At 39.5% G+C, this 133,142-nt stretch overlaps 4 protein-coding genes across 4 annotated transcripts; 1 reads left to right on the top strand and 3 right to left on the bottom strand.

Annotated features, from left to right (window-relative positions):
- Positions 1 to 35,184: 35,184 nt before the first annotated feature.
- LOC311284675 (von Willebrand factor A domain-containing protein 7-like) lies at positions 35,185 to 61,275 on the bottom strand (the record flags this gene model as incomplete). The annotated part of the gene is made up of 15 exons (XM_084399853.1): positions 35,185 to 36,556; positions 36,764 to 37,057; positions 37,203 to 37,474; positions 38,091 to 38,177; positions 38,394 to 38,549; positions 38,670 to 38,802; positions 39,544 to 39,753; positions 39,834 to 39,950; positions 41,376 to 41,488; positions 42,166 to 42,335; positions 54,975 to 55,161; positions 55,302 to 55,430; positions 55,518 to 55,611; positions 60,416 to 60,709; positions 61,078 to 61,275. The coding sequence occupies 15 exons, from the start codon at positions 61,273 to 61,275 to the stop codon at positions 36,107 to 36,109; spliced, it is 2,904 nt and encodes a 967-aa protein (XP_084255979.1). The 3' UTR covers positions 35,185 to 36,106.
- Positions 61,276 to 80,350: 19,075 nt separating this feature from the next.
- txna (thioredoxin a) lies at positions 80,351 to 85,841 on the bottom strand. Its single transcript, XM_084402095.1, has 5 exons — positions 85,617 to 85,841; positions 84,120 to 84,224; positions 83,980 to 84,039; positions 82,220 to 82,285; positions 80,351 to 80,680 (listed from the first exon to the last, which is right to left on the bottom strand). Exons 1-5 carry the CDS (start codon positions 85,638 to 85,640, stop codon positions 80,615 to 80,617), a joined length of 321 nt encoding a protein of 106 aa, XP_084258221.1. The 5' UTR covers positions 85,641 to 85,841; the 3' UTR covers positions 80,351 to 80,614.
- Positions 85,842 to 91,280: 5,439 nt separating this feature from the next.
- On the bottom strand, positions 91,281 to 101,971 carry faah2a (fatty acid amide hydrolase 2a). Its single transcript, XM_084392542.1, has 11 exons — positions 101,686 to 101,971; positions 100,548 to 100,630; positions 100,340 to 100,476; positions 100,057 to 100,266; positions 98,986 to 99,105; positions 98,678 to 98,813; positions 96,823 to 96,940; positions 96,630 to 96,749; positions 93,865 to 93,976; positions 93,464 to 93,652; positions 91,281 to 92,120 (listed from the first exon to the last, which is right to left on the bottom strand). Exons 1-11 carry the CDS (start codon positions 101,869 to 101,871, stop codon positions 91,945 to 91,947), a joined length of 1,587 nt encoding a protein of 528 aa, XP_084248668.1. The 5' UTR covers positions 101,872 to 101,971; the 3' UTR covers positions 91,281 to 91,944.
- A 3,755-nt stretch (positions 101,972 to 105,726) lies between these two features.
- tesk1a (testis associated actin remodelling kinase 1a) lies at positions 105,727 to 121,894 on the top strand. Its single transcript, XM_084390271.1, has 11 exons — positions 105,727 to 105,896; positions 106,363 to 106,903; positions 110,558 to 110,679; positions 113,730 to 113,778; positions 113,867 to 114,013; positions 115,369 to 115,451; positions 115,630 to 115,720; positions 115,808 to 115,891; positions 117,193 to 117,279; positions 117,408 to 117,504; positions 118,075 to 121,894. The coding sequence occupies exons 2-11, from the start codon at positions 106,739 to 106,741 to the stop codon at positions 119,109 to 119,111; spliced, it is 1,962 nt and encodes a 653-aa protein (XP_084246397.1). The 5' UTR covers positions 105,727 to 105,896; positions 106,363 to 106,738; the 3' UTR covers positions 119,112 to 121,894.
- Positions 121,895 to 133,142: the final 11,248 nt, after the last annotated feature.

Raw genomic sequence — 133,142 nt, 5'->3', positions numbered from 1 at the left:
ATTACTATAATAAAATATTTCTGTCTATCAAATCCTTTGTTTTACACTTAATGCAGTATAACTAGGTGGTAAAATCAAAATATTTGAACAAAACATGAAAAAAATACCTCAAGTGAGCATTAACTAGCTAGCTTGCTAGCACAGTTAGCTCACTGATGGAAGGTAGTTAATTTTGCCTATTTTGAACATTTCTGAAATAAATATTAATATATATACATGTTGATACATTACTTGCCTTTTACCTTTAGAGATTAAAAACTATTGTCTGTTAATTTTGCTGTTTATCTATGAAGCAAACTGGTTGGTAAGAAAGGGGGCATTTTACCCTACCTTGGGGGGCGTTTTACCCCACCGCTGGGGCAAAACGCCCCCTTTGTACAAAAATATTTTCAGTGGAAATACTAATTAATTATGAAGGCTGAGCAATTTTAATATTTGGTGAATAACTCCTGCCATAGTCACTCAAAACCGGGATGGCAATTCTAGTCACATTTATGTTTTGTTTCACTGTAATGTCACATTTTCCTTAAGGGGGGCGTTTTCCCCCACTCTACCCTAATAATAATTTTATTTCAACACAATATCTAGTTATTTCGAAATAATATGTGTGCATGCATCTGTAAATCCGGTGACGCGTGTATTGATTTTTATTAATAAACAAGTGTTTTCTCTAAAAGTGTCGACTCGGCTGCAAAGATGAAGTTGACGATCGCCATCTCTGTGTGAACGCGCCTATAGAGAGAAATGCACATAAATAAGCCTAATGGATTACATAATCAGAGAGTAGCCTTTTTCTTTTTTCGTTTTGAATTATTTCGTTTAAAGACATTTCAAGCTTTGTGTATTTGATTTATTTGTCATGTCTGTGTGAGGCATACACCGAGTTTCGTTAAGTTAGGATGTGCTAGTTCACGTACAATGCAACAATGCAAGTGAGCGCGCAGGCGCCTCCGTTGTTTCATAGCCTATTCATTAAATACAGGCAATTGGTTGATGAAAAATTGATTAAAATTAAGATACAATTTATACAAAACGAAATTCACTTTAAAGAAGGCTTTTCTACAAAACAACTTCAACTTCAACGGTCAAAATCATGTCTGACCCGCTCCATGTCTCATATTGCACATCCTTACTTGCTCGTGTTGTTCTGTTCACTTTTCATAAATCAACATAAATGAAAAAAAAAAAAAAATAACATTACAATATTTTAACAAATATGAAACTAAATGCGTTTTTTAATGGCTACAACATTATAGTAGGCCTACATACCCTCTAGTTGTACAAATTTCTGCACATTCATTTAATTCTGAATTTTGCACAAGTTGAAAGGTATTTGTTCAAATCAAGTTCACGGATAATTACGCGTGCATTTATTAATCATTATGATACTAAAATCCTAACAAATAGGCTATGCTATGTACAAAAAATCGAGCTTCCCCTCGATGTTGTTATTCAACAGATGAGCCCATAATATGAACGCATTTACACGTTAAGCATTTTCCTCCCATATAAAACCAATGTGGCTTAATGCAGATTAGAATGTCCCCTTATTTTTTCGAAATAACGAGATATTATGTCGATACTAGGCTGTGTCCACCGCGTGGTCTCCTTTTTGATCAGCGGAAACGATTTTTGCTTGTTTCGGATCTGACTGTCCAGCGTATTTGAAAAAGTTAAGCAAACTTTCCTGTCTTTTTTACATTTTTCCTCTGAGTTAAACGATCGAGGCTATACAGCAATCTCGACTCGTACAACAAGCGCGCACGTCACAAATATTGAACACTACACAAAAAGTAATTTTATTTTTTTTCATTTAGGCATTTCATTTTAGTGACACGGGAGGTGCCGGATGATGGATCCAATAAAAAAGGTTCCGGATCCAATGTCGGAGGTGACGTAACGTGTTCCGGCTCAAATTAAGCGCTGGTATTGTGCCACCCTGACATTTTTGCTGGCCCCTTTCGGCCACCCTATGAAAAAAATCCTGGAGGCGCCACTGCTTGAAAGTCTCCTTCAACGGTGAGTTGTCCCCATAACGTTACCTAACCCAACCATCTATTTGAATCTGAAAGTAATTTAACCCTTAAAACAAAAATCATTTACATTTTCGTAAAATTGAAATACAAGTTGATGTGGAAGATATTATTTTAAAAATGAGCACAGCCCTCATTTGATTGAATGTTTTGATGACTTTTCAAATTGAATGATTTTCTTTATAAAAAATGTAGGCTTAAAAATATTTCGTTTTTATATTTTACACTCCCAGATGTATCACAAAAAATGGAGACAACAAAATGCACAATTACGCGCATTGGTGGAGTCTAGTGACTCAAATGAGAATCCAGAACTCAGCAGTTCAATATGACACTTTGCTGATTCTTCAAACTAACCTGATTTTTCACATGAGCACATGTAACACATGTAAGGTTTTTTTTTAAAATTATTATTACAAGCAAAAATAAAATAAAAATGGCTCCACTGGCAGATTTTTCTATTTATTTTGTGAAAATTTGCATGAAACAAGTGAAAATTGTCTAAATACAAGTTACTTTTTAGGTGTCTTATTTTAAGTGTATGAGATTTATTTTGAATAGAAAATAGACATTTGACTAGAACTATAATAAATATTCTTGGTAAAATTTTCAGTTTTTGCAGTGCATTTTTTTATTGGGCAAATGAAAGAACTTGGATTTTGTGGTGTAGAGCGTACTCAATACATTATAAAAATAAAAATCAATCGCTTCTTTTTTTGGCTAGAATTCCAGAAGCGAGTTCTTCAGCTTCTTGTCGAAATCAAGGATACAATTCACGTTGCCACCTCATCTGCTGGAACAAGTTATGAAGTGAAGCCGGCAAACACTGAAGAAGAGCTTGAAGCTTTAGAGAATCGCTTGGAGGACAAGAATGAGGGAGCAGAACTGGTAAGTTTTAAATAATTAATCTTGTAAAGTGCTGGCAAAGTTTCATTATGACAATTGGCTTGTTCACTTTGGTGACCACTACAAACTCCTCGTCCTCATCATGTGCCTGCTTTGTGGAGGTCTGGACTCTACTGACCACTTTCTGGTTATATTTTTAATTTCTTGTTTCTTGTTCTTTTCAGAGTAAACATCTGAAGACGTTGGGAGGCGTTGATGCTGCAGACCATGTGAAGAAGTCAATGGCTGCGTAAGTAACTTTATGTTCCATTTTTGCATTAGTTTACAGTGATGTTCCCTGTCATATACTGTCATGCACTCCTCCCACACACCCACTTACTCGCTCTCTGCTACATTTTCATAATGAACTTGATTGCAATATAATATTCTAATATAAATTTGTTTTACCATGGCAGAACTATGACAAATAAAATGATGGCCATAATGAGCCTCTGAGGAAGAAGTGGGAAGGTTGCCTTCATGAAGACCCGTCTCTACAAGATAATCTGTGGTGAGTTTGCTTTAACATAGTAGTTTTGTAACAGTGTTTTAAATAATTGAATATAGTAAGCAGAATAATAATTAATAAGAAATGAAGAAATCATTTTAGTTGGAGGACTCTACAGAACATGCTCTAATATTATATAGAATACTCCATTCTGTGCTAGTCTAGACTAACTTCTCTACCAGCAGCACTGGTTACTACCAACTGCCTTTTGTTGCTTGCCCAAGCACATGATTATCAATGACCTTGCACGTCGATAAATACTAATTTATATACTTGAAACATTGGCAATTCCACAAAAGTTGATATTTGCAAAATATTTTAATTTGAGAGGTTAACGTTTGCTAATACTGTTCTTTTTTTCCCCACCTCATCAGATGCTGTTTTGAGCTCATTTGATACAACTACAACAAAAGTAGACGAATACATGGCCAAATACTTGAAATATGCACCAGAGAGGATAGGTGGCGGTGGCAGAAAGAAGTAACAAGAAGGGAAGATTTAACCAGCCGTGTTCAATGTTGCCCAATGTTTGGGCCGTTTTTCTAAAGGTCAAAGTTTGACACGTGTAAAATGATGTTGTGTGAAATGTTGGCACACTTGCAGCCATGCAATAAAGCATGTTTCTTACTGTAGGTCAGTGAAGTGTCTTTATTAATCTTCTTCCTGGTCTTGCTTTGACCAATTGGCTTCTTCCTAGCTGACTGTGCGTGTCCGCAAACTTAGTGTTTATGTATCCATTTCAAGGTGTTTGGTGTTATTGTTGAACACATCAATACTTTAGTGAAAACAGTTTAACAAAATAAACTATGTTGAAAAGCAGGACTTTATAGTGACGTTGAAATTTCAACGTTGATTGGATTTGCAAAATCTAAACCAAAATCAATATTGATTCAATGTTGGCAAATTCACCTATGTTGAGAAACGTGACGTTGGAATGTCGTTGCTATTTCAACGTTGATTAGATTTGCAAAATCTAAACCAAAATCAATATTGATTCAATGTTGGCGAATTCACCTATGTTGAGAAACGTGACGTTGGAATGTCGTTGCTATTTCAACGTTGATTAGATTTGCAAAATCTAAACCAAAATCAATATTGATTCAATGTTGGCGAATTCACCTATGTTGAGAAACGTGACGTTGGAATGTCGTTGCTATTTCAACATTGATTAGATTTGCAAAATCTAAACCAAAATCAATATTGATTCAATGTTGGCGAATTCACCTATGTTGAGAAACGTGACGTTGGAATGACGTTGCTATTTCAACGTTGATTAGATTGACGTTGGAATGACGTTGCTATTTCAACGTTGATTAGATTTGCAAAATCTAAACAAAATCCAACGGTTATCCAACACTGACACCTGACGTTGATTCAACGCTGACTCTACGTTAAAATGCCAGCTGGGTAGTCAGACAGTTCTCCAACCTGAAAACCTGATACTTCAGTTGAATTTACTTACTGAAGGATTTTTGATTTTTGCTTAATTTAGCCTATTAACCAATATTTTGGTTGGCTTGCTGGTTTCATACTGCTGAAAAAGAGAGTTGCTCTTATACTTATCTGGCTAGAACAAATGTTTTTAAAATGCTCTTTTTTTCTCAACAAAATTTCCATGAAAATATGTATCTGTCAGGCACGACAGGACGAGTTCGAGAGAACCAACTGGAGACATCAATAAGGACGACACAAGCTCAAGTCATGGCTTCCTTCATCAGCGTGCTGCTGAAATGGCCATCAACGCTACTATGGAACTACTGGAAGACATCCGAGTGCCAACAGGAAACCAATCCTTTCTTCCAATCCTTTCTACTTTGTGTCTTTGGACTTTTGTTTCACCTCCTGTCTCATGTGCCATAGTTGTAGTATTGTGTTGTATCTCTCTCATGGTTCTTTGTTCTCTGGATTCTTCAAGTTCTGTGTCTCCCAGTCCTTTGTTTTCATTTTGTTTGTTTATTAAATGGGTTTTTGCATTTGGATTCTCGTCTGTTCTGTTATCTTTATCCTCCCTCGTAACAGAACGACTGACCTATTAATGGATCCAGCAAACCATTTAATTCGGCTCCGTCAAGGCAGCCGTTCCCTCGAGTACCAGACCAGAGACTTTCTGGACATTGCATATCTTACGGACTTCCCAGACATCACCCTCATTGACTTATTGCTATGGACTCAATCATTTCCAACCTATACTTCTCTGTGATGGTCCTCGAGGGCCGCTGGTTGAATTCCTGGATTAAGCCCTCCAGTTAAGTGGATTCCCCTTCACTGTGGGGGAAGTGGAGGAGGGCCCTTCCCAAAAACACTTTTTTGGGGGTTGGCTCAAGCTTCAGTGGCCCACCACGGATTCCAGTGCTTCAGAGTCTGGTAGTCTCAAGTCCGGTACTCTCAGTCCTTACAAGTCCAGTTGTCCCAAGTCCAATGGCCTCTGCGCTTTCAAGTCTGGTGGTATCAAGTCCAGTGCTCTCAGTGCTTCCAAGTCCAAGGGTCTCAGTGCATCCTAATCAGGTGGTCCTAAGTCTGGTGGTCTCAGCTCATCCAAGTCCGGGGGTCCTGAGTCTGGTGGTCTGAGCACATCCAAGTACCGTGGTCCCAAGTCCGGTGGTCTCACCGCATTCAAGTCCATTGGTCCCAAGTTGGGTGGTCCCAGTACTTCCATGTTATGTGGTCCTGAATCCTGTGGTCCCGGAGGTCCTACCACCATCGGCTGTGCTTCCCGTAATGGCTGCCACCATCTTGTGTATTTGGGCCACACACACTTCTCCAGCTCCCCCAGAGGCGGCATCTGCTACAGCTCCTCCAGAGGCTGCGGTGTCCGCTACAGCTCCTCCCGAGGCGGTGACCACGGAGGTTGTTCCTGAACTCTATGTCTGCACTGACACAGCACAGAGGCCATCTATGAACTCTCTGTCTGCTCTGACATCAGCAGATTCGGAGCAGATCTTCTGTCGGATAACATCTCCAAAATGTTAAATACCTTTTGACTAGTAACCAAAAGTCCAAATCATAGTCTCTGCTGCACCAATTTAACTGATATAAATACTAGTGTAGAATATTGCATAGAAACCGTGTCTATTCCTCGTTTAGTGAGATCAAATAATAAATCTACTGCAGGATCTAGGAAAAATCTAATTGTTATTAAAACAGAAAATGTTGCTATTAGTAAACAAAAACAATTTCTAAAGCTAGGTCTTCTAAACATTAGATCACTCACACCTAAGGCAGTTATTGTAAATGAAATAGTCACAGATAATAGCTTCGATGTACTTTGCCTTACTGAAACCTGGCTTAAACCAAATGATTATTTCGGTCTAAATGAGTCTGCTCCTCCTGGATACTCCTATAAGCATGAGCCCCGTCTGATTGGTCGTGGTGGTGGTGTTGCAACAATCTATAGAGATATTCTAAATGTTACTCAGAAAGCGGGTTATAAGTTTATTTCGTTTGAAGTACTTGTACTAAATGTTACGCTCTTAGATGTTAGAAAAACATCCCTATTATCTCTAGCCTTGGCTACCGTATATAGACCGCCTGGGCCTTACGCTGATTTCCTAAAAGAGTTTGCAGATTTTCTCACAGACCTATTAGTCAATGTCGATAAAGCATTAATTGTTGGAGATTTTAACATACACGTAGATAATCCAAATGATGCTGCGTTTACAGATTTATTAAATTCATTTGGGGTCAAGCAAAACGTCACCGGACCAACTCATCGTCTTAATCATACACTCGATTTAATTATATCACATGGAACCGATCCAACCGATATAGATATTATACCGCAAAGTGATGAAGTCACTGACCATTACATGGTAACTTACATATTACGTACTGCTGTAATATGTCATGCGGCGCCGCGTTATCAACCAGGCAGAACAATCCTTCCATCCACCATAGATAATTTCTCAAATTGCTTATCTGATCTGTCTCAGCTGCTGCCTGAACCCAAACAAACAGATGAACTAGAAGAACTAACTAGCACTATGAGCACTATTCTCTCTAGAACATTGGATGTTGTTGCACCTATTAGATTAAAAAAGGTCAGAGAGAAAATTAAAGCACCATGGTACAACAATACTACGCATGTTCTAAAGAGAGAAACCCGTATTTTAGAGCGTAAATGGAAACAAACTAATTTAGAGGTCTTTAGAATCGCGTGGAAAGACAGTATGTCACGTTATAAAAAGGCCCTAAAAGCGGCCAGGGCTGAGCACCTCCGCAAACTAATAGAAAATAACCAAAATAATCCAAGGTTTTTATTTAACACCGTGGCTAGACTAACAAATAAACAGACGTCACCCGAACAAAATATCCCGTTACAGTTCAGTAGTAATGATTTCATGAAGTTCTTCACTGAGAAAATAGAAAGCATCAGAACCACAATTGTAAACGTTCAATCTTCAATTGCGCCTTATAATTCAGCCTCAATTATAACCCCGCAAGAACAATTACAGTGCTTTACAACTATAGAACAAAGAGAGTTAAATAAACTTATCACTTCATCTAAAACTACAACATGTTTATTAGATCCTATACCAACTAAGCTACTGAAAGAAGTGTTACCTGTAGTGGAAGAGCCTCTCCTCAATATTATTAACTCGTCTTTATCTTTAGGTCATGTTCCAAGAACATTTAAACTGGCAGTTATAAAACCTCTCATTAAGAAAACACAATTAGATCATAATAACCTAGCAAATTATAGACCCATTTCAAATCTTCCATTTATGTCTAAAATATTAGAAAAAGTGGTGTCCGCTCAATTGTGTTCTTTCTTGCAAGAAAATGATATCTATGAAAAGTTTCAGTCAGGATTCAGACCGCACCATAGCACTGAAACTGCGCTCGTTAAAATCACAAATGATTTACTTTTAGCTTCTGACCAAGGCTGTATCTCAATACTAGTTTTACTTGATCTTAGTGCTGCGTTCGATACTATAGATCACACAATACTCTTAGATCGACTACAAAATTATACTGGTGTTCAAGGACAAGCATTAAGCTGGTTCAGATCATACTTATCTGACCGCTACCATTTTGTCTATTTAAATGGAGAAAAATCGATCGTAACTCCAGTAAACTATGGAGTGCCACAGGGATCTGTGTTAGGCCCTCTATTATTCTCAGTATATATGATGCCACTTGGAAATATTATAAGGAAACATGGAATTAGTTTCCATTGTTATGCTGATGACACTCAAATATATATTTCATCACGGCCAGATGAAAACGCTAAATTATCCAAATTGACAGAGTGTGTTAAAGATATAAAAGATTGGATGACACGTAATTTTCTTTTATTAAATCCAGACAAAACAGAGGTACTACTTATCGGTTCAAAAAAACGCCCACAAAACCTCTCGCAATACAACTTTAATATAGTAGGATGTCCTGTTACTTTATCCTCTACAGTAAAAGACCTGGGTGTTATACTCGATTGCAACCTGTCTTTCAAAAATCATATTTCATATGTTACAAAAACCGCCTTTTTCCACCTTAGAAACATTGCTAAGCTACGTAATATGCTATCAGTTTCTGATGCAGAAAAGTTAGTTCATGCATTCATGACCTCGAGACTAGATTACTGTAATGCTTTATTAGACGGTTGTCCTGCATCCTCAATTAACAAGCTACAGTTAGTCCAGAATGCTGCCGCTAGAGTTCTTACTAGATCAAGAAAATATGATCATATAACACCGATTTTATCATCACTGCATTGGTTACCTATAAAGTTCCGTATTAATTACAAGGTATTGCTACTGACTTATAAAGCCCTAAACGGCTTAGCTCCAGTCTATTTAACGGATCTTCTATCGCCCTATAATCCATCGCGCTCTTTAAGATCACTTAATTTAAGGCTTTTGGTCATACCTAGGATATCCAGAACCACCAAAGGAGGGAGAGCATTTTCACATTTAGCTCCAAAACTCTGGAATAGCCTTCCTGATAGTGTTCGTTGCTCAGACTCGCTCTCCCAGTTTAAAACTAGATTAAAGTCGCATCTCTTCAGCCAGGCATTCATATAATATTTGTAATCTTACAGTTCAAATTACAATCCGGCCTCTAGTTAATAAACGCCAGAGGAGAACTGGCCTCCGACTGAGCCTGGGTTCTCCCAAGGTTTTTTTTCTCCATTGGGTCACCTGATGGAGTTTTAGGACACCATTAGGTCACTTGATGGAGCTTTTCGGTTCCTTGCCACTGTTGCCTTTGGCTTGCTCAGTTGGGGATATTCTGGGGATATCTAATTTGATTTTATCAATAAATTCCACTAGAAACAAACCTTGTTGTATTATTTTAATTTAATACTGTGAAGCTGCTTTGATACAATCTGTATTGTGAAAAGCGCTATACAAATATACTTGACTTGACTTGACTTGACATGGTCACAGAGGCCATTTGTGAACCCTCCATGCTTCCTGTTACGGCCACGGAGGCTGTTTTTAACCTCTTTCTGTCTGTTTTAGCTCAGCCATGGTAGTCTCCAGTTCCACATGCTCTGTCGTGGTTTTCTTCTGCGCCACCGTAGGTGGTACCCAGTTCAGCCTAATCCGCCGTGGTGATCTACAGTTCTGCCTGATCTGCCGTGGTGGTCTTTAGCTCCGCCAGCTCTGCCTTGGTGTTCCCAAGCTCCATCAGCACCACCATGGTGGTCACCAGTTCCTCCTGCTCTGCCGTGGTGGTCTTCATCTCCATCTGCTCTGTTCTGGCCACCTGCTCTGCCGGCTCTGCCATGGCTTCCCGATCCACCTCAGTGTCCAGTCCTGCTTCCTCTCCATGGACCTAGCCCTCCTTCCCTCCCCCTGATCTGCCTCAACTCCACCAACCCTCCTGGACTTTTGTTTGTTTTTGGAGCATCTGGAATCCACCCCTTTATGTGGGGGGCTCTGTCATGATCTCTGTATTTGTCTTTGGACTTTTGTTTCCCTTCCTGTCTCATGTCATAGTTGTAGTTTTGTAGTTTTTTACCTTGATTGTTTCCATAGGTGTTTGTGTTCCCCTTGTTTCCTTGTTAGCCTCATGTGTATATATAGCCCTTGTGTTTCTCTTGTTCTTTGTCAGTCATTATTTTGGCCTGTTTTGGTATGGTTGGTTGTGTTGTATCTTCCTCGTGGTTCTTAGTTCTCTGGATTCTTCGTGTTCTTTGTCTACCTGTCTGTTACAATCCAGGCTCTAGGGAAGCAACATTAAGGACACAAAGACCAACGTCTGCCAAATCAAAAGTGAAGTTTATTAAATTAGAAAAGGAAAAGGGTACTGTAGAGATGACAACACTGCTATTGGCTGCAAGACCAGAGAGAGAAAAAATGGCTCCCTTCAGGTGACACCAATTAACCGGTTAATTGCAGGTGAGCTACCAGGCAAAACACAGGTTAGAAGACTTCCCACATAACACTCCCACCCTTAAAATGTTGCTATAGGACAACCAAATGCAACACCAACATGTAAAGGAAAATGTAAACAAATGCAGACACTTACGACCTTGATAAGGCATCTGCCAAAACATTATCCTTTCCAGTAATGTGACAAACTTTAGGATCATGACCCTGCAAAAAACAAACTTCATCGCATTAAATGCTGGTTGGAATTTCTCATACTGTGGAGAAAAACTAAAGGATTATGATCAGTGTACACAATAAGTGGAACACTGTATGAAACGTACACATCATAATGATTCAGAGCATGTATAAAGGCCAAATCTTCCTTCTCAATTGTAGAATAGTGCTTCTGATGGATATCAAATTTCTTTGAAAAATAGCACACAGGCTGCTCAACTCCTACTGAATCATATTGGAGAAGAACAGCACCCACACCAAAATCACTAGCATCTACAGCTAGCTTGAAGGGTCTGTTGAAATCAGGGGCAGCAAGAATAGGAGAACTGCTCAACAACGCCTTCAGATTGTCTAAGGCTGCCTGACATGACTCATGTTAGTTAAAGGTGCAGCAACGGTGGCAAAATTTCTGCAAAAACTCCTTTAGTATCCGGCCATGCCTAGGAAACGTTTCAATTCCCTCCGAGATGATGATACAGCAAAATTCACAATGGCTTCTACTTTTGCTCCTACTAGAGGCACATGACCATGGCCAACAACCTTGCCCATGTAAGTTACTGTGGCTTGTCCAAACTCACACTTAGAGAGGTTCAAGATCAAATTTGCAGCCATTCACCGCTTGAACTCATCCTCAAGCTGGGTCAAGTGTTGATACCAGGTATAACTATAAATAACCAAATCATCAAAGTAAGCCTCACATCCTGCAACTCCTTCCAACACCTTATCTACCAGACACTGGAAAGTGGCAGGTGCATTTTGCAGGAATAGACTGATTAGGTTTGCCTACAACCTGACAAACATGACATGATCTACAATACTGTGCCACGTCTGACCTCACACCAGGCCAGAATAAATGCCTTAACACACAATCCAAAGTTTTCCTGATACCGAAGTGCCCAGACAGACAATGATCATGAGCAAGCTACTATACAATATGTCAGACCTAGAAACACACTACTCCAGTCATCCTCACTTGACATTTTTTGGATGGGTTCACTTTCGGATCGAAACTCCATCACTGACAAAATAGCCAGAAGCTACATTTGGTAATGCTTCATCTGACACTACATCTTCAAACATAGGTTACAGAATGGGGGCTTGTTTTTGCTCAAGCCTTAACTGCTCACGAGATGGAAACATCTTTCCAAAACCTGACAAGCTCATGTCACCTTGGGCCATGAAATTATCGAAAAGTGGAATCACAGATTGATTGTTGGAATGTTTATCTTCAACATGCCTCTTTGCCGACATGGCACAAGTAGTTGCACAGACAGGAAGCGTTTCTGGAGATGCCAATTCAAGATCTGGACCATATGATTTGTGGACAATAGAGGTAACTTCAGGGACAGCTAGCACTTTACCACCAGCTAAATCATTCCCTAGAATAAAGGACACACCATCTATAGGAATCTGGGAACAAAGTGCCACAACAACATCCCCAGACTAAATTCGATTGGAGATTAATGCTATGTAAAGGGATAGACAAATATCCTCCACCAAAACCTTTGACAATTACCTCTGAACCTTGAGCTGAATTTTCAATGAAGGACAAAACATCACGTAAAATAACAGATTGAAAAGCTCCTGTATCTCTCCAGATCTTGATAGCTTGCCTTTGTTGAGGGTCAGAAGACAGACACACAAAACCATCAAAAATGATGATAAGCCAGCTAAATCACCTTTCTTGCATGGAACACTAGCAACCAAGGATGCTAGAGGAAGACTTGGCACAGGGCTTACAAACGCTACAGTTTTTGCGGATTTCTGTTTCTTACTTAGAGCAGGACAGTCTGCGATTAGATGACCTGATCTCTTACAATAAAAACAAACCCTTTCTGAAATTGATCCATCATCAGTCATCATCTTGGCCCTGAAACTCACCAAAATGTACCTTATGGGTTAAAACAAACTCATCTGCCATGATTGCAGCTTGTTCTAAAGTCACTGCCTTCTGCTGACAAATAAACAGACACAACCTCAGGCAGACAGTTTTTAAATTCCTCAAGCAAAATGAGTTGTCTAAGATGTTCCTTACTTTCCACCTTCTGAGATGTACACCACCGATCAAATAGATTCTCCTTCTGTTTTGCAAACTCAACATAAGTGTGGTAAGCAAGTCTGGTACAACTTTGAAAGTGCTGACAGTAAGCTTCAGGAACCAGCTCATATGCCTTCAATATAGATACTTTAACCTCATCATAATTAGCACTCTTCACAAGGCTTAGAGCAGAATAAGCTTCCAGAGCTTTACCCACCAAAACACTTTGTAAAAACAAAGTCCACACAGTTCTAGGCCACTTTGATGTGGTTGTCACATCACATGCTCAAAATGAGAAAAATATCTCTCAACATCTTTCTCAGAAAAAGGAGGCACTAATCTAATACGGCTAACAGCATCAAATGGAGGAACATCCCCTCTAGGAGTTACAGTGGCAGCTTTTAATTCCAACTCTTTAAGAAACCGTTCATGTTCAAGATGCATTTGCTTCTCTCTTTACCCTTTGACGCGTACGATCATACCGGTGTGATCAGTCTTGGCTGGTCCCTGGAGCATACGATCACACCGGTGCATAATGTGATTAACTGCTAAATTCAAATGTGCTTTCGCGCTTTGGCTGGTGCTGAGCCAGAGATGGACATCCCTCAGCACTCTCATAAATCACAACTATTCAGTGTTTTCAACCACTTAAGGTTTATTTTAGGTTTCAGACATTTAAATACACATAAGTACTAGCAAAACAATACATTTGTAGTTTGTAAAATACACACTGATGTCTATGGAAGCTGTAATAATAAGCCTTTGTATTATAATTTGACAAAGTGTTTTATTCATATCATATAGGCCTACACATTGTATAGCTACTATATAGTTTACTCTGTTCTTCCCCCAGTTCACTGGTCACTTACTTTCACGTATTTCGGGAGAAGTTGATGAATTTATGTGATGTAAATCTGACAGATCTGCCCAGCAAACACAGAACACGTAGCCAACCTTCCAACAACGTTTTATCAACATGGCCAAAAGGTTGCTATAAATACATTGTGTGGTGAAGGTTGTTACAGCATTGTCACAATGTTGACATTAAACCACCGTTCAGGGCAGTGGCGTAGCGCAAACTGCGTTGGCCCACCCACAAGAGTGGAGGCGGGGCCCCTCACCGCATAATTAGATGGGGGATTCACCTTTTCATTCAAAATCGTGAATTAGTACTGTGGAATTTAATAGTATGTAATTATTTCGTATTTATTTATTAAGAACTTTTCACAAAAAAAAAAAGAATAAAAGAAACACCAACAATAAAACAGCAATTACATTAACTTGTTAAAATGCAAGGGAGCACATGACGTCAAAATATTTTTTCTATCTGCAGTATACAACAAAGATTCATGACGTTTAACATTCAATAAAGGTAATATATATTACCTTTAAAATCCTCCAAAGCGCCCCTTTCTCCTAGCATTTTTCTGCGCAAAGTCCTTGACAATGTCTGTTATGTCCATCTGACGCGCGTGCTGTACTTCTTGCTGTCGCCTCCTCTGTAATATTTTCAGTGCTGTGACAGTCATCGTCTGGACCGTGAGATCCGCTTTTAGCATCTGAGTCCATGTCTGGCGTATCATTCACCACAGCCGCGCCCGCGCCCACGTTAGAAGCAGTAATGTCCGTGATGACACTGCTAGCAAACTCCTGAGTAACGTTACCCGTGCTCGCTCTCGCAGCTCCTTCCCGCTGATTTGGAAGAAATATGGATGAAATTTTCGGTAGTTTTGCATTGAATTGCTCTTTTCGGTGTTGGTTAGTCCGTTTTTGAGCTCCGCTGACATATTTTCTTTTACTCATTTTGCGCTCATAAGCTTCACTCTCTAAACAGTTGCGGAAATTCTTAATCGTGATTGGATAACAAGGACAACGGATATGGTCATAATCGCCAAACACGGTAGGCTGCAATTACTACCAAAATAAAAGTCCTATACGTTCACGTTATAAAAATGCTTTAATTATTTATTCGAGTCAATTTTTGGGGGGCCCCCACAACGCGGGGCCCCCCCGCAGTGCGTGCCCTGCGGGCCCGTCCGCTACGCCACTGGTTCAGGGCCATTGTTGTGCCAATGGTGTCTTGACAACCACTGGACTACATATGTAGCCTACTCATCACTGCCCTGAAGCGCGAAAATCAGCCTTTTAAATTTCAACTGCTCATTCTGTTGTTGTCTCGTTCTTCATCGAGCAAGGATACGCGAGTATTGCGTTTTATTTACCTCTGCTAAATAAGATACGTAATTATTCAAACACAACCTACAACTTCATTTTCTAATGTGACTAATGTAGCCTCGCTTGCACTGTTTAGTTTTGCATTTCATTTGTCTGCTATTTAGTCTCATTCGTTTCTTTGCTCCACTGGATTTGTGGATGTTTCCTGGACTGATTCCGTTTAACTTTATCGTCCCAGCAAACACATTTACGTTGTGGCAACGTCTGTGGCACTTTGCATTTCTGCTATGGCAACGTCGCTGTCTACGTGCTCGCAACATTGTAACAACGTAGAATTGTAAGACGCGACAGGGCTGTAGCAACGTTGCTACGCGACATTCAGCAACTGAGAGATGACGTTCTGACAATTAATTTTTTTAATAGATATTCCCCATTTAGCATGTTATGTTTTGTGGTTAATTTTGAATTAGTCATATGTTATAAAATTATATAGGCCTACTTTTTAAATATTGTTTATCCTTATTATTATTTATGGGCCTAACAGTAAATTCATTATAATCAACACCTGCAAGTGTACACTTTGAAGAGTAAAAATGACATAGAAGGTTAGCTAATTCAACTTTATTAAAACTGCATATGGTAATCAAATTGCACTTCCAAATACATTTGTGAGAAGAAAAACAAACAAACATATTATACAGAGTGGACTAACGTTAACTAGCATGAGCAAACATGCGAAAATCTGGCAAAGAAACGAATGAGACGACAAATCAAAGGAAAAAATAATCAGGTGTGCGAGCAGCTACAACACATTTTTTTATTTATTTTTTGCGTTTCCAAAAAAATTAAAAAAAAAAAAAAAAGTAAAAAACATTAACGTGCAACAAGTAGGCGTTGCTGGCTGTTCAATGAGTGCTGAAATCAATTCACGTTACTCATCATTAAAGTCCTTTTGCCATAAAGTTAAATATTTGTCATACCTGACCAGAAGATGTAAAAAAAAAAAAAAAAGTCACATCAGATAAGGAAGTTGTAGGTTGTGTTTGAATAATTAGGTATCTTATTTAGCTGAAATGAATTAAAGGGACTGTGTGTAGGAATTTCTCCCATCTAGTGGTGAAACTGTATTTTGCATTCAAACGAATAATGCTCTCCAGCGCCTCGCTTTTTCAAATGCGTGTTGCATCTACGGTAGCTGTTATGTATTAAAAAGCTATGACAGGATGTCTTATAATAGCACTTCGAGTTTTTCTTCGGGTGAACAGGTTTGTTATTTAAAACAAACTGAAACTTGAAACAACGAAAAAAAGAATGTTACAGTATGAATTACTGACTGTGAAAAACATTAACTATGGTAATTAGTAGTAATACCTTCTTTACTCGTTATATTTTTTGAAGTACGTGCATTGTTAGATATCATCATTATCAGCGCCTTCTCTAACGTTACTTTACTCAATAGCTGCTATTCATCAAAGTGCCTGTTTAACTTTTAACTATAAATGTTCTACTGTCTATATAATAAAGTACACAACCAAGCAATGAAAAAAAAGCTTGTAATTAAGACTGTAACATTGACTTACCTGTCGAGAAGAAAGCAGGCAACATCAGGGTCTCTTTTGAAAGCTTTCTCCTGCATTAGCTATCCCGACATTAACCCTTGTTTTTGTAATCTCCGGTCACGTTTCCTTTTACGGTCTATTTTGGACTTTTTCGACGACGAGGACTCATCCTGTGACTCAGCATATGAATGAACGGTGTATAAATAACCGTGCAGTGCATCCTTTTAAACTTGCAGCGGCAGTGACAAGCGCCTCTCTCCATGGCCGTGGGAAGTAGGGGTGCTGCATGTGCTGCAGCACCCCCGTTGGAAAATGCAGACATTACAGCACTCTCTGACAGATGCAAAAAAAATAAAAAAAATAAACGTATTAAAACGTATAAAACATTTTTTAAATGCTCCTGTTTGTTATTAACCTAAGAAGTTTATGCACGAGGAAGTTTTGAGCAAAACTAAATAATTAATAATTATTAAAATAATGCAAAGCATCATTGTCAACTGACGTTGAACGTCAAGGCGAAGACGTTTTAAAAAAAAAACAGTGAAGGTATCTAGATATCATAATGGCACAGAAAAGAATTTTGGATTTCTTTAGTACACCAGCATCTAAAAAGAGCACGACGGAAGTCCAGAGAATACAGGAAAGCATCCCGACACCGACCAGCTCTTCGCCAGAGCCTAGTAGGCCTGCTAGTTTTGCCTCAGAGACCGCCAAGACCTGCGGTAACAACCCTCACGAGCCTGCCGCTCCTCCATGCAATGCTGCTAGCACTGGTGGTGGATTTAGCACGCTAGCTGCATTTGAGGAGCCTTTCCGGCCATCTAACTTTGTTTTTCCTAGTAGACATTTTGGAACATAAACTTTCAATCGTGCATTCACACCAGCTTGGTTTAACAAATGGAAGTGGCTGCATTAGCCTACGTGACTGAGACCAATCGAGTTTTGTGTTTTGCTTGTCTGAAAGCAATAGAAAAAAAAAAAAAAAATCAATGCAGACATTTTCAGGGTACACAACCCATTCGTGTCAGGCGGCTTTGGAAACTGGCGTAAAGCCACTGCAAAATTCAAGGAACATGAACGATCAAAGTTGCACATGGATTCAGTTCAAAGACACGCTGCTTTGGGTAATGTGCCTATCAGTGCCCTCCTGTCCTCTGCTCTTGCCGGACAGCAGAGGACCGCTCGACATGTTTTGGAACTACTGTTTAGATCCATCAGATTCCTGGGCAGCAAGGGGATGCCGTTCAGGGGTGACACCACACACGATGGAATCCTTCACGAACTGATGTTGGAACGCACCTATGATCTCCGATCATACGAAAGAACGAGAGTGGGTGATGAGAAGAGACAACTGGATGTCCAACACCATACGAAGTGAAATTATCCAACAGTTTGCCCATGCTATTCAGAGGGATATTGTCGCCCGTTTATCGGAATCCAGAATTTATGGATTAACAGCTGATGGGACTACTGACGTGAGCACAACAGAGCAGTTCTCGTGTAATTTGCAATTTGTTGACGGCAGCCTGGAGTCTTACTGTTTATTTTTGGGATTTTATAATGCACAGGACAGCACTGGACAAACTCTTTTCTCCTGCATCAAGGATGTGTTTTTGAGACTTAACATTCCAATCGAACGCCTTGTAGCATACTGCTTTGATGGAGCCAGTAATATGTCTGGGTGCTTTTCAGGAGTGCAGGCTCGCCTCAAAGAATTGTGCCCTCAGTCAATGTATGTACACTGTAACAACCACGCGCTGGACTTGGTGCTCCAAGAAGTTGCTTGTGAAGTGAGCCTTGTGGCCGACACTTTGAACTTTGTACGGGGTGTTGCTACTGTAATTGGAGAATCGCCAAAGCGCATACAGCTTTTTGAGTCGCTTTTCGGTTGCGATGAGGTTGCGGTTAACATCCTAGGCCTTTGCCCGACGAGATGGTGCGTCCGCGCCACAGCCATCAAACGCGTCTGTTTCTCTTACAGTACTCTTCTGGCTACACTCAATTTGCTGAAAGATGACAAGAAGATTCTCAGAGGGGACAGCAGATCAAAGATTGGGGGACTGTGGAACCAAGCCCGAAAAGGGAGAACATTTTTCGCGCCTGGCAAATCTGCCGTTATAATATCAATCCGCAATGAAACAAGCGCGCCTGCTCTTAAAGGGATTGTGAGATGTCGCTCTGGGGTGCGTTTCCTGTACAACTATATAGCTCGCTGCTTAACTACCATAGTACGATGCATCGTTGGAGAAATCAACTAGCTAGTCACGACTGTTTCCCGAAACCGTATCGTTCAACCACGTTGGTTTATGACGTCTCGCACGTGGTGGACTAATAACTTATTTTAATTAATCTGTTTGAGATCGAATTAACGCTAGATTTTGTCATATAAGTTACAGACATGGCATCTGAAGACCATTTCTAATTTTTCTCAGTTATTTTGCTTTATTACCAGACTCAATATTTGGCTCATTCTTACATAGTAGAGCACGTTCGCACATGCGCGGTCTCCAAAAACGGTGCTTTAAATCTCTTGACAAACTAAAAGACTTAAATTACATTTGTATGTATTCTAAATAAATAACACGGGTTGTACTGAATGTCAGCTTGCTTATTTTGCTAAAGATAAGGATTTATTCAGTGTACATTTCATGTAAACTAGAAACTATGCTTCTAACCACAGCTCGAGAGCTGTCGTTCCAACCACACAAGTTTGCAATGTTGTTTGCGAACGTTCGTTGGAACGATGGTTTCGGGAAACACCAAATCGTTGAACTATGCTGATAACGACGGAACTTGCGACCATAGTTGGCTAACGATGCTTTCGGGAAACACCCCTGATTGGTTTATTTCACGTTACGCCCAAACCACACCTATGAATAATGAACCTACTTCAGACCAACCCATTTTAGATTTGCGTCGGGCGCAAGAGTAATTTATCCCGCCGGTATAATAGCAACAGCGACCAAGACCCGCCCACAAAGTTACTTGCGTTTCGCGCTTGATACTTGCGTTTCAGATCGTTAAAATAGGGCCCTTTATCTACTCAGCTCCTGAGCGCCAAGCCACATTTGGAGTAATTTAACAAGAGCACCCTGCTCAAGGTAAAACGAGCTGCCGCTGAGCAGTTTAACATAACATGCATAACATAACATAACATAACGTAACATAACATAACATAACATAAAATACGCATTAATTTCACTGATAATTTTGCTGCAAAAAATGTATTTGGTTATATTATTGTGTGCTGTGCAAATTGGGCTTTTGAAACGGTGAAAATGTGCCTATATTTGGATATGTTCGTGTCCGCTGTCAGCCTGATGTGGACCGGTTAAATTATTCGTAGGCTATTTTTATGTTCTTATTAGCTGTTCTGTGAGTGTGTGTCTGCGCCCTGACATAGCCAGAAGTTTAAATAATGTAGGCCAATGTATATGTGCTGTTAAAAAATATTTGCTTTTGTGGATGTTCTTGTCCGCTGTGCGCGACAACCTTTTGGACCTGTTTAACTATGTCTTGGCTATTTGTACGTGTCTGCTGTGTGTAACGGAGTTACAAGATTTGTATAAATATGTTTGATTCGTATTAGTGTGTGTTTACTTTGTTATTAGACTTAGACATTATTAAGAGGTGTCCACCTGACGCAAAACATGCACCTCCCACTACAGCACCCCCAACTTAAAACCTCTTCCCACGGCCCTGCCTCTCTCTCTGCTCTGCTCCTCCGCTTCTGCTGGCTTCAGTCACGTGACGCTGGTTCTGAACGAAAACGCGTTGTGGAAACGCGTTGGCCTAGTACTTTTTGTCCCTCTCTGCTATTATAGTTTTTCAAGATGGCGGAACTACATGGAAGCCTCCGTGGACCTACCCGTCCCATGTATATAAAGATAATAAATTCTTCGTTTACGAGGATTAGTCTGATCATTGGCATAGGTATTTGTACACCATTGAGGGCATATTTATTAATAAAAATATTGATTTTAGATAATAAAATACCTAAAAAGCTACACATAGTCCCTTTAAACACAATTCTCACGTATGGATTGCTTGATGAAGAATGAGACGGCCCAATGATCAGTTGAAATTTAAAAGGCTGATTTTCGCGCTTCAGGGCAGTGACGAGTACATATGTTTTAATTATTGAACATATGACTAATTAAAAATTAACCTCAAACATAAAATGATAAATGGGTGATATCTATAGGCCTATCTAGAATAAAAACAAAAAATTGTCAGAACGTCGTCTCTCAGTTGCTGAACGTCGCGCAACAACGTTGCCACAGCCCTGTTGCGTCTTACAATTCTACGTTGTTACAATGTTGCGAGCACGTAGACAGCGACGTTGCCATAGAAGAAATGCAACGTGCCACAGACGTTGCCCCAACGTAAATGTGTTTGATGGGTGATTCTCTGAACTGCGGTGAGAATTAACATGGCTGCGCCCATTGCGCATCACAGATCAAAGAACTTGATCATTATAAAGGTTTTTAAATGACAAAACACTCACGTACACATATTTGAGAATCGGAATACCAAATAGTTAATGATATAGTTAACAAGTTTGTAAATATTTAGAATACATTTTTTTTAAACGAAATAAAAACAAAACATTCAGCACTATAATTGTGGCTGCCGTGTGTCACGTCCCAAGCATGACGCGTCGCCATGGAAATATTAAGGTGATACATTCTAAAATAACGGTCGCCTTAAAAAAAACTCACGCTGGCCGCTGCCCAGCAAACACAGAACGTTGGCACAACATAGCCAACCTTCTAACAACGTTTTATCAACATGGCCAAAAGGTTGCTATAAATACGTTGTGTGGTGAAGGTTGTTACAGCGTTGTCACAATGTTGACATTAAACCACCGTTCAGGGCCAACGGTGCCAACGGTGTCTTGACAACCACTGGACTACATGTAGCCTACTCGTCACTGCCCTGAAGCGCGAAAATCAGCCTTTTAAATTTTGAGATTAATACAAATAAACTACTTCAGGAACAACTATAAACAGTACCTGCTATATTCTTGAGGGGAAGTTCAGGTCTGATCAGGGGGCTGAAAGGAGCAGTGCTTCCCAGTTCCACCCAGTTACTGTGGCTATAGAAATCCTGCACACAAAATCGCATTAATTTGCTAAATTGTTCTTAACAGTGTTTGGGGGAAAATAATCTACTCAATTCTGTTCACAGTCTAGTTAGTACTACAGACTAGTATTGTTTTTAGGACTAGCATACCTGTAAAGTATGACATGCAGCCCCCAGACTGGAGCGAGCAGACAAATATCTGCCCTGTTTCATGCCGACTTTCACTGCAGCAATGCCCTGAGTGATGAGGTCCCGTCCATTTTTGAAATCTTCATTATCAAAATGATGAGCAGTACTGAACTGCTTTCTATCCACAGCTGCATTGCTAAGGGAAATCTGGGCAATAGTTTATTGCTATTAATTTTTAACAAGGAGGAATATGAATTTGGGCAGGCTCTCTGGACAGCAGTTGCTGTCAATTTGTTGTTGATCTGGAGGTGAGGAGTGGGAAGTAGAGAGAAAAAAATTAGCATGACCCCAGTAATGTTTCCAGATAATTTGTATAACCTTGTAATTGCCACTAAATGCATGTTTAATATTCATAATAAGAAAAAAAAGGAATCATATTAACTAATAATTCTGGCCATATACAGAAGAGGATTGCTATAGAGATTGCTATAACTTTTGATGTTGCTTATCAAAAGTTAATTCATTAGTGCACATTCTCATGGTGGTGCCATCTCTTCTGGGAAGTCCTGCTCCAGCTAAGCAACTGCTAATGAGATGAATGAGAATGCTAACAGAGAGCTTACTCAAAAGTATAGACCTATTCTAAAGACAACATCTGTAATCTGCACTCAATTAAAACATTTTTTTTATTGTGTCCCAGTTTGTAACAGCAAACAGAAACGCATTACGCAATTACAATGGACATCCTTCGCGGATGACAAGTAAAGATTGGGGTGAAATTTATACAGGCTAAATAAAGTCCAGTTGCATACACCAATTTACCCGACATTATACAAATATGTGAGTTTTGGCCAAATAATTTGAAACATAAATAAACAGCATGCACATTTCCCAATTTGTTCACAACCATGATTTTTTTTCTTTCTTTCTTTTTCTTTTCTTCCAGGTAGTGTAAATTCCCGCCCCTGGGTCACGGCACACTTCTGCCATCTTGCGAAGGAAAGCTGCCTCAGTGATTTGTTGATGTGTGAGGGATCCATCAGCAGGAATGACTTTGAAGGGGGCTGAAAGAGAGCCCCCTGGAGGAGAAGTACAGCTGCTACAACCAGTGAAACCATGGCTGTTCACAATCATAACTGTGGGAAAATTCATAATCGGAATTAATTCACTTCGAATTTTTTAATGAAATTTGACATACACTGTAAAAATTATATGATCAATAAGTTATGACAACATATGTTTACATTGCTTTAATAACTCATCAAAATAAATTAAACTTTAAGGTTTTTTTTATTTATTTTTATAATTTATAGATTTAACTATTTTCTTTAAGTTAGTTTAATGTAATTTAAGTTGAAATGACTTAAACATCCAAGTTTATTTGTACTTAAAAATGTAAGGCAGCAACTTTTTTTTACAATTTACTCCTTTACTTCTTTCTGTCTCCTGTCAAAAACCCATTTTGAATAGTGTCTCAAACCTGCAGATCAGGTCCTCCAGTTCAGATCAACTCCTCCAAGTCATCTTCAGTCAAGCTGAATTAGCACTATACATGGATATCTACTCCTTTAGTTTAGTGTCTCCATATAATGTTACTCGTCGTGGTTACTTGTATGTTTGCATGTTTGTACTGCTGTCTACACAATCAAAATGATCTCTTGAGGACAATCAAGATTGAAAGTTAAAGTGGTGGTCACCAACACTATATTGGTTTTTCTGACTATATTATATATATATATGTATGTAATATGTGTGTGTGTGTGTGTGTGTGTTAGACATTCACGTACAGTGCTAGAAACACTGACCCTATTAAAATATAGACCTTTAGATTTAACAATAACTAAACCACAAACCTGTGTTTTATGGAACAAAGAAACTTTTTTTCAATAGGCCTAAAATGAAAGTGTCTGAAAATGTTCAAATTACTTTAAGATTTTAATCTAGCAAATGAGTGGGATATTTCTCAGATAATAAAATCTGAAGTTTTAATATTACTCATTAAAAAAAAAAATCAATGATAGAGTAATTTCATTACCTTGTAGATTTCCCTTGAGAATATCTCCATTTGTATTTATAACCTACCCCTTTACACGTGATGTCACATGTAAATGTAGAAATAAGCAGGGGCGTAATTTAAAAAGCGGGTGGGACAGGAGTGTGTGAGTGAGTGTGTGTGTGAGTGTGAGGGGGGATTTAGAGCTGACATAGAATGTTTAATAATAGTTTCATCCGTAAAATTTTCTATAATACAATATTGTTAGTCTTAAATATTTCTGTGTGTCCTAATGGATTGGTGGAAGAATTGTTGATAAGTGTGCCAGAGGTTCTGGGTTCTAATGCGGCCTCCCTGTGTCATGGTGCGTTGGAAAATAGTCAAGGATTCAGATGCGAGTGAATAAGTATTTATTATAGTCAAAAAGAGAAGACAAGAGGCTCAATTTGACAGGCAGCATTCACAGGAATCACTCAGTGTAGAAATAGCAGATAGTTCTCAAGTGAGCTCAGTGTAGAATTAACAGATGATCCTCAGGCAAACTCAGAGTCGGAGTGGCAGATAATCCTCAGGCAAACTCGGGCAGACTCGGTAACGCAGGGACTCAGTGGGCGGAATGCAGATCCACGTGGAAACGAAGATCCTCGGTGAAGCGTCGTAGAAACAGGACTGGAACAGGAGAACAATAGCACAGGCCCAGGAGAACCTCCACAACCATCTGACAAAGACAAGATGAGTGAGCAAACAATATATAGGACATCCTCATTCAGAACAGCTGGCGCTGATCGGCTCATCAGTGGATAACGAGCCAGCTGATGAGCCGCGCCCACTCACTCAACACGCACACACATAGCGAGAGAGAGTCAATGAATCCGTGAACCGTGACAGTACCCCCCCTCCTAGGAACGCCGCCTGGCGTTCCCAGACACCCTTACCTGTCGATTGTAATCATCGATAAGGGAGTGATCCAGAATGTCCCTGGCAGGAACCCAACTTCTCTCCTCCGGACCGTAACCTTCCCAGTCCACCAAGTACTGGAATCCGCGTCCCCTCCGTCTCGAGTCCAGGATACGGTTAACCGAATAAGTAGGCTCCCCATCTACGAGTCGCGGCGGGGGGGGAACCGGAGCAGGCGGATTAAGATGCGATCGAAAGACGGGTTTAATTTTGGAGACATGAAAGGCGGGATGAATTCTCTTGTACGCTAGAGGAAGGTTGAGGCGGACTGTCACCGGACTAATAATCTTGGTGATAGTGAATGGGCCAATTAATTTGGAGCTAACTTATTAGAAACGGAACGGAGAGGAATGTTTTTAGTAGAAAGCCACACTTTTTGACCAGCGACGTATACGGGTGGCCTCGACCGGTGGCGATCGGCCTTAGCCTTGGTGCGCGCCCCCACTTGGAGCAGAGTCTCACGGGCTCTGGTCCATGTGCGGGGACACCTCTGGACGAACGCGTGAGCGGAGGGGACCGCGACTTCGGATTCCAGACTGGGAAAAATTGGTGGCTGGTAACCTAAACTACATTCAAACGGAGATAGGCCCATGGATGACACTGGTAATGCATTGTGGGCGTACTCCACCATAGAGATATGTTGGCTCCAAGAGGAAGGATTCCTGGCAGCCAAACAACGCAACACTCTCTCCAAATCCTGGTTGGCTCTCTCGGTCTGGCCATTGCTCTGGGGGTGAAACCCTGAGGACAGACTAACGGTCGCTCCCAGTAATCTACAAAACTCTCGCCAAAATTTGGACACAAATTGGGGTCCTCTGTCGGAAACCACGTCTATCGGGAGGCCATGTAAGCGAAAGACGTGATCTACAACGGTCACCGCTGTCTCCTTGGCTGAGGGTAATTTGGGCAAGGGAATAAAGTGAGCCGCCTTCGAGAATCGGTTCACCACGGTCAAAACTACCGTGTACCCTTGAGAGGGTGGGAGGGCGGTGATAAAATCTAGCGCAATGTGGGACCAGGGTCTCGAAGGGACAGGCAGCGGTTGGAGTAACCCATCTGGGGGTCGATTGGAAGTCTTACCAGTGGCACAGACAGAGCAAGCCAAAACAAAACTGTGAATGTCGCGTGCCATAAGTGGCCACCAAAATCGTTGCTTGACCATAAAACTGGTGCGATTAACTCCTGGATGGCAAGCTACGTTGGAACAATGCCCCCACTGAATAACGTCTGACCGTAATCCCTCCGGCACAAATAAACAATTCGGTGGGCAACCGGGCGGAGGCGTCACCCCTTCTAAGGCCGTCTTGACCTTCGACTCGACCTCCCATGTGAGTGTGGAGACAAATAGGGTCTCGGGTAAAATGCACTCGGGAGTAGACGGGCGTTCGGAACGGTCAAAAATACGCGACAAAGAATCGGGTTTGATGTTTTTGGAACCCGGGCGGTACGAGAGAGAAAAATCAAAACGTCCGGAAAAAAGTGCCCACCGAGCCTGCCTGGAGTTCAATCTTTTGGCGGTTCTGATATATTCCAGGTTCTTGTGATCGGTCCAGATGATAAAAGGTACCCCCGACCCTTCTAACCAATGACGCCATTCTTCCAACGCTAACTTCACTGCCAACAATTCTCTGTTACCAATGTCATAGTTACGTTTGGCAGGAGATAAACGACGAGACAAAAACACGCAGGGATGCATCTTGTCGTCCGTGAGAGAACGCTGGGAAAGCACTGCTCCTACCCCCACCTCTGATGCGTCGACCTCCACCACAAACTGACGTGAAGAATCAGGGGCTATCAAGATGGGAGCTGAAACAAAGCAGCCTTTCAGTTTGGCAAACACAGCCTCAGCTGTGTCTGACCACCTGAACGCAGTTCTGGGGGAGGTCAAGGTGGTCAGAGGTGCGGCTAGTTGGCTGAAATTGCGAATGAAACGCCGGTAGAAGTTGGCGAACCCCAGAAACCTCTGTAGGGCCTTACGGGAATCTGGACTTGGCCACTCCACCACAGCCTTAACCTTCTCAGGATCCATGCGTACTCCCTCAGACGAAATGATGTACCCTAGGAAAGGAACAGACTGTGCATGAAAAGCGCATTTCTCCGCCTTGACAAAAAGCCCATTCTCTAGCAACCTCTGAAGCACTCGTCTGACGTGTTGAACGTGCTCCTGGAGAGACGAAGAAAAAATCAATATGTCATCCAGGTAAACATATATGAACTGGTCTACCATGTCTCTCAACATATCATTGACGAGTGCCTGGAAGACCGCTGGGGAGTTGGAAAGCCCGAACGGCATAACCAAATATTCAAAGTGCCCCCTGGGGGTGTTGAACGCGGTCTTCCATTCATCCCCCTTCCTGATGCGAACCAAATGATATGCATTACGTAAATCCAACTTACTGAACACCTCCTTCAGGTCGCGGTACTCCGGTGGCACGTTAGACAGATTCACTGACTCCTCCTGCAACACAGAACGAGAAACAGACGGAACGGCAGACGAAAGACATGAGGCATAACAGTCATCACTCCAAGCAGAAACCGAGTTTTGACCCCACTCTATCCTGGGTCCGTGCTTCACCAACCACGGGTGACCCAGGACAATAGGAGCGTGGGGTGACTGCGTGAGGTAGAGTGAAGTCCTTTCAGTGTGATTCCCTGAGGTGATCAGTGTGATAAGTCCAGTGGAGTGAGTGATACCCGGGAGTTCTTGCCCATTGAGTGCGTTGATGGTGATAGTGTTCTCTAAAGCAGTGATGGGGAGGTGAAGTCTACGTGCCAGTGAGAAGTCCATAAGGTTTCCCTCTGCTCCCGAATCCACCAACGCTTGGCAGCTGAAGGAGTGTTCCGCCCACTGGAGTCTAACCGGGAGGAGAGTGGCGCTCGAGGGTCCGATCATGGAGAGCCCGCCCGACAGTAGCCGCCGTCCTACCACCGGGCTTGGCCTTTTAAAGGACAGGTGTTGATGAAATGGCCGGGCTCCCCGCAGTAGAGACATAGACCCCTCGAGCGGCGGTGTTCTCTCTCCTCCCGGGAAAGCCGAGCTCGACCTACCTGCATGGGTTCAGGATCGTTAGAGGGGCTGACCGCGTTCATACTCCGGGTACTGGAACTCATGGTGAAATCGGCTGCAGGCATCCAGTACGGTCGGCTCTCTCTCTGTTGAAGACGTGCATCGACCCGTAATGCTAGCTCGATCAGTCCATCCAGTGTCTTGGGCAGCTCCAAGGTATAAATTTCCCTCTGAACGCGGTCAGCCAACCCATGCAGGAACATGTCCCACTGCGCCTCCTCGTTCCATTTGCACTCGGCCGCCAATGTCCGGAACTCTATGGAATAGTCAGAGACTGACTGTTGGTACTGGCGAAGGTCGGCGAGTTGGCGGGCCGCCTCGTGTCCAGCGACGGCGCGGTCGAACACTCGTGTCATCTCTAGCTCGAGTGCCTGGAACGAGGAGCAGCACTGATGTCTGTTCTGCCACACCGCTGTTCCCCACTGAGCCACGCGACCAGAAAGTAGTGTCATCACCAGGGCTACCTTCGACTCCTCAGAGGCAAATGTCACAGGTTGAAGCGAGAAATAAATTGAGCACTTGGTTAGAAACGTTCTGCAAAGATTGGGTTCTCCCGAATACCTCTCTGGTGCTGGGATGCGCGGCTCGGGTTGATGGAAAATCCCTTGGGGAACAGGCGGGGGCGGTGCTGGCGCAGTGGGAGCTATCAGTTGTTGGAATTGAGAGGTGAGCTCGGACACCTGCGTTACCAAAGCCTGTATCGCCCGTCCCGAAGCTCCGATCTGCTCGTCCTGGCGGTCCATCCGGGCGTGGTTTTCGGCGAACATCTGCTCAATTCCGGGAGCAATCCATGAGAAGATGGTCAGATGGTTCTGTCATGGTGCGTTGGAAAATAGTCAAGGATTCAGATGCAAGTGAATAAGTATTTATTATAGTCAAAAAGAGAAGACAAGAGGCTCAATTTGACAGGCAGCATTCACAGGAATCACTCAGTGTAGAAATAGCAGATAGTTCTCAAGTGAGCTCAGTGTAGAATTAACAGATGATCCTCAGGCAAACTCAGAGTCGGAGTGGCAGATAATCCTCAGACAAACTCGGGCAGACTCGGTAACGCAGGGACTCAGTGGGCGGAATGCAGATCCACGTGGAAACGAAGATCCTCGGTGAAGCGTCGTAGAAACAGGACTGGAACAGGAGAACAATAGCACAGGCCCAGGAGAACCTCCACAACCATCTGACAAAGACAAGACGAGTGAGCAAACAATATATAGGACATCCTCATTCAGAACAGCTGGCGCTGATCGGCTCATCAGTGGATAACGAGCCAGCTGATGAGCCGCGCCCACTCACTCAACACGCACACACATAGCGAGAGAGAGTCAATGAATCCGTGAACCGTGACACCCTGGTGAAAAAAAAAAAGAAAAAAAATGCTAAGTATACTTGCAGCCAGACTAATTATCAGTATACTTCAAGTGTATTAATGTTAATTAGTTAACTTGAGGTGTGCTATTTTGAAGCAACTAATTTTGTACTAAGTATATTTTGAACAACTTTAAGTATACTTAGTATACTTTAAGTATATGCCTGTGTAGGGACTAATTATATGCTTGATTAGTGATATTAAAGTGTACTTTATTTGTGTTACAAGTACATTACAAATTCATTCTTCGAAACATACAAGCAATATACCCAGGTGAAAAAGAAATATATTTAAATTGTACTATACTAAGTGCGTATTAAATGTATTATTTTGAAACAATTTCAAGCATATTTCAAGATATGCTTAAGATCAATTTTAAGCTATTTGCACTGTATTTTAATATATTAAATTGTGCTAAAATGGAACCACTTCAAATATATTTAGTGCATTTAAGTGTGTATTTACAGTTCATTAAAAATATACTCTCATATGTCTTCTATATTTGAAGCTTAAAGTCCGCGTGAACCGGAAGTTGCAAACGACTTTTCTCCAGTGTTGTGACGTATTTCCCAGTGAAAAGGAATATTGAACAGAGAGCAGGGTTTTACTCTAGCGCTCCTCCTCTCCATCTCTCGCTTATTACAGACTAACGATTTGAGGGGAGTGGTTAAGCGTTTCCCAAACCAAGCCGTCAAACCTACGTCATCAGAGAAGGAACACCATTCCAGACCGGAAGTAACTTTTCAGACTTTGATTAAAGATTACGACGGCAAACAATTTTTTTCTGTGTATTAACTTGCACAGATTAATTGTTCACCACAAGACTAGTAATATGCGCTAACAAAGTAAATAGGGTAAATTTTGATTTCAGTTGGACTTTAATTTCAATGTACTTCAAGAACATTTAAATAGCATTTCAGCTCATTAAAATGTATTAGCATTACACTAATAGTTTATTATAAAGCTGTTTTATTCAGTATTCAAAATGGTATATTAAAAGTGCAAAAATAAATATAAATGTTAAGACATACACAGAAGCTAAGAGCTCAGGGTGTCTCAGTGGTGTCATATATAAATTGCCAGGGTGGTCTCAGGTCAAGCAACCTGTTATGGGCACATGCCAACCTGTGCTCGCTAAGAGCGACGCATGTACCGGCCCGGGGATACTGAACCAGGGAACAGACATGCTATCTCGAGACAATGCCTAGACCCCAACTCATGTGAAGTACCACTGGTACTTTATTTTCTACAAGAGCTACTGGACGCGGGTCGTACCCCCTCCACTCTCAAAGAATACGTGGCGGCCTTTGCAGTCTTCCATGCTCCTGTGGCCAGCCAATCCTTAGGAAGGAACGACCTGGTCGTACGCTTCCTCAAGGGGGCCAGGAGGCTTAACCCACCTCGTCCTCCCTCTATACCCTCATGGGACCAATCCACGGTCCTCAAGGCCCTTAGGGGACCCCTAAGTCGTCCTCAAACCAAGACATGGCTATGTACCCAAGGTGCTCTCAACTCCGTTCAGAGCCTAGGTCATTTCACTATCTGCCCTTCCCCTGTCGGAAGACGATAGAGAATTAAGTCTAATCTCCCCCGTCAGGGCTCTCAGAGTTTATATAGAGCATTCTTCCCTGTTCAGGCAGTCGGAACAGCTCTTTGTATGCTTTGGCAGCCGCACCAAAGGGCTCCCGGTCATGAAGCAAAGATTGTCACGTTGGATAGTAGACTCTTTGGCCTACGCCTCAATGGGACTTCAATGCCCCATAGGTGTCAGGGCTCAATCCACAAGGAGCATGGCCTCTTCATGGGCATGGTCCAGTGGTTTACCAATTGAAGATATTTGTGCGGCGGCCGGCTGGTCTTTGCCGTCCACATTTGTGAGTTTTTACAACTTGGAGGCACGAGTCCTTTCTATCTAGGAGGTCTTGACCCCTGAAGGGCCCAAACCTCTAGGTATCCCTTCGTGGGCTCCGACATTGGTCCGGTCCCCGTTGGTATTGACTTTTAGTTCTACTATAAGCCTCGGGCTTCACAGCCTCAGACGATAGTTCAGAGCGAAGTCGTCAGCTAATAGCACAGCGTTTTGAAATGGGTTCCCATAGCGTCTAGCGACGCAATACGAGTGAACCGTAACGGGAACGAGTATTGCGTAGAGTATTGCTATTAAGCTTCACGTTCAGGTACTGTCGCTTCAGTCGCTTTAACCTGATTCCTATATACTTATATATGCTTATATAGTCATATAGTCAGTAGCCATTCCCATTTTGGCGGGTTTCGCCATGCACGAGGCGGGAGCGCTATGTGCTTCGCCATAGGTTCGTGCAGTTCCCGCAACCCAGCCAATCAGCACGCTATACAGCTATGCACTGTGCTGGCTGTGCAGCTGCACTGCGTTTTAAAATAAAGGCTTAAATATTCTCGAGAAAAGGAGTTTGCCCATAGCGTCCTAAAGCAGATCCAGCCTTGACAACATTATCCACACCTGCTCTCCCTCTTATATTGTTTCCATCCATTGTTGGTATCAACATTCAGTGCAACATTTTGAGTAAATTTTGTATTTGTAAAAAACTTGTATTATGTACAGTTGGTTTGGTCACATTATTAGAAATAAGTGTGAACAATTTTGAGTCATTGTAAACAATGATAACTTTGTAGTTGTGTTTAACTTTTGCCTGCCTGTGTTTAGCGTGCATCACAGTGAAAAATGTGTTGAGAGTTTTGCAAAAAGAGTTCATGAGATTTGCAAACAGTGTTTTAACTACCTGAACTTGTTTAATATTTTACAGAAAGAGTGATTTATTCGAAAAATTGGTTTAGGCTATTGAGAATTTGGTTCAGAGAATGGGGTTTAGTGTTTTAGCAATTCAGAAAAAACTGTAATTAGGAGGTCACACACAGCCTCAATCAAAAGTTCTGGAAGCTCATAAATGTACAGTAAGTCGGGTTTGTTGCAAAACCTTTTACAGTGGTTGTATATTGTTGTCTTTCAATGCATTTGATAATTCATACTCATAAAGTATAACTGAAATGACATTAATTAGAAGATTATTAGTTAAAACATTTCAAAATGCACCTGCAGACTATTTTATCCAGTCATGAATTTTGTTATTGAGGATTTCTATAAAATATTATGCAAACATCTTGTCTCGTTCTCGTGAACCCAATCTAGTGTCTCGTGTCGTGGGGCTGACAGCTGAGATGGAGGACAGGTTACATTGTCAAGGACTAGCTGGGGAGTTAAAGACTTTACAAGTAGGACAAGCGCTAGCAATGTTTTGTCATATAAGTTCTGATGATATTTGAGCTGAGGTTAAGTAGCCTATCAATAGTGGAGAATACATTTACATTTACATTTAGTCATTTAGCAGACGCTTTTATCCAAAGCGACTTACAAATTAGGACTAAATAAAGCGAGTCATCATGAAGAGGCAAAAACAACAACAACGCAAGAAGTGCTCAGAATACAAAGTTCAGGCATTATTCAGAGTAGCATAAGTCTGATAAGTGATGTTTCAAAGGATTTTTTTTTTTTTTTTTTTTTTTTTTTTATGAGGTTAAGTGCTCACGGAAGAGATGGGTTTTCAGCTGTTTTTTGAATGTTGCCAGTGATTCTGCATTCCGGATGAGGCCGGGGAGAGCGTTCCACCAGCATGGAGCTGTGAATGAGAATGTTCTGGAAAGTGATTTTGTGGCTCTCTGTGATGGAACCACGAGACGTCGCTCGTTGATCGATCGTAGGCGTCTGGTAGGGATGTAGACTCGTAGGAGTGAGTGAAAATAGTAGGGAGCTGAGCCTGTGATAGATCTGTAAGCAAGCGTCAATGCCTTGAATTTGATGCGAGCAGCGAGAGGTAGCCAGTGCAGAGAGATGAACAGAGGAGTGACGTGGGCCCTCTTGGGCTCGTTGAAGACAAGACGAGCTGCAGCATTTTGGATCATCTGTAGAGGTTTTGTTGCACATGCTGGAAGTCCGGCCAAAAGAGCATTACAGTAGTCAAGCCTAGAAATGACCAGGGCCTGGACCAGAAGTTGTGTTGCATGCTCAGTTAGGAAAGGCCTGATCTTCCTGATGTTGTGCAGTGCAAACCTGCATGATCGAGCTGTCTTTGAAATGTGATCTGTGAAGGACAGCTGGTCATCAAGCGTTACTCCGAGATTTCTGACCGACCTTGATGGGGTGATTGATGATGACTCTAGCTGGATGGTGAAGTCGTGTTGTATAGACGGATTGGCAGGGAGGATGAGAAGCTCAGTCTTTGCCAGGTTGAGCTGCAGGTGATGTTCCTTCATCCATGTGGAGATGTCCGCCAGACAGCTTGAGACCCGTGCAGCTACTGTGGGATCATCTGGTTGAAACGAGAGAAAAACTGCAACAATTAGCATCCTCAATTCCCAAATGATTAAAAAGTGTAATTAAAAAGGAAAGGTGATGTGACACAGTGGTAAACATGCCTCTTGTCCCAACCTTTGTGGAGTATGTTGCAGCCATCAAAATCAAAACTTTGTTTATATTTACAATATAAAATTATGTTGGTCAGTGAAAACATTGGAAATATTTTCTATATTTTGTATTGTCAGGTAAATTAAGGTTCAAGAGAATTAACAAATCACAGATTCTGTGATTTGTTAATAATAATAATTAATAATTTGTCACACTTATATAGCACTTTTCTGGGTACTCAAAGCGCTTGATGCGACGGCAGCCATATTGTGCCAAACAATGACACGACTATTTATATACAACCCCATTTTCAGAATAGTTGGGACATTTTGTAAAATGGAATAAAATCAAGAATCTGTGATTTGTTAATTCTCTTGAACCTTAATTTACCTGACAATACAAAATATAGAAAATATTTCCAATGTTTTCACTGACCAACATAATTTTATATTGTAAATATAAACAAAGTTTTGATTTTGATGGCTGCAACATACTCCACAAAGGTTGGGACAAGAGGCATGTTTACCACTGTGTCACATCACCTTTCCTTTTTAATTACACTTTTTAATCATTTGGGAATTGAGGATGCTAATTGTTGCAGTTTTGTAAGTGGAATATTTGCCCAATTTTGTCTGATACAAGAAAGCACTGCAGGCAGGCAAGCACATCCCTTCTATGGTGCAGAGTGTCTAGAAACCACTCAGTTTTAGCATGTGCAGAATGAGGCTTGGCATTGTCTTGCTTCCCAGGAAAGATGTCATCTTGATGACAGTTTATATCTCTGTACAATCCAAATATATGCCTTCATGTCAGTGATACCTTCACACAAACGCAAGTCACCCATACCGCTTGCACTGATGCACCCCAATACCAGAACAGATGTTTGCTTTTGCACCTGTCACTGATGGAAGTCTAGTTGGTCCCTTTCGTCTTTGAGACTGAGAACTAGATGCATGTTGTTCCCCAAAACAAGCTGAAACATGGACTCATCTGACCACTGCACACACTTCCACTGTCTTATAGACCATCTGAGATGAGCTCGGGCCCAGAGAACTTGCCCAGCATCTCCGCATAGAGCTGATGTATAGCTTTCTCCTTGCGTAACAGATTCAAGTTGAATTGATGCAGCGCCAGACTCTGTTAAGTGAAAATGGTTTTCTGATGTACTCCAGAGCACATGTGGTTGTATTTAACAGAGTAGCATGATGGTTTCTCATGCAATGCCATCTGAGGGCTCAAAGGTCACGCACATTCAACGGAGGTCTACTGCCTTGACCTACACAGACTGAGATTTCTCTGGATTCTTTTCACAATATTATGTATGGTAGATGGTGAAAGACATAAATTCTCTATATTTTAGGGAGTTAAAATTTTTCACATATGTGGCATCAGTCTATAAACATTTGAATTCTCTTTATTTAGGAGTATCAGACAGGATGTAACTTAACTCAGTCAAACACTGCTTCAAACCTAATAAGTACAGGTTACAGCTGAGCTCTCCCTATTTTTTATATTAATTATTTCTGAATAATAACTTCTTAATAATCTCTTAATAACTTCATACTTTACTATAAAAAAAGAAAGTGAAGACAATTAATTTAAAGATACTGTACCTGATCATTTTTTCTTCTATTTAGGCAAAGGAAGAAAACCCCAAATAATCCCATACCCAAAACCCCAAATAAACCCCAAAACCCCAGGTTTAAACCCCAAATAATATATTTTAAAAGCAATCATCTGTGAAATGCCATCAACTGTTTATTATAGAGGATTGTAAGCTCTTTCCAGAGCCTTGGCCAATAACATGCTCAGGAAATGTGCATATTGAACTCAGGGACAAATATTATAAAATTAACAAGTACATCATGAATCCATTTTCCAAACCGTGTTTTTGTCTTATCCTGAATCACTACGGTCCACCTATAATAAGTGTTTATATTCGGACTATTTTAGACTGGTTCGGGTCGTACTGCTGCGGAGTAGCACAGTACCTGCGTGACTCGTCATAGATATAAACAGAGAGAAGTAGCTCCGTCTACAATGTTATTCCGCAATACGCATGCAGTTCTGTTTATTAACCGCTAGAGCGCCAAAAGTTAAGGACTGCAGCTTTAAGTAAAAGGCAACTCTTCGTTTTCTGTAATAATTTTCAATGATTATTGCACATAAAAAAAAAAAAAGAATTAGAAAAAGATAATTTATATTCCAACCAATTTTATTCTACACCTAAGCATTGTCACATGATTTAGACATTGATTATGTACTTCAGAGGCATGTTATTCGTATATCATTATATAAGTTTCTACTCAACTGAAGTTTCTCCTATTCACATAAAAAAAGCAATTAAGTTGCAGAGCAAAACAGACATTGAGAAAGACACAAAGTAGCCTCTATTGGTTGTGGTAATGACCGTGGTGATTGTCGAAGGCTTATTAGTGACTGTAGAGGGCTCAACTGTGGTTGCAGTTACAGAGGGACTCTTTATAGAAGTGAAACATGTGCCCACATTTCCCACCATGTCCACAACTACCAGCTCTACTTCCTGAGAACAACAGGATGCATTATAGGATGCCACAGTCACATTTGTGCCATCCTCACTTATCACAACGCTTAAGCTGAGAGAGCCGTTCCCACGGTTGAAAGACACACCGGATATGCCTGTGCCATTCCCGTCCGTCAAGTTGGCGGAGAGTTCCCATGATGCCGTGCTGCATTCCACAGAACAGTTAGCTTTGATGCTCACTACCTGACAGACAGGGCTAGAAATATCAGTCACCTGCCAAAATAAAAATAAAAATAATTGAGGTTAGTCAGAGTCGATGAAGGGATCAAATGCTAATACTGTTTGCAGCAAAAACAATGAGTCACGAAGAAAGCTATTCTATTCAATGGAGATCAGTTACAGTACAATGAAAATACAACATAAGTCAAGCTGATGGTAATTATTAATAATGTCTACTCTAGCTGCTTTCATAACAGCTACCTTAGTCATGACACTGAAGCGCAGTGCCACGTAATTCGAGTCACTGGACTCTGGATCTTCTGCTTCAATAGTGAGTGTGACATCCGTCCCTGACTTTGTGTTGGAGGGTGCGGTCAGTGTTACAGTTCCCTGAGCGCTGCTCTCTGTCCCCACGTTCAGAGAGCTGGGGAAAGACACGCTGAAGCCGCGGTCAGTCCGGGCTCGGATAGTGTAGTTGCTCCCTGTAGCATTATTGACCAATGTAAAGTTGAGATCGAAAGGAATTCCAGGCTCTATATAGCTATCTGGTTGGGCCTGAGAAGTGAAATGGTTAATATGGTTAGAAATATTGTCAATGTATTTTGCATATATTTAATTGAATATTCTGTGCTGCTCATACTAAACTTATATAAAAATCATGTGTCAATGTTTTTTTGCTGAACTATCCACTTAAGCTCACCGTGATGGTAACTCTAGAGCCTTTTTGCTGTGTGGGTGACTGTCTCTGGAATTGACTAGGCAAAGATCGAGTTGAGTCATTCAACAGTCCTTTAAGTTGGACCACAAATGCTCCCTCTGGGATTTTCTCTACATTCACCAGGAAGTCTGTCGCTCCCACTGCTTTGATGGTTCCATTAACAACATCAGATCCTGAAGCTTCAACTAGAAGCACGTCAGTCACTGTGACTGAATCTCCTCCGGTCACAGAGACAAACAAAGTAGCTTTCCGACCTGATCAACAATTAAAGAAACATTTTTCATTCACATTGACAACACTAAAAAATTTAAATAAAGATAGTTCGTCATGTTTATACTCTCCTGTTCAAAAGTTTGGCATCAGAAATATATATATATATTTTTAAAATTATACTTTTATTCAGCAAGGACAGAATAAAAACACATAATGAACTCTCTATTCAAAAAATCCTGAAAAAAATTATAATGAAATCCAAAAAAATATTAAGCAGCACAACTGTTTTTAACATCGATAATCAGAAATGTTTCTTAAGAAAGATTTCTGAAGGATCATGTTCCACTGATGCTAAAAAATTCAGCTTTACCAGGACAGGAATAAATTACATTTTTAATTATTTTAAAATAGAAAACAGTTATTATAAATTGTAATAATATATATTTATAATAATACAATATTACTGTTTATAGTATACTGTATTTTTTTATCAAATAAAAGCAGCCTTGGTGGGCATAAGAGACTTCTTTCAAAAAACATTTTTAAAATCTTACAGACTCAAAACTTTTGACAAAAGAAAAGTGTCAAAAGAAATAATCAACTGTTTAAAAAAAATCAAGAAGAAATATTAGAAGGAAAAAGAAGATGATATCATACCGATGAATGGACGATTGGCTTTCGGTGTGATGTCACCTCCCTCTGACTGCTCCACAAAGTTAAAGAGAAAGTTCACAGAGCTCTGACCTGTAGTCACAATTAAAATATAGTGAAAGTAGCACAACTATTGCAAGATGCAACATTATTGCAATCTTCCAAATGAAAACATTTGACTGATTTTCTTTTCAAAGCCATTGTTTGTTAAACTAAAAGATTAAACATAAATGTAATTATAATAATACATTTGATAATTCTTTTTTTAATATCAATGGTTTACATATCTGGCAGAATAAAACCACTTACCAGTGACTTTAAGGCTGTAGAAAGTTGCAGAGTTAATGCTGATCTTCCATTCCATCCCCGTCTGGTTGTCAGAGTTTAGTGTAACTCTCCTTAAATTCCCAACAGTCAGGATGCTACCCAGAGGACCATCTGCCACTGAATCTGACTGAGACACACCTGAAAGGCAGGAGAAGCATAGCTTATTTTTAACAATGATTCTGGCATCTGGATTTTTCTATTAGAGAAAATAAAACCCTCATATCATCAACACACAATGTCCGAGGTGCGTTGGCTCACCTGTAGGGCTGTAGAGGGTAAAGACGGGAGAGTCTCCGGTGACATACACCGTCACATTGGACAGAGATGGATCCAACACAAAAGAAAAATTTTCTGCAATGGCTGGACTTCTCACGACCTGAAGAACAGTCACCTTCAAGAAACACAGAGACGTTTTCAATGTTGTCGTGTTTCACAGCAAAATTCCAACCACCAAATTGAAACAAATAAAAATTTAACTTTTTCCAGAATGAGTCCGATACCGATACTTTCAGTTTTGGTTCTTGCCGATATCTGTATTTTAACTGCATTTTTTACTTTTAAATATATTGGGTAGAGAAACCAAAAGAATATGAATCATATTAGTTGGCTTAATTTGTTTAGCAAATCATGCTTAAGCATGTTTAAATGTATTGTATGAGCTACAGCTACTTTCACTGTTCATTCTATTGCTCTATCCTATTTTATCATTTAATTGCACAGCTCATATTTAGAGCTGTTCCAGCAGGCTCAGTGCTAAGGATTAGGTCAGTGGTTCAAATGTTTAGATACCAGTGAAATATCCAACCCGATTTCACAGCAATTCGTACATATTTTACGAGTTGCCCAATTCGTATGAATTCATACAAATGACCTACCCCTGACCCCGCCTCTAAACCTACCCATCACTGGGGTTTAGACAAATCGTACAAATTCGTACGAGTGAGGTCTTAAGAATTTGTACGAATTAGCCATCTTTTACTCACTCGTATGAATTTGTACGAATTGGTCGAGACAATTCTCTATCCCAATACTGGTACCAATACTGGTCTCGGTATCAGTGCATCCCTAATATATAAATATATATATATATATATATATATATATACATACATTAGTCATTGTCAGAACATACCAGGTCTGAGGTAGATGCATCCGTAATGACTGCAGTGGCCTGAGACAGTGTAGCCCTTGGGACCTCTATGGTCTGTCCACCTGAAATTTGAGCCAGGTCTCTGTATATCTGTATGTCCGACTGAGGAATTGATCTTGAATTAAACTGTTGAGATTGTGAGACATCCCGTCTTCTACGGAATGAGAAGGAGTTAGTCAACATGAATGTGACCTGGAGGGCAGAGAGAAATTGCAGAGAGTGTCAGTTACAAATTAGCAGCAATGACGTAGAAGTGTTCTGCAGGCACTCACTGTTGACTTGGTGCGTTCTATCATGGCCTGAACGGTGCTTTTTAATTCCCTGTCCTTTGCTGAAGCATCGGTGAAAACAAAAATGTCTGAAGACGGAGGAGCACCTGCTAGTGCCAACTGAAAAAAACAAGATGAGAAGACCTCAAGATATTATTAATTTCTCATTCTGGCTTTATCTCAGACAAAGCTCAAACCAGCTGTGATATTCACAATAATTGTATCAGTAATATAATCTTATACACTCACCTAAAGGATTATTAGGAACACCTGTTCAATTTCTCATTAATGCAATTATCTAATCAACCAATCACATGGCAGTTGCTTCAATGCATTTAGGGGTGTGGTCCTGGTCAAGACAATCTCCTGAACTCCAAACTGAATGTCAGAATGGGAAAGAAAGGTGATTTCAGCAATTTTGAGCGTGGCATGGTTGTTGGTGCCAGACGGGCCGGTCTGAGTATTTCACAATCTGCTCAGTTACTGGGATTTTCACGCACAACCATTTCTAGGGTTTACAAAGAATGGTGTGAAAAGGGAAAAACATCCAGTATGTGGCAGTCCTGTGTGCGAAAATGCCTTGTTGATGCTAGAGGTCAGAGGAGAATGGGCCGACTGATTCAAGCTGATAGAAGAGCAACTTTGACTGAAATAACCACTCGTTACAACCAAGGTATGCAGCAAAGCATTTGTGAAGCCACAACACGCACAACCTTGAAGGCGGATGGGCTACAACAGCAGAAGACCCCACCGGGTACCACTCATCTCCACTACAAATAGGAAAAAGAGGCAACAATTTGCACAAGCTCACCAAAATTGGACAGTTGAAGACTGGAAAAATGTTGCCTGGTCTGATGAGTCTCGATTTCTGTTGAGACATTCAGATGGTAGAGTCAGAATTTGGCGTAAACAGAATGAGAACATGGATCCATCATGCCTTGTTACCACTGTGCAGGCTGGTGGTGGTGGTGTAATGGTGTGGGGGATGTTTTTTTTGGCACACTTTAGGCCCCTTAGTGCCAATTGGGCATCGTTTAAATGACCATGTCCATCCCTTTATGACCACCATGTACCCATCCTCTGATGGCTACTTCCAGCAGGATAATGCACCATGTCACAAAGCTCGAATCATTTCAAATTGGTTTCTTGAACATGACAATGAGTTCACTGTACTAAAATGGCCCCCACAGTCACCAGATCTCAACCCAATAGAGCATCTTTGGGATGTGGTGGAATGGGAGCTTCGTGCCCTGGATGTGCATCCCACAAATCTCCATCAACTGCAAGATGCTATCCTATCAATATGGGCCAACATTTCTAAAGAATGCTTTCAATACCTTGTTGAATCAATGCCACGTAGAATTAAGGCAGTTCTGAAGGCGAAAGGGGGTCAAACACAGTATTAGTATGGTGTTCCTAATAATCCTTTAGGTGAGTGTATACTGTATCAATGTGAATAGGAGTGTTTTTCTTAGTTTAAATCAAGGTTTACAAAACTCTCCTAAAGACCCACAAACACACAGACACACACACACACACACACACCAGCAATCCTGACAAGCACATCTCTGGAATGTCTCCTCCATCAGATGCTGTGAGGGAATTGATTTTCGCTTTGAAAATATCTGCATCTGCAGTCCTTGTCAGAGGTCCAAAATCTGTATGACACAAACACATCACAGAACACTACAGAAACAATAATGTTTTACATCATTTAAATGTAATAATTTAATAATAATCTAACTGAAATATTTTGAATATCTTTACATAATTTACTTCCACTAACTATTGTTCAGCTATCATTCAGATCACACATCACATCACACTTGTATTGATGAGGGCAGACATGTGTACTTTTAATATATTCCATAAAAAGCAACTCACTCACAGATCATTTCATGTTCAAGTCATTGCAAGTTAGATTTGAACATGAACAAAAGTGATTATGTCCGAATGGGTGAATAGTTTACTAATTATTCCATCCATTTTCACTTGATGCAAATGCCTCAATGAATGTTTGATGCATTCAGGCTCATTTACACACATAATGGGCAGGCATTCATGTTGACCGCGTGATCAGCCAATCACAGCATTACCACGCCACAGTGAGTGTCATCACTGTGTCACAGTGGGACAGTGAGTGCATATAAGCTATCATAAAAAATTGTAGTCTATAGAATATTAAATCTCATATTTCTTCTTTTTTTTTTTTTTTTTTACTGTTGATTGTTGATTATTTTGTCATTCAAATTCAATGTTTTGAGGCACTGCCTCCTTTGCTTTTTTTGCCCTTTGTTGGGGGGAAAACTGGATAATATAGACACAAGATGTCTACCTGGATCATTAAATGGGACTAGAATGTATTCTGAAGGTTCTTTCGGTGTTCCTCTCCTGCTGTCTATGATACTGAAGGACACTGTCTTGGCTGCTTCAATGTCATCAGACATACTGCCTGTGGTGTCAATCACAAAAGCCAGAACTGAGGTCTGACTGAGGCCCATCAATCTGAGAGAAAGAAAGAAACAAATAAGACTGGCCGTATAAATTTGTTACTCTAGGGGCGTTATAACTAAAGAACTCTGTGTATCCACAGCATCAGCAGAAATGGCATTCCACACAGCTAAAACACTAAAACACAACTAAAAGCTAAAACACAGTAGGGGCCCTCATTTATAAAACCCACAGATTTGAACTTAGAGTGTGTGCATACTCTAAAATCCATGCTAACTTTCATATTTAAAAAAAAAAGGTCTTTGACGTGGAAACGTTTTTAGCGACCCGTCAGGTTCTAAGCAGATGTACTGAAGAAGGGGTGGATTCTGGAATCCACTGCTGCTTCTATATATCTAATGAGTGATGTAATGACTGAGACAATCGGACACATGACTATTTATTACATTTAACAAATAAGATTTAAAGCCCACTCTTAGGAATGAAATAATAATAATAATAATATAATAATAACTTTATTTTGTATAGCGCTTTTAAAAGTCAATTCTCAGAGCGCTTTACATAAGCAAAATTAAGATAGATAAAATAGGCATGATAAACACAATACAAAAAAGTATTACAAACAATTTTACAAACCTAAAAACAATTTAAAAATAAGTATCCAAGACATATAGTTAACCTATAAAATACATCACATAAACAACCACAAAAATCACCTTTCACCCAAATGCTTCCTTAAAATAAGTTTTAAAGGAGGTAAACATTTTCAAGGATGGTGCATTTCTAATTTCGGAAGGCAGAGAATTCCATAACTTTGGGGCAACTGAAGAGAACGCCCTATCACCCATTGTTTTTAGGTACGTTACCAGAACAACTAAAAGACCAGCATCGGCCGAGCGAAGATTACGTGTCGGAATGTAGGGTATTAAAAGCTCAGAAAAATATTGAGGTCCATTTAATGCCTTGTAGGTCAACATAAGAATCTTAAAATCAACACGAAATTTGACAGGTAGCCAGTGCAAGGTCTCTAAAATAGGTTTTATATGATCTCTATGTCTTGTCCTAGTCAGAATACGTGCAGCAGAGTTTTGTACCCACTGAAGTTTGTTCAAAATAGATTTTGATGCTCCTGCTAACAAGGCATTGCAATAATCAATTCTAGGGAAAACCAGAGTATTGATTAATTTTTCAGCGACAGGAAAAGGCAGCATGGACCGTAATCTGGATATATTTCTGAGATGAAAAAAATAAACTTTAACAGTATTACGTACGTGAAGATCAAATGTTAAATTAGAATCGAAAATTACTCCCAGGTTTTTTCATTTAGATTGGAACTGTATAACAGAGCCATGTAAAGCTACAGGTTTCACTCAGCGTAACTGGTGAGGCGAACCAATAAGCATCACTTCAGTCTTTGCACTATTTAGACATAGAAAATTAATAGACATCCAATTTTTGATATCTGTGATACAGTTAGAAAGATGTGAAGCAGCCACATTTACATCAGGTTTTGAGTGAATGTATATCTGTGTGTCATCAGCATAAAAATGAAAATATCCCCCCAGAAGAGGCAAGAGAGCAGAAAAGGCCTCAGTCGCCAGGGCGACCATCAGATAAGATGGTTTTATTGCTGTTAAAAATGTGGTCATGTGGTCAAGACTGAGGCCATAGGAAAGACCTACAGCCCTCAAAACAGATTTCCCTGCATTAATTTATAGACGAAATGAACATGCATCCCAGGACATTGTGTGTGATCATTTTATGTTCCCGGTTGGAAATTCCACCTTATTGGTCGATCCAACCCTGAGAGGTGGGACCTTTATCAGGCTTTAAATTGTAATTGTTACACAAGGTCCTATCTTGGCCTTCTTGGTACGCTCACGTAGCTGTCCTGCATGGCCACACCAGGCCCCAGGGCAGCAGGCCTTGACCCACAACCAGCAATATGCTCATTCAGAAGAGAGAGGACTCTCTCAACCACAACAGAATTAAGGACAACATCAGGAGTTTGGCACAATTTATTCCTTCAATGCAGAAGTCGTCAATCGCAACTTCAACAATAAACTCTTCCGACTTCCTTCCTTCTCCTGTTAGCTCTGCGTGTCCTCTCCGGCCCTAGTCCGGCAAGACACAATCTGCACTCCAGCCATGTGGACAGAGTAGGGGTGTAACGATTCGTTTTGACAACGATTCGATTCGTATCGCGATTCGTGGTTGTCGATATGATTCAAGGACGATATTGGTTCATTTAGAACGATACAATCCGAAACGATTCAGTGACTTGAAATCGATTCAGTGACTTTTTAGCCAGAAATTATTGTAAGGGAATCAGGCATCAATTAATTATGAATATAAACAAACAAGTAAACAACAATTAATGTCAAATGCATTCACATTTTATTTGAATAAAGTAGGACTGCACAATTATGACAAAAATCATAATTGTCGAATATTCCCTTGAAATTGTAATTGCGATTATTAATTACAATTATCACAACATTGAATGATGTTTTGAATAGTTTGGCCATGGGACCCACATTTCCCCATGGTCATCAAGCCGCAACCCACCTTTTTAGGAATTACAGTGGGTACGGAAAGTATTCAGACCCCTTAAATTGTATACTCTTTGTTATATTGCAGCCATTTGCTAAAATCATTTAAGTTAATTTTTTTTTCTCATTATTGTACACACAGCACCCCACATTGACAGAAAAACACAGAATTGTTGACATTTTTGCACATTTATTAAAAAAGAAAAACTGAAATATCACATGGTCCTAAGTATTCAGACCCTTTGCTCAGTATTTAGTAGAAGCACCCTTTTGATCTAATATAGCCATGAGTCTTTTTGGGAAAGATGCAACAAGTTTTTCACACCTGGATTTGGGTATCCTCTGCCATTCCTCCTCTGCCATTCCTCCTACCATCCAACCTCTCCAGTTCTGTCAGGTTGGATGGTAAACGTGGGTGGGCAGCCATTTTCAGGTCTCTCCAGAGATGCTCAATTGGGTTTAAGTCAGGGCTCTGGCTGGGCCATTCAAGAACAGTCACGGAGTTGTTGTGAAGCCACTCCTTCGTTATTTTAGCTGTGCGCTTCTTGTTGGAAGGTGAACCTTCGGCCCAGTCTGAGGTCCAGAGCACTCTGGAGAAGGTTTTCGTCCAGGATATCCCTGTACTTGGCCGCATTCATCTTTCCCTCGATTGCAACCAGTCGTCCTGTCCCTGCAGCTGAAAAACACCCCCACAGCATGATGCTGCCACCACCATGCTTCACTGTTGAGACTGTATTGGACAGGTGATGAGCAGTGCCTGGTTTTCTCCACACATACCGCTTAGAATTAAGGCCAAAAAGTTCTATCTTGGTCTAATCAGACCAGAGAATCTTATTTATCACCATCTTGGAGTCCTTCAGGTGTGCTTTCATGTCTTGCACTGAGGAGAGGCTTCCGTCGGGCCACTCTGCCATAAAGCCCCGACTGGTGGATGGCTGCAGTGATGGTTGACTAACTACAACTTTCTCCCATCTCCCGACTGCATCTCTGGAGCTCAGCCACAGTGATCTTTGGGTTCTTCTTTACCTCTCTCACCAAGGCTCTTCTCCCCCGATAGCTCAGTTTGGCCGGACGGCCAGCTCTAGGAAGGGTTCTGGTCGTCCCAAACGTCTTCCATTTAAGGATTGTGAAGGCCACTGTGCTCTTAGGAACCTTAAGTGCAGCAGAATTATTTTTGTAACCTTGGCCAGATCTGTGCCTTGCCACAATTCTGTCTCTGAGCTCTTCAGGCAGTTCCTTTGACCTCATGATTCTCATTTGCTCTGACATGCACTGTGAGCTGTAAGGTCTTATATAGACAGGTGTGTGGCTTTCCTAATCAAGTCCATTCAGTATAATCAAACACAGCTGGGCTCAAATGAAGGTGTAGAACCATCTCAAGGATGATCAGAAGAAATGGACAGCACCTGAGTTAAATATATGAGTGTCACAGCAAAGGGTCTGAATACTTCAGTTTTTCTTTTTTTAATAAATGTGCAAAAATGTCAACAATTCTGTGTTTTTCTGTCAATGTGGGGTGCTGTGTGTACAATAATGAGGAAAAAAAATGAACTTAAATGATTTTAGCAAATGGCTGCAATATAACAAAGAGTGAAAAAATGTAAGGGGGTCTGAATACTTTCCGTACCCACTGTATATAGGCCTATTATAATACATTTGTTTACACAAAAATTGTTGACACAGAAGTTCTGTCCCCCTTTACTTAACATACAAAAAAAATTGTAAGAATATGACAAATACTGATAAACAGTAGGCACTGCGAGGTTAAGCTATTAAATAGCAGTCCCAAACTAGTTTTTGTTAATACAATCTTGGTATGAGCCACCACAGTCATATCAAAATATACAAAATAACCAGTAAGTGACATTTTGTTATGGAAACAAACAACAATTAGGCTACCATGGTGATACACAATACTTAGAAGAACTGGTAAAGAAACATGGAAACTGCTCCTGATAAATAACAACAAACATGACGTACCAATAACGTAATTTATTGGTATTTTACTTTTATTTCGTAACTTACTAATTTACGACATTGCATGCTCGTATTTCTTTTGCGCTTTAGTGAAGTGATACAGCGCGCGGGGGCGCATTTGAGCGTGCAATTAAAGAGTGCACGCTACGAGCACAGTATAACGATGACAGGACATGAAATTTCGTTTTTCTGAGGTGAGAGACTTTATTTTGTTACAAGTTATGAAAATAATGATAGAATAATGACACGGACATATAGCCTGACAACATCATCTGACCGCAGATACTGAATCTGGACCTTTTTTTCGAATTTAAAACGTAACGACGTTGCATGCTTGTAGTTTATTTTGTGCTCTATAGTGAAGCGATATAGGCCTACTACAGCGCGCTCCGCCGCATTTGCGCGTGCAATTGAAGAGTGCGCACTACTGCAGTATAGCGGCTAAGAGGACAGTCACAGGAAAGTCCGTTTTTCTGAGGTGAGAGACTTTGCGCTGCTGCTGGCGAGTCACGCATGGCGATGACGTCACAGATAGGCAGACTGAATAGAGTAACGTTTAACGCCTTTATCATTAAAAGTGCTAAGAAAAAACATATAAAGTCTGACGTGCTTAAATCGTTTCCTAGTATACAATCGATTCATTACCTTTTAAAACGATGTTAGATCGATATATGGCCAACTTGCCAACTTGCTGAGCACAGATCGATGTAGTTGGATCATAGGAATATAAATCGATACATCGATGTAGTTGAAGAATCGTTACACCCCTAGGACAGAGTCAAACAAACCATTCAAGTTCATCACCATTTCTTCATTCAATGCAGAAGAAATCGATTGAGACTCATATTGAACCATCAAAATCCTCCCTTAGGAACTTCACAAAATGCTTTCACTGCAAAGGCCATGCAAGTATACATTTAATGAGGTGCTCTGAAAATAATAAGCTGATGGTTCTTTTCATAGTTAAATGGATATTTTCCATAGTTCCATTTCCTGCTTCCGGTTTCATTCTGTCACTTACCATTATACCCAAGTATGTGTGATTGTATGTTGTGTATTTAGATTAGTTATGCTTATGATTTAGTTAAAAAAACTTGTGCACAATACGTATTTGGTTCTGATTCTCTGCTTGCAACAAAGTTTATTTTACGATTTAGATTTTGACTACAGGCTCCTTAGTAGTACTGTACAGTAAGAAAGACATTTCCCTCCCCTGGAATTGAACATTTCTTAGAATTAATAAACAATTAACAGTGAGTGTTCAACGGGGTGAACAGGTTGATTGAGTGTAATATTAATTTTACTACATTAAATTAATTCTATTAACTGATCTAAATATTCATAATTAATTATTACAAGTTATGACTGATTATTCATATTTATTTTGAGCTAATTTGCTACAGTGATTAAAATCAAAGTATTAATCAATAGTTTTCCTTCTAAATACCACATGAGTTGAATGACTTCTCTAGGCTTATGAGATGTTACTTTGTTATAGAAGTTACCAGTGTGAAATTTTATTTTCATGTTATTTTCATTCTCTAATGTCTGTATTAAATATCTGAGAGGTGACTGAAGTGACTGGCCCATGCCAGGAATTACGGACTCGTTTTGTTTGAGAAATACATCTGTTCCCTTTCGATCGCTCTGTCGATGCCACGCCGAGACCGACGAATAGGAATCTCGCTAGCGAGGCCAATCTACTTCGAGTGAAACTAAAACAAGCCAATACACATTGGTGTGCAATCATTTGCATCAGCTGTGCAGCCTCGCAGCGCGGGTATAACAAGCAGCTGGTGTGATTGCACTTCAGGTTTTTGCTTCGGAGCTTTTTGCGTCTCTTTCGGGGAACCAACCCCCTAGGAGCCCTCACCCCTCTCACGCTCCGCAGCCAGTTGAGCCACCATTGGAGAACGCCGGACCACCCTTGAGGTGTGTACCGGTTGTCTCCTTTGGTGCTCCCCGCGACGACCAGATGTCGATCACTGCATCGGAGGGTGGGTCAGACTTCCGGGTCCGTCTCGAGAAGATAAGGGATACACGTGTATCCCGCCAGTGGAACTGGCCGTTGCTATGCAGCTGTGCCCTAACACCACTTGGTGCAGAGAACCGTGTCTTCCTTCCCGGGCCTGTAAGTACTCGTCGGATTTAACCTTTTGCGACGAAGGTAACCGCACGGTCAGTGGGTCGTGCGATGTCCCCCTTGGTGGTCCAGGAACGCCACCACTGGCTGTGTCTGGCCGACATGAGAGGGACCGACAAGCTCCGGTTCCTTAACTGTCTGGGGTCTAAGGGGTTTTTAGGGTCCTTGAGATGTTTTGACATGGCCTGACATTTGTGCTTTTTTCAGTTGCTTATAAACATATTAATGGCAAAGGTGTAATTACACTCTATTTAGCACAAACAGGGCTACCATAATATGTGAGCAACATGTATGTACATGTTTGTATTTTTGAGAGAATAATGTTTATGCATGGTTATTGAAAAAACTAAAAATGAAAGGCCACAAAACGCATACTAAACATGTGTCCACAAGACTTTTGACTAATAGATGTTGTCGTCTAGAGTTTTTGCTTCAAAATGATCTGAAATTCATCCTGCCTAATCATTCACATAAAACAATACATTGATTTAAATTTTGAAAGACACTTTTTGTTTGGAAAGGCAAAATGCGTGGGGGCGTGAATGATCATGAACAATGATGTGATTCACACCTGAGAAGACAATGACCTGCATAATGAGCCTTTCATTCAGGTGTGTCTCTGGGTACCACAAGAAAGAATGTGAGGACTTATTTTGTATACGCAAATTGTATAATATCCAAGGTAAACATTTCTAGTAACTATGCAGTTCATTCTCATACTGTATTTTCAGAAAGTTTTGGAATATATCCTCTCCCCAAATGTGTCACTAATAAAAAAACAATAATAAATAATTTAATGAGAAGGCTTATATTGACCTATTAAGATGTTGCTTACATCTACCTTGTAAATATATTTTTTGCTATTTTATTAAAAAGTTTTCATATGTAAATCAACAACAATTACAATTTTAACTATATTTCAAGTGTAATCTTTCTTTTAAAAAATTATACATTTTATCATACGCATTTCAAAGTCAAGGATTCATTAGTTTGAATATTGGAACAAACACTATAATAACATCTTAGTTGATAATTCAATATACCTACTTTATTTTTGACAAAACATCACATACTATATATTTAACATATGAGCAGAAATTGGTGAACAAAAGCTTATTTGATGTGACAGTAGTTTTTTTTACAGTAATAGCTTTATAATCTATCCAAAACTAATCAACGAAATCTTTTCTAAACATTCATATTTCGTCTGTAACATATCGTTTTATGATATATTAGCATATAAATGTTATTTTGCAGTTTAATACGTTGCTCATACAAAGACATTTTATTTCAACATATTTCAGTCGAGTTTTACTTATCTCAGTATAGCATAGTTTGGTAAAAGCTAAACTAGTAGATGTGTTCATGTAAAAATAACATGTTTACTAATGTAAGTGCAAGTGTGAATGAGCTGCACAGATGCGCGCTGTTGTTTCCTACAGCTGAAGTAAACATCTGTACTGTTCATTCATTCACACACAGACACGCGATTCATATTTAAACAGTCTTTTTGCGGTTTACAGACACTATTGCATATCGAGATTAGAACAAAGCACTTAAGAATAAAGAACTTACTATTCACAGTCCTCAGCTGGATCCGTTGCTCCTCAAAGTGAAACTAAACCTGAGGTAAATTTCCCAGGATTATTCCTCACAGCGAAGCAAGATGACTTAAAGTGCACGAGTCTGATTAAACTTGGTGTGTTTTATCGAGCTGATGTGGGCGTTTGCATGGATTGCCTCAGATCATTTGCATTTGAATAGCGCGCGCTACGTGGGCATGATCACATTAGCACTTAAAGCGGGGCTCAGTAGTTTCGGGATTTCTTCGCTGTATTCTCGCTTTTTGCTCGCAGGTTTCTCTCTAGAGCTCCCCCCACAGCTTCGGAATAGATATTTGACAACACTGTTGTAAAAACTCGTTAGGCGATTCTCAGACACCAGAGGCTAGTAGATCAACGACATCAAAGCAGATGGGACATTCTTTAAAACGTCTTCTTCATTCGGGTTCAAACAGCGTGAGGGAGCGCAATAATGACAGCATTTTAGCAGATTTCTTTTGGCCGTAAAGCAATTGTTTACATCGCGAGACCTGATATCAGCCGGCTCAAAGTTGCAAGTGCGGATTTTCCACTCACGGGCACCAGGGGGGTGCAAAACGACCACCATTCAACCCGAAATAAGTAATATAACCATTCCAATGACTCCGAAGCTGTTCAGTTAAGGTAAAAAAGTTACTTAGTTCACCTTTAATGAGCTATAATGAGCTGAACTGAGAACGACTGACATCTCTCTCTTTTCATACAGATTAAATAGAGAATATTTGTTTTCAATAAATGTTCATTTAAAAGAAGAGAATTCAAGCTTTATAAAGACATATCACTCGTTCCTGTGTGACAAGTATTTGCTGAGGTACAGTTCGTTTTTGGACGCGTTTGAGAATGGACTTCACTGACAGAGAGAAGGCAGAACTCGCATCATGTTTATTTTTATTTATTTGGCAAAAACACTTTGTTTTGATGAATGATGCATAAAACTTATATGTAAGATCAAAATCAACAGAGTATTTTGAGTCTCTTTTGCACTGATAAGAAAAAAACCGAGCTGGTATCGCCGGCGATACCGCCGACCCCAGGGGGTTAACTCCCCCGTGTCCCAGACCGGCCTCTTCGGTGACGCGGTCGAGAACTTCGCCCAGCCAGTTCATGGCTGTCTCCTGCATCTGCCCCTGCTCCTGCGCCGCAGCAGCAGCCTCCACCTAAACGGCGCCATGGAGCCAGTCGCAGGCCGCCCCGCCCGTGGACGGGCGACCAAGAGGTGGAAGGGACTGCTCTCCAGGAGACGGTGATCACGTCGCTCCCTCCCCAGGAAGAGGGCCGGGTGGAAAATCCTCATTTTCCTTTTGTTTTTGTTCCGCCGCTGGCCTCAAAACCAGCAGTACCCAAATTTTCAATAAAAGAGCAGTTTCTTCCATCTCTGGGTCTGAAGAGGGTCCTGAGAGCAGTGGGGGAAGATAATCCTCACCACTCTCATCCGCCTCTTCTATCGCCAGCAGGCAGCAGTGTGCAGTTCGAGAATGCAACAAAGCCGCCTCCTGCACCTCCTGCCTCATGGAACCAGGTAAGTTTTGCACAGCACACTCAGACTCCGCTACGGGCCGCCTCCCAGAGAGAGCCTCCCGAGCTGAGCCCCTGTGTTCCACCTTGCTGCCCCACTCCGGGTACGCCTACGGTCCCTTTGGTCCCGCTTGCACGGTCTCCGAGAGCCTGGTTAGTGCTCCCCAGTCCATCTCGCTGGCTCATTCGGACCATTAGGCTATGCGATTCAGTTCGCCCCGCATCCCCCTAAGTTTCGGGCCATCCACTCCACTACATTGAGAGCAGCCGATGCCCATGTCTTGCACGCGGAGATCGCAGTCCTACTGGCGAAGGACGCGATAGAGCCGGTCCCTCCAGCCGATATGAGGTCAGGACACTACAGTCCCTACTTCATTGTACCCAAGAAAGGTGGTGGGTTACGACCGATCTTGGATCTGCGAGTTTTTAATCGGAGCCTTCACAAGCTACCGTTCAAAATGCTCACACAGAGATGCATTTTCGAATGCATCCGTCCCCGAGATTGGTTTGCAGTGATCGACCTGAAGGACGCGTACTTTCATGTCTCGATTCTTCCTCAACACAGGCCGTTTCTGCGCTTTGCGTTCGAGGGTCAAGCATATCAGTACAAGGTCCTGCCCTTCAGGCTGTCCCTGTCTCCCCGTGTCTTCACGAAAGTCACGGAGGGGGCCCTTGTTCCCATGAGAGAACAGGGCGTTCGCATCTTCAACTATCTCGACGACTGGCTCATACTAGCACACCTCGTGCTCAGGCACCTCAGCCAGCTGGGCCTTCAGGTCAACTGGGAAAAGAGCAAACTCACCCCTGTGCAGAGGATCTCTTTTATCGGTATGGAGTTGGATTCGGTCGCACAGACAGCGCGCCTCACAGAGCAACGTGCTCAGTCGGTGCTTAACTGCTTGAACATGTTCAAAGGCAGGACAGCGGTTCCACTGAAATTCTTTCAGAGGCTCCTGGGGCATATGGCAGCAGCAGCAGTGGTAACTCCGCTCGGGCTGCTCCATGAGACCGCTTCAGCACTGGCTTCACGGCCGAGTCCCGAGATGGGCGTGGCATCACACCACCCACCGGGTGACAATCACACCGGTGTGCCGCCAGACCTTCAGTCTGTGGTCAGACCCCTCGACATTTCATCAGCCTCTTTCACGCAGCGCGTTGATCCCAGGAAATGACCGTAAAATTGATAGAGTGCCTTCTGTGTGAACGCAAACACGTCCTGGGATTGATGCCGGGATCGATGCTAGGATGGGGACCTAGTAACATTGCCGGGATCAGTCTCGGAATGCGTCCTGTGTGAACAAAAGCCAGGACCAATGCTGTAAGGGGTGTGTGGTAGTGATAACTTGACGCACAACGTAATGACGGCTTATCGAATTAAAAAGTTGTGATTTGACCACGAAACATGTTGTACATAAACAAAAAAGTTTGAACATCAACATCTAATGCCTGATCAGCTGCCATGTTGTCCAAAGCAATGCAAACACTTCCGCTGTTGTACCAACACGTTTTCGATGCGTACGTTACACGACACGTGTCTTTGCGGGATCTTTACATAGCTACGGGAGATCTGAAATCATTCAGCTACACACAACTTCAAGATCATTTGTGATTTTTATAGATTTCACAACTGGAAGTGAGGCATACACACATTTATTTATTTGTAGGTATGTTCGTTCTCTGAATCACATATACGCACATTTGAGAAATAGTATGATCGAATGTTGAACAGTTTCTACACAACATTATAATATAAATGAGGCTACTGGCATGCATTCTTCATTCATCATTTTATAAAAGAATACCCTGGTGGAAAAAAATATATGCTAAGTATACTTGCAGCCAGACTAATTTAGTATAATTCAAGTGTGTTAATGATTAGTTAACTTGAAGTGTGCTATTTTGAAACAACATGTACTATTTTGTACTAAGTATATTTTAGCTGTAATTAAATCATAGTAAAGCATAACTTTAAGTATATTTAGTGTACTTTTGTGTACTAAATTTGAACAACTTCAAGTATACTAAGTATACTTTAGTATATGTCTGTGGCTTGATTAGTGATATGAAAGTGTACTTTATTTCTGTTACAAGTACATTACAAATTGTGACTCTGGATCACAAAACCAGTCACAAGTAGCACGTTGCAATAGCCAACAACACATTGTATGGATCAAATTTATAGATTTTTCTTTTATGCCAAAAATCATTAGGATATTAAGTAAAGATCATGTTCCATGAAGATATCTTGTAAATTTCCTACCGTAAATATATAAAACATTTATTTTTGTGAGTGAATGCAGCACAATCGCAGACAAACAGACAGACAGACAGACAGACAGACGACTCAAACTCGGGTCTACCGAAGGTCCACGAGCCAGGACTCAAACTCGTGTCTCCCGGATCACAACGCCGCTACATTAGTGAACTTGCCCATGACAAATGCCAAACTTAGCTTTACTTTGTACAAAATACTATTGTATACTATAATGTATTATGAAAGTATACTTTCAATGCATTGTTACAATGATAATTTCCAGCACACAGTTAAAATATACCTAAAATATATTTTTAAGAAAGTGCAAATAAATACACTTTAAAAAAATAAACTGAATTTTCACTTCATGTATATTTTTATAAGATATATTGTTTATATGAAAATAAACTAAAGTACAATTATTTTAAGTGTATATTATATTAATATTTTATACCCACTTGGTTAGAGTTAAAAAATCGAGATTAATTTTATGTCGAAATGGTACCTCGCCATGTTACTTTGACCAAAGTAATTGAACGCACATGACCTCATAAATATGAACTTTTCAGAAGGACTTAAATGTTTCTTTTTTTTTTATATAATTAGCTAAAGAAGAGCTCAAAGAGTGGTGTAAAAAGAAGGTATGTGTACCGAAGAAAGGCTTGGTTGCCTGTGGCCAGTCGGATGTCTTCCAGCAGTTCCATAGTAGCATTGATGGCCATTTCAGCGGCACGCTGATGAAGAAAGCCGTGACTTGAGCTGATGTCATCCTTGTTGATACCTCCGGTGGGGTCTCTATAACTGGTCAAGTCAAGAAGGCCACCATGGCTACACTTGCCTGAGAGAAAATTATGTCAGCATATATAGATTAATAGTTCCAATTTCAAACATCCTGTGGACTGTGATGACAGGCCTATACAGAGGAGTTATAATTGAAAGGCAGATCAACACTACACATGGGATGCTAAGCTTCCTTACCCACAGGTTTTGTAGAGGAGACCAAGCTGAAATACCCTGAGGTTAGTTTCTTATGCAGCAATATTTCTGGGAGAATGTTATCACTACAGTCTTTCCCAGTGCAGCTTCTGCATGTTGGTGTGCTGCGGTCTGTATACAGATAAAAGATAAGAATGTGAAACTAGTTTCAAAACACTCTGGAAATTGTAAAATGAGGGTAATTGTATTTTGTCATACCTGCTAGATTGTTGAGAGGAAGCTCACGTCTGATCAGGGGGCTGAAAGGAGCAGTGTTTCCCAGTTCCACCCAGTTACTGTGGCTATAGAAATCCTGCACACAAACACTGCAAATCAAATATTACAAATAATACTGTCCAACGTTCTAAAAGTATGTATACACTTTGTGGTTGTCTAACATATTGGAACATGTGCATACAGTTCATTTGCAGTGGTTAAACTAAACCTGTATGGACTGAAAAAGCTCTGTCATCATGTTTGCAGATGTTACTTGGTTTAACTTTGCTTTCTATGCAATGAAATACAAATATTTTCATTCAAACAAACAAGTGTCCAAAATTGTTCAAATACTCTTAGTTAAGTAAAAAAAAATAAGAAAAAGAAAAGAAATTGAATAGCCGATTTAAAATGCTTAATTTTTTATTCTTTTTATTTTACCTTAATTTTATCAGGAAGTCCCATTGAGATTGATGATACAACATAGACCAAGCCTACAACGCTGATTTAAAGGTGAACTAAGTAACTTTTTACCTTAACTGAACAGCTTCGGAGTCATTGGAATGGTTATATTACTTATTTCGGGTTGAATGGTGGTCGTTTCGCACCCCCCTGGTGCCCGTGAGCGGAAAATTCGCACTTGCAACTTTGAGCCGGCGAGCCGCCGGCCGCCGCGTCAGGAAGTCTCGCGTGATATCAGGTCTCGCGATGTAAACAATTGCTTTACGGCCAAAAGAAATCTGCTAAAATGCCGTCATTATTGCGCTTCCTCTCGCTGTCCGAACCCGAAGGAAGAAGACGTTTTAAAGAATGTCACATCTGCTTTGATGTCGTTGATCTACTAGCCTCTGGTGTCTGAGAATCACCAAAGAGTTTTTACAACAGTGTTGTCAAATATCTATTCCGAAGCTGTGGGGGGAGCTCTAGAGAGAAACCTGCGAGCAAAAAGCGAGAATACAGTGAAGAAATCCCGAAGCTACTGAGTGCTGCCAGAGCCCGTTTACGGAGAGCCTGTCCACTCCCTATTAAGCCCTATTGTACCGAATTTTGGTTGTAGTACCACCAGAGTTCCACTGGGGGCGCTCGCCATGAGTGCAAAATGAATGGGAGTCAATGGGGCTAGATGGCTAAATTTGTCTCTTTCACCCGATTGCCGTTGAGAAATCTCAGATGTGATTGTAGATTTTGCAAGTTCAACATGGGTTTTAGGTCGAAAGTTGAATGAATGAGTACTTATGTCGTTTTGATTTCTTACAGGTTGAGTTGTTGTTGCCCATAACACGCTAGCATTCTGCTAATGACGTCAGCATTCTGACGTCATTGACATTTTGAAAGACTTTTTTAAAGCAAATAAGTGACTCTAAAAAATCTAACACCCAGCAATGTGTAATTTATTTGCATCTCCTTTCGAATACAACATTCAAATTACTAGACAAAAAATTATATCCTGAGAAAAGTGGATTTTGAGGGGTATACCGCCATTGACCTCCATTCATTCTGCACTCGTCCTGTGAGCGCCCTCATATGGAATCAGAGTGGAACTGCAACCAGTTCAGAAGCCGGAAGTGTAGTGAGAGTGAAACTTCTCGCCATATTAGACATTCTCTGGTGCTGCTTTAAACCAAGCGGCAACCCATAGATATATATATAAACACTAGATACCTCGTACGCGCTGTTGGCCAATGGAGGTCGACGTCCGCACACGGCGGCCATCTTGCGACAGGGTGCTCGCTCACTCGTTTAATGGTGCATGTACTTTAAAATAACCATAACTTGCTCAATTTTCTACCGATTTTCAAACGGTTTGGTTTGTTATAAACGTCAGAGATGTAGTTACGACACTGCATAAACTGCATACATATGAAAAATTATAACATGCATGTTCAAGCATTCGGAATTATAGCCATGTTAATAACGTTTGTAAGAAACCAAACCGTTTGTAAATCCGTCGAGATTTCATCGAGATATGAGGATTTGTGTACGTGCTGATCATTCACCTTAATGCACAGAGCACTGCCGTAAGATGGCCGAACGGTGATGCCGGAAGTGACTGCGCCATAAGACATCTAGCGTTTATATATGATATCTATGCGGCAACCTCCCCGTCTCTCTCTTGAAACCAACACGGAAGTGAGTTAAACTGCAATTCGTTGACTGGCCGCTTGAGGCTGTTGTCAGAAGTGAGTCAAATCTGTATCTCCCCCATGTTAAAATGCCAAATTTTACAGCAGAAAAAAACGTGTTTAAAGCCTGGTGTCTGTATGTGGATTTAGTCTATACAGCTAATTTTGCCCTTCATAACAACTGTGAGGGGGGTGAATTATTTTATAACTCGTCCGTTTAGTTGATTAATATTTAAATTTAAGGGTGTGGCCAAGCCACTTGAGTGACAGATGGATTGCCGCTGTCAGTGCTAGCCGTTTGTCTGCTGTTACTAGCCGTCACTTCGCCTCAGCAATGTTAGCTGCTGAACTTGCCATCTCTGCAGTGTTTGTGCTTTTTTTCGGGATTATTATTTCATACAATTTAATACTTGGGTAACGTTACAAAGCCCACGTCTTTGGATTCCGTCGTTATCGTTCGAGAGAACAACCAGCGCTGTATTTCAGTTGTTTTCCTCTGTGAACATGCACTAATGGATGTCTGACAATTTCGTTGCTTTTTGGGGTTTTCAAATTTAAAACGTCAATAAATGCTCGTTCGTTCTGCTCCCATGGAACAGATGGATTATAATATGCTTATGTAAATTACCGTCAGATGAAATCATGCGGGCGTCGGCGCTTTCTCCGTCCGTGCAATAAATGCACATGAATGAGCGCGGATTTTCTAGCGCATTTATTTGCACTTCAAAGGCAATATATCTATGGTTTAACGGTTAAATCATAACCCATTTGACAGACGGCCAACATCAGAATTTAAAATGGACTGAATAAGCTCTCTAACTTGAGCAATGCCGCGCTGACGGACCACGAAAGAGTGACGGACATGTATGCACATAAATCACTGTCATACACAAACACTCTCGAAGTAATACACAGTCTCACTTGTAGCCATGTCTTTTAACTATTATAATATTTCGAAGGGCAAAAATAGGAACGTTTAATTGGCTTTACATCATCAGCTAACTCGATCACGTCGAGCTAGGTGATTTCAGATAGCCAGGCTCCTCAGCTCCACTCACGCCCATAGACAGTAAAAGAAATGGACACAGCGACCCCATTGGAACTCAATAGGCTCTATGCACGATCGCTTCCGCGTTTTGTCTCAGCCCGCCCAGTTACATCCGGTGCTGCGTCAGAAGCAGTTTTTGCATTAGGTGGAGATAATGGCAAATTACACTCGCGGTTTACAAAAACTTCCAGCGGTTAACGTGAATGAAGTTAACAATATTGTAAGGCAGTTAAACTGTCACACATGAGTAAAAAAGAGAAGTTCTTTAAATTATAAATTACGAGCTACATCAACAACTTTGAGGGTGAGTATTCTCTCATATCGCGCGAAATCCGACTAGCGAATCAGTTTCTAAAATCGTTGTCTCCGTTTCTGAGAAAATTAATTTTATTGAAGTGAATTGTCCTATAGAACGCGCTATGCGGAAGTAAAGACGCTGGCTGAGATCCTACCGGAAATACGTCAGTAGCGTTCGTGCATAGAGCCTATTGAGACAAGTGAAGCCCATTTTTAGCGATTTCTTAGCACTTCCTTTCCTGACGCGCAGACTCAAACCGAGCAAAGTTTTACACGGACCACGTGAGCAACCCGTCTGTCTTCTAGTAGCCGTGCCAAGAGAAATCTGAATCATTCCCTTCCTAATCTTGCAGAGACGGAGAGTGTGAGTAGGAGCTGTCCATAAGCTTGGAGCAGGAGCAACTTTTGCTAGGTATTCTGATTAATTATATTGTCATTTTGCCTCCACGTCCCCCCGATTGCCCGCGAGCTTCTCCTCCTGTCCATACGGTAATCTCTCTACTGTGCGACAGAGAGTCGTGTGGTTATGACGCAATCGTTAGCCTACTTTTACAAAAACTGCTTCTACGGGGCCTTAACATAAGCTACAAGGTAATGGAGCATTTTATACATTGTCGTGTTTCTTTAGAAATAAATAATGGACAAATGGAGTCTTTAAACGCCTCAGATGTAAAGTTATTCGCTGTCAAAGTGACGCCAAAATGAATGGGAGTCAATGGGATGCTAACTGCAGGTGAAGTTCTGCTACAAGATGGCGGAACGCGGCCGACTTCAACTTCCGGTCGACTTCCTTCCCCCCTGCTCACGCCCCGCCTGTTTGTCTATTTCCTGTTATCCGGGAGTGACGCAAAGCCAAGATGGCGACGGACGGCTCCGCCCACTTTGGGCTTCAAAAATGCTCTTCAGAAACCTACGGGTGACGTCACGGACACTACGTCCATATTTTTTTACAGTCTATGCTTTAAACACAGAGGTATTTTACAAGAAACAATCGCATGTCTCCTTTACTGCATTCTTTATGGTTATCTTAAATTCATAATTAGAAACAAGTATGCTCAAAAATCTAATTGCTAATTGTTTCATGACCAAGGTGCAAAATAGGAAAATGCCGTTTTCCCAGATCTGTCAAAACCCAGGGTACATTAAAAAAACAACCACTTGGAGGAACGCAATTTGTAACTACCAGAGCAAAAACAAACGTTTAAGAGGTAATAAAATAAAATAAGAGAAGAGAGAATCGGCAACTCCATGTAAATGGTGCTAGCAACGACATGGGTTTGATTCCCTAGGAATGCATGAACTGATAACATATGCATGTAAGTCACTTTTGATATATATTTTTGGATGTAACGCAAATATATATAAAACCAGCATAAAAAATAAAATAAAAAAGATTACAGACCAACCTACTATAATCTCCATTTATAACGTACCTGTAGAGTATGACATACAGCCCCCAGTGTGATTCGACCAGAGATATAGCTCCCCTGCTGCACACTGGCCTTTACAGCAGCCAGGCCACTAGTGATGAGGTCCCGGCCCTCACCGAAAGCCTCATTATCTATGTGACGTGCCGCACTCAGAAAAAATGCTACATCTATGGCTGCATTGCTTAGATAAATCTCTATTATCGCTGAATAAAAACCCAGTGAAGAGATGGCAGACGATGAATCAGGAGATGTTGCGCAGGCTTGTTGGACAGCAGATACAGTCAGTCTGTTGTTTATCTGGAGGTGAGGTGTGGAAAGTGGAGAATATTATTATTATTATTATTATTATTATTAAAAACATAACTCAAATTACCTTCAGTTGTCTATTCAGGTTTCAAATCAGTGTAGCAGAACTTGAGACATAGCAACTTAAAAAAAACCAGCAGTTTCAAAATTCACATTTGAGGCATATTCATGAGGTATATACATTCATATATGAGGAATTCAAAATATTCTGTTGTAAAACAAAATATAAAAAGTCTCTTCAAGGAATGATAATCAGAGACCCTTTTTTACTCATTAATAGTTTGCGTGACTATAAAATGCTAATATCTTCCTGGTTCTTGGAACAATTCAGTTGGTTCAGTCTCATGTTCTTTTCTTACAGCCAGTGTAAAGTCTCGCCCCAGGGCAGTGGCTATGTCACGGCACACTTCTGCTGTCTTGCGGAGGATGGCCATCTGAGTGATTTCTCGATGGGTGACGGAGCCACCCTGAAAAAGAGGTTTGAATCCTGCCACCTGGGGGGGTTGAAACAGGGTCCCCCAGAGAAGAAATACAGCCACCACAACCAGTGAAACCATGACTGTCCACAATAAATGGTGCTGTGGGACAATTCAGTCTTCTCTCACCAGTGAAGAAAATCTTGATGAAATTTCACTAAACATTACAAATAAGATAAATTAGTTTAGATATGGAAATTTCTAAGCTTGCAAATTTCCTCATAAAATATGATATATTACTCAATTAGAGAAAAATTGTGAATTAAAAAGTAAAAATAGAGAATTACCTTTTCGCAGATTTTGTGTGTATACTGTAACTTATGCACAGCCTCTGTCAGTGTATTTATACACCTTTAAATGATGAATGTTAGCGTCACACATATTTTGTGACGGAAATAAGGGATTGCATAAATGACAATCCGGTTTGTGTATGTGTTACTAAGAAAATCACTTGACTCCTTGTTAACCACAACTGCTGATTGTGCCTTTTTCAGGGAGGGAGAGGGGAGAGAGGGGAGGGGAGGGGAGGGGAGGGGAGGGGAGGGGAGGGGAGGGAGGGAGGGTGTAAAGTGTAAAGTTGTGCAAGACTCGCAACTTATGGAAGTATTGTGACATACTGCTAATATTTACCATAACACTATACAGCATGGCATGCAATTATGCATTACAGTGTAAGATGGCTGTAGAACAAACTTAATCCTTATGTGACATTACAATGTCAAAAAACTTGGGAGGAGTAATGAAAATAAACAAGATCTAGTGGCACTAGATCTACTCCTGACCGTTTCTGGAAGCTGCCTGTCTAGCCTGCCTGTCCTCTTTGGTTTGTGGAAGCTGATTTTCTTTAATGGGGCTGGTTCGAGTCTTTCCACTTATGGGAAGCCGTTTTAACATTTAATAATTTAAGCCGACTAGTCTCTATTTTCATGCTACTAGTACTCATTTTTTAGATACTAGTATCTATTCCATTAAGTACTAGTACTTATTCATTAGCTACTAGTGCTTATTCTTTAGGTACTAGTGCCTATTCTTTAAATACTAGTGCTTATTCTTTAGGTACTAGTAAATTTTTAAAGATACTACTTAATCATTAGATACTAGTACCTATTTATTACATACTAGTATTTATTCCAAATGTTACTAGTAAGATTTTTAATTTTACTAGTAAGATTTTTAATTTAACTCTCCAGTGGCCGTTCTGACTAGTCATAACATAAGACGAGTAAAAAAGCAGTTGTGACTAGTAAAATAAGAATAGTTACTAGTAACAATTACAAATGATACTAGTGTCTAATAAATAGGTACTAGTATCTAATTAATAGGTACTAGTATCTAATTAATAGGTACTACTATCTAATTAATAGGTACTAGTATCTAATGAATAAGTACTAGTAAGTAAGTAAGTAAGTAAGTAAGTAAGTAGCTTTATTGCCAAGTAGTGTTTTACACATACAAGGAATTTGCTTGGGTTAAAAAGGTGCTACATGTAGACAAAAATACAGTTGACATAAAAATATAAAAATATACAAATATAGAATGGACAATACAAATATAATCACTACTGTCAATTCTCTATTCTCAATCTCTACAGGACAATACAAATACAATATAAAATGGACTCAATAAGGGACCCGTGGTTTGTTAATGAGGCTAACTGCAGATGGGAAAAAACTATTTTTGTGGCGAGAGGTTTTGGTCATGATGGACCGCAGCCTCCTGCCAGAGGGAAGAGTCTGAAACAGTTTATGTCCGGGGTGGGAGGGGTCAGCTGCAATCTTACCTACTCGCCTCAGAGTCCTAGAGGCGTATAGGTCCTGAAGTGATGGAAGATTGCAGCCAATCACCTTCTCTGCCAAGCTAATAATACGTTGCAGCCTGCCCTTGTCCCTGACGGTAGCAGCATTGTACCAGATGGTAATGGAGGTGGTGATAATGGACTCAATGATGGCGATATAAAAGTGCACCATCATTTTCTTAGGTAAGCTGAATTTCTTCAGCTGCCGCAAGAAATACATCCTCTGCTGAGCCTTTTTGATGATGGAGGTGATGTTCAGATCCCACTTAAGGTCCTGGGAGATGATTGTACCCAGGAAACGGAAGGAATCCACCACGGTGACTTGAGAGTCACACAGAGTGATGGGGGAGGGTGGGGCTGTGTTCCTCCTAAAATCCACAACCATCTCTACTGTCTTCAGAGCATTGAGCTCCAAACTGTTTTGGCTGCACCAGGTCACCAGATGGTCGATCTCACACCTGTAGGCAGACTCATCACCACCAGAGATGAGCCCAATGAGGGTGGTATCATCCGCAAACTTCAGGAGCTTAACGGTCTGGTGACTGGAGGTGCAGATGTTGGTATACAGTGAGAAAAGGAGGGGAGAAAGAACGCAGCCTTGAGGGGATCCGGTGCTGATGGTCCTAAAGTATAGTATCTAAAGAATAAGTACTATAGTACCTAATGAATAACTACTAGTATCTAATAAATACGTACTAGTCACAATTGGAATACATACTAGTCAGAACTGAATAGTTGATATCTGAATGACAGATCCCCATAGAAGTCAATGGCAAAAAAAAATATTTGTTACTAGTAACAAAAGAATAATTACTAGTCACTATTGGAATAGGTACTTGTCACGATCCACACACGGGAAACAGGGGTAAGATCCAAAAGCAGTTTATAGGGTAATCCGTAAATCGTAAACCAGTCCAGGCAAGGATCAAAACCATATAAGCAATCCAAAAAAACAAGAACAATACCGGAACAGGCAAGAAACAGTAACAAAGAAGTGGTGTGACAAATAACAAGGACTCCGTTACAAACACTAAAACAGACAGGGTATAAATACACACAGAACTAACAACCATGATGGGGAACAGCTGGGTACAATGAACAGTGATGAGTGCAGACAAGGATTGTGGGAAATGCAGTTCCTAATGAGAATGACACCGTGGGGGAAGGGGACCTCTAGTGGACCCCAGGGAACATAACACAACACTGTGACAGTATTAGTATCTAATGAATAAGTACTAGTATCTATTTAATAGGTACTAGTATCTAATGAATAAGTACTAGTATCTAATAATAAGTACTAGTAACTAATGAATAAGTACAAGTATCTAATAAATAAGAACTAGTATCTAATGAATAAGTACTAGTACCTAATAAATAAGAACTAGTCACTATTGGAATAAGTACTAGTATCTAATAAATAAGAACTAGTATCTAATGAATAAGTACTAGTATCTTTAAAAAGGTACTAGTACCTAAAGAATAAGCACTAGTATCTAAAGAATAGGCACTAGTACCTAAAGAATAAGCACTAGTAGCTAATGAATAAGTACTAGTACTTAATGGAATAGATACTAGTATCTAAAAAATAAGTACTAGTAGCATGAAAATAGAGACTAGTCGGTTTAAATGATTAAATGTTAAAACGGCTTGCCATATCCACTTGCACTCTCCAGAAGTGACTGCTGGTTTCTCTGTCCATCCCATTCTAACACAGATTTCGCTTTTGAATAAAATTGCAGCTGCATGACTGCAGCATGACCCAAGCCTGAAATTAAATCACATATAATTTACATGTCAAACCATTATCCTTCATGAGTGGGTCTTGAAATTAACACTTGTTCTCAGCAAATGGGTCTGCAGGTAAGACATAGCTACAAACTAAATACTAAATACTAACATGCCTACTATGTTTTTTTTTTTTAAGTTGGCTACTATGTATGCCTGTTCTAACCGTGTGCTATGTGTCTTAATGACATGTCCGAGTTATTTTTATTTTATTTTTGACCTCATCACGCACTGACGCGATTTCCACGCATCTTCGCGCTAACTGGTGAAATGACAAACACACGTTTAGTTTAGCAGTAGCTACCCTAGAGGAAAGGTGACGGATGCAGGGTATAAGTGATTAGTAGTCGTGACAGTTTTCTAGGGAAATAAAACCATCAAGTCAAGGAAATCAGTCTACAGTGCAGTACAGTAGGCTCTTAGTTTTTCTCACGTGTACCCAGTAAACACAGAACGTTACCCTAACGTTCCCATATGGTTATTTTTTTGGCACTGTCTTTGCCACCACAGGAACGGGAACAGTACCATAACAAACTTGTTTTAGTTAATGGCGATTGTCTGCCTGATCCCGAGCTCATAACAGAATGGGTAGACAACGTCAGCAAGTGGCCAGATATTCACTGGCCCGCCATATACAGCTATCTGCTGGACAAGCCGAGCGAGTCTCCGTGACCCAATTATCTCCACAAAGTAAACAAGGACATCGACACAAAATTCTGACCTGTATTCACAATTAGAGGAATTATGGATAATGGACAGGCATATGTGTTTATTTTGCTTTGACAAACAGAATAAAGATTATTTTATGTGATAATTGACAGGATATGAGCTTAATTAGTATTTTAAATGTACATGGCAGGAAATCAACACCGGAAAATTTATGGTGAATATTCTATGTCCAGTACAACTTTTTACTGAAGCATTTCTAGAACTAATTATTGATTTTTAATCTATTTAGATTCCCTACAGTCAGGGTGTTACCCAGAGGACCATTTGCCACTGAACCTGACTGAGACACACCTGAAAGTGGCATTCATGAAATGAGATGTTAATTGCACAATAATTATGACATAATCCTAATGTCAAAGCCCTGACATGCAAAATACTCCACCCAAAAATGTCATTTCTCTTATAATTTACTCACCTTAAGATAAAACAAACAAATATTTTTTGAAAAGTAATGCATTTCTGTGAGCACATAAAATGCAAGTGGATGGGTCCCTCAAAGTTCATGCTTCAAAAACCACACAAAGCAAACACGGCAGTATTCCATACGATCACAATTGAGGAATCAATGTCTTCTGAAGCGAAACGATAGGTGTGGATAAGAAAAATATTTTAAACTATTTAAACTAAACCATTCCCTCCGGCAAATGGTTATACACGGGTTTATGAGAGCATCGTGAAGTTCTACATCAGCATGAAGCTCATGTGAGTCTAGTTTCAAGTCAAGTTTCTCAACGCGCTTACATCACGCTTCACAACATGCTGACATTTCCATCAAGCATAAATTTATGTGTGACAGGTTTCAGGTAAAGATGATAACATCAGATAAATGATTCAGTAGAGCAAATATTTTAGCAAGAGCTTGCTGCCAGTCCTGTTCTCTTCATTGTAAGTCAAATGAGTCAGATTACTGAGACTCTCACCCTTTGGGCCCTATTTTAATGAACTGAAACGCAAGTATCAAACTTGAAACTCAAGTAACTTTGTGGGCGGATCTCGGGCACTGTTGCTATTATACCAGCGGGATAAATTACTCTTGCGCCCGACGCATATCTAAAATGGGTTGGTCTGAAGTAGCTACATTAAGGCCCTTTCACACCGGATGCGTAACGAAAAAGCGAATAGTTCGTGTGCGAATAGTTCGCCTCAAAACCATTCACATCAGCTGCGACGCGAATTTGCGACGTCTGTGACGTTCAGAGAGCTTCAACATTCCAAAACTTTCGCGCCGACAGCTGAGAAAACATGGACACTTCATCATCATCATCCAGTGAAGACGAGCTTTTCACTTTCTTTAAAAGACAGAAAAGAAGGTTTTGGGTGCACACAATCTTAAAGAACAGTATGGAGAGAGAATTGTGTCTTTATTACATGCGAGAAAATAAATGATCTGAGAGAAAAAAAAAAAGTTTGAGAGAAAAACTTATCACACTGATAGCAAAAAAGCATTTCATGAGAGAAAAAAAAATATTTGAGAGAAAAGGTTTTCATACCAATAGCAAAAAATAATAATATTTGAGACTAAAAAAAGTTTTGAGAGAAAGTATTTTCTCATAGAACATAAAAAAATTATTTCTGAGAAAAAAAAATCTCTCTCAAAATATTTTGAAAAAAACTCTCAAATATATATTTTGCTTTCACTGTGAGAATTGTGTCATGGGCGGGGCCACGTTATATTGGCCAGTCGGGTGAGCATCGTCTTGTCTTGGGAGTCGAACTGAATCATTACACCATTGTTCGGTTCACCGGCATAGATGCCGCCTCTGCCTTAGTTGAGCACAGACACTCCAATGTTTGGGTAAGATGATTCACGGTGATCATATGCCTGGTTCAGATTACAAGATTTTTGTATCTGTTACGATAGTCACGGTGTCAGATTACACGATTTTGACTCCTAAAAGTTTTGTCATGTAGTGGATGGACAAGAAATATGTCAGACTACACGTTGCTTTCCGACCAGTCACCGCGAGCCGTCTCACGCACACATTCACTCGCACATACATGCACTCACTCACATACACACACTCTCACTGTGCTCGCTCGCTCACACACACACACACACACACACACACACTGTAGCTCACTCACTCACTCGCGCACACACAATCGCTCACTCGCACACACACAATTGTTCTCGCACGCGCGCACACACACTGTCGCTCACTCGTCTCGCTCACATACTCACTCTTGACGAAACACGTCGTGGAGGACCGATAAGCCGGGTTTTCGCCTGGGAAGCTCTATAGAAATCTGACACTCTGTTGAACGAAGTTAAACTGAGAGAGCGTGCCGTTCACAGACACCAGAATGAACGAGTTCACAGCATCATTCATCAGGCAGTAATACAGTAGGCTACTTTCAGTTCACGTTCACCCAAAATATGAACGAGTTCATGAACTATAGTTCAATGAACGCGTTCAGGCACAACACTGATAGTGCTCTATATAGCCTACCTATAGTGAGAGATACAGATGCTAAACACATTAATAACAATCATTTTAGGTTATAGTTCAGTTATAGGTTCAAACAGGAAATGTATCATATTGACCTTAAAACAAAATAGTTTATTCTGAGTCCGAGTAAAACTGTACAGGAGGTTGTATATGATGAACTAGGGCTGGGCCTGGGCGATATATCGGATGACATTGTTATGCGCATCTCGTCAGTAAAGCCGGTTCCTTGATTAGTAGTAAATCGCCATCGCCTGCTTTCAGATGAAGCGGCATTTAACACAGAGCCGTGGTTCACTGACAAGCTGAGCCATATCGCATTAATTATCGCAGGCAATACGTCCGTGATCATCTAAGATCACCGTGAATCATCTTACCCAAACATTGGAGTGTCCGTGCTCAACTAAGGCAGAGGCGGCATCTATGCCGGTGAACCGAACAATGGTGTAATGATTCAGTTCGACTCCCAAGACAAGACGATGCTCACCCGACTGGCCAATAGGAACGTGGCCCCGCCCATGACACAATTTTCACAGTGAAGCAAAATCCTGACACGAGAGCAAAGAAAAGCGTTTTGAGAGAAACACTTTTTTTTTTTGAGAAAATGTTTTCACACTGATAGCAAAATATATATATTTGAGAGTTCTCTTACGAGAGGTTCTCTCGTATTGCGTAAGTTTAGCTTACGCTACGGGTAAAGTCATCTTTTCTCGAGATATGAAGCCAAAAATTATCCTTAATTTTTATATCTTGTCAACGCAGTGCGGCAGCAAGCAGACCTAGAGCAGGCAATCTAGCGTGCTGATAGGCTGCTCTGCGGCAACTGCAGCAGCCTATCACTGAGCCCTTGGCGTGACGTCACGCCCAATGAGCGCGAGCAGCGCGCCTACGCGTCACGGCCCGAGGCGGGGTGTGGCAGAGGGTATAAATATGGGCTGAGAGGCTGCTTTCACTGATTTTTGTCTTTTCAGCGAGGCTCTACGCATCGCTGATCTCCGAGGAAGCCGCCGTTGAAACCAGCGCCTTGCAAGCCGAGGATTCTGCCTGAGGAAGCCGGCCGCCTTCGCCGCCTTCAGCAATCCCTGCCTGCTTCGCTATCCGGCGAATATATCCTTTTCACTATGCATTGTATTTCATGTAAAGCTCCGCTCAGCGACAGAGACCGCCATGTTATCTGCACTCTCTGCCTGGGACCGGACCACGCCGCCCTCGCCCTCGCGGCGGGCGGCTGTGAACTGTGCGAAGAACTGCCGATGTCGACCCTGCGGGCTCGACTCGCCTTGTTTGACGCTCCAGCTGTCTCTCCGTCTGCCTCCACCGGGCCGCGCAAGAAGAAGCGCCGCTCTCAGAGGCCACCGGAATCCGCAGCAGCAGCTGAGCGCTCGCCGGAACCCCTCCCGCGAGCCTCGCTATCTCCTCGCTCCCAACGGATACCCGTTGACTTGCCAATAGGGGTTGTGAACACGATCACACAGTCTAGAGCTCCCTCTACGAGACGGCTCTACACATCTAAATGGTCTGTGTTTAATAAATGGTGCACCGCCCAAGGGCTGGATCCACAAACATGTGAGGTGTCGCGTGTGCTTTGTTTCCTCCAAGAGCTGTTGGACATGGGCAGGTCCCCCTCCACGCTCAAAGTATATGTTGCGGCCATATCAGCTTTTTCCGACTCGGCGCTGGGCCGCGCATTAGGGAGGAATGAGTTCATTATCCGCTTCCTTAGAGGAGCTAGGAGGATGAACCCCCCGCGACCCCCCTCGGTTCCTATTTGGGATCTTTCCCTGGTCTTAGAGGCCATGAAAGCGCATCCCTTTGAACCCATGGAAACTGTGGATATGAAATACCTCACGCTCAAAACCGTTTTTCTGATAGCCCTGTCTTCAGTCAAACGTGTGGGTGACCTGCATGCGTTATCAGTTAACGCGGCATGTCTCGAGTTCGGACCTAATGACTCTAAAGTCATTCTCAAACCGAGACACGGTTATGTCCCCAAAGTGTTGGGCACACCCTTCAGAGCACAGGTCATTTCTCTCTCAGCTTTGCCGGCTACCGGCAGTGAAGTTGACAGTAATCTCCTTTGCCCTGTCAGAGCGCTGAGAAATTACTTTACGCGCTCCGCCGCCATGAGGCGCTCGGAGCAGCTTTTCTTTCGTTTGGTGGGCGCACCAAGGGTCTCACCGCCTCGAAACACACTCTGTCCAGATGGATAGTGGACGCTATTGCAGCTGCTTATGCGTCTAAAGACCTGCAATGCCCTTTGGGCATCAGAGCCCACTCTACTAGAGGCATGGCCTCGTCATGGGCTTGGTCTAGCGGAATTTCTATTCATGACATTTGTACGGCGGCGGGCTGGGCCTCCCCGTCTACATTTGTTAGATTTTACAATCTAGAAGTTCCCGCCCTGCAGGCTAAACTTTTATCAGTCTAAATCTCGCGTAGGCCGGCCCACTTCTGTGCGCGGGCTACTGCTGTTTGATTTAGCCCTCCTGGTTGAGCTGTACAATATAAGGGTTGGTTAGTCAGACCGGCCGCGCCGTTCTGTTCCCCCTACTATGTGCTTATGTACTTGCGCTAGCCATATCATTGGCCGCCTGGCTCACACTCTCGTGTTCCCCGGGCTTCCCTGGGACTCATTCAGTGGATGCCGGGGCGCGCACGGCGTTGACAAGGGAGTTCCCGTAGCGTAAGCTAAACTTACGCAATACGAGAGAACCTCTCGTAAGAGAACGTACTCGGTTACCTAACGTAACCTCTGTTCTGTTCTGAGAGGGAACGAGTATTGCGTAACCCGCCGTGCTCGCGCCACGAGCTCACTCGCTTCTGCGACAAAAACCAGTGAAAGCAGCCTCTCAGCCCATATTTATACCCTCTGCCACGCCCCGCCTCGGGCCGTGACGCGTAGGCGCGCTGCTCGCGCTCATTGGGCGTGACGTCACGCCAAGGGCTCAGTGATAGGCTGCTGCAGTTGCCGCAGAGCAGCCTATCAGCACGCTAGATTGCCTGCTCTAGGTCTGCTTGCTGCCGCACTGCGTTGACAAGATATAAAAATTAAGGATAATTTTTGGCTTCATATCTCGAGAAAAGATGACTTTACCCGTAGCGTAAGCTAAACTTACGCAATACTCGTTCCCTCTCTAGAGAGAACAGAGGTTACGTTAGGTAACCGAGTACGTTTTTTTCAAACTATTTTGAGAGAGATTTTTTTTCTTAGAAATATTTTTTTTATGTTCTATGAGAAAATACTTTCTCTCAAAACTTTTTTTAGTCTCAAATATTATTATATTTTGCTATTGGTATGAAAACTTTTTCTCTCAAATATATATTTTTTTCTCTCATGAAATGCTTTTTTGCTATCAGTGTGATAACTTTTTCTCTCATGAAATGCTTTTTTGCTATCAGTGTGATAACTTTTTCTCTCAAACTTTTTTTTTTTCTCTCAGATCATTTATTTTCTCGCATGTAATAAAGACACAATTCTCTCTCCATAAACAGAGTCTGAAGGGGAGTATGCTTATGTGCAGTTTTTTGCGTCTTCACACAGTGCGTTTTGTAATGTCACTACACATTACATGTAACACACGAAGTGAGCGAGTGTGTGTGTGTGCGCCAGCGAGTGTGTGTGTGTGTGTGTGTGTGTGCGCGAGTGAGTGTATGTGTGTGTGTAACAAGTTAAAATCATTCGACTAGAAACTGTAGATATCACACAAAGAATGTATAGTATACTAAAAGCAGCATAGTCTCACTACATTTTGTTACATGTTCAAAGTAAACACGGTCTCTGTCTCTATCGTTGACGTAATAGTGTTGGCTTTCTATCCCAAATGTAGTTTAGCCTGCTAGCCTACACAGCACAGGACTATACAACGACTAAAACTATCACACAACACACTCACAGTCGTGATAACCGTGTTGGTTGGCATTGCTACGCCACACATTGTCTTTCAAATCGTTGTCCTTGTAGTATATGATTGGCTGAAGCCTATTCTGTCGCCGCAAAAGTAAAAAAAAATCGACATCGAAGCAAATAAAATAAGAGTCGTTTTTTTGCCGCAGCACATTCGCTGTTCGGTGTGGAAGCACTCATTACACAAACAGCTGATCGGAAAATAAAACCATCGCGCGAATTATTCGTGCGTCAAAATCGCGTCCAGTGTGAAAGGGCCTTTACTCATAGGTGTGGTTTGGGTGTAACGTGAAATAAACCAATCAGAGCATCATCTCACATTCCCTTTAAAGGTGCTGTAAGAAATTATGTTCTGTTCCCAAAAACTTCTACTCCAATATATATATGTATATCAAAATGTTCCTTCACTTAAAAGAGTTTAATTATCATATAGAGAAAATTACATTCAATCTCAGTAATAAGTAAATAATAGTATCACAGAGGGCAACCAACAACCATCTTGATTAAAGGGACTTCAAACAATCTTATCACTTTAACCTTTGACTGTTCTTATTTGAAAGAATAACATAGAACCTTCTGTGGGACACTAGGGACCATGGGGTGTCTCAATTTCATTAACATACAGACCACAGCTGTTGCAAGAAGAGCAACTTCATTTACATTAAGACCAGGATAAAAGGTTTAGGAATGGGTATGTTCGGGGTTCATTCTGACGCCGGTGAACCCAAGGTGCTTTTTGTACCTTGCCACTGCTATGCTGTAATAAACTTCATTTTTGAGATCTTCGACATCCACTTCATTTTTTCTTACATTGGCGAGCCAGACCCAGTCGACGGATTTCCAACAAAAAAGGGAAAAGGTAAGAAAAAGCTGTTTTCTTTCATTTATGCTGTTTTTGTCAAGGAATTCCTCGTTTTAAAAAAATCTAGAAAAGAAAAATTAAGGACAGAAGAGATCGAATTTGATTTATTCAGTATTAGCAGGAGGAGTTAAGCCTATTCCGTACAATTTTGTTTAAGATTCTAACGTAACTGAATAAGCCCGAAGCAGTGTGGTGGCAGAGTTGTATTGGAATTGTTGTTTCTAAAGTAATTGAAACAAAGTGCTTAAGTGTAAAGTTTCTAAAGTAACTGAAATTTGGTGTTGGTCTCTTATAATTCTGTTAAGATTCTAAAGTAATTGAATAAACCCTAAGTACTGTGGTGGCAGAGTTATATTAGATTGGTTGTTTCTAAAGTAACTGAAACAAATGTATATGTTTCTAACGTACTTGAAACTGATTGGGAAGTGGTAATGATTCTGAGGAAATTCTAAAGTAATTGAATAGACCCGACGCAGTGTGGTCACAGAATTATTTCACAACGATTGTGTGTTAAAGTGTAGGCTAGTGAGTCAGACGCGCCGTGACTCGGTGAAGTTTAAAACAAGAACCCGAAGCAGTGTGGTTTTGCCCGATGTACTGTGGCAGTGTTTTAAATTGGATAAATATTGTTTAAGCCCGAAGTACTGTGGCTAAGTAAATTATTTTAAGAAAATAACATAAAACCCGACGTAGTGTGGTTTTGTCCGACCTACTGTGACAGTGTTGCATTTCTTAACTGTTTTGCATAACGAAATTTAAGGACCAATGGATTGTGGCTGTGGTTAAGTTTAGAAGCCTCAGGTAGTGTGGCTTTTTTGATCATTTGTGTCCGAAGTACTGGAGCTGTGAATAATTAGACTAACGGATATCCTAAAGGAACTAGATAACGTGTAGTCATTTAAATCAGACTTTGTGAATAACTATTAGATCACGAGTTATTTTAAAGCTTGATAAGACTTTGAAAATGGAAGAAATTATTGTTAAATACATCGCTAAACACGGTTCTCAGGGAATGTTTGACGGAATAGAGAATATTGTTGATAAACCGTACAAGTGGGCTATCTCTAAGTTTGAAAATGATCCCAAAATGCATAAGAACAAAAATGGGAAAATTGCTAATGCACTTCAAGCACTTTTTGCTTCATACAAAGTAACTAGGAGGAGAGTAGATGAGTTAGAGGCTGAAAATGAGCGACTCAGTGTTGGGGTAATTTCTACAAAAAATGACCTGGCTAGTGAAACGATATGGAAAGAAGAAAAGGTCAAGATGCTGAATGAGATCGCACTTCTTAGAACTAACAATAGTATGCTTAAATCATCTGTGGAAACATTGTACAAAAATTTGGAGGAAGCGAAGGCGACTTGTCAGTTTATGATAAAGAATGGCTCAACAGAGAAAAACCCTAGTAAGACATTGTTAGGTGTCACGTTGTGTAACCCAGTTCCAGAGATGCCAGATTTGCAGGAAGACAGCGCTGAGGGTTTGGAAAAATATTATCAGTCATTCAGTAGACAATACTCTGACTGTAGAGTTAGATTTCCGATGGCACCAGTTCATTCTACTACGACTATGCGTGCTAGTGAAGGAAGGGAGGAACCAATGACCACCACCATAGTCCGAGGATTTAATCCAACTGAACTAGATGCTGTGATCAAGAATATTGGGAAATTTGATCCTGCCAAACAAGATCCATTAGATTTTCTGAAAAACTTGGAGGAATATACTGAAGTTTACAATTTTACTGATGGTGATGCGTGCGTTTTGTTAAGAATGTGCTTGCCTGAGACTTTGTCTGGAGCCTTACCTCAGAAAGTAAAGGACAGAAATGCTAATAAGTCGGAGAGGAAAAAGGCACTGCTTGAAGTCTTAGGTGTGATGTCAGTAAATTGGGATAAAATATCTGAGATGCACATTGAGGAAAGGGGAGCATCCAGCAGCATTTTCAGAACGATTATTGGAGATGTTTCAAACTTTCAGTGGCAATCCGGACATTACTAAGAATGATGTCACTTTCAAGTCTGCCTTGATTAACAAATGTGACAAACTCACCCGGTCTGCTGTGACAATGCATGTGACACCACTATCTGAATATAATGACATTATTGCTAAAATGACACAGTTTTACAACAATAATGTTCATGCAAATAGTCAAATGAAAGCTGCCAAATCTAGACATCCAGTTGCTGCCTTTGGCGAGAAAGAATGTTCTATTACATTGCCTAATGGTTTCTATCAGGGAACAAGGAGATTTGCAAGAATAAATTCAGAAGGTGTTATTCTTTGCTATGCATGTGGAAAAGCTGGTCACATTGCTAGACATTGTCAAGACAGTGAGAGACCTCTTCAAAACTTTGTCTGTCATGCATGTGGAAAGGATGGTCACATTGCAAGGCACTGTTTAGAGATAAGAAAGGAAGATAAGGAGGTTGTTTGTTTTGCTTGTGGAATGATGGGGCACAAGGCAAGACAGTGTCACTTTTCACACAAAAGAAAGATGGGCTATAGTGGTTTGCTTAAAAAAATATGCAATTTAGAAACCCAGTTGGCACTGTTGAAAGGAAATAAAGAAGTCATTCACACCTTGTCAAATATATCACTGCACCAGCAACATGACTGTAGCTCAGTCACAAGCAAATGCTGATGCAAATTAGAATAAGTTTTTGATAGTAACACATTGTAGAGAAAGGTTTACTATCAAAAGGGGGGGTGATTCTTTATGATTCTTTATGATTTTTGATTCATTATGATTTTTTTTTAGCATTGATATGTAGTTATAATTTTTTATAAATGTTTAAATGACATCAATTGTAAAGTGAAATTTTATGACATTAATGATGTTTGATGTTTATTTGATTAAACCTTTGACTTTAATGTTTTGAATGTGAAAAGATGATTGTGGGGAAAAGGGGGGGCAACTTCTTTTTGATTATCATTTCAGATATAAGCATAAAGATGTTTGCCTGAAAGGAGTAACCTCATGTAGAAACATGACATGGTCGTTTGAAGGACGAGAAGGAAGTACTGTAGAACCAGTGGAGCCAGGGGATTTTCTCATGAAAAATTAAAGAATATAGAGATTTCCAGACCTGCAAAATCATGAACTGCAGGCCTAAAAGACCTAAAAACCTTGAAACCCACCATGGGATGGATGGAACTGATGAAGAGGCACAGACTCGAACAACACCAGTGACTGCTTCTTCTAGAAGGACTTATGGTCCAAGTAGAAAAGAATGGACAATGAGAAGAGAAAGAAAAGGAGATTTCAGAAACAAACCATTTCCGAGACTATGGACAACAGTCTTTCCACAGAGGGAAAACAAGTGGATAAAGTATGTCCACACGGACAAAATGATACACACACACGCACGCACGCACGCACACACACACACACTATATTGTCTATTGATTGTTGATTATTTGAGTTATCAAAACTAATCAATATGCTAACATCACTGATGTGAACACCACTGAACATCTGACATTGTGAGAGCCCAACAAGGCCTTGAAGAAAGACAAGATTTTTGCAAAACAAACGCATGATGGAGATATGGCCTATTCTGGTTTAATTTGGAATGTAACCTTTAAAACAGCTATATGTGTATGTATCTTTCTTATTATTTGATCAATATTGAATGTTCCAAGTGGATATGATGGTTCTTGGTTACCTTACCTCGTATAAAAAATAAAATAATAATAATAATAATACATTTCATTATCACAAACTATGATAATTTTGCTCAAGTGAAGAGCCATAACTCAGTGTGCAGGAGGCGTAGATCCCGAAGACGGGTAAGATTCTCTGATGGCCATAGATGGGAACGACCTAAGCCATGGGCTACGCCGCCACTGGGGCACCTGCCCACCAGGTTTCGGGAGGTGTTATCTACGAAAAGGGAGTGGTTGTGATGCTACTTTGGGCCAAGAGCATCAAAGGGGGGTCTGTAAGAAATTTTGTTCTGTTCCTAAAAACTTCCACTCCAATATATATATGTATATCAAAATGTTCCTTCACTTAAAAGAGTTTAATTATCATATAGAGAAAATTACATTCAATCTCAGTAATAAGTAAATAATAGTATCACAGAGGGCAACCAACAACCATCTTGATTAAAGGGACTTCAAACAATCTTATCACTTTAACCTTTGACTGTTCTTATTTGAAAGAATAACATAGAACCTTCTGTGGGACACTAGGGACCATGGGGTGTCTCAATTTCATTAACATACAGACCACAGCTGTTGCAAGAAGAGCAACTTCATTTACATTAAGACCAGGATAAAAGGTTTAGGAATGGGTATGTTCGGGGTTCATTCTGACGCCGGTGAACCCAAGGTGCTTCGTGTACCTTGCCACTGCTATGCTGTAATAAACTTAATTTTTGAGATCTTCGACGTCCACTTCATTTTTTCTTACAATGCCATTGTATGGATTATTTTATTATTTTAGAATGTTTCCTGGGGTGCCCTTATAATGTTTTTTAGATCAAATTTTTTTATAATTTAGAAATAAAAGGCATTTTTCCTAGCCTGATTTTAGCCTCTGATTTGAATGCTCTGTTTAAAGGGGCGTGTCTGCTGTGAGACTTCAGTGTAAACGCCCACTGCTGTGATTGGCTGCTGTGAGACTTCAGTGTAAACACCCACTGCTGTGATTGGCTGCTGTGAGACTTCAGTGTAAACGCCCACTGCTGTGATTGGCTGCTGTGAGACTTCAGTGTAAGCCTGTTGATCCCGTGAATGAAGATCTTATAATTGCAATGCAGTTTCTGCACTCTCACTATAATGATTTCACCAATGCAAACATGATGTACGTACAGTAAGAGCTTCGTTGTGCAGTGTAACAGCGTCATTGATTTCATAACGAGTTTTGGCAAGTGTCCAGATAAACTCGCGCTGTGTGATTGACAGCTTGGGCGACTGGAAAGGGATTGTTCTTTGATCGCTATCTGTATATTAATCACAGTTTAAGTAAGATTATTTTCATCCTACTAAGAGAAACGACGTGAAGTTGATCGTTTAGTCACTGGCTTCATTTACTGATGCATAAACAGTATTGAACGACTTTGAGAGAAAGATTATCTGTCTGACCTTGAACAATTACACATCAGACATTCACATAACCCACTGCTTCTTCAGAGGCTCGGATGAAGGAACTAAAAAAATACCTTTGTGTTCATTTGTACATCCAAAACACTGAGCAACTGCCATGTTTCGCTCGTTTGCAAGCCATGATGTCTCTCGAAGAAAAAATATTCAGACGATGATTCGGCTGCGCAGTTCCGCCTGGCCTTGAACATGGGCTGACATATGCAAATTTTTGGAGGCGTACATATTAATGATCCCGACTGTTGCGTCACAGTCGGTGTTATGTGGAGATTCGCCTATTTTTCAGGGGTGTTTTTCAAAAACGAGATTTAAATAAGGAGAAAACAATGGTGTTTGAGACTCACTGTATGTCATGTCCATGTACTGAACTCTTGTTATTTAACTATGCCAAGATAAATTCAATTTCAAATTCTAGGGCACCTTTAAAGCAGAACCAGAGAACGTCTAATGAGGGGAGAAGTGCCATTTAATAAACTTCCGGTTGCAGTTCCACTCTTGTTCCATATGAGGGCGCTCACATGACGAGTGCAGAATGAATGGAGGTCTATGGAGCTATACCGCTCAAAATCCACTTTTCTTAGGATATAATTTTTTGTCTAGTAATTTGAATGTTGTTTTCGAAAGGGGATGCAAAGAAATTACACATTGCTTGGTGTTAGATTTTTTAGAGTCACTTATTTGCTTTAAAGTCTTTAAAAATGTCAATCTGACGTCATTAGCAGAATGCTAGTGTGTTATGGACAACAACAACTCAACCTGTAAGAAATTGAAAAGAAATAAGTACTCGTTCATTCAACTTCGATCTATAACCCATGTTGAACTTGCAAAACCTACAATCAAATCTGAGATTTCTCAACGGCAATCGGGTGAGGGAGACAAATTTAGCCGTCCAGCCCCATTGACTCCCATTAATTTTGCACGCATGGCGAGCGCCCCCAGTGGAACTCTGATTGGAACTACAACCAATAGGACTTAATAGGGCGTTGGAGTGAACAGGCTTTCCGTAGACGGGATTTGGCAGAACTCGGCAACTCTAGCGAACTCTTGTCACTTCTTCGCTGATTTTCCCTTTTGTTGTCGCATGTTTTCCCCACGAGCACCCCTACAGCAGTGGGGCGTATATTTCAACAACACTATCGTAAAAAACTCACTTGCGGCGGCCTCCTCCCCCTCTCCACCGCTGCTCATGTGCGTTTGTTATGATCGGAGCAAGCCAACTGTATCGTGTGGAGCTATGTCTAGGGACGTAAAAGACAGAAAAGTGACATTGTATGGGGATGGGAGAAACCCACTCAAATTAGCTTTGGTTAAACAGGAGTATAATAATTTGGGTAAATGTGTAAGCTATATCTATGCCTATTTTTTCACATCTTTATGGACACCACAATGATTTCTCTCATGTGGAATATTTTTCCTTGTAATTATGGTTTGCAAAAATGGCAACTACTGCGTCTGTGTGTAGATGAGAGAAGCAAAGTGCATGCGCGTTGTGCACACGCTACATTATGGCCTAGCATGCGCCCTTAAAATAGCATCTGAAAGCACCACTGACTTTAGACTAGGTTTTTCTTGGTCTGTGGCGGAATTGTTTTCTGGAACTGCAAAATAGCACCAAGGAATGTTTGCGGCAGAACACGCCTCCTTTTTTTTTTTTTCTTCCTCCTGCATTCATGGAGGATATTTAGGCTACTCGTTCATGTGTCATCATTACAAAATGAATCAACCCATACGATCACAATTAAGTAAACTGACAAATGCTACTGGAGGTAGCAGGGGTTCAGTTAAGCCCTCCAGCAACAAGAAGATGCTAAATTAGAGAGAGAACAAATAAAAAGTAATAGTACATGCTCTAAGCTTGCCCAATGATGCCTGCCTCTTGTGCGAATGTTTTTAATAACCCTAAAACCAGATGAAGAATACAAAATGGTCTGGTATGAAATAAAGCAAAAGCGTGACTGCTAAATGACAGGTAGGGCAAACTGTTGACTTGATGCTACACCATAATCTATATATGAAAAAGCTATTGATAAACAATATTTTGCAACAGACTCATAATATAAAGCAAAAAAATAATGGTGGAACTACTCATACAATGTTTGAGAAGAGATCAAGGTTGATGCAAGTTAGAGATTAGGGTTAAGATTGGTTCAAGTTACGCACACAGCCACTCTCTGTATTACCTGTTTATCAGGATGTAAGGGTGCCAATGCTTGGCTTATAAGATCTCCTTGGCAAAGACAAAGATGAACTGCTATGGATCGCATTATTGTAATCACCCTGCAGACACAAAACTTAGAGCTGATGTTGTAAGCAGGCCACTAGCAATTTATGCAGCTACAAAAATTATTTTGGACAAAGATTTTAGAGAAACCTTTATAAATACAAGGCATGAATAGAACAAGCAAACAACAGGCATCCATCACATCATGGCCTGGGACAATAAACTAGCTAGTGGTGCAGAAATACACTTCCCCGGCAAGATTCATTTGAAAACTTCTTTAGAACAAAAACAACATTGTCCATAAGATTTTTATTTATTTAATAATTGCGTTTATTGATTTTGAAAAAAAAAAGACATTTAATTAAGAGTTACGTGTGAACACATAGACATACAGAGGTAATCATTCATTATGGAAATGGTTGACGGATTTTGTAAGGCAGATTCCGCTAAAATCGTAAAACGATTAGAAAATTAAACTCCCTTGATGAATAACAAAACAAGTGAGCAGTTATTGTAAGTGAAATTTGAGCTTGGGCTGCACAGGAAACATTTATGAATGTCAAATCAGGCTTAGTTTTTGTATTGGTTCACCATCTCTTCCAGTTTAGCCTGGTTGGACCCCGAGAAATCATCCAGCTACAACAGAAAACAAGATTAAATCATCCAAACAATAACTGGAAATAAATTAAACACTACATGCATATTCATAGAGACATATCTGTAACTTTTTACAGTTGATACGTGACTAAAATTAGTTCAATTAAAAGTTTTATGCAGCACTCAGGAAAGGCAACCAGTGTTGTTTTTGGCAGCCCTTTTAGTTTTAGTCTTAGTTTTAGTCTTTTGGACGAAAATGCTTTTTAGTTTTAGTCACATTTTAGTCACTTATAAACTTGATAGTTTTAGTCTAGTTTTAGTCGACGAAAACGCAAAAAGGTTTTAGTCAAGTTTTAGTCAATTTTAGTAAAAAAAAAAAATTAGTCTTTAACAAATTAATTTAGGTTAAAAAGTATTGGAAATGGGCTTAGGTTTGACAGGTTGTAGCAAGTGTTGCAATTCATAAAACAACAGTTAACCTTAAAACCTTTGCACAATAAACTAGATTTCCTCATTGATGGAGATGCAGTGCTGCCAAGCTGTACTTCATTGTCGCATTGGGCAGAAACCTTTTATCCCCATATTTCAAGTTATATTTTTTCCATGAATTGATGCTCTTCTAAAATTTCAGCACATTGGCTATTTTCACCAGTAATCACAGTAATAAAGGAATGGTTTACAGTTTAAACAGCAAAAAACTTTGAGCTACTACAACATTACACACAGATAAAGTGGTAACAGTGGAATCACTGCTTTACTCCAAAAAAGCCAGGAATAAAAACATTCTTACTTTGGCAATTGTGGCTTTATTATATAATTAGTTAAATAATTTATGTTATAATTTATGTTTTAATCTAAGTTATATAATAATTCTATATTACTTTATACCAATTAGCCAACTAAACTCTCTCTCGCGCGCAGACACACTCAGTTTCTCTCGCGTACACTCGGTCTCTCTCGCGCGCAGACACACTCGGTCTCTCTCGCGCGCAGACACACTCAGTTTCTCTCGCGTACACTCGGTCTCTCTCGCGCGCAGACACACTCGGTCTCTCTCGCGTACACTCGGGTCTCTCTCGTGCGCAGACACACTCGGTCTCTCTCGCGCACTTTCGGTCTCTCTCGCGCACTGTCGCTCGCTTGCGCAGTTCGTTTCGCTTTTGTCCAGTCCGGCGCCTCATATCGAAGATGTGTGGCGACTGGCGAGTGACTAGCCGCAGCCGCAGGTGTGTTGTTGTGTGGAATCTGGTGTGTGGCATGGCGGCAGCCGGGTGGTGGGCGTACCCAAAACAAGGATAGGAAGCGGCAGCATTGCTGATACTTTTTTAGATCAAAACAGACAGATTTCACGCAAAACAGGCAGAAATGACATGCATTGTGAACGTCAGACTTAATCATGTTCGTTCCGGCTCGTCTCGTCAACGAAAACTCGAAAACGTCTCGTCATGTTTTAGTCACCTTAGAGCCATTTTTAGCTAGTTATCGTCGCGTTATCGTCATAAAAAAAAGGTGCGTCAACGAAATCATTTCGTTATCGTCATCGTTGACGAAAACAACATTGAAGGCAACATAACTAACCTTCTTCCCGTTCTTGTAGAAGTGGAATGTTGGCATACATTTGATCTCACAAGACTGGGCTACATCCTGAAAAACACAGAATGTAACTTTAAAATTGCTTAGGACTTTTTATTGCTCTCATTCTAATGCTTTGAGCTAATGAGACTTGCGGGGCACATTCAGAGCAAGTAATGAAAGCAAAAACAAAAGTGTGACTGAAATGTAACCACACCATTTCATACTTTATTCTAGTTCTGCTACCCTCTAGTGGTGCATTTCATGCCTTAAAACTGCAAAAAATACGTAGATGCCATTTTTTTCTGCCTATGTGACTGTTACAGGTACTTCCCTATACAGAAATTTCACATTGTATTGCACATACAATACCTATGACCACACAGCAAATATTTGCCCAACTATGTTACAAAAGAAAACTTAAAAATAAAAAAAAAAGGTTAGGTGACGAGAGCATTTCTTTTATCCAAAGGGATTTGGGCCTAAACACTATGAGCAACTATGGTTGCAGTAGAATAAACAATAAGATTCATGAAAGAAAAAGCTTTAACCAACAAATACACATTACACAGCTGCGTTCCCAGAGAGCAGGCATCCACCTCTGAACAAAAGACAACATGACTGCATTTATTGCGTTCGCAGTCTGATGAGCAAGTAATTTATAATATATGGAAAAAGACATTTACATTACACTTACATTTAGTGATATTTGGCAATTTATCAGGAAGTGACGATTTTCTCCTCTTTGTCTCACTGGATGGAAGCTGTGCTTTATTAGCAAATGCGATATTCCAATTTTGGTCAAATTTGCAACTTTGGATAGAAACATGGCTATTTTAGGCCTACTCTACCTCATGTCATTCCAAACCCATAAGACTTTCGGTCGGAAGTTCGGAACACAAACGAAGATATATATTTTTTTAAATCTGAGAGATTTCTGTCTCTCTATTGACTTTTCACTCGAAACTGACACTTCAAAACGTTCATAAAGAGATCTGAAAAAAATAAATCCACATGAATCAAGCGCTTTAATCCAAGTTTTCTGAAGAGACACGATTGCTTTATATATTGAACAGATTTAATTTAGGCTTATATTCACAAATAAACACTGATCCGCAAACATACATAGGGAACTCAAATAAGGTCAAGGGAAGCTCAAACATTACTGACAACAGAAGACTTGGATTAAACTGCACGATTCATATGAATTTATGTTACAATTTTTTTTTTTATTAATGTTTTGAAGCATCAGAGTTTTGGGTGAATAGACTTCCAATAGAAGGACAGAAATCTCACACATTTAATTAAAAAAATTCTTGATGCACTTGGCCAAAAACCAAAGCCGAAACTGATTTAAAACATGTAATTCCTTATTTTAAAATTTTTATTTGTATAACTGTATTATTATAAGACTTCTTTAATTGAATACAATAATTTAATAATCTGATATTTAAAAAAAATACAAGCCACTAAAATAAAAAAACAACACTTTAATTTAAAGTAACAAATATTAGACAGAAAAAAGGCCTATATTAAAATTATATTAAATATAAATATATTAATATCAATATATTATTCTTCATTCAGTTCTATGCAACATAATCCGATTTAACAGATTTATTTTTTGGCCAATTATCAAAATAAAGTAGTCCTATGTTTGCAGATGCATAATACAGTTTTGTATTGCTGCAGCAAATTATGTGACATGAGTTGGCATTAATTATTTTATAGCCTAACACTACAGCTCTAACAAAAAAAAAACTCACCTGTGCATCATCCACGTCCACTTTGAGGAAGACCACATTAGCATAGGTTTCAGACAGACCCTACAAGCGAGTCAAATAAGTTAATTCCAACAACCCAATGAATATAATGATTCAGATGCAAAAAAACAAAGGTTACTTACTTTGTAAAAAGGTGCAATGCTCTGACAAGGCCCACACCACGTGGCTGTAAAGTCAACCACTACAAGCTTATCACCAGCCTCAGCCAGAGCTTTGTCAAAGCCGTCCTGTGAACACAGGTCAATGCTGGATTTCATATTATGTCCCCAATTCCATAAAGAGCTATTTTTAAAAACAAGACAATGTCACTGTGGACCCTTATTTTTATACAGGCAACAACATGTTAGTAATAAATTACAAAGTCATGATTACATGAACCTTGTTATCTGCCTTTACATCATTCCAAACTGTGGAGTAAAACCAGCCACTCCACTCACATGCTGTTCCAGGCCAGCTTTTATTAGTCTGTGTGCATTGCTTGATGATGCACAAAGCTTGATGCTTTTTGTCTGCTTTTAGAATTTTCATTAGTGGAGAAGAAATAAACTAAATGGCTACATTTTTGTCAATAATTAATTATTTGCTTGTTTATAGAACTGTTATTTAAAAGGAATATGGTTAATAATGCTTAAATGCGTATTTTGTGCATCTCATTTGCTATTTATAGGCTATAATTAAATTGGTATATGTATATAGGCCTACTGACCACATGCCCTCTAGTTACAACACAGAAACCAATGGTAGACCACCTTTCAATATTTTGTAACCTTAAAATTAGGCTATTTATCAGTAACAGGCGTAATTAAACCACATGGTGCCTTTACATAAGTTCAACCAAATAGTAAGAGGAAGTCAACATGATGACAGTAAAGTTAATGATGTCCTTGTATACCGTCTTGCCTCTTTCACTGCGGCAAATTATCACAAAAAAAAAAAAGAAAAGAAAAGAAAAAAAAACCTCGGAAGAGTCCAACCCACGTGATTTGATGGCGCGCTTCGTCTCATCAGGCCGCGATCACAGAAATAAACAAAATGATACAGGAGTCAGAGAGTGTGATATATTAGTTATTCAAGTAAAAACCGTTTATGAGAACACGTTTTTTTTTTACGGTAGGATGAGACGACATTGCGCTGTCATAAGCAGGAAGTTGTGTAACATAGTGGCTTGCCAGCTGCCGTAAAACTAACGTTATTTCGCGTGCATTGGTTCATAATTTTACAACAAAACTGTTGGGAAAGCGAATATGACAGTGATATGAGTGGCATTTGGGGGGGCTTTTATAATTTTTAGCTTTCGGCTGTTGTTGTGGCTAGGTAACGTTCGACATTAACGTTAGCTGGTGTGAAGAACCGGTTAGCAGATAGGCTAAGTAACTGTATTTTTAACAACCTGAACTAGCATATTTAATTTTATCCTTTGGTAATACTTTGTGAATTCTTACAAGGGGCTGTTACATTTTCGACAAACTTAATTGAAATCGGTTTGGTGGGCGGCTAAAGGCTCTCGTGCAGTTAGTCAGCAAAACGTGTCATCCCTAATCACACCGCGTGAATTTGCTCATTTTTTGGTCGAATTCATTTTTACATGAAGCTCTGTTGAATCAATCTATCGCTCTTACCTGATCTTCAATGATGATGATCATTTTATCGCTTTACTTCTGCCTCGAGCTCAGAGAACAAACCTTCCTCAACACGCTCGCCCAGAAATGGACCGTCTGCTCACTGTCTGTATGAAGCAAGCGTGTAGTTTTACAGCATCGATTCATTCAAAAAGCCCTGCCCATAAACGTGCTCTCACTGGCGGACAGAGGCTAGAAATGCACCATTGTATGGGACTCTAATGTGGGAGTATACTGGACATTCTTGCTAAAATAAGCTTCTGTAAATAACCTCCCCCCAACATGTTTTAGATATTTTACAGAAGTTGTTAAATCAATGTGTCGTGTTAAATTTGACAGACATTTCAAGCAGTTAAAACTGTCAAACAAAGCAGTCAAATCTTATTTTATATTGATATTATAATTTATAGCTTTGCATGATCATAAATATGCATAACATTTTTTACATCACTGTGATTGACACTTAAACAATTCACTTATGTTAACTTTACAATGATTGTACATTTATATTAAAACACTTTTTAAGCCAATTTTTTTAGAATTGCAATACAACTTTTGTTAAATTTACATTACTTGGTTTCTGATCATAACAGTGCAGATATTTTATCTAATAAACTTGTCTTTTTTGGGGGCCCTTTGCACTGTTAAAACAAGGTGTGAAAGATAACAGCAAATATGTTCATAGAATATTCATGCTGAAAATGCTAAAAACAGTCCATTAAATATCAAAAATAATGGTAAAGCAATGAGTAAATGAAAAAATAATTTTAATTTTTCCAGAGGTCACACATAAGTAATTCTCATATAGTGCCATGTGCTGCTCCTTTTTTTCTGCTCTTTAGAACAGCCTTCAGCTTCACTCAGCCTGTTCTGTGATGTCTCGTTCCATCCCATCCAATCACATGTTAATCATTTTCTTTGAACACTGATGAAAATGCATGAGATGATGGTGATGAGTGTGTTGTAATAGGATCTGGAATAATTGCTCTTTGAAGTCTTTGAGTACGATGTTGCCACAGATACGAAACACTGCCTCTGGCAGCTATTCACCGATTCCAGGTGTCTGGCCTATGTCTCCATCATTTGGAAAGGAAGCCTTATAGCCGCTTTAAGGTCATGTGAGTGTGGTTGTATAGCCCTAAACGTTTGACTGAGCCATGAACATCACGTTATAGTTTAATAATGAGATCTTAGGTGGTCTGAGAAGGTTTTCATTGTGGAAGAACTCATTTATAAACATCTGGTTTAAACCTGTGCAGTGAATTGGGGTAAATTATGCTAAATATGTTAGAATACTATTACAACTGATTAAGCCAAATAGATAATCAGCAAATATTACCTCAATAAAAGTCCATTTGCTTACAAATTAACTATGACACATTTTACAAATACCTGGATGAATGCAAACCCTCACAAATCTGTTGTCATTATTGAATGGCATAAAAAAAATTCAGGAACAAAAAAGAACAGAAAATACATTTTGTGGACTGCCGAAGCATCAAGTGCTGAAAACATGGTCTACTGTCCATATCTCAGATCCGATTTAAAAGCCAACAGTTTTACAGAGACTATTATTAACATGTTAATGACAGCTCTCATCTAATCAGTCTGCAGCTGTACAGCGTTGATTGTAAAGTGGACGTGTCTCGCTCATTCCATTTCCTAGGTGTTTTGATCTCAGTCGTATGTGTACAGATAACAAGTGAAACAGAAAAAAACAATAGATTGAAAACATGGAAATAGTCCCAATATAAATAAGGGACAAACTAACCTGCATAGAGGCAAAAGAGTGTCAACTGATCACTCCCTAACATAAGAGTAAAGGGAACGTGCATTTTTAACTGGATGAATTGAGCTTATAATTTTAATAATGTACCCAAACCAACCTGTTACTTAAAACAGAATTTCATATTTTTTTTAATTTTCCGAAATAGTGTACACTCTAGAGCAGGGGTGGGCAAAATACGGCCCGCGGGCCACATACGTTGGGTTGTTTAATCCGGCCCGTCGAGTATTTAAAAAATTGTCTTAAGATCGCATTCATTTTGCCTTTTTCTTGCAATACTTTGCGTTATATATTGCGTTGCATATATTTGACAATCGGAATATCAGATATTTCATGCCATAGCAAACAAATGTAAAAAAGGAAAAATGACATAAAAGCAGATCATCATTCATTCAGCGCTGTTGTGGCTGCGGTGTGTCACGTAACAAGCAATGACGCGTCACCATGGAAACCAAACAGACAGCGACTAAGCGCATAGACTTTGTTGCACGTTAATGTTTTTTTCCTTTTTTGGAAACTCACAGAGAAAAAAAAATTTGGTAACGGCTTGCACACCTGTTTCGTTTTTCCTTTGATTTGTCTACTATTTAGTTTCTTTGCTCCTCTGGATTTGTGGATGTAAGTTATCCTGACTGATTCCGTTTACCGACCTTTATCGCCGGGCTTTCGACTAACGTTAACGTTACGCTCCCCATGTAACGTTACAGAACCCGGTTTTGTTCATTAAATGTTCTGATCTGCCTTTGCTTTTTTTGTTTTATTTTATTATACTTAAAATAAATTTGTATAGTCGTTTATTTCGTTTTTCCCCACAAATGTATGACTTTTGGAAGTGCAAATTGATTGCCATTTGCAGTTTTAATAAAGTTGAATTAACGTGACCTTCTGTCATTTTTACTCTTCTAAGTGTACACTTGCAGGTGTTTTGTTTCTAATTTACTGTTAGGCCCATTAAATAATAATAAGGATAAACAATATTGAAAAAGTAAAGGCTATACCCACTGATCTATATAATGACTGGCAACGTCTGTAGCACGTTGCATTTCTGCTATGGCAACGTCGCTGTCTACGTGCTCGCAACAGGAAGGATCAAGGAAGGATCCTCGGAAGCCAGAATTTCGAGGATGCTACGTCATCGACATCCGTCAAAGGACTGTTCCAATGTCGAGGATCCTCTGAATTTCCACCAAGGACTGAGTCCTTCGTTCGAAAAATATCCCATATACAGGAAAGGATGCATATGCATAGCCTTCGCCCTCTTCGCGCTCTCAAATCACTCACAATCCTATGCGCGCAGCTTTGCTATCTTGTTCAAAAAATTCAAAATGTTGGACGTTAACGGAGTCGGAGCGTTAACGGATCAATATGCTTTCAAATGTAAATATATTTACGTTACCAAACATTTGTTTAAAAAAAATAATTACATCCATTATGTTATGGGTCAAATTGACCCGCACTGTTTAAACACACTTACCAGTCAAATGATCAATATGATTAAAAAGGAGTTTATTGATTTAAAAACGATTATATTGCCTGAGTGAACAGAACTGCGTCCATAGCAACGCTGTTTTTCATTTTCACTGACGTAATGACGCACTGACGTGCACTTGCTAGCCTGTTCCATTTATGTGTTTTCCGAATGCTAAAGAGGAGCCTCGCCTAGCCTCTGAAGGAAGTGACTTGGAAGGACCAGTCCTGCCAAAGAAGTATCCTTGACATTGAGAAACACCTTGAGAGACGACGTTCTGACAATTTTTTGTTTTATGCTAGATAGGCCTATAGATATCCCCCATTTAGCATTTTATGTTTTGAGGTTAATTTTTAATTAGTAAGATGTTAGATAATTATATATATATATATTTTTTTTATATTGTTTATCATTATTATTTAATGGGGCTATCCTCAGTAAATTAGCCTCATTATAATCAACACCTGCAAGTGTACTTTGAAGAGTCAAAATGACAGAAGGTTACGTTAATTCAACTTGATTAAAACTAACTGCATATATGGTAATCAAATTGCACTTCCAAAAGTCATACATTTGTGAAAAAAGAAAAAAAACTAAATAAATGAATATACAAATTTCTTTTAAGTATAGTAAATAAAACATAAAAAGCAAAGATGCGCACATTTAATGAACAAAACTAGTTCTGTACATGGCAGACAGTAGTCGAAAGCCGGACGATAACGTTCGGAATCAGTCCAGGAAACATCCACAAATCCAGAGGAGCAAAGAAACTAATGAGACTAAATAGCAGACAAATGAAATGAAAAACTAAACAGTGCAAGCGAGGCTACATTAGTCACATTAGAAAATGAAGTTGTAGGTTGTGTTTGAAGAATTACGTATCTTATTTAGCTGAGGTAAATAAAACGCAATACTCACGTATCCTTGCTCGATGAAGAACGAGACAACAACAATGAGCCCAACGGGCGGTTGAAATTTAAAAGGCTGATTTTCGCGCTTCAGGGCAGTGACGAGCTAGGCTACATGTAGTCCAGTGGTTATCAAGAGTCGTGGTTTAATGTCAACATTGTGACAACGCTGTAACAACCTTCACCACACAACGTATTTATAGCAACCTTTTGGCCATGTTGATAAAACGTTGTTAGAAGGTTGGCTATGTTGTGCCAACGTTCTGTGTTTGCCGGGTAATTATCTAAAATCTGACTAATTAAAAATTAACCCCAAAACATAACATGCTAAATGGGGGATATCTAGCATAAAAAAAGTATTGTCAGAATGTCGTCTCTCAGTTGTTGAATTTCGCGCAGACGTTGCCACAACGTAAATGTGTTTGCTCAGCCCGATCTCATGAAAGTGCGAATACCACGAATTGTATTTGTAGTGCTTATGAAACGCAGTTTTCGCGTGCATATGATACGCACTTTATGGCGTGTAACAGGCACGCACTCCGCACCCCTAATCCTAACCAAGGGGTTTACAGTGCGTATAGCATATGCACGCAAACAAACATTTTGGCGTATAAATGGCACAAGAAATAAAATTCGTGGTATAGATACGCACTTTCATGAGATCGTGTTTCATAATCTGCTACTGGGTCGGCCCTCTGTCAAATTTTAAAACCCAGTGTGGCCCTTGAGCCAAAAAGTTTGCCCACCCCTGCTCTAGAGTAGACATGCCATAATGTGTAATGCTGTCATCTTGTGGTCACATAGTGCTATGGTCAAAACGATGCATGACCTTGGACTGACCATCACAAAATATAGAGAAAATTTACAGTTTTACTATTAAAAGCCATTTCTACTCTGCAAAAAAATTCAAAATGTTATATAACTTAAAATGTGCTTGTATTTAAATGAAATGATTTTGTTATATTTATAGGTTACACCAAGGATCATCTCATGAATAAATATCTTAAATATATATGGTTTTTTTAACATTAAAATACTTTCTCCAATCCAAGTTTAATGTGTAGACTTAAGTAAGCCATTTGTAGCTTCTTGAAATGATTAGAAATTGTGGTGGTTTTAAATTCAACATGTTTTGCAACAAAGCGTGTTTTATTGGCACAATCTAGTGGGTGAATTTGAGTGATTTTGAATATTGTGATATACTTATTTTTGATGGGAGAGAGAAAGAAAAAGTTATGTGAAATATCCTTATATCCAACAGATTTTGACCCTTATCTGTCTTTATTCATGATCCCTTCAGAATTACACAATAAAACAATAAATGCATGTCATGTCATCTGTTGTTCATATTTTCTTTTTCTATTATGTTTGATGTTGATGACACATTTGACATATCTGAGAATTTATGTTAAACACATCATCAACATTCACATACCCCCAAAGCCATATTAAAATATATATTATCCAAGAAGACAGATATTACACCCAATATTTGGGAAAAATCACATTAAAAGAGTAATTTTTATTTAGTCTTACTGCTTTAGGTAATTTATTTAATACGTCAGCAATGTTTGAACAGATTTTTCAGAGAAACCACAACAAAATATGAGTAATAAAGGCTGAGAAAACAAAGGTGCACCAATGCCCAACATTTAAAATGATCCAGTGTGTTATTTACTTGTAAATATGATTGCTTTACATCCTTTGAGTGCAACAAACACTTCTTCCTTCTAAAACACTAAAGCCTGCTTATGGCATATTCTAATCATAAAACAGATTTGTCAGAAGAAAGAGCCTGCTCTTGAAAAGCTTGTTTAGAGGACACAATGAACAGCACAAATGCTTGTTCAAACATCATTGTTTTCAGTGCATGAAAGTAAAAAAAAAAGTACTGTTATGAATTGCAGTATTTCTCACATAGTTATAAAGTTATTAAATGTCTCATGTAATCATCCAGTTCATTATGAATAAAATAAAGTTTTCATATATCAAGGCAAACACAAATGCAGCCCTCTGAAACATGTCAGTTAATGTAAAATGAATTCTGCACTTAGAAAGCAGAACAAACGTAACTAAGCTTTGGATAGTGACATGCTGTAAATGTGGTACAGTACGTGTGGTTGGTTATGTAGTCCAGTTGTTGCAGATATAGATGCATCAGATGGATTAAGGCTTGCCTGGTTCCTTCCAGCCACCAAAAGCTTTCTCCAGGTAGAGGGCAGTGGCCAAAGAGAGACGGTCCTGTAATTTACCTGTCACAATTTGTACGCCCAGGGGCAAACCCTCCACACTCAGCCCTAATGGACACTGGGTCACTGGCAGACCCAGGATATTAAAGATACCTGCAGAGAATAGAACTGCTTAGAGCCTAGACCCCTCCGGGAAGGTGGCCCATTAATGCCACGACACACCAAGCCGACGATCAGCTGAGCATCTCTTAGCTCAGTTTCTGCAGTATGTCAACACTGTTGGCAGCTTTTTTAGTCTGCTAAATATAATGACCTGAATAACAGGCTAGTATAGGTAAAAGTCACATTTAAATTCTCTTAAGTAGCGACTTAAGAACATGGCAGCTGCACAGATTGATTTTTAAACTGCAATCGCAGTATACTATTATATTTCTAATTGTGGTATTGTAATTTAAAGGGATAGTTTGGCCAAAAATGATATTTAACCCATGATTTACTCACCCTCAAGCCATTCGAGATGCATATGTCACTTTTTTCAGACGAACACATTTTCAGTTATTTTAGAAAATGTCTTAGATCTTTCAGTGGTTATAGTGTGAAGCTATGGGGTCCACCTCCTCCAAGTCCCAAAATGTGCATGCATCCTTCACAAAAGTAATCCATCCGGCTCCAGGGGGATAAACGAAGGCCTTCTGAGGGTAATCCGTGCGGTTTTGTCGTAAAAATATACATATTTAAAACTTTATAAATGAAAATAACTGGCTTCCGGTAGCGGTCGACGTGCGTTCACGGAGATGGATTCAACCGGAAGCCAGTTATTTTCATTTATAAAGTTTTAAATATGTATATTTTTTTGGGACTTGGAGGAGGTGGACCCCATAGCTTCACACTATAACCACTGAAAGATGTAAGACATTTTCTAAAATAACTGAAAATGTGTTCGTCTGAAAAAAGATTGACATATGCATCTCGAACGGCTTGAGGGTGAGTAAATCATGGGTTAAATATCATTTTTGGCCGAACTATCCCTTTAAGGGAAGAAATCAAATAATACAGACATAATTGAAATGCGGGACACTGATTACGTCTTGCTGGATGCGGGACAAAGCTCCCAATTTCGGCTGCTCTAATTTTACATCATCTTACCAAAGAATTCAAATATGCAAATATTTTCATAACGACATGGCTGTCTGAATGAAGAAAGTGACCATCATTACTCATATTCAAAATAGTAAGAAAGTGCTGCTTTGTTCACGGTTTGTATATCCACAGTTCTAGTTTCTCATTTTGAATTATGAAAATAGACACCTGTCACCTACTGATATAGAGTGTAATTTCCTCTCACACAGGCGTAGAACGTTCCTACTAGTTGGCCAAGCACAGCTTTAAACCAGGACGCATGCGAGGTGACGCCACAGTTAGCTTTCGTTGTGGCTAGTGGTGTGGCTTTGGTGTGTCGCGGCCTTCATAAGTAGATTAAAACCAACAACACTTACCAGTGTAAGAGAAGTTGAAGGGCGTGAAAACTGGGTGGTGGTGTTTTGGGGCAATCTGTGGATGAGAGGGATACAGCAGCACTCCATCTGTGCCTAGTAACTTCTCCAGCTCCTGCTGCAGACTTTCCTTCTGCTGTATAATGAATGAAGATGGATGGGAACTCTGGAATAGTTCAACTAATGCCAGACCTGAGAAAGAGAGACAGAAAGGGACACTATTATCATATGCATTCATCTTCAGATACACTAAATAGTCTCAAAAACACACGTCTTTGGATACTTTTGGGAACACTCATCACAAGAAGACTTGCTGGCACTGATTTTGCATCAGAATTTGTGAGACATGGAGCGAAAGAGGAATTCAAAGTTAAAAGTGCACAAGCTTATTTGCTGTCACACACCTATTGCTGCTATAGTGTGAGAAGAAAACCCCAGAAACCACTTGAACAGCTCCCAGACTGGCCAGACCTTCTTCCCGCCTTTACTCATTAGCTCCGAAAATGAGGTGGGAGGCTGAGATGGAAAAAAAAAAATGACAAAACCATCTGATAAAAACTACATTGACAACTAGAACATCATTCATGTTATGCAGTAACCCAAATACAGTATAAAAATGAATATGCTTGTATTGTAAGAAAGCATGTGAGTGATTCTATAATTGCAGGTACATTTGGTGTCCTAAGTCATTAATCATTAGTTACTCATTGTCATGGATCACAAGCTGAAAATCACAATTTCTTGTCTGAATTAGTCAGTGTATTTATTTTCATCAAGTATCATTGTGTAATCAAAACATTTCATTTTACTTTTCTTTTTGGTAATATTTAATTTATAAATAGTAATTTTCCTAATTCTACAACATTAAATTGTTAATAACTTTTATCTTATAAAAATGCATGTCCATAAATCTTGCGTCAATTCTGTTACTGTACTGTACTTTTTGCCTTTAAATTGGTGGAATTATCTCCCACAACTGTAAGATACAGGAATGATGTCACTTTCCCTCACTGATAAGGTCTGAAGCAATGAAAGGTATGCGTGTTCTCTCTGAGAAAATATTTTAATCTAAAAAGTTCTCACACCGAGTTATTTTGTAAAACGTCAAAATTGTTACCACAATATCAAAAGGAAACCAGAATGTATCACTGATCACACAGTGGGTTGTTTACAAGTCTTTTAATCATGATTTCATTAGTGCCATGTGTTCTTAGCTAGTTCTTAGCATGTGCTAGCAAGTGAAGCTTTTGGCTAAAAAGTTTAAAATAGTCAATTATGTTACCGTCAAACTGTTACCAAGGTAGAGTAACAAAATTGACAGCATGTAACAGAATTGACAATAACAGAGTTGACAAACAATGCTCTAAACTAAAGGAATCTGGGTTTTTCCCGTTAAAAGTAAAAAAAAAGAAGTAACTTGTGTTTGGCAAGCACTGAATTATTAAACTGAATATGTTTTCAATAAGATACTGGAAATAATTTATGTTAGTGAACAGTTCTTAACCTTTTGCAATTCAAAATGTATCTCCAATTATAGAATCACTCATGTACACTGCCGTTCACAAGTTTGGGGTCGCTAAGATTTTTTATGTTTTTAAAAGAGTCTCTTCTGCTCAGCAAAGCTGTGTTTATTTGATTAAAAATACAGTAAAAATTGTGAAATATTATTCCAATGTAAATCAGCTGTGTTCTATGTGAATATATAGTAAAGTATAATTTATTCCTGTGATCAAAGCTGAATTTTCAGCATCATTACTCCAGTCTTTAGTGTCACATGATCCTTCAGAAATTATTCTAATATGATGATTTGATGATCAAGAAACATTTATGATTATTATCAATGTTGAAAACATATTTCTGGGGAAACTACCATACATTTTATTTTTCAGGATTCTTTGATGAAAGTTCAAAAGAACATAATTTATCTGAAATAGAATATTTTGTAACATTATAAATGTCTTTACTGCCATTTTTGATCAATTTAATGTGTCCTTGATGAATAAAAGTGTTAATTTCTTAAACTTCTTTCCAAAAAAATAAAAATTCTTACTGACCCCAAACTTGTGAACCGTAGTGTATATAAAAAGTGTAAACAGGATCTGCTCTAGTTAAGCTCTGACACCTAAACTTAATTATAACTTCATTATTTACACAATAGCAAAAATATCAAGAGGGCACTTAACTGAATGAAAAAAGAATAAGCTTAAGTTAGCCTTTGCTCAGTGAGAGATTGAAAGTTATCTTATGGTAGTCAACAATCTTCTGAAATTGACTTCCATCTTTAAAGGGACAATGTGTAGTTTTTTAGGTATTTTATTATCTAAACTAAAATCAATATTTTTATTCTTAAATATGTCCTCAATGGCGTACAAATACCTCTGCCAATGATCTGACTTATCCTCGTAAACGAATAATTTCTTTATATACATGGGACGGGTAGGTCCACGGAGGCTTCCATGTAGTTCAGCCATCTTGAAAAACTATAATAGCAGAGAGGGACAAAAAGTACTAGGCTAACGCGTTTCCACAACGCCTTTCCGTTCAGAGCCAGCGTCACGTGACTGAAACCAGCAGAAGCGGAGGAGCAGCAGTGAGAGGCGCTTGTCACTGCCCCGGCAAGTTTAAAAGGCTGCACTGTACGGTTAGTCACAGGATAAGGAGTCCTCGTCGTCGAAAAAGTCCAAAGTAGACCGTAAAAACGAAACGTGACCGGAGATTACAAAAAACAAGGGTTAATGTCGGGATAGCTAATGCAGGAGAAAGCTTTCAAAAGAGACGCTGAAGTTGCCTGCTTTCTTCTCGACAGGTAAGTCAATGTTACGGTCTTAATTACAAGCTTTTTTTCATTGCTTGGTTGTGTACTTTATTATATAGACAGACAGTATAACTCGATGAAGTGCTATTAAAAGACATCCTGTCATAGCTTTATGGTACGTAACGGCTACCGTAGATGCAACACGCATTTGAAAAAGCGAGGCGCTGGAGAGCAGTATTCGTTTGAATGCAAAATACAATTTCACCACTAGATGGGAGAAATTCCTACACAATGTCCCTTTAAAAAAAATTAAGTAAAATATTTTATCCAATATATTAATTTAATCCATGTTATGTACAATAAGGGCATGAACATTGTATGTACATAAAAATTGTAATGCCCAAAAACACACACCTTTCCATCCTTGCCAGGTGAAGCCATCATGGTTCCCCAGATCTGAAAGGAGTATTTGAGCTGTGGGATGAACAGCTCTTGGACCTTAACCCCAAGGTCTGCCTCTAAGCGTTTGACCACCTAAAAATAAAGCTCATTTTGAGATAAATATCAATTGACTGAAGCACCCCCACACACACACACACCTACGTACCATCTTCTGTGCCTGAAGCAGCTGTGCGTCCACTGGAGAGACTAAATGAGAGCCCCCATTGTGGGGAACAGAGAAGAATCTCAGCTTTTTCAAATCTATTTCATCAGAGAGAGAAAGTCTAAAGAGAGTGAAACAGACAGAGAGAATTTTTCCTTTGGGATGCATTCGTAATAGGGGTTGATTTGGACCATTGAAAATAATCAAGACGAAACAGTAAGATGAAAGCCACGCAGTGAATATACTTCAAGGAAAAAACAATGAAATTATAATGCAGATACACTACCGTTCAAAGGTTTGAGGTCAGTAAGTTGTTTTTTGGGAGAAAATTAAAGGTACACAATGTAACTTTTGGCCCTCTGAAGTCGTTATCGTAGATAACCATTAATAGACCGCATTAATGGTTCCTTGAAAATAAATTCCAGCACAGCGCTATAACAACCATCATGAAATGACCCTTCACAATAGATAATGCTTTACAATGAACTGTTAGAGAGCCACATATGGGGGTTTATCTGTTCAATAAAACACCTTACTTGCCTGTTGCCACTTTTACAACATTTCAAATCCCTCAGTTTTCGCCATTTTCCGAAAAGCCAAGCCAATGTTGATTCTTGTTTTATTACGAGCTCTATCGCGTTTCTCTTTTGTCAGCAGACTCTCCTCTGTTCTGCGGTTTTTTTAAACGGGTGATTCCACGAAGGTTGGAGATTTAGCTGCCCATGTCATCCATTCTCGCTCATTGTGACAACTAACCCACTCCCACACCATACACAGGGTGCTTCTCATTTCTAATTTGTGCATTCTCCTCTCCTCACCTCCTTTCCTCGCATCTCCTCCGTAGGATCCGAGGGAAGGATGCAAGGAAATGAAAATGAGGACAGAAGAATCAAAGGTAATCTTATTTGTATATTGGAATATTAAACTGGTTAAGAAATCCTGGTTCCTCACGGTGAAATTAGAGAATTGAGATGTCCTCCAAGATGGCTAACTTTGATCAGTTTCTGGGTCACAGATGGAGGATGGAGGAGCAAGGAAATGAGGAAGCATCAATTTCAGTATTGAGAAACATCCAAAGTAGCTGGAGCAACTTTCTCGATTTACAGATATGACAAAACACACACAGGCGAGTGACATATGTACACAATTTCCTGCGAAACTATCCCATCGGGTCTAAAATATAAACACCTATAATAGGCTTACCATAGTGAATCGGGGTAAGAAAAAAAACACATTTTGGAAGAAGGATTGATGATTAACTCATTCTTTCAATTTTGTTCAGTTTGAACAAAAAAAGTTACATAGTGTACCATTAATAATTTTAATCTGCAAGGATGAATTAAATTGATCAATAATGACAGTAAAGACATTCAAAAGATTTCTATTTCAAATAAATGCTGTTCTGTCGAACTTTTCATTCATCAAAGACTCTTGGAAAATAGGATTTCCACAAAAATATTGAGGAGCAAAAATTTTTTTCAACATTGATACTAAGAAGCGATCAGCATTTTAGAGTGATTTCTGAAGGATTATGTGACACTTAAAACTGGAGTAAGGGCTGCCTTGCCATCACAGTAATGAATTACATTTTAAAATGTATTAAACAGAAAATGGTTATTTTAAATTGTAATAATATTTTTCATCACTGTACTTTTATCAAATAAATGCAGCTTTGGTGAGCATACGAAACTTCTTTCAAAAAGATTTTTAAAAAATCATACAAAACTTTCTAATCGTAATGTAGATGCTATGTAAGTATTTCTGTCATGTTGCACTTATGTAAAAAGTTTGTATTTGCTCAGTGTTGCTGTGAAGACCATATCTATCTAATTATTTTGTAAATATCATATTATATTACTTGTTTGCATTGGGTCCTCCCATGATGCTTAGCATGGGAATCAGGTCTTCTGCATAGCGGCACATAGGTCCTGTACACAGAAATCCCATCTGCAGTCCCGAGGTGGGAGGATACTGTCCATCATTACTTACGACACCTTTATGTACAGAGAAAACCAAATGTAGGTTGCCTTCCTTATGGCCTTAATCAACATTACTACAATTACAACTTTAAGTATATATACAGTAGAAACCACATACTCCCTCTGTAGACTGTCACCATTATTCTACTAACCAACACACGCACACAACTGCACCCACTCTTCTTACCTAATGATGGCTTGTGTCCGAAGATGCCATTGAAAAAGCAGGGAATACGGATACTACCCCCGATATCTGACCCAACTCCAATCACAGAGGCACCAGCTCCCAATATACTGCCCTCACCTCCTGCAAGTGACAGAATTAACTACAATTAATTTTCATAAATGTTGCCCTGGCAGTCATATTGGACCTATAGTGACACCTAGTGGAGAGGATGAAACACATACACACACACACACATATATATACTGTGTGTATATATAAAAAAAAATTAAGAATACAGCATTAGACTAAACTGGGAAGGGTCCCAGCACTTGCACATTGTTGTCCTATTGTTAGTTTAATTGCTTCTATTGCTCTCCTCATTTGTAAGTCGCTTTGGATAAAAGCGTCTGCTAAATTATTCAATGTAAATGTAAAGTGATCGTGTCTCTTTAGAAATGTTTTACTAAACCACTCAATTCTATGGATTAGTTTTACAATCTCTTTATGAACTTTTTAAAGCATCAACGTGTCAGTTGTGTAGCGGTCTATGGAGAATACAGAAATCTCTTGGATTTTATCAAAAAGATCATTTGTATTTCGAAGATGAACGAAAGTCTTACGGGTTTGGAACGACATTAAGGTGAATAATTAAAGATTTTTCATTTTTGGGTGACCTAACCCTTTACTGGTTTTAAAGCCATTTTATTGGGCTAATAATATGACTGGATTCTTTATCTTGTGTGAGTGTTTATTGACTTGTGCATACATTTATTGAAACAATCATTGAAATCAATCAAAAAGAGGTAGACAAAAAAACTTGAATTGAATATACAGTTTTTGTTTTAAAAACGATTAATTTTTTTAGGGGTAAAATGTTTTTAATGGTGAAAATTTTAATTAAATACATCTGAATTCTATTTTAATGTTTAATTTTAGTTTTTTTTTTTTTAAATTAGCTCTATTTCAAAAAAAAAAGAAAAAAGAAAAAAGAACAACAATGTCTGCAATTGTATAATAATTATAAAATTGAAAATTATTATTTTTCTGTCAGTTTTACTATGGTTAAAGTGTCAGGATGTGTATAAAAATGACCTGAGCTGCCGCCTGCAATTCTCTCAAAGTCATAGGGGTTGTTAGTGATGCCATAGAGGTGGTTGTGGGACTCTAGCCACATACAGAGCTCACTGCAGTTAGTTACACCCAGTGGGATCGCTCCCGCCCTCTTCAACAGTGCAACAGATGGGGCATCCGCCCCTGAAACCAGATCCCGTCTGCTCAACAGTCCTGTCGAGTTAGGCATGCCTGTTAGGAAGAAAACAGAAAGTGTCACCCTACAGACATAAACCATTCTGGAATGAAGAGTTATATAATATACCTTGCAGAGCAAAGGCCTCTTTAACAGTGATGGGTACCCCAAGTAGAGGTAGCCTGTCCTCCAACACATCCTCTCCTCCCGTCTCCTCCTCTATTAGTTTGTCTACCTGTGCGGCTTCCTGAAGCGCTGCAGAAAACCTGAACAAACGAGAATGTGTGTTCAGAGTCAGAATGAAATGTAGGATGATTTTGCCCTTGAACTCCCTCACCTGTCCTTCACCATGGCATTGATAAGTGGGTTGACTTCCTGAATTCGGTCAATGTAGGCCTGTACCACTTCAACACTTGTTACCTAGAGATATTTGAAGGAAATCAATAAGTGTTTGGAATGCATAATGCAGTAAAAGTCACTACAGCACACAAATGTATACAAAAATGTGTGTGGGTAACGAACTGAAAGACAAGCATTCAGTAGAAATGCAGATTCAAAACTTAGGTCAGATCTATTGTGAATATAATTAATGTAGCTAAATGCATAGATAAATGTGCATATCTGTCTGTTCTCCAAGAAAGAAAAGGAATTGTAAAAAAAATGATAAATATATATCAATAATACATTTGAGTAATATAACAGTCTGGGGTTATTGGGGGGCTTTTTTGATTACTTGAAATCTTGACAAATGAAACTTCAAAATATTTTTCATCAAAGCATATCCTTTGATGGTATGATGGGTAGGCTTTTCTTGATATTGTGCAAATATGACGTGTGATGGTATAGAATAACACTTGTCAAAATTAGACAAGTTTTCCTATTTATTAAAAAGTTTAAGTACTATATGTTTTTAAATATATATGAGTCACAAACTTATATTTTAAAATGTCTACATTATACATATCCATTAAAACTAGAATTATTATTATTAAAAAAATGTTTACACAAGCATTTCTTTTAAAAGGGGGGAACTGAAAATAAATGTGATTTTCAGACAAAATAACTGTCTTGATACACAGACCTATGGGAGACTTCATAAGTGCTGCTGACCTTTCACCAGCCTTGAAAACTCGTGATTCCTCTAGTGTGTAAATAAGTTCCCACTCTGATTACCTACATAAATAGCTGAACTGATATCAGAAAACAAACTGTGATGTTAATAAACTACACTGTGTGTGTGTGTGTGTGGTACAAAAGACAAACAAATAAAACTGTACGTTTTTAAGAAACTACTACAACTCCCAGCATTCATTGCAATTCACCTCGTCGCATCTCTTCCTCCTGAGTGGTGTGACTGTGAAATAATGATCTTTACCGTAGCGTCATTCAAAGTGTAATCAACATGTCATTACGGTCATGCTGTTAGTTCTAATGATCAATATATAGAGCCTATGGAGTTTTTATTTACATCTTACTTCCTTCCGACGAATCTTTCGTGCAAGCTGCATGGCTGAGAGCAGCAGAAGTGGGTTAGTGATGGGTGGGAGTCGCGAAACTCCATGCCGTTGCTGAGGTGCAAATAACTTAAAAGCGGCGAATAACATCCACATCACAGCTCGAAGCAGTCGGCTTAAAAACCGCTCGAACCGGGTTAAAGCCATCGTCAATGAGCAGCGATGACACCAGTACGCAGCTTGGTTTGAAAGTGAAAACAGAATTGACTCCTTACTGCCCTCCGCATGCAGAGTGGTGTTACTGAATCCTTGCACTTGGATACACGGAGACTAATGTTACAAAGGCCATACATTACCAGTCAGAAGTTTGGACACACTTCACAGATTTTATGGTTGTTTTAATTTGATTTGTTATATATATTTTCTTATGTTTATTCTAGCTGAGCTTATGGCTATATCACAATGCAGTAGCTTATATTTTGAATTATTTTCAAATTAAAATAAATGAACATGCACAGATATCCATGAACTTGATAAATGTTGCAGATATGTTTTACTATCCACAGCCAAATGCCTTTCAACTTGTGTGTGCAAAATTCTGAAATAACTGAACGTGCAGCTGCAGCCAGGTGTACAAATAGAGTTATTTTTGTGAATAAAAGTTTTCTTTTTTGTCAAATAGATAGGTAGTTGTGCACACATTAATAATTAGCACCAGGCTTATTCATTGGTTGTGTGTGGGTTGTGAAATGCTTGAAAACCATGAAAAGAAGTCTCAAAATCCATAAATCAAATGAGATTGACTCATAAAAGATATCAATGAATGCACGTGTCTCCTGATCCACAAATGCACATCTTCTTTGTTACATGCGCAATGATACACTAATACAAAAGAAAAGTTAGGATTTTCACCCACAAAAAAATGGTTTTAAGCCAGTTATTTATATATTTTGCTGTAGTGTTTCAGTTGGAAATATCAGTTTACATTTCCAAAACATTCCTTTTGCCATTAATTGTAATAATCAAGTGAGATTTTTGTATGCACAAGTAGTCTGACAACAGCCGGTATGATCCACACGGAGATCTGATCTCACCATCATCAAGTTCATCCAGGATTACATGAAGAAACAGAAAAAAACTGAGAGAGGCTAAATCCAGAAGAACTGCGGCAACGTCTCCAAGGCGCTTGAAGAAATATACCTGCAAAGCTACCTGTGAAAAGTTTTAGGCACTTAACAGTTTAGTCTGTATCATTTTTTTTCTGTTTCTTCATGTAATCACAGATGGACATGATGGTTAGTGAGATCAGAACTCTGTATGGAGAGTATGTAGTTATTGTAGTTGTATTGTGGTCACCATAAGCAAGTAATACCGCCAAACACAAATATTTCAAGGTGTGGGAGCCTTGCAAGCCCATGTCAGCCTGCCAGACACTAAGCCTCTGTGGCAATCATTAGAGAAACTTCTAGGACCATGTTGAGACTGTCCCTTAGCAAGTAATACCACCGGACACTAAGCTGTCTGAAGAAAGAACAGGGAAACTTTGTGGCTTAGACCATGAATGCAGAAAGATTTCCTCCAAACCAACCAGAAGGGGGAGAAAGGAGGGTCGGATTATGACTTTGAACTTCCCTGCTGAAAATTCCAGCATAAACATGCATGAATTCCATGTTGGTCCAGGCTGGTTTATGCTGGTTAGAGCTGGTAGTGCTGGTCTAGCTGGTGATCCAGCATAGTCATCCTGTTTTCAAGCAAAACTGGTGCACCAGCCCTCCTCCTGCTTCTCCTGCAGGTCCCAGCATGCAAAACTTACCTTGTTGTGCTGTAGTGTCCAGCTATGCTAGATTTTCCTCACTGTCTTTGTAATAAGCTATAAGATTTGACAGTTCTAAACGGTAAGGTCAGAAATACCGGGAAAATTCCAGCATTATCCTCAGTTAACTTTTATGAAGCCACTTCCCTTCCCTTGCTTGAGAACAGTATGACTATGTTAGTCCAGCAGATCAGCACTATCCAGCCTTGAACTAACATGGAATTCATGATGGTTTATCCTGGATTTTTTAGCAGGATTGGCTCAGTGTTATTTTTCTCGCCTTGTTTCTTTGTTCTGTTTTATATGATTTAGAATTACAGTCTTTTTGTTGTGATGAACAAAAATCCATGTCGCACTCAGGGAGGAAGTACACTACCTAGCCTGCAGGAAAGAGATTGCTAATGTTCCCATAAATTATAAAAACATTTCTGAAAGGTCTTGGAATGTTCAAAACATTTTTTTTTTGGCTATGCAAATGTTAAGGGAACATTCCATTTTTCAATATTACAAACATTTTGGTAATGTTACTCTTGAATGCTCTCTGAACATTCTGAAACCACCCAAATAAAACGTTTCAGAGAAAAAAAGGTTTCATGAATGATGTAAATAACATTTTTGTGCTAAAATTTTGGGAACATAAGTGGCCTCAGCAAAAAAAAAAAAAAAAAAAAAAAAAAAAAATTCAATCTTTCATACATTTTTTGTATGAAAATTAATTATCAGCACAAAATTCATGATTGTGGCAGGCCTCATTTCTGACTGTGAACAATACAAGTGTGACTTTTTTTTTTTACGACCGTTTAACCTTTTTGAATGATGTCTATGTTTGTGTGTGTGTGTGTGTGTGTGTGTGTTTTACCATTCTACATTCCAATGAAGTAAAAAAAAAAAAGTACAAATGCAAAATTAATTGGTGTAAAATGACTGAATAATACCAGGGGGTTTAAATATAACAATTAAAAAAAACAAATTGTAAAATATTTTCCGTACTGATCTGGGTATCAACTGAGGCTTTACACATGATGGTATAGCTACAGCAGCCAGAATATATTTATGAGTACAATTTTGTCTCAAAATACTTCTGTAAAATACATTTAGCCTATTTTCCATATCTCTCACAAACTTATCAAATGAACTACAGCCCAAATGTGGTGTAGAGCAAAAGTTTAAAAATTGCAGAATTCGACTGCAAGTTCTTGACTCATTTTCACATTTTGTAAGTATAAATTGAGACACAACAATTATATAAAAAAAAAGAAAAAAAAAAGAAGAACTTAAAATTAAAGAGCAGAAAGAGAAGTCTACATTTCTCTCTGCTGCCACCTATTGATGAACCACGGCAGATCCAGGCTTTTGGTCATCTTTTTCATGTGAAAGTCAAAGTTTATGCAAGTAAAATTAAAAGGCCATATTTTATTTGAAAACACTACAGAGTAACATTACAGAGTAATAATATAGCTTTATTATTAATATACTCGCTTATTGATGACGTTTTGTTCATTTCTAACGAAAAACTTGAGTAGCTTAAATTTAAGCTTATGCAGGGCTACATAATATTTCATAAAACGTATGGACAAATGTATTGGTCTGTACATTTGAATAATGACACTGAAGACAAAGCAATAATTTGTCAATTATTTTGGAACAATCATTTAGTCTGATTTAACTTAAATGGTAAAAGTGGCTTCAGATGAGAGGAGTTCACCAATGAATGTCAGAGGAATAAATTCGCACAACAGTGGCCAAATTTATATGATACTTTAGTTTCATTTCAAATAATAGGTCAGTGGCTTTTTTAAGTACTGCAGTGCTGACTCACGACGACGATGATATCATCCACGGTCACTGTCTGCATGTTTTTAACGTTGCATTGTGAATTGAAATGTAAAAGTGACATCATGGTTCAGTAACGCCAGCGCACTGGCCGCTCATTGGCTTTAATGCTTGATTGACGTATAATGCGGCCAATCAGAAGCCCAAATACGAAAGCTCACATCAAGAATTAAGGCAAATGTAAACTCATTCTTGCTGTGGAAATCTTGGCTAAAATGCTTAAAATGCTTTCGAACTCGATTAAGCTAAGATTTCCATGACTTGCAGCCCGTGACGTCCCATTGCTTTGTGCACACTGTTTTTCTCCTGAAAGTAGCCTACCGAAATAGTGCAGAATCACACTGGCCTACGTTGGAGCATTTACTGCGCAACTGCGCATGCTCGACGCGCAATGTCCAGCCTCGCCAAGACCTGCCCCTATTCCTCACCAATGAACGGAACGGGCAAATTTACAAGCGGCATAAGCGCTATGGCCGAGACGGACAGTGACAGCTTGCGAACGAGATGTTGACAAAACACTGAAGATCTACTAAATGCAGCGTTGGTCCACAAACGAGAGTCTTTTCTTCGATATTACTGAAATCAGGTACGGTGCCATATTCTTTGGCAGCCGCATGGGCCCGGCTACGTGCATGCCGTCCTTGCATGTGCACGCTTAAAGATGCTTTTATTGAAAATTCGCATGTCTAATAGAAAATAATATTCAGCTTAGTCTGTAAAACGGTAGTCGCTTTAAAAGTCGATAAAGGCGAAACATAAATTGCATTCAGAGCAAGCCCTGACACAGCGGTCAGAAACAATCCGCAATGGATCTCTGTAGCCAGGCTTGACAGATGGTGCGGACACACCGCATTTCTTACTGCCATTGGAATTGTTTTGCTGTATTCTTATTTTGCTTGCAATAAGATGTTTCCCTTCTGCTGCCTCTCTACATAATTTTACTCGTTCTGTCGCCATTTATCGGGCTTCATTTGACACCACATGCCTATTTTTTATTTTTATTTTTAAAGGAGCAATGAGACATTACTTATTTTAAAACATTTTTTTTGCAGGATTTCTTTGTAAAAGCTGTTGAGAGTGAAGCTACGGATATTGGGGAGGACATATCTGGAACTGCGAGCGATAACGCACAACCTCTTTGGAGTAAAGACTGATTTAACGACCGGAATATAGGAATATGAAACATGGCAACCGCATCAATCGCGAAACAGCCCGAGCGGACTCTTCATCACGTGCACTTATTTGCCCTTTTAGGAGAATATTTAATCGAGTAATTCTATGTGGTACTCAGTATTTCACGTCCTTTTACTAGTCATTGAGCTGCTTTTTTAAGTGATTATTTGTAGTCTATCTCACTCGGGATATGGATATTTGGACTTTGGATATTTGGCTGCGTTGAAGGGACCCGCTGCCTGCCTATCCATCATAATGGATCAAGATGAAAACCAAGAACCTTTTCATGCCCTTTACGGGCCCAACCGGATGCGGCCGTCATCGTACCGGGCACTGCGAAGTGCGGTGTCCAGCCTGGCACGAATCGACGATTTTTTCTGTGAAAAAATCGGTTCTGGGTTCTTCTCAGAAGTATTTAAGGTACTGCTAACCTTTCCTCTTTTTATCCACAAACGTTTATCCACTGTCACAATGCAGTGGTCATGCCTGATAGATGATTGGTTGAACCTTTTGGGATGAAAGCAGGGGAGTTTGCATGATTTGAACAGTCCATATACCATAAAATTATGATCATTAACATAGTTCAGGAGGCTAGCGAAATAAATTCAAAATAGCATTGATTGTATAATTTTTTTTAACGGACATTCTTATCAACTTAAACTTTTTAATGTTTATTATTATTATTTTTATTTTTATTATTTTGTGTCTACCAATAAATGGCACTATTTGGTGTGTCTCAAAGAATAGCACCCAACAGTGGTATTCACTGTAAAGTAACTTTTATAAATACAAATATTTTTATTTAATGTGTTTGATTGTGAGAAATAATAATAATAATTAATAATTTGTATTATTAATCATTATTGGTGTTATTATTATTAACAGCAACTATATTAATAATTCATAATTAATATTGTTTTTATGTTTTAGAATCATGATCATTTAAATATTATGCCCCAAAAAAAAATAATATAGGTCCCAAAGTCTCATGAACTACAATGTATAATAGCTTCAGTTATCACTGCTTCTCAATAATCATGTGTTGTATATAATAGAACAGTGTCATGTGTGTCCATGTTAAGAGCAACGGTGTCTGTTATAAATGATAAGACAGGACGGTTCCACTCGACAGCATAATCAGATTACCAACCTGCCCTAATCTGTCTGCCTCATCACAGAGGAGTGTGTGTGTGTTTATTGGCCCATGTCTTTTGCTTCTATCAACAGTTGGCGGCTCTGATTTTCTTCTTGAAAGCCAATAATGAAAAATATTCTGGGTTATTTGTTTAAAATAATTTTGATGTAAGTGAAACCTGACTACAACTGACTGTCATGAAGTTCAAAGTCAAACCATCCCAAATTTAATAATTTACAAAAATAGTACAGGGTGGGCCATTTATATGGATACACCGTAATAACATGGGAATGGTTGGTGATATTAAAGTCCTGTTTGTGGCACATTAGTATATGTGATGGTCACCACCCATCTTGAGGAGTTTGCCCCCTCACATATACTAATGTGCCACAAACAGGACTTTAATATCCATATAAATGGCCCACCCTGTAGTTATACATAAATAATATTAATACATAATAACATACATTATTACATAATACTACAGCTATTCTTAATTAGTGGTTAGTTACATCAGTATTACAGATTTTTTGCAGTACTGCAGATATGTGAGCATAACTAATAACTCGTGAGGTCTGAAAATATGTGACAAATGTCTTTTTTGATCTCTATAAATAAAGAAAAACAGCTGTTTTGACACAGATTTTGGAATATGTTGTCTTACAGTAGACAACTAAAACTTTGCAGAAAGCTGAGCATGTAACTTTTAATAAATGTGATGTTTCATGAAAATGGTTTGTGCCATCTTAAGTAAACTGTCATGTGTCTTTTTTCCTTTTACGATGTCATCATTAATTACAATTTATTTGTAACAAAATGGTGTCATAGAAGAACTTTGTCTGACTGACAAATGACTCTTCGTTAAGTATGAAATATGAATGTACTGTTTGTTGACATACGGTTCGCAAATAGTTATAAATCAAATTCAGTCCGATATCTGATTTATAAATGTGGGATGATGTATGCTGTGGTGTTTGGTGATTGATCGTGTGTAGGAGTTGGTGAAGCCCATGTTAAGTTTTGCATGCGACGTCATTGATGTCCGGCATTCCAGCTGGTTAGGTGGGATGACGGGAAATCCAGAAAGCCTATTAGTGCCTAATGACTATTAATACTCAGCATACTGCACTGGATCTCTGTCTTACTCTCTCACAATAATACAAACCAAAAAGCCATATTTAATTTAACTTAAAGACAACTATTGTATTATTGTGCATACAAATCCCAGCTTCTCTTGTCTATCACCACTAGATTCTCAACTCCTATATTTTCCTCATTTTAATTGACATGCTTCAGAGTAATTCCGTTTTTTTTTTTTTTTTTGGCCCAGAAAAAGCTTTGGATGCTCTTGTACAAATGTGTATAGATTTTATCCTCAATTAGAGCTACACGACTAAATGGCATGACCCATCAAGCACTTTCGCTGTTGTGAAGACCAGCTGTGGAAGTTTTTACATTACAATATAATATTTTTATGTCTATTTTTGCAATGTATCCATGATTTTCATGAGAATATGTAAAGAATGAGATATAAGCACTCTACAGGTTCTAGATGCAGAAGCTTGTTGATAATGATTAACAAAATTATTTGTTGTGATTTTACTGAAAAAGACGTGGTATGGAATTTTGAGTCAGGAAATCAACTTATAGATTTAACTCCTGTATTGGAGTATATATAGGCTGTTCAGTATATTGCAATAATAATAATACAATCATAGAAAAAAAATTACAGTGCTATGCATAAGTTTAGACACCCATGCTAAAGTTGACTAAAAAGAGGAATAAAAAATCATCTTTTGGAAATTGAACTTAATGCCTTAATTAAAAAAATTAGGAAAAATCCAGGCAGATTTTTATTTTTAAAGGCCAGTTACTTCATGGATCCAGGATACTATGCATCCTGATAAAGTTCCCTTGGCCTTTTGAATTAAAATAGCCCCACATCATCACATAGCCTTCACCATACCTAGAGATTGGCATGGTTTTATTTCAGTTAGCCTAATAGCTGGTTTGATTTGCATTGAGAGATGATCTTATGGAAAGTACTCCATGCCAATCTCTAGGTATGGTGAAGGCTATGTGATGATGTGGGGCTATTTTAATTCAAAAGGCCAAGGGAACTTTATCAGGATGCATAGTATCCTGGATCCATGAAGTAACTGGCCTTTAAAAATAAAAATGGGAATTTAACATAGGGGTGTCCAGACTTATGCACCCTGTATTGTAAGGAAGAACATTTATTTATTTACGATACATTATTCATTCACAAAGAAAATTGGTGTCCTTAAAGGTTGGATTTTTCCTATTTTTTTTAATTAAGGCATTAAGTTCAATTTCCAAAAGATGATTTTTTATTCCTCTTTTTAGTCAACTTTAGCATGGGAAAGAAAACCAAAAAACCAAAGAAAACTAAATATTCTCACCTGCAGAGGTGCCCAAGCCGTTTACTACAAAGGGACAAAAGTCAAACTTGTGTGAGCACCGTGGCCTGAAAGTAAATGTTGCATTATATCCAACTATATTCTAATAATATTGACATTTTTACAAAAATGTTAATACAAAAAGATGAATTAAATCAATGAATTAAGTTATGCTTCAGTGGCATGTTTTTTCCCCCACCCTCTTTTGATATGGCATGGTGGGACAAATCAAAGGTCATGGACCCTGGTTTGGGAATTTCTGGTCTACTATGTGTATCATACAAAATATTAAATTTTAGTAGTGTCACTGAATCAGTGGATCAGGTATTCCATACATTTATTTATTTTTTATCTTGTGGGGACATTTTGTGGTGAACTTACAAATCATTCAAAATGATCTTTTTTGAAAAAGAAAAAATGCAGAAAGTTTTCTGTGATGGGTAGGTTTAAGGTTAGGGGATAGAATAAAAAATGTATTCAGTATAAAAATCATTATGCCTGTGTGTGTGCATTCTGCAGGTGCAGCACAGGATCACAGGACAGGTGATGGCTCTGAAGATGAACACAATGGTCAGTAACAAAGCCAACATGCTGAGAGAGGTGCAACTCATGAACCGCCTTTGCCACCCCAACATCCTCAGGTGTGGCACTCACTTTTTTTCCCTTTTAAAAAAAATGTTTTGTTATATAAAAGACGGAATACTTCTCTCTGTGTGCATGGAATTAAGGCTGGGCGATATGAAAATATAACTGTCAGTTACCAGATTGATCATCAACAATATCTGGAAAAAATGACAAATATATTTCACATAGCCCCATAGTTACCATACACATATTGATTCACATGCAATCGCATGGTATGGATTAAATCTTTTCTATAGACTAGGCTAGTATTTAGTAGTGTTAGGAATAGAAAATCTATTCCAATTATGTAATTAAATTGCTTATCGTTTCCTGTGTGTGCATTTTAATGTGATTTTAAACCAAGTGCAAGAAGACACGAAAGAGAACACTAATGTACTTTTGTGTTGTTTTCTGTGCTGCACACACATCCAAAGTGCGCACATAGAGCCGCCTCTTATATAGTGCATGGACAAATACACACAAAATGATGTCAAGATATCCCTGTAAACAGTCGGTTTTGTCTGAAGTGAACGTAAACATACCTGCTGCCACCTGTTATTAATGTTAATCAAAGAACAAAAGAAAAAGAAAATAATTAACTTATCTTGATTGCCGTAAAATGGCTGAGGAGGTGGTTTCTGAGGTAGACGAGGGACTGGTGAAGGAGGAAGCCCCAGTGGAAGGAACCATGGTGGCGATGATGGTGGTAGGAACCAAGGAGGCTAGGATGGGAGGAGTGGCCAGGTGTTACACCAGAGCACAGTCAGGATGAAAGCCCATGGCGGAGTCGACGGAGGGAGGGGGCATGATGGAGTCTGACAACATCCAGGGGACGACCGACGGAGAAGCCATTGACAGTGGAGCCCTAGGCGCAGACGGAGAGCTGATGGATCCAAGTGACACCGATGGTTCAGGAGACCAAGGCGGAGCCGCAGCACTGACTCCACGAGGTTAAACCGGGATACCAGATGACTGAGGCGGAGCAACTGAGGGCCGAGGTGGCCCCAAAGGGAGGGCGGAGCCAGACAGAGCCATAGGGGTGGAGAGACGGAGCGCAGCAAATGTAAGTCCGTGGCATAGGAGGGGTGACGTCTGACCCAGGTGGAGCCGGTGGAACGAGGGAGCCGAGGTGGAGTGATGGGCACAGATGCTGGAGGTGGAGCCGGGGGAACCACTTACTTAGGTGAAGATGGCAACCGTAAGACCCGAGGCTCATCCACACAGCAATGCGTCAGGGGAAAGATGAGGGGCTGAATGGCACCAGCTGAGGTGGGGCTGAAGGGTTGGCTGAATCTGGATGAGGAGGCAAGAGAGGGAGACTGGGTGGGATTAGCGGTGATGGAAAATAAGATTCAGGGATGGAGAGACCAGCGGTGATGGTGTCAATACAGTAGATACAGGGCAGGACTGGGTTGGGAGCATTACCTCTGTTTACCAATCGATCAGCCATGCTTCAGTGTCCAGCTCCACCAATACTCCCACAGGTACAGATGTTACCAGCTCACACACCTGGTCAGACTCACTGTGGGGGCTCTGACGTTGTATCCGTCTTGCAGGATGAAGGCTGGCTGGGCTCTGTGCTCGGCGACATTTCTGTGGATGTTGGGTGGGGCTGGATCGCAATGTTCTTATCCACCACTTTGCCAGTGACAAAGGAGGATCCATCCACACATAGAGCGAAATTGATGTCCTTGTCCAGCCCAAACCAGAAACCGTCCATTAAGGAGAGGTCATCACACGTCGCACAGTGGCTGATGTTGATAAACTCCTCCACATAGTACTCCAAAGTACTGCCACCCTGTAAAATAAAAACAATTCCTCCGCTAAGTTCAGGGCAGCTTCTAGGCGCAACATTTACAGCTGCAATGTCCCTAATTGGTCTGGTATTCTGTCATGTTTAGATTCCTAAGATGATGATGATGGCAGATTAAAGGTTGTATCAGTGATTTCAGGCCCAAAACAATTGGTTTCACCAACCACTCAAAACCAAAACAAATAGTGTTTCAACCAATCACCGACAGGGGGTGGGTGTTGTGAGGTAAAATACTCCAATACTCACCTTGAGGTCTTTCTTTCTTTAGGTTTGGAGTTTCAGATGTTGGCTTATTAATAAATAAAGCTTATTAGGAGCGTTATACTTTGTTGTAGATTAAAAAATAAAAAATAAAATACATAAATATAATTTTGAATTACTTCTGTTTCTAAATAAATAAAGCAGTAATTTTTATTTCGTTATAAGTGACCTAAGGAGACTTTGGAACTCTAACCAGAAAGAAAAAAGAACCTTACCGTTTTTGCTCATGCAGAACGAACCAATCTGTTTTTAATCCCTGATTTATATATATATATTATAGCTTTAATACAAGTTTAAAAACAGTTTAAAAACAGCGCTAAACAAGTTATTATTAAGGAAAATTAAACTAATAATCATGTGGCGATAATGCCAAAAAGAAAGAAACAATGAATTTTATGCTAAAATAGGCAAGACACATTACTATGTGACATCAACAAGCATAGTTTTTAACTTATTTGCAACACTTACATACAGTAACAGCAAAGCTAATGTTTTATGTTAGTTTAAGCTCAAACTAACCAAAGTAAAACCTTTAATGTTTCAATAATTAAATTAAATTAAATTAAACGTAATTGCAGGCTATCAATTAGTGCAGTCCAACTCATGGTGTTTGTTTACAGTGTATATCAGCTGTGTTGTCTCCGGCAAGGCTTGGGTAGACGATGTAATCGTATATCGTAATATTTTTTAAGGCGTTTATCGATAAATAAATACAAATTCATATCGCCCAGCCCTACATGAAATGCTTCCCAACACTACAATGAATTGTTTACTGCACTACTGTTCAATGGCAGCACTACACCCGTTATATTTACTTGAGGTGTGTGGTTGTAAAGTCTGAACTGAATGTGATGAAAATGTGGTGGTATATTTTTGTTTGTTTGTTTGTTTTATGTATCTCATGGGGGAATTATCCGAGGTTAAAACATGCATATTTACAAAAGGAAAGCAAAAAGAAAAAAAATCCAATACTCACCTTGAGGTCTTTCTTAGGTTTTTGGGTGTATGTGTTCACGAAGGACAGCTTCATGCGCTAACAGAGGTAAGACACTGCACAGAAATCCAGACTACAGGAGTTAATTGACTGTCTGGTTGATGTGATGATAACTGTAATGTGACTACATTTACAGTACATAAATGGGGGCAACTTGGAGCAGCTGCTGGACAGTGACATATATCTGTCATGGACTGTGAGGATAGGTCTGTCTCTGGACATTGCAAGAGGGCTGCAATATCTACACAGCAAGGGCATTTTCCACCGAGATCTTACATCTAAGGTACAGACACAATTACAATGCACTGATTTATTCTATTAACACTAGGGTTGCCAACTTGAGCAAAGGAAAATAAGGGACCATCTTGGTTCTTTATGGGAAAATAATGAACAGTATAAAGGACACTCAAACATTTTGTACTGTACCACATAGTCTATGCCATTTCAGTGTATGCAGTTAAGTGTGTCTTTTTTTTGTTGTTGTTGCCCGAATTAAATGCTAAAATGAATCTCAGACAGCAACAGATTTGTTTTGCTTAACCTATTTGTACAATTTAATTTAATTAAAAAAGGGGTAAACTACAGGTAAAGGTTTTATTTTACTATAGAAAAAATAACATTGGAAAACAAAAAGCTCACAGGAAAAAGCACACATTGACTACTGCATAATCAGTTATTAATATTTCGTTGTGTTCATTATTTCTTTGCATGACAGCCTGGCCAAAAATGATGTCCACACAATTTGGCATGTTTTATTGTGTTATCACAAATGAAACAATTGACTCCAAGCACAACTACACAAAATGCTTACAAAATCTTTCATTTTAAATCTTTTTAATAATTTGAATAAAGGGTGAAGAATTTTGGCCACTACTGTGTACAACCCGATCTCATGAAATGCGTCTCTATAGCACGCATTGTGTTTATCGTGCAATTTATAAGCGAAAATTAGTATTTATGTGCATATGATACGCATTGTAAACCTCTTGGGTAGGATTAGTGATGTGGGGTAACGGTACGTGCGTATTACACGCCATAAAGTGCGTATCATATGCACGTAAAAACTAATCTTCGTATATATACATACAATATTCATGTATAACTTTGATGAAAGGTTTTGATCCACTTCAAATGTTGACTACTGTATATATTAAACTGTATGGCTGGATGTTGTGTGACTGAATATGGGGCTCATGAACAGTAACCATGTTGTCTGAATTCGGCCTAACTGTTTTGCTGCAATCAAAACGCGGATGATTTAACAGAATTCCTATTAGTAATGAGTCCCACTCGCTTTGAAGCCAGAGCAGAGGATTTTGCTTTGTTTTAAAGTCTTCCTTGACCTGCTATTGATATATGTATAATCTCTCATATTCAGGTTAGTATCCGCAAAATCCCTTTAAAACTAGTAGGTCAAATAGCATATGTCTGTGTATACACTAGACTACACTACTGATACTTTGATGTCTTAAAATAAAGGACGATTCCGTATTAATACGGAACAGTTGGCAACCCTAACCAGCACCTATGTCAACTCACTGTGCTTTGCTGCAAAGTGTTACAGTTATTGGACAAAAAAAAAAAAAAGGTTAAGATTGTACATAAAATATACACTCTGACACAACACTCTTTTTACAGAATTGTCTGGTGCGTTGTGACAGTGGTGCTTTTACAGCTGTGGTTGGGGACTTTGGGCTGGCAGAGAAAATCCCTGATTATAGGTCAGTGCATACCTTATCTTACATATAACAGAAATAATACACACATGTTATGACACACATTTAACCCAAGCAAAAGTATTACACTTATATGAGAAGACTATATTCAGAATGTTATTCCAAACATAACTCAAATACGAATTGAAGACATGCATGAAATGTTTGTTTTGCTTGTCTACAGTGATGGTGTTGAAAAGCAGCCTTTGGCAGTTGTGGGCTCCCCCTACTGGATGGCTCCAGAAATGTTAAGAGGAGAGCTCTACAATGAGAAGGTATCCTGTCTTTGAAAACGAACAAATCAATGTCCAACTCTACTCATGTGATTGTGTAACTTTATTTATGTCATGTTCATACCATAGGCGGATGTCTTTTCATATGGAATAATCCTTTGTGAGATCATTGCTCGAATTGAGGCTGACCCAGATATTCTCCCACGGACAGAGGTACATCATTCAGCTGTACAACATCACATGAAACACAGAGTCAAGCATAGAATCATAAACTGGTTTATCAGATATAGATCAAGCCTAGAGATTGTGTGAAAAAGCACTTATCACTTTTGCTAAATTTAAGTTTAAAGATTTTGTTCAAAGACAAAAACTTAAATCTTGTCTGAAAGTCTATTTCTAGTCTATTAGAAAGTCTATTGTTTAGGTAATGATAACAGAAATATTGATATTCTAAAATTGTATTGAATTGTAGGCTATTGATTGTAAAATTGTATTCTGTATCTGTAAACAAAACAAACTTAATGCAGAAATAATTCGATTTATTTTGGCCTTGCGTCACTTACTCCCATGGTTTTTTATAAACATGACGCATGTGCATATCAGGGGGGCAGCGTTTCATATTATGTTGAAGCTTCCCCGGGCGCCGCCATTGGCTATCAGACCATCACCTGCTGTTAGCATCCCATTGACTCCCATTCATTTTGGCGTCACTTTGACAGCGAATAACTTTACATCTGAGGCGTTTAAAGACTCCATTTGTCCATTATTTATTTCTAAAGAAACACGAAAATGTATAAAAGGCTCCATTACCTTGTATCTTACGTTATGGCCCCGTAGAAGCAGTTTTTGTAAAAATAGGCTAACGATTGCGTCATACCAACGCGACTCTCTGTCGCACAGTAGAGAGATTACCGTATGGACAGGAGGAGAAGCTCGCGCACAATCAGGGGGACGTGGAGGCAAAATGACAAAATAATTAATCAGAATACCTAGCAAAAGTTTCTCCTGCTCCAAGATCATGGGCAGCTCCTACTCACGCTCTCCGTCTCTGCACGTTTCGGAAGGGAATGATTCAGATTTCGCTTGGCACAGCTACTAGAAGACAGACGGGTTGCTCACGTCACATCTACGTTGTCAAGCTCAGTGTGAGTCTGCGCAGTACACTCGACCATCAGGAAGTTAGTGCTTCTAATTGACTTCACATGCCTCCGTTGAATCCAATGGGGTCGCTGTGTCCAGTTTATATACTGTCTATGGTGCATATGAATAACTATATTTAATCTAAATCTGACGTTAAATTGAGCACGACCACTAGTGCGCTGCCTCCCTCTGCTGGTCAAGCATCATGTTGCATATTTCAACAAAGTAGTTCATTTTATTTTAGAAAGCAACACGTTGTTCATTATTGAAGTTAAATATGTATCTCAAGTTTGTCTATGTGTGTATTTGTATTCTGTCTGAAGATGCCTGATTAGTGTAATACATATGAAATAAAATGTTCTTTTTGACTGTAGGATTTTGGACTGGATGTGGAAGCCTTTGGGCATATGGTGGGAGACTGTCCACCTCCATTCCTTCGCCTGGCTGTCAATTGTTGCAATGTAAGCTACGTACCCAAACTTAAAATAAAACTGTAAATTCAAAAACACATAGGACTGTAGATCTGTATAAAACTGTTCATGTTTTTCACTGAGATTGTCATTTATGTGTTATTCTTTGTCTATGGTAGATGAGTGCAGACAGTCGCCCTGCCTTCTCTGAAATAGTAGTGACACTTGAGAGGAACGAGAGAGAAAGAGTGAAGAGTGAAGTTCCAGTCATCCTAGGTAAGCATGTTACAAATAACATGGGCAAACAACATGGCCAGGAAATCAGTGCGCTAAATCAGTGTAATGAATTATTATTTATAATCATTGATTAAATAAATAAATAATTGATTTTAAGCCCACGTGCATATATATTGTGTGTGGGGTCAGTTTAAATTTTTAAAGAAATTAATACTTTTATTAATCAAGGATGCATTAAATTGTGATGGTAAAGGCATTTATAATATAACAAAAGATTTCTATTTCAAATAAATGCAGTTTTGAAAAAAATATATAAATCAAAAATATTAAGTTGTACTTTTTTTAACATTCAAAATCAGAAATGTGTCTTACGCCCCAAATAATACAAAGATTTCTAAAGGATTATGTGACACTGAAGACTGGTCATTTTAAATTGTAATAATATTTCACAAGATTACTGTGTTTGCTGTATTTTTGAACAAATAAAGCTCTTGCCAACCCCAGAATTCTGAATGAAAATGTAAATTTACTGGTTTAAACTTGAACTCTTTTTACAACACTTTCTTTACCACTCTTAAAGAAATAATGTCATTGTTGTGGTTTCCTCAGAACCCATTGCCATTGACGTCAGCCCGTATAGGAGAAGAAGCTCACCATGCTATCCCGGTGACCAGCGCCTGTCACGTAGTCAGTCAGACGTATTGCCCCCTGCCACATCACCATGTTTAGGCACTCCTGCACGGGTCAACCCATTCTCTCTTCGCCAAGACCTCAACGGCGGTCGCATCAAGCTGTTCGACACCCCTAGCAAATCTGTCATCTCTCTTACCTTTACCCTTCCACCACCTCCAGACCCTTGTGCCTCCCCACCACTAAACGGGAGCCCGGGGCTCCGAGGACCCCCTCGAAGGTGTCGGTCCCTGCCGTGCACCCCTGATCTGGGTCGACAGCTACCCTTCCGGGACCAAGAGGGCCGGGAAGAGGATGAGAGAAATGAAGAACTGGGTGATGGAATGAAAGAGGAAGAGGCGGAAGGACGGCAAGATGTGGTGGAGGACACAGGCCTGGTTCTGGACTTAGATATGGTGTCTTTAGAACGGGTAGAAGAGGAGGAGGAAGAGGTGGAAAAGGAGGGCCTGAACCTCACAGAGCCCATGGACTGTAGTAGTTCGCCCGACACAGCAGAAGGAAACGTGTCAGGAAAGCGGCTTATTAGCGGTTCTTATTCCCCGTCCTTAAAATCCAATGGTTGGGCTGCGCCCATCTCAAACGGACCAACGTTATTACCTCCCCTTCCCCGTTTGGACAACAACAATGGACTGCTGAGGCCTGGGCGGCCGTTTGCATGGGCTAGACTCAAAGGATACCGAGGCCCTGCCCCGGAGCCTTTACCGCCCACTAATGAACAAGACGATGTCATGTCATGTCCGGCCTGCTGTCTGGCTGGGTTCAGCTTCCCTTCCTTGTGCCTGCGTGGACCACCTCCCTCGCACCGTGGACCTCCACGACGACCTTACAGGAACTTTAACAGAAGGGAAGCGTCTGCAGCCACAGCAAAGGGACTGCTCTGTCGGGGAGCAACGGGTCTGGCTCTATCCACTGCAACCTGTGAGCCAGGGTTACCTCTGCCAGAGGCCCAGACCTAAAGATGACCACTGCAACATCTCAGAAACTGCTCAATATTTACAACGCAACGCATCCCTGATGTTAGTATGGTTATCTTACTGGATGCAGTGTGGGATGAAACATTGAAATAGAGGTATGGTTCACCCAAAAATGAAAACTGTCATCATTTACCTGTACGACTTTCTGTATTCTGTGGAACACAAAAGATGATGTTCAGACAGTGAAAGTCAGTCATGTCCAATGTTATTTAAAACATTCTTCAAAATACAGTTTTACAGAATAAAGAAAGTCTTTTGACGTGGGTGAGTAAATCATTTTCTAGGGCTACACAGTATATCGAAATAAATTCAATTTTGCGAGATGGCTTAGTGTGATTGTCAAATTGTGCTGGCTGCAATTTATTTAAATAAATATATGCACTACCATTTTTAGCGGATTGCATTTAAATGAATACAGTGCCATGCTTTACTCTGAAAACAGGCAGTGCATATATTTATTTGCTGGCAACTTGCAAAAACAAAAGCTTGATGGCTAAGATGCAAATATTAGTATAACAATTTGATGGTTTTACAATAAAATACAATTATTTGGTAAGTATTTTTATTTTATTTTACAGTACAATAGTATTATTACCATATGTTATTTAATAATAATCACAGCAGCACAAAAACAGTGGGAATGTGGCCTATGAAAACTTAAGTGGAAAGAGATAAGGTCACTTTATAGGTGCCCGCTGTCTGATATAGGTTTGAGTAAGATATTGAAAACACCCACATTTTTTAGGTTTTCCCAAATTGTTCAGCCCTTAAAAGAATGGTTCACACTCAAAAAAGTTAATCTTTTTAAATTATTTTTTTATTTTCTATGCAGGAGCACTCCCTTATAAAATCACCCCATTCATTCTAAAATATATATATATATTTCTTTTTTTTTTTAAATATAGTTATATGTCATCAGCAAAATTTCAAATTACAAAATGTTGTGCTGTCCTAGAATTTTCGTTTTTGAGTGAACTATACCTTCAAATGTGTGCATTAGAAACACATAAGTTAAAAGTGAGAAATGAAAGGCATGCTGGTACCATAGTGCCAGTTCTTTGTCATGGTGTTTTTTTTTTTTTTTTGTACTGTAATTCAGAATAACTTAATATCATCGCTTTACAATACTGTCTGCTTTTTATCGTGTGCTCTTTTTGTGCTCCATAAATGTTTGACTGACTCAAAGCCACTGTTAAAAAAAAAATTTAATAATAATATTTAAGGGTGACCTATGTGAAAATAGTGGCATGTCAAACATTTTATGTGTATTATCTCATGTATTTATTTATTAGATAAGCATTCCTCTGAAGGACTGAGTTCTCTTCACTTTGCTGTGAGAGTGGATTAGGGTGTGTGACACTGAGTACTGATGTCAGACATTTGTTGATACAATTTTGTGATACACTTGTATGTTTAGATGCAATGTATGCAGTAATTCTGTAAACTGTACTGTTTAATAGGCATTTTTTTAAATGAAAAGTTCCACGTTTTGAGTTTTACACAAATGAAGATGTGTAGGAGTGCCTGTAAAGGATGGCAGGATACTTTTTTTTTTTTATCTCCCCCTAGTGGTCAGGAGGACACACTCTTGTTAGATCACTGCTGCTGTTATTTAAAAAAAAAAAAAGAAAAAAAAAAAGATTCCTCTTACATGACTGATGTTTGATTTACCTTCATGTTTGATCTAGTTTCTAGATCTTTTTTTTTTTTTTTTATGTTCAAGGTATGGAATCGTGTTTAAAAAAGTAAAATAGCATCTTGCACAAAGTGTTTCCTGATGTCACTGACATTTACTCATGACAGTTATGTGACACACCCCAACACATATGATCTACACATCTGGTTTCTGTTTCATATTCAGTCTTTACTTTATGCAGAATCTTAGACGGTCTGTAATGCTGAAGTGCAGATTAAACCTCAAAAATACGTTCACTGAATTTCCTTATGCTTGTGAACGTACATCTGCTTATGTTATAAGATGAGCATAGGAAGTATCTGCATGCTGAGTACTGTACAAAACAGTGATCTGTACATATTAATGCATGACAATAGGCATAAAGCTGTCTAGCGCATTGAAACTTCCCTTCATACTGGCATCAGAAGTGAAGTTGTCTCAAGGCGTTTTGTCTTATTCGGATCTGAATTCAGATGAGATATGGATGCAATAAGTGCTCTTGCTTTAAGCAGAAAGTTATATTTCTTATAGTTTGATGAGTAAAATGGTAAAAAGAATGAACTTGTTAGGTTCTTGTAAAGTACATTTTTTAATACTAATCTGTGAAGTAACATTGGGCTGTAAATCTCAGAGAGCTGATAATGAAATATCTGATTAGTTTTTACTTTTCCATGCACGCAAGAGAACTGATCGTGTGTAATATATCTAGCACAGACATTCAGAACTTGCCTTCTTTGTGTCAGTGATGAAGTGATGTTATTGCAGATAGGGGATGGATGGATTCGTAAGGTCCGTGTTACTGTATAAAATTTGTTTCTTTCTAAGAGAGATCCTCTTTCTCTGAAAACAAAGCACTTATCACTATGATTACTGTTACTAGTTCTGGGGAACCGCAGCTTTAATAAATGTCAATGAGTTGTTATTTATGAAAATGTCATGAAATAAAAAACATTGAATGTAGAAACTGTCTTTTTCTTTTTTTCTTCTTTTTTTTTTTAAACATTAAAACTGAGTTGAAATGTTGACAGAAATGGTTAGCTGAATCTTAAAAACTGACAAGCATTGTGAAGAGCCATAAACGCAGGTTCCAGTCTGGCCTGCATATATTCCCACTCTCCTGTCAGCAAAATGATCAGATAGGAACAAGACTGACATTGGCACAGATGTTTAACTGTAAAAAGATTTTAATAGATACATTTTTGCTGTAGGCCTATATTCAAATGTAACAAAACAACCCAAAATATAACAGCCTATAAAAGTCTGAAAAAAGTAATATAGGCAATACCACTGTTAAAATAGAACCTTTAAACAAAATTGTTATCAAACATCTGTTCTTCTAATGTTCTGCTATTATGTGAGTAAACAGCATGTTGGGATAATAAAACAAAGTAGGCTTTAACAATTCTTTTAAAAACCAAATTGAAATTTTAATACCCCTCTTTGAACAGCCACCTTAACGTGGTGGAGGGGTTTGAGTACCCGAATGACCTTAGGAGCTATGTTGCCCGGGGCTATATGCCCCTGGTAGGGTCTCCCAAGGCAAACAGGTCCTAGGCGACGGGTCAGACTAAGAGTGGTTCAAAATACCCTTTATGAGACAAATTAAATCAAGAACCGTGACGTCTCCCGGTATGGCGCAGCCGGGGCCCCACCCTGGAGCCAGGCCTGGGGTTGGGGCTCGTATGCGAGCGCCTGGTGGCCGGGCCTCCCCCCACGGGGTCCGGCCGGGCTCAGCCCGAAGGAGTGACGTGGGGCCGCCTTCCCGTGGGCTCACCACCTGCAGGAGGGACCGTAAGGGGCCGGTGCTGAGAGGATCGGGCGGCAGTCGAAGGCGGGGGCCTCGACAACCCGATCCCTGGACACGGAAACCAGAGAATCCCGATCCAGAGACTGAGCTTCACATCACTTCTGCCGATCCAGAGACTGAGCTTCACGTCACTTCTGCCGATCCAGAGACTGAGCTTCACGTCACGTCCGGCCGTCAAGAGTCTCGTCCCGCCGAGACTGAATCTGTTCCTGAGCCTGAATCTGTTCCTCTTCCTGCGCCTGTGTCTTCGGACAAGATGGCCGACTCCACGCCTGTGTCTTCGGACAAGATGGCCGAAACCACGCCTGTGTCTCCGGACAAGATGGCCATCGCCAAGCCAGTGTCTCAGGACAAGATGGTCTCCGTCGAGCCAGTGTCTTCGGACAAGATGGCCGCCGCGGAACCGGTGTCTGTTCCAGTTCCTGATCCGGAACCGGTGTCTGTTCCAGTTCCTGAGCCGGAACCGGTGTCTGTTCCAGTTCCTGAGCCGGAACCGGTGTCTGTCCCAGTTCCTGAGCCGGAACCGGTGTCTGTTCCAGTTCCTGAGCCGGTGTCTATTCCTGTGCCGTGGCCGCCCGAGGGGTCGTCTCCGCCGTGGCCATTCAAAGGGTTATCTCCTCCCTGGCCTCCTGAACGAACTGCTCCGCCCTGGTCGCCTGCACAGCCTGATCCGCCCTGGTCGCCTGCACAGCCTGATCCACCCTGGACATCCGTTCTGCTGCAATCTACAGGTCCTTTTCTGCCCCACGGACCTGGCCCTCCATCCCGCCCCCGGATCCGCCTCTGCTCCACCTCCCTCCTGGACTGTTTTTGGAGCGTCTGGAAGCCGCTCTTTGGGGAGGGGCTATGTAACGATCACCAGCTGGAGTGCCTCTGAGAGTCACCAGAGGGCACTCCACACCAGACTGATCACATCACAAACTCAACTTCCCATCATGCCGCTTACCTGGGACTGATTGCACATACACCTGCAGCTCATCCACACTCATCTCATACACCTGCAGCTCATTCACATACACCCATATAAACCTGTCACTCTTCAGTTCACTGCGAAGTATTGCATTGCCCCGGTGTACAATTTCTGAGCGTTTTCCCTGTGTTTGCTGAACTGTTACTGACCTTGGATTGTTTATACCGACTTCTGATTCTTCTGCTGCCTGTCTTGACCCGGATTGTTCATTGGACTGTGATTCCTGCCGCCTGCCTCGACCCTTGCCTGTTTTCTGTTTCTGCTCTGAGATTATCTCCATTGTTCTGTCTGCCCCTGATTTACCCTGCCTGTTTATTCTAATAAAGCTGCAATTGGATCTTACTGCATCCTCCACATCATTACACTGTCATTGTAGTCCTGTGACATAGTAGAGTCATATGCTCTATACATATGTTTCTTTGTTTTGTTTTTTCCCTGAAAAGGATTTATATTGTTGCTGTGTTCATGTTCAGCTGCTGAAATTGAAAGTAAAGTGACACAAGATTTCAGCATAAAGACAGGTACTGCGTAACAGGAATAACAAGTTTTGCTGTCTGATAAAAGCAAAAATACTTTTCAGAAAGACTGCTGGTGATTTATGGTCTGAGGCACACCCTTACGATATATGAATGATCAATATACACTCACCTAAAGGATTATTAGGAACACCATACTAATACTGTGTTTGACCCCCTTTCGCCTTCAGAACTGCCTTAATTCTATGTGGCATTGATTCAACAAGGTGCTGAAAGCATTCTTTAGAAATGTTGGCCCATATTGATAGGATAGCATCTTGCAGTTGATGGAGATTTGTGGGATGCAAATCCAGGGCACGAAGCTCCCGTTCCACCACATCCCAAAGATGCTCTATTGGGTTGAGATCTGGTGACTGTGGGGGCCATTTTAGTACAGTGAACTCATTGTCATGTTCAAGAAACCAATTTGAAATGATTCGAGCTTTGTGACATGGTGCATTATCCTGCTGGATGTAGCCATCAGAGGATGGGTACATGGTGGTCATAAAGGGATCGACATGGTCAGAAACAATGCTCAGGTAGGCCGTGGCATTTAAACGATGCCCAATTGGCACTAAGGGGCCTAAAGTGTGCCAAGAAAACATCCCCCACACCATTACACCACCACCACCAGCCTGCACAGTGGTAACAAGGCATGATGGATCCATGTTCTCATTCTGTTTACGCCAAATTCTGACTCTACCATCTGAATTCTCAACAGAAATCGAGACTCATCAGACCAGGCAACATTTTTCCAGTCTTCAACTGTCCAATTTTGGTGAGCTCGTGCAAATTGTAGCCTCTTTTTCCTATTTGTAGTGGAGATGAGTGGTACCCGGTGGGGTCTTCTGCTGTTGTAGCCCATCATTCAGTTTGGACTTAAGGAGATTGTCTTGACCAGGACCATTGTCTTGACCAACTGCCATGTGATTGGTTGATTAGATAATTGCATTAATGAGAAATTGAACAGGTGTTCCTAATAATCCTTTAGGTGAGTGTATTAAATGATGAATAATATATTGTGTAAATGTATTACAATATATTGAATAATACATAAGGAATTGTATTATTTTTCATGTATTGAAAAATATGTGGCAATATATTTACTTACATATCATAATGTTATGTATTTTTATATTTAGTAATGCACATCATAACCTATAGATGTACATGTATGTGAATAAATAATATTGAACATATATTTACTTGCAGTACAAACATAGAAATATATAATGTAATATATTCCTTATATTTTATAATTATTTACATTAGATATGTTTCATAATTTCATATAGTTAGTTTACTATAGCACAACCACACCTGCATGTACTAAATCATTTAGCAAGGAGACTATCACTGTGCTGAAGAGCACACAACCATTTTTTATAATAAATAAATCAACATATAATCTATAGGACATTAGGCCAATCGTCAACCTAACCACAAGCTCTACTCTTTAGCACAATGGTGACCCCAAAAACTAGGACATACCAGAAACCCTTTTAAATTCCAAAATAATATAAACACTAACAGATCTCCCACTATATTAATATTGAGCAAAACACATGAAATAACACTTAATTTTAACATTTGACTCTCCTTTAACAGTCAGAAGAAAAGCATTCTGGGAACTAGAAATCTGCTGTAACTCATTCTGTGAATGTGTGTGTATATACATTCACATTTATATGGGAACATGTATGTGCAATATACACAATAAAGGATAAATATGAATATTAGGCATGTAATGCTATTTTTATATAAATATATTGCCATACATGAAAAAAGCATATTTCAGTATATTGAAAAATATAAGCAGAAGTTTCAGAAATGTACAGCAAGAGTCAAAACAGTGATGCGGTAAAGTAATATTGTGTTTATTTATATGAATAATACACTTTACAATTGGGTCAACTGTACAAGTGTATTTCTTGTCAGTAGTATTAAGATTCAGCTTGTGTCAAAAATGATTGATGGCTTTTTAATTAATGATGATTGATGGGGTTGACCTTTTGACCTTGCCCCTCCCCCTGCCCTTGGGTTGACCTTGACCTGCCCTTGCCCTAGCGGTGACCTTGTGTGTAATTGAATAATAGGATAATTGAATAATAGGATAATTGGATAATATGTCTATAACCTTGTGAGTAGGGCTCACCTGCGATAATTAATGCGATATGGCTCAGCTTGTCAGTGAACTACGGCTCTGTGTTGTAAATGCCGCTCCATCTGAAAGCAGATGATGGCGATTTACTACTAATCAAGGAACCGGCTTTACTGACAAGATGCGCAAAACAATGTCATGCGATATATCGCCCAGCCCAACTTGTGAGTATAAGTGGATTCATTGTTTAATATTTGAACTTTTATATAATGGAAGTTATAAGGGTTATAGATATCAGGATGTGTGTCGCATACAGGCAGTGGCATCCTTAAGTTGTATCTGTGAGAAAATGACCACATAGGCCTATCTTCAGAGAGAGAGAGAGAGAGAGAGAGAGAGCGAGCAACAATGAAAACATTTAGAAACTATGAACCCTCAGGCTGTCCCCACTGATAGGCTGCTTAAGGTCCTTCCGATCAGCGCTGCGTCTTCTGAGCAAGAAGTTACTTGACAATCATTAATGATAGCTTCAGGATATAGGCTGATAATGATTTTTGTACTGTAACTGCATATTATATCCCGTACACCTAAACACGACCATCACAGAAAACGGCATTTTTACATTTAAAAAATAAATAAATAAATAAATAAATAAATAATTTAATTTAATTTCTAAGCTGTTTTTTCACACACTCACACACACACACACACACGGTTCTAAAAAATAAACTAATCTCTATTTTTAAATTAAATTATAATAAATAAAATATATAACCAATGAATAATAACATATGTTACTAAAATGTATTTAAAAAATGTAAACATAGTTTTAGCTAAATGAATATATAAATAAAAAGTATATATATGAACACCTTCCATTTTCAGAGCACTGAAGAAGTAGTTGTTTATGCAATGATAAAAAACAAATTAACAAATCAACTTAACAGTTTAAGTTGTCATAAACAAAACAATCCCAGACCCTCCCATTGATAAACCACAGTGTGAAAGGAATGTTCCTCACAGAGAGGAGAGGAGTTACAGACCAGATGAGCCTCGGGGGACAATGTCACAGTAAAGCTAGCCTGCGTTCCAGAGCATTCTACATCCAGAGTTCTATTCATACTAAATTCATTTAAAAGCATAACCTTAAAAGTTTAAATTAGATATTTTAAAATTAAAAGACTGTTTAAATCAAATCTTTAAAGTTTTATTAAAGTCATATTTTCTATATATCTTCTTAGAAGATTACTGTAATGATTTTGTTTAACAGTGACCTAAAGTATAATTGTTATTAAACAATGTCTGTTCAAAAACTTTAAGATTGTTGAAAAACTGTAGGCCTACTTAGTCGTCTTAAATCTCATTTATATGAAAAGATTCAATCAGCATTTTTTTTTTTTTTTTCATCCATGTGGGGTTTCCATTTTTATGGTGGGGGCTTTCCATAGCCATAATGATTTTTGTACTGTAACTGCTATCCCGTACATCTAAACACGACCATCACACATTTTCAAAAATTAAATAAATAAATAAATAATTTAATATAATTTCTAAGCTGTTTTTTCACACACACACACACACACACACACACACACACACACACACACACACACACACACACACACACACACAGCCATGTTTATGTGATTTGTGATGACATTCCATAGGCGTAATGGTTTTTATACTGTACAAACTGTATATTCTATCCCCTTACACTAACCCTACCCCTAAACCTACCCATCACAGGAAATTCTGCATTTTTACATTTTTAAAAAAACACTGCTTAGTATGTTTTTAAAGCCATTTGAAAAATGAGGACCCCCAAAATGTTCTCATAAATCACGTATTTTCCTGAGTGTCCTCATTTGCTGGTGTGTTATCATAAAAATGTCCTCAGTTGTCATGAAAACAAGTACACACACACACACACACACACACACACACACACACACACACACGCACAGTCGGTTCTTAAAAATAAACTAATCTTTATTTTTAAATTAAATTATTATAAATAAAATATATAACCAATGAATAATAACATATGTTACTAAAATGTATTTAAAAAATGTAAAAATAGTTTTAGCTAAATGAATATATAAATAAAAAGTATATGTAACCAGGGCAAAAATATCCTGTAGCCTACTCATGCTAACCCGCCTCTGGAGGGCACCCTGGTGCACATGGGTAGTGCAGTAACGGATAGAAAAGGAGAAGTTGTTTTTTGCCGATATCAGAGCCCGTCTACGGAGAGCCTGCCCACTCCCTATTAAGCCCTATTGTACCGAATTTTGGTTGTAGTACCACCAGAGTTCCACTGGGGGCGCTCGCCATGAGTGCAGAATGAATGGGAGTCAATGGGGCTAGACGGCTAAATTTGTCTCTTTCACCCGATTGCCGTTGAGAAATCTCAGATCTGATTGTAGATTTTGCAAGTTCAACATGGGTTTTAGGTCGAAAGTTGAATGAACGAGTACTTATGTCGTTTTGATTTCTTACAGGTTGAGTTGTTGTTGCCCATAACACGCTAGCATTCTGCTAATGACGTCAGCATTCTGACGTCATTGACATTTTGAAAGACTTTTTTAAAGCAAATAAGTGACTCTAAAAAATCTAACACCCAGCAATGTGTAATTTCTTTGCATCTTCTTTCGAATACAACATTCAAATTACTAGACAAAAAATTATATCCTGAGAAAAGTGGATTTTGAGGGGTATACCGCCATTGACCTCCATTCATTCTGCACTCGTCCTGTGAGCGCCCTCATATGGAATCGGAGTGGAACTGCAACCAGTTCAGAAGCCGGAAGTGTAGTGAGAGTGAAACTTCTCGCCATATTAGACATTCTCTGCCGATATATAGGCTGTGTCCAAATTCAGGGTCTGCATCCTCCTTAGGATCCTTCCTACCCGGTTGAAGGAGGAGGGGTCCTCCGACGACCGCAAAGCCCGGAAGTCGGTGTTTGTGAATTTGGACAGCCTACCCTTCTTTCACATATTTTCAGAGGAGAAAGGCCGCGAAATTTAAAAATACTACTGTTACTGTGTCACGAAATGTAGTTTTAAGAGTTTTTCAGTCGACAATGTAGTTGTTTAAAGCTCAAATCTGTGGTTTATTTATAAAGAGAGCGCCATTTTAAAAAATGTTATCTGACGGTTTCGGAGTTGTGAGATCCAGGGATCACCGGGCGCTCAGCGCTCATGTACCCCGCCGAGAACAGCCTTGCCTCGGCTACGTTCTGACGTTCGCCGCTGTCAGTCTAGTGAGAATAATTCGTCTTGTGTTTATCTAACAGGCGATCTTTGGTTTCGTAATCTATAATTTGTTCCTTGGCAGATTGTTGTGGCTGAGGGCAAAGTGAAGTTTCATAACTTTATATATTTAGGCTTATTTAACTTTAACGGTGTAGCCTGCTGTATGTTTGACTGAATAATCGTTTACTTTATTTCTTGACTTGTAGCTTCTTATACCTTTTAAAAACTGAAATTTAACAAAAAGAGACAGGGTTGCGTCATTTTATTTTATATAGCCTATGTAATAATATGTTAAAATGTATAAATTTACATTATTTATTATTGTTATTATAATAATATACCACTTGCAATTATCAATCTGTTATAGTTATGCTGTTAAATTATTTTACTCTTCATAGTAACTATTTAACTTATTATTTTTTATTGTCTATATTCTGTAATTGATATTTCATATTCTATTGCTATTATTATAGTATTATACATAAACTATATGCTATTATCAATATATTATTATTATTATTAATTATTATTATTATTATTATTATTATTATTATATTAGTACTTATGATATTATATAATTATACTTTTCATTACTATTTTATTTGCTGTATACTGTTTGTTTATTTTATTGACTAAACTGTTTACTATTAGCCTACCTCTCACTTTATCTTATATTTACTATTTGCATTGCACTGTAGTTGTACCATATCATATGTATTACCATAAAGGATCCATCAGTTATCTTTGTTATTGCTAAAATCGGGTCAATGACAGAATATGCTTTTCCCACAATAAGAAAACTTTATTTAATTTAATGTGAAAATTAAATTATATCTCAGTATGGGGGTGTTCACAATTCTTATCCAAGAATGAAAAGCCAAATACATGACAAGCCTGAGCTTTGCCCATTCCTTATTAAAAAAAAAAAAAAAAAAAAATTTCAACCACTGAAAAAATATTTTTTTTTGAAAAGCCAGTTTTTAAAAAACTTGCATCGAAAAGCATACTCCTCTCCCACTCCGCTACCGCTCGCTTCGTCCGCCATTACGCTCTGCCGAAAAGAATTATGGGATAGGTAGGACGGGAAAGGATCCACCACACCCATCCTTCCAATTCGGGGAAAAGGAGGACGTATTTGTGGGCCGCATTTGAAGGATCCTACGAATTTGGACAGCCTTCGTCGCGGCGCTGTGACGTAACATCCTTCAAATGAGTACTCCGAAGGATGTAGACCCTGAATTTGGACACAGCCATAGACATTTCAGAGCACACGTGAGCTGAAGCGCGTTGGAAACTAACACCAACTTGTTCGAAAGAAAAAGGGGAAACCCCAAATTTGGTGTTTTGTTTGTTGAGCGGTTGGAGCAGTGATTGATCGCACGGATTCCGTATTTCTCCCGAGTGCCAGAGATTTCTGTGTGGAACGATCATACATTCCACAGTGACGGTGATTGAGCAGGGGAGAACGAAGAGTCGTGAGTTCACATGAGATGACCGCTGCGTGAGCTTTCTAGTGCGGTGCAGCGCCTTACGGAAAAGCATAATAAGCCACTACCGTTGTTTATTTGGGGTATAAGTGCTCACATAAACAGTTTGGGGTATTCTGTTTTATTTTTGAGAAAGTTACAATTATTTGCATAAAGCTGAAAATGGAAAATTAACACAAATTGAGTATTGTGAAAGAGAACTTAGGCCTACTGAGGGGAAGATACGGAAGTGTGACTGACTATTATCTTTTATTTTGGTTTGTTTCTTTGTACATTTGTGGAACATTGTGATTCACAGCGTACGTGGCGAACTCTGTTTGAAAGTGTTCCCTTTTGTTCTTTTCCTGTTGTTACTGTATAAATTAATATACCTGCCCACAAACGGAAACCCGTTTTTTAGATGTTTGGTTGTGTTTGAGTTTTGTATAGTGAACACATTTTCAATGCCACATATATAACACCTTCCATTTTCAGAGGACTGAAGAAGTAGTTGTTTATGCAATGATAAAAAACAAATTAACAAATCAACTTAACAGTTTAAGTTGTCATAAACAAAACAATCCCAGACCCTCCCATTGATAAACCACAGTGTGAAAGGAATGTTCCTCACAGAGAGGAGAGGAGTTACAGACCAGATGAGCCTCGGGGGACAATGTCACAGTAAAGCTAGCCTGCGTTCCAGAGCATTCTACATCCAGAGTTCTATTCATACTAAATTCATTTAAAAGGATAACCTTAAAAGTTTAAATTAGATATTTTAAAATTAAAAAAACTGTTTAAATCAAATCTTTAAAGTTTTCTTAAAATCATATCTTCTATTTATCTTCTTAGAAGACTTCTGTATAATATAAATGATTTCACTTAAATTTAACCTAAGGTATTATTTTTAACATTATCATTATTAATTATTAACAGTGTCTGTTCAAAAACTTTAGATTTAAAAAAAATAAAGCAAAATCTATGCTTAGGCGTCTTAGATCTTATTTATACAAAAATATTTCAAACAGTATTTTTGTCCATACAACATGGACCATGTTGTCAAAGTTTGTCACAATGTTTTGTTGTTGTTGTTGTTTTTTGTTTTGTTTTTAAGAAATCCGAGGACTCCACATTGCTCTTATTTAGACTAAGTTGTATAATTTGGAAAATCACCACACATTTTCAGAGACGCTATGTGCCTCTGTGGTCCGTGACACGGCATAAGTAAAGTTTGTCTAGAGCGAATATTTAATTTTACTCATCTTAATTCAAAGCATGATCTTACTTTTTCTTCGGTAGCTATGATCTATTGCACATATAAGATGTATAAGATCATTTTTACTTTTCTTGTATCTCCCGAACTATCCTTAATCCGTGTGGAAACACACTGGGTGAAACCCTTTACTGAGAATATACTATCGGTTATCTACTCAAAATATTTTTTTAAAAGTTTAAAATGTTAGCATTTGTTGATGCGACAGGCTGTCTATCTGTTGGCCGCATGAACAGACTTTGGGGAGAGCTGATGATACTATAGCAGGAAGCATGCCCTTTGACCTCCTCGATTTTGGAGGCTTTTTTGTTAAAGACCCCACAAGTTAGTCCTTAAAGGTGTTTAAATTACAAAATACCATTTTTCAACCGAGTGAATCTACACATGAGAGGCCTTCAGAAGTCGTAACTTCAAGGGTCAACGGCTTAGGTCAATTAGCGAAAACACTGCATGTGTAAGGTAGTTCCCTTTCGAGAACGGTCACTTCGTATTGCATAATTCAGTGGGGAAACTTTTTTTGGTTTCTGAGTTGGGTGTGTACGTCAGGTGTATTACCTTAATTACCTACGGTGTATTACCTTAATCACTGTCTTGTTTGCTAAAACATAGCACCATTTTGAAACATATCAGCAACTCCGCTAGGCTTAAGGCCTACATTAATCCGGATACATTTGAAAACGGCGTTTTCGTTTATAAACGCTCTCCGTCCACACTAGCGTTTTCAAGCGTTTTCGGACGTTTCAGTGTGGATGAGAAACTTTTGAAAAACGCCTGAAAACACGAAATTCACCTTTATTGCGCATGTGTAAAACCCCACAAACGCTCACTGATATGATTCAGATGGAAAAATAAATAATAAAGTTATCGCGCAATTCTTCTGACAGGATAATTTTATTTAGTAAAATATCTCACCATTCACTGATGCGTCCAGGTCGCACGCAGACACCATAT

Source organism: Rutilus rutilus, assembly GCF_951802725.1.
Source record: "Rutilus rutilus genome assembly, chromosome: 2".
Taxonomy (NCBI): Eukaryota; Metazoa; Chordata; class Actinopteri; order Cypriniformes; family Leuciscidae; genus Rutilus; species Rutilus rutilus.
Note: the sequence above shows the minus strand (reverse complement) of the source record. Positions and strands in the feature narration are given on the sequence as shown.

Bases quoted from the DNA above. Each gene is read 5' to 3' on its own strand.
- txna (XM_084402095.1), bottom strand. From the start codon at position 85,640: ATGATCATCATCATTGAAGATCAG. The intron at 84,225-85,616 runs GTAAGAGCGATA...CTGTGTTCACAG, and splicing joins TCATCATCATTGAAGATCAG to GACGGCTTTGACAAAGCTCT. The intron at 80,681-82,219 runs GTTAGTTATGTT...TTTCTGTTGTAG, and splicing joins TCTACAAGAACGGGAAGAAG to CTGGATGATTTCTCGGGGTC.
- faah2a (XM_084392542.1), bottom strand. From the start codon at position 101,871: ATGGCTTTAACCCGGTTCGAGCGGTTTTTAAGCCGACTGCTTCGAGCT. The intron at 96,750-96,822 runs GTACGTAGGTGT...CTTTATTTTTAG, and splicing joins TGCTTCAGGCACAGAAGATG to GTGGTCAAACGCTTAGAGGC. The intron at 93,977-96,629 runs GTGTGTGTTTTT...TTTCCATCTCAG, and splicing joins CACCTGGCAAGGATGGAAAG to CCTCCCACCTCATTTTCGGA.
- tesk1a (XM_084390271.1), top strand. From the start codon at position 106,739: ATGGATCAAGATGAAAACCAAGAACCTTTTCATGCCCTTTACGGGCCC. The intron at 106,904-110,557 runs GTACTGCTAACC...TGCATTCTGCAG, and splicing joins TCTTCTCAGAAGTATTTAAG to GTGCAGCACAGGATCACAGG. The intron at 115,721-115,807 runs GTATCCTGTCTT...TTCATACCATAG, and splicing joins GAGAGCTCTACAATGAGAAG to GCGGATGTCTTTTCATATGG.